Raw genomic sequence first — 131,644 nt, 5'->3', positions numbered from 1 at the left:
GTGGGTATGAACACATATATGCCAGCCAATCAGAGAGCTTCATGTAAAGGCGTGGGACTCGTGAGAACACAGCTTCTGCCTCAGATGTGATAAGCAGCGGAGATTAGAGGCTGCAGCCTTTCTGATTGGCTACTGCCTTTTGGCCTTCAGCATAAAATTGCAGTGCCAAATCGTCGTCATGATCTAAACCATGGCCATCCTCTGGATCGTTTCCAGCCTTGCATTCATCAGCACCGCCTATGGTAAGTCTTGAATTTGAAATGAGCTTCAATCTAGTTCAAACTGCAGCTTTACTGGACCTGTGTAAACTTACACTGGTTTATGATGTAAAATAGAGCTCTTAATAATGTTGTTATAAGCAGTTATAAAAGATGATCAGCAGAGGGCAGCAGAGTGCACTGACCTGCCTCTTAGATTGATTAACTGTGCAGACTGAGCAGCACATTCATATAAAACTGACTAATGGTTGTTTTAGCTTCTGAACTTTAACTGTAAAATAATTCAGCAGCTCATATCATGGACAAACAGGAACAAGAAAAGATCTCAACCCCTGTAGAGACTCAGATGAGCTCAGACATGATTGGTGGATTAAACATTGAATGACTATAAAACAATACCTTGAAACAGCAAAATAGTCCTTTAAAATCTCCTTCCTGTCCTTTGCTTAGGCTGCGGTGTCCCTGCCACCCCTCCCCGCGTGACTGGCTATACCCGCATTGTGAATGGCGAAGAAGCGGTGCCCCACTCCTGGCCCTGGCAGGTGTCTCTGCAGGTGAGTCAGCAGAGACGTACAGCTTCCTGTTCTTTCTCATAGCCTGACCTCTGTTTCTGTCTCCGCAGCAATCTAACGGCTTCCACTTCTGTGGAGGATCCCTGATCAACGAGTACTGGGTGGTGACCGCTGCTCACTGTAACGTCACGTACGTACACAAACATGGAACCAACAACCATTTGTGATTCCTAGTGATTCCCAGACCCCAGAAATAAATCATTCTACTACTTTTATTTCTTTAAACAGAGTCCTGTTCAGATTAATTGTGCTGTTTCATGCAGCAGGGCTTATATCTCCGGTCAAATGTTCTCATTGCGGTCGGCCAAAAGGCAGTGCTGTAACTGGGAATTATAGTTTATAAGATATTTTCCAATTTAATTGGGGTTTTGTCATGTTTTCATTCTTATTGTTTAAGTCCTGTTTTCAGTCCATTTTTTTATTTGGCTGTATTCCCACCATGTTTTTATTGTGTTTTGTTTATATGATGTGTTATATTGATGTGTTTCCATTGTATTCTTACTATGTTTATATTTTGTTGTATTGCCATCATGTGTTCAATGTGTTTTCATGTTTCCCGTCAGGACCTACCACCGGGTTATCGCTGGAGAGCACGACAAGAGCTACTATTCCAATGAAGATGTCCAGGTGCTGAAGCCTGCCCAGGTAAGCAGAAACCTTCAGCCAATCAGTTTTCAGAAACAAAGGCCCGCGCCCCAATTGACCACTTCTGCTCCTTCAGGTGTTCAACCACCCCAACTGGAACCCCTCCACCAAAAACAACGATATTGCCCTCATCAAGCTGGCCACCCCCGCCCGCCTGGGCACCAACGTGTCCCCCGTCTGCCTCGCCGAGTCATCTGACTACTTCGCCCCCGGCTCCACCTGTGTGACCTCCGGCTGGGGTCTGACCCGCTATAATGGTGGGTTTTTTTTTATTAAACCCTCACAGGCAGCTGACCCAAGATCAGTTTTAGGTGTTCATCTGTGCCTCTGTCTCCCACAGCTCCCAATACTCCCAATAACCTGCAGCAGGCCGCTTTGCCTCTGCTCTCCAACAGTGACTGTAAGTTGTACTGGGGTAGCAAAATCTCTGATATCATGATCTGCGCTGGAGGAGCTGGAGCTAGCTCCTGCATGGTGAAACCTCGCCCACCTACCTGTCTCACCTGATTGGATCCCTTTGTGCCTTCATGGCTAACATGTTTGCTGTGTTTCAGGGTGACTCTGGTGGCCCTCTGGTCTGTGAGAAGGACAACGTCTGGACTCTAGTGGGTATTGTGTCCTGGGGAAGCTGGCGCTGCTCCACCAGCATCCCAGGCGTCTACGCTCGCGTCACCGAGCTGAGAGGATGGGTGGACCAGATCCTCGCTGCCAACTAAATGCTGAGATGCTAGGATGGAGCCAGTAGGGCAACTTCAGTAAAAATAAGTGACTCTGTTTGTTTCATTAGTTATTTCCAAACATGACCTGGAATAATATGACTTCAATACTATAGTGTTCAAATGCAAAAATGTATTTCAATAAAATGTTAACATTTTATATCTGAAACATGTTTCTGTGTCTTTTTTGCGTTGTCAAGAAACTAACACCCTTGTCTTGGCAGGATTTAAAATGGTTTAATGAAAGTAATGAAGATTGAGAAGGTATCTAAAAAATACTTGATGTTAAAGCAAAAAAGATTAACAATTGTAAATGAAAAGCCATTTCTTTTTTTATACTTTCCTTGCTTATCTTTTAGATTTTGAAAATGCTTTCCATCAATGTTATTTTCAGAAATAAAACCTGCTTTCATTTTCTTGATATTTTTAACCTATTTTTCTGTGACTTTTGCCAGTTTCTTTCAGTTCTATAAATCTACCCCAAATAAAATACACTGCTGTTTAAAACTATTTACCCCCTACACACTTCTTCTTGTTTTGCTGCTGGTCCCACTTAAATGTTTTGAAATGGGGATTTCATTGATTATGGGAAAAGCTTTCCAAGCACGTGGAAATAATTTACCCCTAAACTAACTGGTTGTGCCGCCCTTGGAAGCAACAGCTGTCGTTAGGAGTTTGTAATAAGTGAACTGCTGCTTCACACGAGACCTTTCTCACACCCTGCAGAAAAATAAAGCATATAATAATGAATTGGGTGGTTTATTTTAGATGTAAAACCTCGATTTTACATGTCCTGCTCTGGTCCTGCTGCTGATCCTGCTGCCAACTTCTGCCTGGTTCCATCTTCTTGATATGTGGAAGAGATGTTCAGCGGGTAGAGATCAGTCCTCCCTCCATGACATGTTGAGCAGCCTGCATGTGGAGTGATTATATTATATTATACTACACTGGCTAATGAAGGTGTATTTAAACATTAAAACATGAGTCATCTGACTGAATTGGATATGAGTCTTTCACATCACTGTGGAGGAAGTCTGGCCCACTCTTCTTTGCAGAATTGATTCAACATGTTAAGCCACTTAAGAGATTTTAGAAGCAATTTCCACCTATTCTGAAACTTTAAAAATAGCGTGCATTAACCATTCTTCCGGCACAGCCAGGAAACGGGATAACTGCGGACTTCCTGTGACGCCACTACCCAAATAAAAGCACAGCTGTTGCTACATCCGCCCTCTTCCACCGGTGATCATCGGGATAGGGGAGACACGCGCGCTGATGTCTTTTTGCTGGCAAACAGACATAAACTCTTCAACTGGATCCAAGGAAGCCATACGATCATCGATCATATGTAAAGATAAGTACGAATGAAATACTGTTTGTGTATCTGGTATTTTCATTCATGAACGGGGAAATTAAGGTGTAAGAATTGCTTACTTTCTTTCTGAGGCCTGCAGAAGCAAATTGTCCCAGAGAAGTTCCCTACAGAGAAGCGGTCTCTATGAAGCCGAGTGGAGCGGTCTCCCAGTCTGGAAGGAAGACAACAGAGACCGCATCATCATGTAGTGAAGTTGGTGGACAATGAGCCGTTCTTCATCCACAGCTGGAGTTTAGCGGGAAGCTAACCCTTTGTTCACTGTGGATACATTCTTCAAACTTCATCGTCTTTTGGACAACATTACTTACCACAGTTCATGAGGTTAGGTTTGGGCAGAATAACAGTTAGGATGAAATGACCTGAACGTTTTTCATTCTATGAAGTTTTGTTTGTGTGAAACTCGGCTACCTTAGTGTTAGCAGGCTATCTGCAGCACACGTGCCCTGGTTGTGTTCTGTGTTTGTGTGTTTTTAAAGTTAAGACAAGCTTTATTTAAAGGGTGATTTTTAAACAGAACATTGATCATAACGCGCCGTCCGCGCTCATGCATTTTAACCCTTTTATTAACCCTGGTATTTTAAAGGTATGTGTTGATTCTGGTGCTAAGCTATTAGCTTCTTTGTTAGCTTAACTGCTAACCGGTGAGAACACGTGCTGCTACTAAAGAGTATTTAACAGAAAGGTTGTTCGTTTTCAAGCTAGGGAATAATAGTCCCTGAACATCATTTACTAGATTTGATAACTAAGTAAACACCATTAAGCCCCATTTCTCCAGAAAGATTTGGCTCTTTTCCAAAATATTCCCTTAATAATATTTCTTTAAATATTATTTTAATAAATAAAGGCAGCTAATGAGACACCGATGAGAATTAGTCATCCAGAAGGTTTGTTTTATTCAACAGATCATTATGTAAAACATTATTTTATTAAAATAATATTTTATCTGATCTTACATTGTGATTGGTTGTGTAAACGTTTGCTGATTATTTCCTAAATTAGTTCCAAGACTAATTTAACTTCATTTCCAGATTCTTCAAGATAATCCTTGGTTCTCAAACATAATCATTGCATGGTAATGTTGCATCACTCTTTTGGTCATAATTTCCAATCATCTTTAATCAACTTGTTTATATTGTACATAACCCATTAGTCTTTATTCTTTAATTCTGCTTGGTAGTTTAGTTGGATTGTTTTAGCAAAGTAAAGAGTTTGTTGATTGAAATATGTTTGACTTTGAGTTGACTTATTTTTGTTAATAAATTCTTGTATTTTAAGAAATTATGTGAATTCATTCCATGTGTGCAGAGTTTATGCTGTTCAATAACGTCAGAGCTCGTCTCACACATTTCTATTTTGTCCTAATACCATCACCTTACTGGGCTGGTATTCACAGGACAACCCTAAACAGACCGAAATATTTGGTGAAATATTAATATTAAATATTAACTAAAATTGTCAGATTCATAATTCCAACACTGTAAAACTGAATGTTTTGTGAAACTCATTTGATGAGTTGTTTTATACACATTAAGCCTCCTCTTGTTCGGGATTTATGAAAAAAAAACAAAAAACAGCTGTGTCTGACGTGATTTTAGAGGTGGAGAAAAAAACGGTGTCGCAGCTGGACCCACCGGTGGGTCCGTTGGGCTTAAGAGCTTCTGAGAACTGCAGCCTCCATTCTAATTTATCCCAAATGTGTTTAATAAGGTTAAAGGCAGGACTCTGTGGAGGCCAGTCACAGAGTCAGGTTTAATGGGTGCTTCTGGATTGGAGGGATGGTTGGGGTGTGCCCTTGGGTATCTGAACTGCATCCTCAGTCGATTGATTTACTTTTACATCTTGTGGCACTAGTGGCCTATATTTTGTTAGTTGACCAACAGAAAATGAGGTGGAGAGAGAAAGGAAGGCATGCAGCAAAGGTCAACGGGCTGGGACCCGAGCCTGCGACGGCTGCATCAAGGACTGTAGCCTTTACCAAAGACCTTTATGCTGTGTTACTAACTGCATCACCCCTTGCAGTTGGAAACACAGCATAAAGGTCTCATCTAGCCCTAATCTTGTGTGATGCATTGAAAAACACATGGCAAAGAGGGATGTGAATCCCACTTAAACCATGCTTAAAATATCCTTTATGTATATCAGTTTTTTTGCGCCTTTTTTCCCTAATGTGATGCATAAAAACACAATGTGATTAGTTCAATCAACAATTATTTATATAGCACTTTTCAACAGTGCTATATAAATAGACAGTGCTTAAAGTGCTTTAGATGCCAGAATAAAAACAAGACGATATCGAGACAAAAAGAGGTAAAAGTGAGAAAATAAAAAAATAAAATACATAGTAGCACAATTAAAGAATTTTTCTGATTTAATAAATAGTAATGTAAATAAACAGAACTGAATTTAATTGACATTAATCTGAAGCACACCAGCAAGTTCATTTGGGCATGCCTCAAATGAAAAGACATGAAGGTGTGGCCTAGTTGAAGTCGGGACTTAAGTCTTACACATGCAGTTGATGCTAGAAAATCCTCCGAGTCGTCTAAATTAAACCTCGTTGAAGATGTTTAGAGAATAGTTAAGCTTGCTGTTGCTGGCAACGATGGATCCATCAACTTATTTGACCTTAGAGATAGGATGCTATCAAAGTTCATGTTTATCACGATACCTGCAGTGGAGTTGTGCTACTGTGATATGATCTTCTATCAATGTGGTCCGATGTGGTCCAAAAGAGTCAGAATATTCCACATTTGCTCTGCAGAGACCCAGATTCGGACTTTAAAAGAACGTGAGCATCACAGATATTGTCAGAATGTAATTGTTTTTTGGGATCTAGATGGTGAACACCATGAGACCCGTTATCATATGACTGTAATGTTGCTTAAACCCAGTGGGAACAGACTGTGGGGAGGACCAGAGTCAGCGTGCAGGGTTGTTTTGTTTCTGATGACAACTCAGAGGAGAGAAAAATGTGGTGTTTCTTTTAGAGACCCGAGACACGGAGGAACCTGCAGCAGAGACGGAGCAGACACAACCTGGATTCAGTCTATCTCCTGAAATCACACTCACTTCAATAGGTTTCACTATGAAACATCCAGGATCCAGGCAGAGAATTAATGAAAGTTATCAGATTATCATGAGAAGATATTTAATGTTTCTGTTGTCAACAGATGAAATTCAGTTAATTATTGAGAAAAATTATTTATTAAAAAATGTCGGGTTCTGGGAGCCTGTCTGTTTTTTGCTTTCTGCTAACCTTATTCGTCCAGCAGTGGGTGTCGAAGCTACAGGAGGAACGTGGACAGGTGTTTTCCATCTTCTGATTGCTGTGTACGCTACTTAAGCCGTGGCTGCCTGCTACTCGTCGCCTGAGTGTTGAGCCTATGTGGTATCTGTAACCTGTTTGTGCGACGACCCTCGAATCGTTCCTCTAGCGCTTGGAGCTTTTGTATTACCTGTCTGGATTCTGCGTACCCTCCAGGACCGAGCAATCTTCAATCTTTCACTGGACCTATGCTACTCTACGACAAGCGTACTCCTCCTGCAGACCTGTCCACCCTCCAACGTAACTCCAGCTTCACCCTCCAACGTAACTCCAGCTTCACCCTCCGCTCACTTCCCACGGAGTGTACGAGTGCTGTGAACTCTACTTCAGTTTCCTTAACTCCGTCTCCCCTGGCGGATCCCGTTCACCCTCTAGTAAGAGCAATAATCATTATTTATGATATATATATATTGCCGTCTTTGTTTCTTACCTGCTCTTTTCCCCGCACAGTTGGAGAGACCAGACTCCTGTCACTTCCTTGTAGGATTTTAGGAAATAATAAACTTCTTTTCACCGTGAGATTATCTCTACTTGAGTTCTTTCTGTATGTGGGTCAGATCAGTGTCAAAACTGATGTCAAAAATAAGTGTTTTAAATATACTTCTCGTCTATTTTTGATCTAGGAAGTACACTGAGGCGTACACTGTCATTGCCATATTCCTCTAAACATCAGGCGATGAAACAGATAAACTCCAAGTGATCAATAATAATTATGTTCTTCCTCCTTATCCTCTATGATGATTCGCTGTAGGGTTTGTTTTTGTGTCAGAATGAAAAAAATGATCCGGTTCATCGTGCAGATCATCAGGCGTTGGCTCAGTCTCTATGTCAACCAGTCCACCTACATGTGCTGATGGTTGGAAGAGCAGAGTCAGAAAAGATCTGTCAGAGAAGAAACCAGGTGTTGATACGTCAAATGTCTTCCTGTATGAATAATCTTTTATTTATTCAGAAATTTAGAAAACTTTCATAAGATCTATTTCTAAACCTTCAAAGCTGATGGAGTCAGAAAACGATGTGGGCTACATTGATAATTGTCGAACATTTTGGGGAAAACCTGGTCAGATCAGGAGAGACGCCATCCATCCCACTTTGGATGGAGCAGCTCTTCTTTCTAGGAATCTGGCCAAATTTATTAGTTCTCCAGAACTCTGACAACCCAGGGTTCAGACCAGGAAGCAGGGTCGTAGTTTAACACTCCTCTCTGCAGCTTCTGTACTGCTACCCATCCATCACCCTATTAAGACAGTGTCTCGCCTACGGCCAAAATTGAATAGATTAAAAAATAATCTAAAAGGAGGAAATCAGGAAAATCTTATAAAAGTAAACACAACTCAGACTAAAAAGAAAAAATAAAACAATTAAATGTGGCTTACTGAACATAAGATCTCTCTCTTCAAAGACATTGCTAGTTAGTGACCTGATTTGTAACAATCAGATTGATTTATTTTGCCTCACAGAAACCTGGGTGCAGCAAGAGGATTATGTTATTATAAATGAGTCAACTCCCACTAATTATTAAAATTTTCACATTCCTCGAAATACTGGGCGAGGAGGAGGAGTAGCAACCATCTTTCACTCTGATTTATTGATTAGTCCCAGACCAATCAATAGCTACAACTCTTTTGAATTTTAAACCTTAGTTTTCCTCATCCAAATTCCAAAGCACTAAAACCTCTTCTGTTTGTTGATTGGTACCGTCCACCAGGCCCTTACTCTCAATTTTTAGATCAGTTTTCAGACCTTTTATCTGATTTAGTGTTAAATACAGATAAAGTTATTATAGTGGGGGATTTTAACATTCATGTTGACACTGGAAGTGATAGCCTAAATATAGCGTTTAATGCTATCTTAGACTCATTGGCTTTGCTCAAAACATTAACAAACATACCCATCTTTGTCTTCATTCTCTGGACCTTGTCCTGACATATGGCATTGAGTGTAAAGACATAACAATATTTTCTCATAACCCTGTCCTGTCTGGCCACTTTTTGATAACTTTTGAGTTTAATTTAACAGAGTACCCCACAACTGAAAGAAAATTTCATTATAGTAGATCATTATCAGGCGATGCTGTAACATTTAAAGAATCGGTTCCACTTTTGATTTCCTCATTATCACAGAAAAGCACAATGGAGGGCAATAATTTTGTTTCTTCCCCTTCATAAATTGATTCTCTTGTTGATAGTTTTACTCCATCATTGCGTGGTGCATTAGACAATGCAGCCCCCTTGAAAAAGAAGGTAATTATTCATAGGAGGCTAGCTCCCTGGTTTAATTCAGAGCTGCGTACTTTAAAGCACAGTGTTAGAAAATTGTAGAGAAAATAGCGCTCTACACACCTTGAGGATTCCTATTTAATCTGGAAAAATAGCCTACTGTTGACACTTCGCCAAGCCAGAACAGCTTATTTCTCATCATTAATAGAAAGAACAAGAATAATCCTAGGTTTCTCTTTAGTACAGTTGCTAAACTTACACAGAGTCATAGCTCTGTTGAGCCATCCATTCCCTTAGCTCTTAGCAGTCATGACTTTATGGGATTCTTCTTAAATACAATTGATTCTATTAAAAAGATAGAATCAATTGTATTTATTTAATATTTATTTAATTGTATTTATATTTTATTTATTAAAAAGAGGGCTGCACAGTGGTGCAGTTGGTAGCACTGTTGCCTTGCAGCAAGAAAGTCCTGGGTTCAATTCCCAGCCAGGGGTCTTTCTGCATGGAGTTTGCATGTTCTCCCTGTGCATGCGTGGGTTCTCACCGGGTACTCCGGCTTCCTCCCACAGTCCAAAGACATGCCTGTTAGGTTAATTGGTAACTCTAAATTGCCCTTAGGTGTATGAATGAGTGTGTGCATGGTTGTTTGTGTGTTGCCCTGCGATGGACTGGTGACCTGTCCAGAATGTACCCTGCCTCTCGCCCATAGACTGCTGGAGATAGGCACCAGCTCCCCCACGACCCACTATGGAATAAGCGGTAGAAAATGACTGACTGACTCTATTAAAAAGAAAATACTCCCGAAGATGATTACTTTATCCTCAGCAAGTGAGACAACATTGGAAGTAACGGCAGAACCTGATTTGTGTTTGGACTGTTTTGATCCTGTGGAGCTTCCTGAGTTATCAGAAATATTAGCTTCATCTAAACCTTCAACTTGTATGTTAGACCCAATCCCAACCAAATTATTTAAGGAAGTGTTCCCTCTGATTACCAGCTCCGTTCTAGATATGATTAATCTATCTTTAGTAAAAGGTAGCTGTAATTAAATCTTTGCTTAAGAAACCTTCGCTTGATTGAGATGACTTGAAAAATTTCAGACCTATATCCAATCTTCCATTCTTATCTAAAATTCTTGAGAAAATAGTTGCTAATCAAATGTGTGAGCATTTACACAGCAAGGACCGGTTTGAAGAGTTTCAGTCAGGCTTCAGAGCTCATAATAGCACTGAAACAGCTCTGCTGAAAGTCACTAATGATATTCTTATGGCCTCAGATAATGGACTTGTGTCTGTTCTGGTTCTGTTAGATCTCAGTGCTGCATTTGATCCAGTCGATCACAAAATTCTCTTAGAAAGGCTGGAATATGCTGTAGGGATCAGGGGAACAGCGCTAGGCTGGTTTAAATCTTATTTGTCTGACAGATTCCAGTTTGTTCATGTAAATGATAAATCATCTTAAAACTCCAGGGTTAATTGTGGAGTACCACAGGGTTCAGTACTTGGGCCAATTCTCTTTACTATACATATGCTTCCAATAGGTCAAATTATTAGGCAGCATGTGATAAATTTTCACTGTTACGCTGATGATACTCAGCTTTACTTATCCATAAATCCTGATGAGCCCAACCAGTTAGATAGACTACAAGCATGTCTTGAAGACATAAAAACTTGGATGACTTTAAATTTTCTGCTTCTAAATTTAGACAAGATAGAAGTTGTCGTCTTTGGACCGGAGTCTTTAAAAAAGAAACTGCTTAGTCAATCACTTAACCTGGATGGCATTAAATTGACCTCCGTTAATAAAGTAAAACCCTTGGTGTTATTTTTGACCAGGACATGTAATTTAAATCCCATATTAAACAGGTTTCTAGGATTTCTTTCTTTCATCTCCGGAATATTGCCAAAATTAGAAATATCCTATCCAGGAATGACGCTGAAAAACTAATCCATGCATTTGTCACTTCAAGGCTGGACTATGGTAATTCTTTACTATCAGGATGTCCACAAAATGCAGTTAAAAGCCTTCAGCTGATCCAAAATCTCGCAGCAAGAGTTCTGATGAAAATTAAAAAGAGAGATCATATTTCTCCTATTTTAGCTTCCCTTCATTGGCTCCCTGTTAAATCCAGAATAGAATTTAAAATTCTCCTCCTCATATATAAAGCCCTTAATGATCTAGCTCTATAATACATCAGAGATCTGATTGTTCCATATGTTCCTAACAGAGCACTTTGTTCTCAGACTGCAGGTTTACTGGTGGTTCTTAGAGTCTCTAGAAGTAGAATGGGAGGCAGATCCTTTAGTTATCAGGCTCCTCTCCTGTGGAACCAGCTCCCAGTTTTAGTCCGTGAGGCAGACACCCTGTCTACTTTTAAGGCTAGGCTTAAAACTTTCCTTTTTGATAAAGCTTATAGTTAGAGTGGCTTAGTTTATCCTGAGCTATCTCTGTAGTTATGCTGCTATAGGCTTAGGCTGCTGGAGGACATAATGACCACTTTCACCCTCTTCGCTACATTCTCACACCACTACTTCTCAATTTTGGATTATTTGCTGTTATTTCAGCTTTTAACTTTATGTTCTCTCTTTTCTCTTCCTAGAAGCTACAACTGGACTGACTCTCTGTCTACCTGTGACACCTTTCTGGAGAGGGGAATCGTCCGAGCTTCTGCTGGCAACAACTTAATGCTCACCATCTACCGATGATCCACATAGCCCTGTCTTTTAGTGTTTAACCCTTTCTCTCTCCTAGACATGGCTGCTGACTGAGCGTCTACTGTGACTAACTCTACAGGTCCTTCTCAAAATATTAGCATATTGTGATAAAGTTCATTATTTTCCATAATGTCATGATGAAAATTTAACATTCATATATTTTAGATTCATTGCACACTAACTGAAATATTTCAGGTCTTTTATTGTCTTAATACGGATGATTTTGGCATACAGCTCATGAAAACCAAAAATTCCTATCTCACAAAATTAGCATATCATTAAAAGGGTCTCTAAACGAGCTATGAACCTAATCACCTGAATCAACGAGTTAACTCTAAACACCTGCAAAAGATTCCTGAGGCCTTTAAAACTCCCAGCCTGGTTCATCACTCAAAACCCCAATCATGGGTAAGACTGCCGACCTGACTGCTGTCCAGAAGGCCACTATTGACACCCTCAAGCAAGAGGGTAAGACATAGAAAGAAATTTCTGAACGAATAGGCTGTTCCCAGAGTGCTGTATCAAGGCACCTCAGTGGGAAGTCTGTGGGAAGGAAAAAGTGTGGCAGAAAACGCTGCACAACGAGAAGAGGTGACCGGACCCTGAGGAAGATTGTGGAGAAGGGCCGATTCCAGACCTTGGGGGACCTGCGGAAGCAGTGGACTGAGTCTGGAGTAGAAACATCCAGAGCCACCGTGCACAGGCGTGTGCAGGAAATGGGCTACAGGTGCCGCATTCCCCAGGTCAAGCCACTTTTGAACCAGAAACAGCGGCAGAAGCGCCTGACCTGGGCTACAGAGAAGCAGCACTGGATTGTTGCTCAGTGGTCCAAAGTACTTTTTTCGGATGAAAGCAAATTCTGCATGTCATTCGGAAATCAAGGTGCCAGAGTCTGGAGGAAGACTGGGGAGAAGGAAATGCCAAAATGCCAGAGGTCCAGTGTCAAGTACCCACAGTCAGTGATGGTGTGGGTTGCCGTGTCAGCTGCTGGTGTTGGTCCACTGTGTTTTATCAAGGGCAGGGTCAATGCAGCTAGCTATCAGGAGATTTTGGAGCACTTCATGCTTCCATCTGCTGAAAAGCTTTATGGAGATGAAGATTTCATTTTTCAGCACGACCTGGCACCTGCTCACAGTGCCAAAACCACTGGTAAATGGTTTACTGACCATGGTATCACTGTGCTCAATTGGCCTGCCAACTCTCCTGACCTGAACCCCATAGAGAATCTGTGGGATATTGTGAAGAGAACGTTGAGAGACTCAAGACCCAACACTCTGGATGAGCTAAAGGCCGCTATCGAAGCATCCTGGGCCTCCATAAGACCTCAGCAGTGCCACAGGCTGATTGCCTCCATGTCACGCCGCATGGAAGCAGTAATTTCTGCAAAAGGATTCCCGACCAAGTATTGAGTGCATAACTGTACATGATTATTTGAAGGTTGACGTTTTTTGTATTAAAAACACTTCTTTTATTGGTCGGATGAAATATGCTAATTTTGTGAGATAGGGTTTTCATGAGCTGTATGCCAAAATCATCCGTATTAAGACAATAAAAGACCTGAAATATTTCAGTTAGTGTGCAATGAATCTAAAATATATGAATGTTAAATTTTCATCATGACATTATGGAAAATAATGAACTTTATCACAAAATGCTAATATTTTGAGAAGGACCTGTATGTGCTCTCTTTCAGACTCTAACCTTGAAAACTGGCTCAGTGTTTATCTGTTCTTTCTTTCTAGGTGAAACGACTAAAGGAGCTACATCCATTAACATTTACTTTTCCTTCCCATAGAAAGGACTCCTGGATCAGTGCTTCTTTGTTCTCTTTGTGTCTCTGCTCTGTTCTCTCAAACCCCCAGTCGGTCGTGGCAGATGGCCACTCACACTGAGCCTGGTTCTGGTTCTGCTGGAGGTTTCTTCCTGTTAAAAGGGAGTTTTTCCTCTCCACTGTCGCTACATGCATGCTCAGTATGAGGGTTTACTGCAATGTCAACGCCAGTGACTGTCCACTGTCTCTACATGCTCATCTGGGAGGAGCGAATGCTACAAATTTCTGACTGGATGCAATCTGCTGGGTTTCCTTAGATAGAAAAACTTTTTATCCAATTTGAATAAATAACTAACTCTGCCTGCACTGTTCAATGATTAGGATTAATTGGAATGTATGAACCTGACTTTTCTGAAGTGCCTAGAGACGACCTGTGTTGTGAATTGGCGGCTATATAAATAAAACTGAATTGAATTGAATGGGTTTCATACCTCTGAAATAGTTTCTTATCATTAAATAATTCTCTCCATAGTGAGCCGGTTAAGAAGGTCTCGCTGAGTCTGAGACATGGTTTAGGAAAATCTGTTTCTCAGCTCTGAGGTCAACCCAAGAATGACATACACTGTATGGCTCTGTTCAGTTCTATGTTGCCGGTTCTGGTGCTGAAGCTGCCATATCAGGACTGGTTTTAAAAGTTGGTATTATTTCTCTTTAAAGTCGGTGTTAGAATCAAAACCTTTTCTTTAGGCCACAGAAAGACAGATAAACTCCTAATAAATATTATATTTCATTCAGTTTAGAAAAGGTTTTTTTCTCTATTTTAAACGTTTTTTTATTATTAATTAAATTAGTTGTTTGTTGTTGTTTCTAAGGTGTTTCTTCTCATTTTCTTTTGTTTCTTGTTGCTTCATAATTCTTTAGAGAATAAATTAATATTAAATCTAATCTTGATTCTGTTTTTAGTTTTTATTCTAATAATCTTTAGCTGAAGAGTAGTTATCTTTTTACACTGAACAAACAGAGGTCACTCAGTGACAACAGAAAAAATGTGAAAACTATAGTAAGTGATTCTTGTCTTTTACAATTTTCTATGTAAATCTGTATACTCAGTATACAGCAGTAATGCGGACGCTGCTCTGGTCTGCTGCTCCTCCACATCGAGAGGAGTCAGCTGAGGTGGCTCGGGCATCTGTTTCAGATGCCTCCTGGACACCTCTCCTGGGAATTGTTCCAGACACACGTCCCACCAGAAGGAGGCCCAGGGCAGAGGATGGCCCAGGACACGCCGGAGGGACTATGTCTCTCGGCTGGCCTGGGAATGCCTCGGACTTCCCCCAGAGGTGCTGGAGGAGGTGTCTGGGGAGAGGGATGTCTGGGCATCTCTGCTGAGACTGCTGACCCCACGACCCGGATGAGTGTATGACGACGAGTATGAGTATTAATCATTTTGTGTCCTTGCTTGCTGATTTTCAGTCTCATCGACTCTGAATTTGACAACATTGTAATAAAGCTATTCTGGTTTTGGTATGCCAGGGTTGGCTCATGTATTGTAGAAGGTGCACCTGGGCAGACTGCAAAGTGAAATCAGTTGCTGTTGGATTGATCTTTAGGCTCCAGCTTTGTCCACTCTGTAACTGCACAAGGAAGAGTAAAACTGTATTAACATCAAGAAAAATCTCACAATCCCAGTTTGTGATTGTGAACATGGTAACAAGAAGTAGAAACAACAGCTAACAAAATAAAAGCTTCGCCAGAGAGAGCAGCGTTTGAGCAGCAGAATAAAGCGGAACCAGAGAAACCTGCATTCATTTCAGCAGCTGAAAGATGTTGTGAACTTCTCACTGCGCTTCATTATTATGGAGTCCTGCTGATTCTGTTCAAACATGTTGCAGGTTGAGTCAGGAAAAAGGAGCTGCAGGTTCGGATCCGATCAAGTTCGGACCAGTTTAAGCAGTTTAAGAGATTTCTCTTTAGGGCTGAAAGTTTTATGATTATGTTCTACAGTCAGTCAGTCATTTTCTACCGCTTATTCCATAGTGGGTCGCAGGAGAGCTGGTGCCTATGTCCAGCAGTCTACAGGTGGGGTACACCCTGGACAGGTCACCAGTCCATCACAGGGCAACACACAAACTACCAAGCACACACTCATTCATACACCTAAGGGCAATTTAGAGTGACCAATTAACCTAACAGGCATGTCTTTGGACTGTGGGAGGAAGCCAGAGTACCCAGTGAGAACCCATGCATGCACAGGGAGAACATGCAAACTCCATGAAGAAAGACCACCGGCCGGGAATTGAACCCAGGACCTTCTTGCTGCAAGGCAACAGTGCTACCAACTGTGCCACCGTGCAAGAACAATGATGAATTAAGAGAAAATGGGACTGTAGACTTTGCAAGAGATCGATTGAAGGTGCTGGTGAAGACAGCACAGAGTTCATGGTGACAGTCTCTGGGTCCCTTCCTTACCTGAGCACCTGTCTCACTTGATGTTGTTGCAGTTTGTTCACTGGTGTATCAGTACTCAGGAAGAGCGTGAACAAAAGAGCTCCGCAGCCTCTCAGCCAGAGATACTGTCTATTGTGGTTGTGAAGGTAAATTTTGTCTATAGCTGGTGAGATGCTGCCATCCCTGCCACACCTGCCTTGGGTTATAGTCTGCAAGGTGGTTCTCAATTTTGTCTTCATTAGATGATTTTGCTGCATTAATCCCCCTTCTACTTAATGCCACAACATGGCAAGGTTTGGAAAACTGGGCTATAATGGTAAGACTGACAGTTTGTATTACCAAGTAATGTTAATACAAATGTTCTATATTTGGAGGATTGGCAGCAGATTGTGCCTGGTTTGTTTACTATGGAAAGAATCACATTCTCCAGTAGACTCCAGTCTGATAAATTTGATAAGATATGGAATAAATGGAAAGATACATTAGGTTAAAGCATCCAGAATTGGTGTGACCCTCTGTACTATTTGTATCATATAGCAATTTCTATAGATGATTCTAAAACCCCTTGTTCTTTGTCTCGTTGTTCCTGTTTATGTTTATTGTGTTTTTCATTGAAAATGTAAACATGTAGACATATAAAAAAAAAAATGAGCACTTGCTTGTTTCTCTATGCTTTTTTGAATAGTTTCTGATTGCATCATTGTCATAATTCCTGAGTCTGCAGCTGTTCTCAGCTCAGCCTGCTGACTGTTCACTTTGTTATCACTGTGTCAACAGATCAATCGGCTAGAAATAAAACTTTCTAATTTAGGCGGAATGAAATAAAAAAAAACCTGTCCCAGTCTTCTTTTAGAAAAATGACACATTGATGTTCAACAGAAGTATAAGAAATAAACCACAGTTCTATGGAAATACCTTCATGTCAGTACTGTAAAATCCATCCATAAAAGAAATCAGGTTTTATGTGTCTGCTGCTGACATCTTGTCAGGAAGAGATTCAGTGTTAACAGATTGAGTTTATGTGTCACATGTTTCCACTGGCAGTAGTTATTATCTTAGTATCAGTTTTTTGTTACATTTTAATGTTTCCCGTTCAGTTTCTGTATGATCAGTTTAAGGCACAGTGGGTATGAACACATATATGCCAGCCAATCAGAGAGCTTCATGTAAAGGCGTGGGACTCGTGAGAACACAGCTTCTGCCTCAGATGTGATAAGCAGCGGAGATTAGAGGCTGCAGCCTTTCTGATTGGCTACTGCCTTTTGGCCTTCAGCATAAAATTGCAGTGCCAAATCGTCGTCATGATCTAAACCATGGCCATCCTCTGGATCGTTTCCAGCCTTGCATTCATCAGCACCGCCTATGGTAAGTCTTGAATTTGAAATGAGCTTCAATCTAGTTCAAACTGCAGCTTTACTGGACCTGTGTAAACTTACACTGGTTTATGATGTAAAATAGAGCTCTTAATAATGTTGTTATAAGCAGTTATAAAAGATGATCAGCAGAGGGCAGCAGAGTGCACTGACCTGCCTCTTAGATTGATTAACTGTGCAGACTGAGCAGCACATTCATATAAAACTGACTAATGGTTGTTTTAGCTTCTGAACTTTAACTGTAAAATAATTCAGCAGCTCATATCATGGACAAACAGGAACAAGAAAAGATCTCAACCCCTGTAGAGACTCAGATGAGCTCAGACATGATTGGTGGATTAAACATTGAATGACTATAAAACAATACCTTGAAACAGCAAAATAGTCCTTTAAAATCTCCTTCCTGTCCTTTGCTTAGGCTGCGGTGTCCCTGCCACCCCCCCCCGCGTGACTGGCTATACCCGCATTGTGAATGGCGAAGAAGCGGTGCCCCACTCCTGGCCCTGGCAGGTGTCTCTGCAGGTGAGTCAGCAGAGACGTACAGCTTCCTGTTCTTTCTCATAGCCTGACCTCTGTTTCTGTCTCCGCAGCAATCTAACGGCTTCCACTTCTGTGGAGGATCCCTGATCAACGAGTACTGGGTGGTGACCGCTGCTCACTGTAACGTCACGTACGTACACAAACATGGAACCAACAACCATTTGTGATTCGTAGTGATTCCCAGACCCCAGAAATAAATCATTCTACTACTTTTATTTCTTTAAACAGAGTCCTGTTCAGATTAATTGTGCTGTTTCCTGCAGCAGGGCTTATATCTCCGGTCAAATGTTCTCATTGCGGTCGGCCAAAAGGCAGTGCTGTAACTGGGAATTATAGTTTATGAGATATTTTCCAATTTAATTGGGGTTTTGTCATGTTTTCATTCTTATTGTTTAAGTCCTGTTTTCAGTCCATATTTTTATTTGGCTGTATTCCCACCATGTTTTTATTGTGTTTTGTTTATATGATGTGTTATATTGATGTGTTTCCATTGTATTCTTACTGTGTTTATATTTTGTTGTATTGCCATCATGTGTTCAATGTGTTTTCATGTTTCCCGTCAGGACCTACCACCGGGTTATCGCTGGAGAGCACGACAAGAGCTACTATTCCAATGAAGATGTCCAGGTGCTGAAGCCTGCCCAGGTAAGCAGAAACCTTCAGCCAATCAGTTTTCAGAAACAAAGGCCCGCGCCCCAATTGACCACTTCTGCTCCTTCAGGTGTTCAACCACCCCAACTGGAACCCCTCCACCAAAAACAACGATATTGCCCTCATCAAGCTGGCCACCCCCGCCCGCCTGGGCACCAACGTGTCCCCCGTCTGCCTCGCCGAGTCATCTGACTACTTCGCCCCCGGCTCCACCTGTGTGACCTCCGGCTGGGGTCTGACCCGCTATAATGGTGGGTTTTTTTTTATTAAACCCTCACAGGCAGCTGACCCAAGATCAGTTTTAGGTGTTCATCTGTGCCTCTGTCTCCCACAGCTCCCAATACTCCCAATAACCTGCAGCAGGCCGCTTTGCCTCTGCTCTCCAACAGTGACTGTAAGTTGCACTGGGGTAGCAAAATCTCTGATATCATGATCTGCGCTGGAGGAGCTGGAGCTAGCTCCTGCATGGTGAAACCTCGCCCACCTACCTGTCTCACCTGATTGGATCCCTTTGTGCCTTCATGGCTAACATGTTTGCTGTGTTTCAGGGTGACTCTGGTGGCCCTCTGGTCTGTGAGAAGGACAACGTCTGGACTCTAGTGGGTATTGTGTCCTGGGGAAGCTGGCGCTGCTCCACCAGCATCCCAGGCGTCTACGCTCGCGTCACCGAGCTGAGAGGATGGGTGGACCAGATCCTCGCTGCCAACTAAATGCTGAGATGCTAGGATGGAGCCAGTAGGGCAACTTCAGTAAAAATAAGTGACTCTGTTTGTTTCATTAGTTATTTCCAAACATGACCTGGAATAATATGACTTCAATACTATAGTGTTCAAATGCAAAAATGTATTTCAATAAAATGTTAACATTTTATATCTGAAACATGTTTCTGTGTCTTTTTTGCGTTGTCAAGAAACTAACACCCTTGTCTTGGCAGGATTTAAAATGGTTTAATGAAAGTAATGAAGATTGAGAAGGTATCTAAAAAATACTTGATGTTAAAGCAAAAAAGATTAACAATTTTAAATGAAAAAGCCATTTCTTTTTTTATACTTTCCTTGCTTATCTTTTAGATTTTGAAAATGCTTTCCATCAATGTTATATTCAGAAATAAAACCTGCTTTCATTTTCTTGATATTTTTAACCTATTTTTCTGTGACTTTTGCCAGTTTCTTTCAGTTCTATAAATCTACCCCAAATAAAATACACTGCTGTTTAAAACTATTTACCCCCTACACACTTCTTCTTGTTTTGCTGCTGGTCCCACTTAAATGTTTTGAAATGGGGATTTCATTGATTATGGGAAAAGCTTTCCAAGCACGTGGAAATAATTTACCCCTAAACTAACTGGTTGTGCCGCCCTTGGAAGCAACAGCTGTCGTTAGGAGTTTGTAATAAGTGAACTGCTGCTTCACACGAGACCTTTCTCACACCCTGCAGAAAAATAAAGCATATAATAATGAATTGGGTGGTTTATTTTAGATGTAAAACCTCGATTTTACATGTCCTGCTCTGGTCCTGCTGCTGGTCCTGCTGCCAACTTCTGCCTGGTTCCATCTTCTTGATATGTGGAAGAGATGTTCAGCGGGTAGAGATCAGTTCTCCCTCCATGACATGTTGAGCAGCCTGCATGTGGAGTGATTATATTATATTATACTACACTGGCTAATGAAGGTGTATTTAAACATTAAAACATGAGTCATCTGACTGAATTGGATATGAGTCTTTCACATCACTGTGGAGGAAGTCTGGCCCACTCTTCTTTGCAGAATTGATTCAACATGTTAAGCCACTTAAGAGATTTTAGAAGCAATTTCCACCTATTCTGAAACTTTAAAAATAGCGTGCATTAACCATTCTTCCGGCACAGCCAGGAAACGGGATAACTGCGGACTTCCTGTGACGCCACTACCCAAATAAAAGCACAGCTGTTGCTACATCCGCCCTCTTCCACTGGTGATCATCGGGATAGGGGAGACAAGCGCGCTGATGTCTCTTTGCTGGCAAACAGACATAAACTCTTCAACTGTATCCAAGGAAGCCATACGATCATCGATCATATGTAAAGATAAGTACGAATGAAATACTGTTTGTGTATCTGGTATTTTCATTCATGAACGGGGAAATTAAGGTGTAAGAATTGCTTACTTTCTTTCTGAGGCCTGCAGAAGCAAATTGTCCCAGAGAAGTTCCCTACAGAGAAGCGGTCTCTATGAAGCCGAGTGGAGCGGTCTCCCAGTCTGGAAGGAAGACAACAGAGACCGCATCATCATGTAGTGAAGTTGGTGGACAATGAGCCGTTCTTCATCCACAGCTGGAGTTTAGCGGGAAGCTAACCCTTTGTTCACTGTGGATACATTCTTCAAACTTCATCGTCTTTTGGACAACATTACTTACCACAGTTCATGAGGTTAGGTTTGGGCAGAATAACAGTTAGGATGAAATGACCTGAACGTTTTTCATTCTATGAAGTTTTGTTTGTGTGAAACTCGGCTACCTTAGTGTTAGCAGGCTATCTGCAGCACACGTGCCCTGGTTGTGTTCTGTGTTTGTGTGTTTTTAAAGTTAAGACAAGCTTTATTTAAAGGGTGATTTTTAAACAGAACATTGATCATAACGCGCCGTCCGCGCTCATGCATTTTAACCCTTTTATTAACCCTGGTATTTTAAAGGTATGTGTTGATTCTGGTGCTAAGCTATTAGCTTCTTTGTTAGCTTAACTGCTAACCGGTGAGAACACGTGCTGCTACTAAAGAGTATTTAACAGAAAGGTTGTTAGTTTTCAAGCTAGGGAATAATAGTCCCTGAACATCATTTACTAGATTTGATAACTAAGTAAACACCATTAAGCCCCATTTCTCCAGAAAGATTTGGCTCTTTTCCAAAATATTCCCTTAATAATATTTCTTTAAATATTATTTTAATAAATAAAGGCAGCTAATGAGACACCGATGAGAATTAGTCATCCAGAAGGTTTGTTTTATTCAACAGATCATTATGTAAAACATTATTTTATTAAAATAATATTTTATCTGATCTTGCATTGTGATTGGTTGTGTAAACGTTTGCTGATTATTTCCTAAATTAGTTCCAAGACTAATTTAACTTCATTTCCAGATTCTTCAAGATAATCCTTGGTTCTCAAACATAATCATTGCATGGTAATGTTGCATCACTCTTTTGGTCATAATTTCCAATCATCTTTAATCAACTTGTTTATATTGTACATAGCCCATTAGTCCTTATTCTTTAATTCTGCTTGGTAGTTTAGTTGGATTGTTTTAGCAAAGTAAAGAGTTTGTTGATTGAAATATGTTTGACTTTGAGTTGACTTATTTTTGTTAATAAATTCTTGTATTTTAAGAAATTATGTGAATTCATTCCATGTGTGCAGAGTTTATGCTGTTCAATAACGTCAGAGCTCGTCTCACACATTTCTATTTTGTCCTAATACCATCACCTTACTGGGCTGGTATTCACAGGACAACCCTAAACAGACCGAAATATTTGATGAAATATTAATATTAAATATTAAATAAAATTGTCAGATTCATAATTCCAACACTGTAAAACTGAATGTTTTGTGAAACTCATTTGATGAGTTGTTTTATACACATTAAGCCTCCTCTTGTTCGGGATTTATGAAAAAAAAAACAAAAAACAGCTGTGTCTGACGTGATTTTAGAGGTGGAGAAAAAAACGGTGTCGCAGCTGGACCCACCGGTGGGTCCGTTGGGCTTAAGAGCTTCTGAGAGTGTTCATAGTTAAATGAGGCCACTAGAACTGCAGCCTCCATTCTAATTTATCCCAAATGTGTTTAATAAGGTTAAAGGCAGGACTCTGTGGAGGCCAGTCACAGAGTCAGGTTTAATGGGTGCTTCTGGATTGGAGGGATGGTTGGGGTGTGCCCTTGGGTATCTGAACTGCATCCTCAGTCGATTGATTTACTTTTACATCTTGTGGCACTAGTGGCCTATATTTTGTTAGTTGACCAACAGAAAATGAGGTGGAGAGAGAAAGGAAGGCATGCAGCAAAGGTCAACGGGCTGGGACCCGAGCCTGCGACGGCTGCATCAAGGACTGTAGCCTTTACCAAAGACCTTTATGCTGTGTTACTAACTGCATCACCCCTTGCAGTTGGAAACACAGCATAAAGGTCTCATCTAGCCCTAATCTTGTGTGATGCATTTAAAAACACATGGCAAAGAGGGATGTGAATCCCACTTAAACCATGCTTAAAATATCCTTTATGTATATCAGTTTTTTTGCGCCTTTTTTCCCTAATGTGATGCATAAAAACACAATGTGATTAGTTCAATCAACAATTATTTATATAGCACTTTTCAACAGTGCTATGTAAATAGACAGTGCTTAAAGTGCTTTAGATGCCAGAATAAAAACAAGACGATATCGAGACAAAAAGAGGTAAAAGTGAGAAAATAAAAAAATAAAATACATAGTAGCACAATTAAAGAATTTTTCTGATTTAATAAATAGTAATGTAAATAAACAGAACTGAATTTAATTGACATTAATCTGAAGCACACCAGCAAGTCCATTTGGGCATGCCTCAAATGAAAAGACATGAAGGTGTGGCCTAGTTGAAGTCGGGACTTAAGTCTTACACATGCAGTTGATGCTAGAAAATCCTCCGAGTCGTCTAAATTAAACCTCGTTGAAGATGTTTAGAGAATAGTTAAGCTTGCTGTTGCTGGCAACGATGGATCCATCAACTTATTTGACCTTAGAGATAGGATGCTATCAAAGTTCATGTTTATCACGATATCTGCAGTGGAGTTGTGCTACTGTGATATGATCTTCTATCAATGTGGTCCGATGTGGTCCAAAAGAGTCAGAATATTCCACATTTGCTCTGCAGAGACCCAGATTCGGACTTTAAAAGAACGTGAGCATCACAGATATTGTCAGAATGTAATTGTTTTTTGGGATCTAGATGGTGAACACCATGAGACCCGTTATCATATGACTGTAATGTTGCTTAAACCCAGTGGGAACAGACTGTGGGGAGGACCAGAGTCAGCGTGCAGGGTTGTTTTGTTTCTGATGACAACTCAGAGGAGAGAAAAATGTGGTGTTTCTTTTAGAGACCCGAGACACGGAGGAACCTGCAGCAGAGACGGAGCAGACACAACCTGGATTCAGTCCATCTCCTGATGTTACACCCACTTCAACAGGTTTCACTATGAAACATCCAGGATCCAGGCAGAGAATTAATGAAAGTTATCAGATTATCATGAGAAGATATTTAATGTTTCTGTTGTCAACAGATGAAATTCAGTTAATTATTGAGAAAAACATTAATTAAAAATAAGTGTTTTAAATATACTTCTTGTCTATTTTTGATCTAGGAAGTACACTGAGGCGTACACTGTCTGCCATATTTCTCTAAACATCAGGCGATGAAACAGATCAACTCCAAGTGATCAATAATAATTATGTTCTTCCTCCTCATCCTCTCTGATGATTTGCTGTAGGGTTTGTTTTTGTGTCAGAATGAAATAAATGATCCGGTTCATCGTGCAGATCATCAGGCGTTGGCTCAGTCTCTATGGCAACCAGTCCACCTACATGTGCTGATGGTTGGAAGAGCAGAGTCAGAAAAGATCTGTCAGAGAAGAAACCAGGTGTTGAATCTGAATGATGAGTGAAGAATAAATTCAGCAAACAGTCGAGGATGTTTCCGTTTATATCCCAAATAAAATAATTATTGCTGTAATCTTAGCATTAAACGGATGAAGCACATCCCACACACATGCAGTCATATCATTGTCTGATATCATAAAGCATTAGACAGGAAATGAACTCCACCATCTGTAAACACAGCGACCGATCACCTTCTGTCATCATAAACACATCTAAGTTAATTATATCATCTTCTTGTTAGCTGTGGAAGGAAGACCAACCGCAGAGTTCCTTCTAACATCCTTCTCTGATGGACGGGGTTCAGGCCTTTCCTGCTGGGAGCCGACAGGGTGCCACTAAGATCTGTCTGTTGGAAACATCAAGTTTTCTTCCTATTTATACATTTCAGCTCAGAAACCTAGTCTCTGAAATAAAGATTGTTGAAGAGATCCTGTTAGGGTTTGAAAACTTTTGTATTGTTTATCACTCATGTCTGCTCTAAGTGCTTTTCCCTCCTACATGCCACAGGAAGGGATAGGGGGGAGACGAGTGAGTTATGCTTTTATCAGCAACATCTAAGGGCTGCTCGTACCAGTCCCCACTCCCTCTCTGTTTAAAATCAAGACACATGAACCCTAACCTTTCTGACCCCACATACGCACACACACACACCCTGAATGTTTGTTGAACTGTGTGTGAACCAGCATGTATAAATAAAGAGAGAGGGGTGCCAATACTTTGTAGATTTGCACTACAGAGTGTGTATCTACCTCTTGCGCAAGAAGAACAGAGACCCTGTGTTATACTTCTTTCCTCTGAGTTCACTAATTAATACCTAACATTAAGTTGGTCCTTCGACGCTGGATAATGTTTTTAACTAACCTAATCTTGTTGTTTTTGCAGTGACTGAAGGACCCTGGGGACCGCCGACGCCGAGGAAGCGCTACCGCACAGCCGCACCTCGGCGTGGTGGCTGAAAGCCCCGGTGTGTAAATTCACATCAGGCCAGTGGATTAATTGCTTCGCTCGACGCCGGGGGACTCTGGGTCACCTAGACGTCAGCTCAGAGGTGAGACGTTTTGTTTAATATTAAAGAAAGTCGGAAGTCGCTGGTAGTATCTCGCCGAATGGAGACAGCAGTTGGAAAGGTATTATTCTGCCGAAAAGGTATAGAGATAAATTGGGTAGGATCCCGCCGGAAGGGGATCGCAAGCGACAAGTCATTGGTAGTGTCTCGCCGTAAGGAGACCAATTGGATAGGTATTATTTCGCCGAAAGGAAATAGCGATAAATTTAGGTAGGATCTCGCCGCAAGGAGATCAGAAACTAGGTAGTTCTGCCGTAAGGGAACTGGATAATTTGGTTGGTAGCATTCTGCCGGAAGGGAATGAAATTAAATGTCGATCGGGGCTCTGTTTCACTGACTTAGCTCAGTGACAGGGTCTTCAAACACTGAATGCCTTTGAATAAAACTTATAAAGACAAAGCCCGGTGCTCTTTTAATGAGTTATTTCTACCCCACTTTGATAAGAAGATTCCACTACAATTTTAGCGTCACGAACAGGATCTAACGTACCAGAGGAAACCGCAGGAGGGGACACGGACGCCTGGTCAGCCTGAGACGTTGTCCTCAGTCCACCTCCATTTTACGGAGGGGAGTCCTAGTGCCCGCCTGCGGCTTCTGGCCGATTGGATCCGAATTATTTATCTATAAATATATCTGGGTGAGAAGTTGCTCTGTATGGTATAATGTATATTATTTTTTTATGACACATTAACCATCATCTCCTAAAAAATGAAAGGAAAAGGTGGGGATGATTGTGTTAAATGAGCTTTAATTTGGGAAGATAAGTTTGGTTTTTCACAGAGTGGAAGTTTGAGTGTAAATAAGTTAAAATAGTTTAAAGTAAAACAGTTGATGGATTGAGATGAGAAAAATAAAAAACATAAGAAAAAGATTAAAAAGCACAGAGTGCATCAATTAAGGTGTTAAAGAGTTAAAACTTTCCTGCAGGAAGTTTCGTTTGTCTTAAATATTGCGATCAGTCGGAAAAGAAAGGAGTATAGTGCATGTTATGGTGGACAACTGACTGACTGACTGATAATATTTCTGTGTGCATCTGAACCTATACTACACTAACAGGTCTGGGAATATTTAGCCAATCCTTCAATCTCTACAGAAAGCTAGCATCATTGTTCAATGCAGTAGTACTCAACTTGTGGTTCCTGGACTCCTGAAGCCTGTAAGCCATAGATTTTGGGTCCATAAAATTATAATACTTAATTAAAGGTAGACTGATTACCTATTAAAATAGATCTAAGCCAATGATGAGTTCCAGTCATTTGGTGGCTTTGAAATGCAATAATACTCACAATTTCTACTCTGGGGAACACAGATTGGGGTTGAAGAGTTTTGTTTTGGAACCAAGGTTAGGATTTTTATAACAGAATCAAGACAAGTAAAATCCCTTATTTTAGGAAAAGAAAATAAATAAAGGCTCCTTGTTTGATTTCTTAGGGTTTAAAGATTAAAAGAATACATAGGAGTACAAAGGTACACAGACTAATTTCAGATTACTAAATCATAAAATATTGGAACATTTATCAGCATTTGGATTATTAAAGAGGGGTTCTACTAATAATTTTCTCCCCAACTCTCAAAATTTAAATAGCCAAATTAAGGAAAATTATGTCTTCCCTTTGAAACACTATGTGGAAAAAATCTTAAAAAGGATCCTGAAGATTGTCATAACAAAATTGATCAATTATAGCATTAAAAGATATGGTTGAGAAAACATATTTTGAAAAGAGATTGTTAAAAATTTCTTTGAATTCTTGAAGCTTCAAATTTGGCCATTTGTCTGTCTTTGATGTTTTGTCTTTGTTTTGTTGGACTGAATGTTTGTTTATTTGTTGCATGAAACAATAATCCATGTTTAGAATAATGTTTCTAAATCCCAGATTGATTAAACTTTGAGTTTTCAGGAGAGTTAAGAAGCAGCTTGTTTCTGAGGTAGGTTCATGTTAACAGTTTTGTAGTTTAAGGTTCACTAAGATGGGTTGGAATGAAGAAACTGTGGGTTCCGCCCATAGGCTGCCAATCAAAGGTTAGTTCTGCCTGACTCCGCCCACCTATTCATGCCTTTGTTGTCATGGTAACGCTCAGCACCTCCCTTCCTGAGATTTAACACTTTAAGAGACAATAGAATCAAAATGCTTGTAGTGATTGTTGCCTTAAAAACATGTTTTTTGTATAATAATTAAGGATGTAGCATGACTTTTAGATTTATGTGTTTTACTATTAAAAGGTTAATGAAATAGTTTAAACTAGTTTGAAGAATTAGTTTTGCATGCAGAATCATTGGTGATTTATTAGATTGAAAGTTTTCCCTGGTACCATTAAGCTAGCTGACAGTTCAAGATATGCAAGAGTAAGGAATATATTTTTGATAAAGAATCTGAGTCATGACTTTATACTTGGTGGGAATTATTTATTAGATAAAATTTGTAGAGTGTATGCGTCAAAATTACATTAGATTTCCATTAATCTAATACTCATCTTAATACAAGACAAATCAGGATGATATGTGACTAATTTCTAAGTGAGACATTGATGAACTGAATAATTAAAGTTTGTGTTTAGTTGTTAATGGAACTGAGTTGCAGTTAAAAACATCTGGATTTTATTTATGTTGTTTTCGTTAAATTCATAGTGGCACGTAGTTATGTCAGAATTCATTTCTTTGGTTCTATGTAATGTGATCTTGGTTACTAGAACATTCTTGTTTAAACCTTTTGCTGGATTGTCACATGGGTTGGACCCTGCGCCAAAAGGGGGGAATGTCAGAATAAAGTAACGTGGAGTTATTGCCACGATCATTTTCTTCCACATCTTTGTGTAAAGGTAGGATGGTGTTTTACTGTCAAAACCTGTCCACTGTGTTTTCTCAAGTTTCACAGACGGTGAAGGCTGCATTACCAGAAACAGCCATTTCCACCCTCCAGTCCTTTATTCCTGGCGACTGGATTCTGGTCAGAGAATCTAGGAGAAAACACAGGAAGTCCTGGCGCTGGAATGGCCCATATCAGATCCTACTAGACACCCAGGAAAGCTGCAGGAAAGCTCCAGCTCCTCCAGCTTCATCTGGCTTCCAGGACACAAGTCATCTTCCAACTGGATCATCCACGGCCTGAAAGGTGTGAGGACAGCGGACCACCACAAAACAAAGAACTGTAAGCTGATCACTGGCGAGTGATTGAAGAGGCGGTTGAAGAACACTGTTCTTACAAGGGCACAATAATCTCTTGGGCAGTGCAACGTTATTTCAGAATCTACTTAAGGCCATCGTATTGCCTGAAAGTTAGAAATCATAAGATAATTTGCCTCACTGCGCACACACCACAGTGAGAGACACAAAGGAAACATACAGGGAAGACCTCTACACATTTGCACATAACCTTTCTCTGGATGATGGACTGGCGACGTCTGCAACAGAGAGACAGTCAAACAAGCGCCATGATGCTTATTCTCCTTAATTTCTTAACATTTAGTGGCTACTAGGGGCTCCTTTTGCCTGGACAGCGAGGGTCAGCCAAATTCTTTTCTCCCACTTTGACAGCGAAACTGACTCTGAGGAGGAAATCTCGGATGCTTTTATCTAACTTTCATGTTTATTGCTTGATATCTATCATTATGGTATTATTACAAATTTGAATGTGTTCATTTCCATTGTTGTTTAGTTGGACTATGGAAGCCTAACTTCCAGCAGGTTAGAGTTCCTGTTTCTAAATATATTTCTAGCGGAGCTTCCTACGACCGCCCACCTGTACCAGACTGGTAACAGGGCAGCTTGGAGCGCAGAAGCCACTCAGGAGAGGCAGCAGGATTTTTGAGTTTTGTTTATGATTTGTTTTCTTTGAAAAAAAAAACTGTTTGCTTTCAGTACCAGAAGAAAGGACATTCCACTTCAAGGTCACGATGCAGCTATGTGGAAGATGGTCTGTTCTGATGTTAATGATTGGTATTGCAAGTATTTTTATTACTCTCGTGTTCATTTGGGGAAAGGTACTGCAAAGATAATTTGTGGCTAATCTGAGTAATTACGCCAATAATACTCATCAGTTGATTCGAAGAGAGATTCATCACTTTTCTGACTACTATGATCATACTGATAATGTTTGGTGGCAACTGATGCATCAAACTGTGAGGAAGATAAGAAATGACAGTTGCTATGTTTGTTGTTTGATTCCACATGCTATTAATGATCAACCATTTTTAGTACCTGTTCCTATTGATACTACTTTTTTTTCAGATAGGCAACATAACCAGCTGGTGGAGGTTGTTTTTCCTTGGGTGAGGAATTATATTGTAAGGCAAAGCATAAATGTTTGTAGATTTTCTAATGAGCCTAATTTAATATGTGCTACTACAGGAATTCTTTATAGACTCGGGCTGGGACTTTTAGATTACCCCGGGACTGTTGAGGGGTTGGGTTACAGCATGTGCTGAGCAGCAATGATTGGTGGACCCTGCCTTGCAGCGCTCTGATTTCCACTCACCATATTTAGGACATGTGTGTTGTTTTCTGCTTTATACCAAATTCATGTCAAAGCACACTTTTGTGATTGAGGTGGTGATTGCCTGCCTTCTTAAATATATATATATTTTTTTACCATAGTTTCACAAAATTAACAATTTTAAAGCTAAAAAGGTTTGTCTGAATGCTTGTTGATATGTCAAATGTCTCCCTGTATGAATAATCTTTTATTTATTCAGAAATTTAGAAAACTTTCATAAGATCTATTTCTAAACCTTCAAAGCTGATGGAGTCAGAAAACGATGTAGGTTACATTGATAATTGTCGAACATTTTGGGGAAAACCTTGTCTGATCCGGAGAGACGGCATCCATCCCACTTTGGATGGAGCTGCTCTTCTTTCTAGGAATCTGGCTGAATTTATTAGTTCTCCAGAACTCTGACAACCCAGGGTTCAGACCAGGAAGCAGGGTAGTAGTTTAACACTCCTCTCTGCAGCTTCTGTACTGCTACCCATCCATCACCCTATTAAGTCAGTGTCTCGCCCACGGCCAAAATTGAATAGATTAAAAAATAATCTAAAAGGAGGAAATCAGGAAAATCTCATAAAAGTAAACACAACTCAGACTAAAAAGAAAAAATAAAACTATTAAATGTGGCTTACTGAACATAAGATCTCTCTCTTCAAAGACATTGCTAGTTAGTGACCTGATTTGTAACAATCAGATTGATTTATTTTGCCTCACAGAAACTTGGCTGCAGCAAGAGGATTATGTTATTATAAATGAGTCAACTCCTACTAATTATTTAAATTTTCACATTCCTCGAAATACTGGGCGAGGAGGAGGAGTAGCAACCATCTTTCACTCTGATTTATTGATTAGTTCCAGACCAATCAATAGCTACAACTCTTTTGAATATTTAAACCTTAGTTTTCCTCATCCAAATTGCAAAGCACTAAAACCTCTTCTGTTTGTTGTTTTGTACCGTCCACCAGGCCCTTACTCTTAATTTTTAGATCAGTTTTCAGACCTTTTATCTGATTTAGTGTTAAATACAGATAAAGTTATTATAGTGGGGGATTTTAACATTCATGTTGAAGCTGAAAGTGATAGCCTAAATATAGCGTTTAATGCTATCTTAGACTCATTGGCTTTGCTCAAAACATTAACAAACATACCCACCTTTGTGTTCATTCTCTGGACCTTGTCCTAACATATGGCATTGAGTGTAAAGACATAACAATATTCTCTCATAACCCTGTCCTGTCTGACCATTTCTTAATAACTTTTGAGTTTAATTTAACAGAGTACTCCACAACTGAAAGAAAATGTCATTATAGTAGATCATTATCAGACAATGCTGGAACAACCTTTAACGAATCGGTTCCACTTTTAATTTCCTCATTATCACAGAAAAACACAGTGGAGGGCAATAATTTAGTTTCTTCCCCTTCACAAATTGATTCTCTTGTTGATAGTTTTACTTCATAATTCTGTGATGCATTAGACAATGCAGCCCCCTTGAAAAAGAAGGTAATTATTCATAGGAGGCTGGCTCCCTGGTTTAATTCAGAGCTGCGTACTTTAAAGCACAATGTTAGAAAATTGTAGAGAAAATAGTGCACTACACACCTTGATGATTCCTATTTAATCTGGAAAAATAGCCTACTGTTCACACTTGGCCAAGCTAGAACAGCTTATTTCTCATCATTAATAGAAAGAACAGGAATAATCCTAGGTTTCTCTTTAGTACAGTTGCTAAACTTACACAGAGTCATAGCTCTGTAGAGCCATCCATTCCCTTAGCTCTTAGCAGTCATGACTTTATGGGATTCTTCTTAAATACAATTGATTCTATTAAAAATAAAATCTTTGACATACTCCCGAAGATGATTACTTTATCCTCAGCAAGTGAGACAACATTGGAAGTAACTGCAGAACCTGATTTGTGTTTGGACTGTTCTGATCCTGTGGAGCTTCCTGAGTTATCAGAAATATTAGCTTCATCTAAACCTTCAACTTATATGTTAGACCCAATCCCAACCAAATTATTTAAGGAAGTGTTCCCTCTGATTACCAGCTCCATTCTAGATATGATTAATCTATCTTTAGTAAATGGATATGTACCACAGGCTTTTAAGGTAGCTGTAATTAAACCTTTACTCAAGAAACCTTCGCTTGATCGAGATGACTTAATAAATTACAGACCTATATCCAATCTTCCATTCTTATCTAACATTCTTGAGAAAATAGTTGCTAATCAAATGTGTGAGCATTTACACAGCAATGACCTGTTTGAAGAGTTTCAGTCAGGCTTCAGAGCTCATCATAGCACTGAAACAGCTCTGCTGAAAGTCACTAATGATATTCTTATGGCCTCAGATAATGGACTTGTGTCTGTTCTGGTTCTGTTAGATCTCAGTGCTGAATTTGATCCAGTCGACCATAATATTCTCTTATATAGGCTGGAATATGCTGTAGGGATCAGGGGAACAGCGCTAGGCTGGTTTAAATCTTATTTGTCCAACAGATTCCAGTTTGTTCATGTAAATGATAAATCATCTTTAAACTCCAGGGTTAATTGTGGAGTACCACAGGGTTCAGTACTTGGTCCAATTCTCTTTACTATATATATGCTTCCAATAGGTCAAATTATCAGGCAGCATAGGATAAATTTTCACTGTTACGCTGATGATACTCAGCTTTACTTATCCATAAATCCTGATGAGCCCAACCAGTTAGATAGACTACAAGCATGTATTGAAGACATAAAATCTTGGATGACTTTAAATTTTCTGCTTCTAAATTCAGACAAGACAGAAGTTGTCGTCTTTGGACCGGAGTCTTTAAAAAAGAAACTGCTTAGTCAATCACTTAACCTGGATGGCATTAAATTGGCCTCTGATAATAAAGTAAAACACCTTGGTGTTATTTTTGACCAGGACATGTCATTTAAATCCCATATTAAACAGGTTTCTAGGATTTCCTTCTTTCATCTCCGGAACATTGCCAAAATTAGAAATATCCTATCCAGGAGTGACGCTGAAAAACTAGTCCATGCATTTGTTACTTCAAGGCTGGACTATTGTAATTCTTTACTATCAGGATGTCCACAAAATGCAGTTAAAAGCCTTCAGCTGATTCAAAATGCTGCAGCAAGAGTTCTGATGAAAATTAAAAAGAGAGATCATATTTCTCCTATTTTAGCTTCCCTTCTTTGGCCTCCTGTTAAATTCAGAATAGAATTTAAAATTCTCCTCCTCACATATAAAGCCCTTAATGATCTAGCTCCATCATACATCAGAGATCTGATTGGTCCATATGTTCCTAACAGAGCACTTTGTTCTCAGACTGCAGGTTTACTGGTGGTTCCTAGAGTCTCTAGAAGTAGAATGGGAGGCAGATCCTTTAGTTATCAGGCTCCTCTCCTGTGGAACCAGCTCCCAGTTTTAGTCCGTGAGGCAGACACCCTGTCTACTTTTAAGGCTAGGCTTAAAACTTACCTTTTTGATAAATCTTATAGTTAGAGTGGCTTAGTTTATCCTGAGCTATCTCTGTAGTTATGCTGCTATAGGCTAAGACTGCTGGAGGACATAATGACCACTTTCACCCTCTTTGCTACATTCTCACACTACTCTCCAATTTTGCATTATTTGCTGTTATTTCAGCTTTTAACTTTGTTCTCTCTTTTCTCTTCCTAGAAGCTACACCTGGCCTGACTCTGTGTCTACCTGTGACACCTTTCTGGAGAGGGGAATCGTCCAAGCTTCTGCTGGCAACAACTTAATGCTCACCTTCTACAGATGATCCACTTGGCCCTGTCTTTTAGTGTTTAACCCTTTCTCTCCTAGACATGGCTGCTGACTGAGCTTAACTTAATTGGAATGTATGAACCTGACTTTAGTGAAGTGCCTAGAGACGACCTGTGTTGTGAATTGGCGGCTATATAAATAAAACTGAATTGAATTGAATGGGTTTCATACCTCTGAAATAGTTTCTTATCATTAAATAATTCTCTCCATAGCGAGCCGGTTAAGAAGGTCTCGCTGAGTCTGAGACATGGTTTAGGAAAATCTGTTTCTCAGCTCTGAGGTCAACCCAAGAATGACATACACTGTATGGCTCTGTTCAGTTCTATGTTGCCGGTTCTGGTGCTGAAGCTGCCAGATCAGGACTGGTTTTAAAAGTTGGTATTATTTTTCTTTAAAGTAGGTGTTAGAATCAAAACCCTTTCTTTAGGCCACAGAAAGACAGATAAACTCCTAATAAATATTATATTTCATTCAGTTTAGAAAAGGTTTTTTTCTCTATTTTAAACGTTTTTTTATTATTAATTAAATTAGTTGTTTGTTGTTGTTTCTAAGGTGTTTCTTCTCATTTTCTTTTGTTTCTTGTTGCTTCATAATTCTTTAGAGAATAAATTAATATTAAATCTAATCTTGATTCTCTTTTTAGTTTTTATTCTAATAATCTTTAGCTGAAGAGTAGTTATCTTTTTACACTGAACAAACAGAGGTCACTCAGTGACAACAGAAAAAATGTGAAAACTATAGTAAGTGATTCTTGTCTTTTACAATTTTCTATGTAAATCTGTATACTCAGTATACAGCAGTAATGCGGACGCTGCTCTGGTCTGCTGCTCCTCCACATCGAGAGGAGTCAGCTGAGGTGGCTCGGGCATCTGTTTCAGATGCCTCCTGGACACCTCTCCTGGGAATTGTTCCAGACACGTCCCACCAGAAGGAGGCCCAGGGCAGAAGATGGCCCAGGACACGCCGGAGGGACTATGTCTCTCGGCTGGCCTGGGAATGCCTCGGACTTCCCCCAGAGGTGCTGGAGGAGGTGTCTGGGGAGAGGGATGTCTGGGCATCTCTGCTGAGACTGCTGACCCCAGGACCCGGATGAGTGTATGACGACGAGTATGAGTATTAGTCATTTTGTGTCCTTGCTTGCTGATTTTCAGTCTCATCGACTCTGAATTTGACAACATTGTAATAAAGCTATTCTGGTTTTGGTATGCCAGGGTTGGCTCATGTATTGTAGAAGGTGCACCTGGGCAGACTGCAAAGTGAAATCAGTTGCTGTTGGATTGGTCTTTAGGCTCCAGCTTTGTCCACTCTGTAACTGCACAAGGAAGAGTAAAACTGTATTAACATCAGGAAAAGTCTAAATAATCTGTACTGTTATTATTATTATTATTAAGGTGGATATTCAGAAGCCACAACAGAATCTCTAAAAGAGCTAAAAATGTGTAAAACGTTCAAACATGCCTTATTTATCCTAGGTGTTGTGTCCCCATACAGCCTTAAACCGGCTATGTCTATTATTATTATTATTATTAACAGCAGCAGCGGCTCACAATCCCAGTTTGTGATTGTGAACATGGTAACAGGAAGTAGAAACAACAGCTAACAAAATAAAAGCTTCGCCAGAGAGAGCAGCGTTTGAGCAGCAGAATAAAGCGGAACCAGAGAAACCTGCATTCATTTCAGCAGCTGAAAGATGTTGTGAACTTCTCACTGCGCTTCATTATTATGGAGTCCTGCTGTTTCTGTTCAAACATGTTGCAGGTTGAGTCAGGAAAAAGGAGCTGCAGGTTCGGATCCGATCAAGTTCGGACCAGTTTAAGAGATTTCTCTTTAGGGCTGAAAGTTTTATGATTATGTTCTACAGTGTTTCACATTTTGCATTGGTTGGAATTAAACCGCATTTGTTCTGAAAGTCCACAGCACCAAAGACTCGGAATGGGTCTGACTCAGACCTGTGGGTCTGGAGCCACCGGTTTTACTCTGAAACCCTCAGGCGGGAAGCAGATCTTCTTGGTTCAGATAACTAGACGCGCTTCCAGCAGTTCTCTGAGTTTGGACTTTGCTGCCTGACGTGTTGGGTCCGGACCATGGATCTGGTCTCTCCTCTGCTCTGACGCTCCAGCTGGCCCCGTGGAGCACCAGCATGCTGAAGCCGGAAAACAACTCCTCTTGTGTGACCAACCGGACCGCGGGGGAGTCCGGAGCGGAGGCGGTGATCGTGCCGGTGGTGTTTGGGCTGATCTTCGTGGTGGGGGTGCTCGGGAACTCCCTGGTGATGCTGGTGATCGGCCGGGTGAAACCCAGCGGCGGTGCGCGGCCACTCAGCCCCACCAACATCTTTGTTGTGAACCTGAGCGTGGCGGACCTCATCTTCCTCCTCATCTGCACCCCACTCCACGCCACAATATACTCCCTGCCTGAGTGGGTGTTTGGAGCCTTCCTCTGCAAGTTCGGACACTTCTTGGCCATGGTCAGCATGCTAGTCAGCATCCTCACGCTGGTGGCCATGTCCGTGGACCGCTACATCGCCGTGGTGCGCTCTAAGAACTCTGCGTGCGTCCGGAGCCGCAGGAATGCGCTGGTCGGGCTGTGCGTCATTTGGACCATGTCCCTGCTGTTCTCTGTGCCGATGGCTCAAAACTATGTGCTCACCACCCATCCCAGCGCCCCAAACAGTACCTTCTGCTGGGAAAACGGGTCAGGAGCGTCGCGGCGCTCCTACAAGGTGTCCATCCTGCTTCTGGGCTTCGTGCTGCCGCTGCTGCTCATCTGCTGCTGCTACATCAGGGTCAGTCCAAGCTAATGTTTCACTCCTGCTGCGGCCGTAAAACACGCGTTAATAACAGGAGAAGGGGCCAAAGGCCGCGCGCAAACCTGCTGAACCATGCGCAAAAACCTGCTGCCGGGCGCGCACTCACCTGCCCAACGTCTCTAAATAACACCAGGTGAACAAAAACAGAAAAATACCAACATCTGAAGGGTGCTGGGTCAGAGGTTCCATACAAACCTTAGGGAAACTGGAGTTTTATCAGGAGAAAAATTATAGAAACATGTTAATGTTTTAGTGCTTTTTCAGTGCTATTAGAACATTTTAGTTCTACTATTAAAGTTAAAATTATTCAAGAAATCTATTCATACAGAAAAGAAGAAGAAAGTGTTAAATAGTAATAAAAACAAGTAGAAGTGTAAAACTGCAGCTTTACATAGAAAGATAAAAACAGTAAAATGCAAATTAAATGCAAATTATTACTTAAGCTATGACAAAAATGAATTGATAAATTATTCTCTGCCCATTCTTTTAAAAATGCACCAAACAATTTGCTTTCCCATTTCATAGCTATGTTCTGAAACCACCGGCACTATATCTGGGTTTTTTTTGTATTTTCAGGATTTATAGTTAGCACCTTCTCTTGCAGCAAGAAGGTCCAGGGTTCGAATCCTGGCCTGGGCTCTTTCTACATGGAGTTTGTTCTCCCCATGCATGCGTGGATTACCTCCAGGTACTCCAACTTCCTCCCACAGTCCAAAAACATGACTGCTTGGTTAATTGGTCTCTGTAAATTGTCCTTAGGGAAGTGTGTGTGCGTGACTGTTTGTCCAGTGTGTCTCTTTGTTGCCCTTTGATGGACTGAAGCAGATGAACTCTGAGACAGTTTTCAAGTCTAGAGGATGAAAGAGAGACCAGCATAAGGTGAGCATTAAGTTGTTGGCAACAGCAGTTCATTTGATGCCCCCCTCCAGGAAGGTTTCACAGCTAAAAGCAGAGTCAGGTCAGGTGTAGCTTCTATGAAGAGAAAAAACAGCACAAGAACATAGAGCTAAATCTGAAATAACAGCAAATAAAACAAAATTGGAGAGTAGTATGAGAATGTAGCAGAGAGAGTGAAAGTGGTCATTATGCCCTCCAGCAGCCTAAGCCTATAGCAGCATAACTACAGAGATAGCTCAGGATAACCTAAGCCACTCTAACTATAAGCTTTATCAAAAAGGAAAGTTTTAAGCCTAGCCTTAAAAGTAGACAGGGTGTCTGCCTCACGGACTAAAACTGGGAGCTGGTTCCACAGGAGAGGAGCCTGATAACTAAAGGATCTGCCTCCCATTCTACTTCTAGAGACTCTAGGAACCACCAGTAAACCTGCAGTCTGAGAACGAATTGCTCTGTTAGGAACATATGGACCAATCAGATCTCTGATGTATGATGGAGCTAGATCATTAAGGGCTTTATATGTGAGGAGGAGAATTTAAAATTCTATTCTGGATTTAACAGGGAACCAATGAAGGGAAGCTAAAATAGGAGAAATATGATCTCTCTTTTTAATTTTCATCAGAACTCTTGCTGCAGCATTTTGAATCAGCTGAAGGCTTTTAACTGCATTTTGTGAACATCCTGATAGTAAAGAATTACAATAGTCCAGCCTTGAAGTAACAAATGCATGGACTAGTTTTTCAGCGTCACTCCTAGATAGGATATTTCTAATTTTGACAATGTTCCGGAGATGAAAGAAGGAAATCCTAGAAACCTGTTTAATATGGGATTTAAATGACATGTCCTGGTCAAAAATAACACCAAGGTTTTTAACTTTATTACCGGAGGCCAATTTAATGCTTCCACATTAATTGGTTGACCATCACTGGTCTGCATGTGGACCAAATTACATCCTGATCAGAAGGAACCAACCGCTGGAGATTTTCTGCTCGCTTTGCTGGCCAATTCATTGTTATTAATTAGTTAATTAAACTCTTACGTCAGCAACAACATAGCCTCTTTCTCAGCCTGATGTGGTTTAAAGTTGACATTTTCTTTGGTTTAAAGTACAGACTGTCGACATGTCCACAGTTTACCTGCCTCTCGCCCAATGATCCCTGGAGATAGAGTTTTTAACAGAGAACAAATTGTGGCGATACAGTTCAGCTTCAGCCCTTCCTGCCCGACCCATTTATGACTCAGAGTTCAGTGATTAATTAAGTTATTTCTATAAAAAAAGTTGGGCGAGGAGAAAAATCGTTCCTAACGTGTTGTCGTCTTTGCTGCTCATATTGATCTCCATGGCGACAGACCGTTGTCCGTTTTATTCTGAAATAAAATAAAAAAACAGTTTATGAGATGTCTGAAACATTATAACAGGTAAAAATTTGGATGTAGTTTGATGAACCAGAGAATAATTTCTCTTTAGATTGTCTGTCAGTTTTCAGGGTTCGGTTTGAATTCAGCAACATGATGAAAAGATGCTCTGGAGAGATTTCTGTAGAAAAGGACAAACCCTCAGCAGGAGCAGGAAATCTGAACTGAACTGAAGCTTCTGCTTCCACATCAGTGAATATATTAGAAGTATTGTGACAGCTGATCAGATATCTGTTCGTTATTCTTGCAGATTTTATACCACCTCCATAAGAAGATGAAGAACATGTCCAAGAAGTCTGAGCTCTCCAAAAGAAAGGTGACCTCTTTCTCCTCCTCTTCTTTATTTTTTTTTAGGATCAATGACTTTGCTATCAACAACAAAATGAATAAAAGGTCATTTTGGTTGAAGGAATCAGTGATCTTCATCAGATCATCCCGGTTCTTCTGTGGCTCCATGTCATCATTTGGATGAAATCTCCACTTGTCGTCTGTTCTGAATGGTTTCCACCAGCTGCTGCTGGGAGCATCCCACTGAGTGAGGGTGTTAGTGATGAAGATGATGGTGATGATGAATGCAAATAATGTTTTGAATCACAGATGTGTGGAGCTGCAGTAAAGCCAGGAGTCTGATGATGAACTGTAATCCAACAGAAACGAGGTGCTTTCATTAATATGTTTAAATCATTCTTAATTATAATCTGCTATAAAAACATTTAAAATAGTTTAAACTAATTTAATTTGGTTTCAAGCAGTTTAATTATTATTATTTTATTATTTAAAGTGCCTGACATGACAGAGCCTCAGTGGATGACAGCAGTGTTCTAGGACAAAGCTGGACCAGCAGTTTGTTACATCAGAACCTTCAGTTTAGCTGTTCAGGAATCTGATTCATCTGGATGTTTCTGTTGATGAGGAACGAGCTGAGATTAAACACAGAGGCAGGAACATTCAGGGCAGCTTGTAAACGCTTTCTACTGAATCTCTGCACAGATGTTTGAACGTTCGAATGTTTGTCTTTGGTGATCTCCACCTGAAACAGGTTGACTTTGGTTTAGAACATCACAGAGGGAAATCAGTTTTCCATATCATCACTAGATGGTTTCCAGTGTGAGGCGGACAGAGCCTTATGCTGATGGACTCAGTCCCGGTTCAGATCCTGGATTAGGTAAAGCTATCCTAGGTGTGGCTGAAGCTTTACAGAAACGGACTGGGCCCTGGCTGGCAGGCGACAGTGTGCAGATGTCCTACAGCAGCAGATCACAGATGAGCTGGAGGGAGACAGTTTACAGCAGAGGATCTGCTGCTCCTTGCTGCAGAGGAACAAAGGCTGGTGGGTAAATATTTAGACAGTGGTACTAAGAATAGAGGAGATTCCCTCTGACAACCTTCAAGACTTCATTCACAGACTAAGTCTTGGCACAGCTTCACCCGGAGCAGTGACAGCAGCCACTCAGACCTTCCTTTGACCATGCTGACACGTTTTCATCCACGCTGTAAGGACAGCAGAGTTCTTCTCTGTTCCTGAAATCATCTAAGAGCTGCTGAACAGTTTTATGGATCTGCTGAGACTGATAAGAGATATTATTAAATCTGCTGAATCACACCACAATAAAACAAACGCATGAAGTGGACGCATAAAATATGACCCGGGTTTATTAAGAAATCCTGTCAGAAATAATAATGAGATGCTGGAAACAGGCCATACATCATGGCGTTGGACCAGAAATGAGTTCTGTTTACACTTTATGACACCTTAAATAAACTTTCCATCAGACCTGAGCTGTCCAGTAAACTGAGGTTACTTTCAGATGCCCATCAGCTCAGGAAGAGCCTGATGGGAAACCTATAAAAGCTGTTGTCAGTCAGATCGGATCACAGAACCTTTCCTTAAACGTCACCCAGACCATCCTGTCTGCAGGTTGCAGCTGCTGAACTTTCTGACTCCAAGAACCTCTTTACTCTGAGAAAGCTGAACTGTGAAGCCATAAGTTCCCAGTTTCAGCTGCTGTCCCTGCTGGATTTATGGGAACAATTCCTGCAAATTGGAGTCATAAAGTAAGGTAGATCTAATCTAAACCACCAGGAGCTTCATTCTGCTCACCAAGAGAGCCTGATGTGGTTTAGCTGAAGAGAGCATACACAGAAAACAAACAAAAAAAATGGGTTAATCAAATAAACACATTTTGGACATGTTTTCTTTTTCCTTTCTAGCACATTTATTGCCTTTTGTGAGTTTTTACAGAGGTGTCATTACTTTTACAGTGAGTCCAGCTGGTAATTTGCAGTTGTGGGTCTCTGGAGGCTGTTCTACAACAATGGGAATTTGTGTTTTTCCTCCCTCTTGTTTGTTCATCATTTGGTTTGTGAGTTTATAAATTTCCTCCTGGAAAACACAGAACTGGTCAAATATGGTTTTCAGATCATGGATGGATGGATGGATGGATGGATGGATTATGGTTGGATGGATGGATTATGGTTGGATGGATGGATGGATGGATGGACGGACGGACGGATGGATGGATGGATGGATTATGGTTGGATGGATGGATGGGTCGGTGGATGGATGGATAATGGTTGGATGGATGGATTATGGTTGGTTTGATTGGATGGATGTATGGATGGATGGATTATGGTTGTATGGATGGATGGATGGATTATGGTTGGATGGATGGATGGGTCGGTGGATGGATGGATAATGGTTGGATGGATGGATGGCTTATGGTTGGATGGATGGATGTATGGGTGGATGGATGGATTATGGTTGGATGGATGGATTATGGTTGGTTTGATTGGATGGATGTATGGATGGATGGATTATGGTTGTATGGATGGATGGATGGATTATGGTTGGATGGATGGATGGGTCGGTGGATGGATGGATAATGGTTGGATATATGGATGGTTTATGGTTGGGTGGATGGATGGATTATGGTTGGATGGATGGATTATGGTTGGTTTGATTGGATGGATGTATGGATGGATGGATTATGGTTGTATGGATGGATTATGGTTGGATGGATGGATGGATTATGGTTGGATGGATGGATGGATTATGGTTGGATGGATGGATGGATGGATTATGGTTGGATGGATGGATTGATTATGGTTGGTTTGATTGGATGTATGGATTATGGTTGGTTGGATGGATGGATGGATTATGGTTGGTTGGATGGATGGATTATGGTTGGGTGGATGGATGGATTATGGTTGGTTGGATGGATGGATGGATTATGGTTGGTTGGATGGATGGATGGATTATGGTTGGTTGGATGGATGGATGGATTATGGTTGGGTGGATGGATGGATTATGGTTGGATGGATGGATGGCTTATGGTTGGATGGATGGATGTATGGGTGGATGGATGGATTATGGTTGGATGGATGGATTATGGTTGGTTTGATTGGATGGATGTATGGATGGATGGATTATGGTTGTATGGATGGATGGATGGATTATGGTTGGATGGATGGATGGGTCGGTGGATGGATGGATAATGGTTGGATATATGGATGGCTTATGGTTGGGTGGATGGATGGATTATGGTTGGATGGATGGATTATGGTTGGTTTGATTGGATGGATGTATGGATGGATGGATTATGGTTGTATGGATGGATTATGGTTGGATGGATGGATGGATTATGGTTGGATGGATGGATGGATTATGGTTGGATGGATGGATGGATGGATTATGGTTGGATGGATGGATTGATTATGGTTGGTTTGATTGGATGTATGGATTATGGTTGGTTGGATGGATGGATGGATGGATTATGGTTGGTTGGATGGATGGATTATGGTTGGATGGATGGATGGATGGATTATGGTTGGATGGATGGATTGATTATGGTTGGTTTGATTGGATGTATGGATTATGGTTGGTTGGATGGATGGATGGATTATGGTTGGTTGGATGGATGGATTATGGTTGGGTGGATGGATGGATTATGGTTGGTTGGATGGATGGATGGATTATGGTTGGTTGGATGGATGGATGGATTATGGTTGGTTGGATGGATGGATGGATTATGGTTGGGTGGATGGATGGACAGATGGATGGATTATGGTTGGATGGATGGATGGATGGATTATGGTTGGTTGGATGGATGGATGGATTATGGTTGATTGGATGGATGGACAGATGGATGGATTATGGTTGGATGGATGGATGGATGGATTATGGTTGGTTGGATGGATGGATGGATTATGGTTGGTTGGATGGATGGATGGATGGATGGACGGACGGACGGATGGATGGATGGATGGATTATGGTTGGATGGATGGGTCGGTGGATGGATGGATAATGGTTGGATGGATGGATGGCTTATGGTTGGATGGATGGATGTATGGGTGGATGGATGGATTATGGTTGGATGGATGGATTATGGTTGGTTTGATTGGATGGATGTATGGATGGGTGGATTATGGTTGTATGGATGGATGGATGGATTATGGTTGGATGGATGGATGGGTCGGTGGATGGATGGATAATGGTTGGATGGATGGATGGCTTATGGTTGGGTGGATGGATGGATTATGGTTGGATGGATGGATTATGGTTGGTTTGATTGGATGGATGTATGGATGGATGGATTATGGTTGTATGGATGGATTATGGTTGGATGGATGGATGGATTATGGTTGGATGGATGGATGGATTATGGTTGGATGGATGGATTGATTATGGTTGGTTTGATTGGATGTATGGATTATGGTTGGTTGGATGGATGGATGGATTATGGTTGGTTGGATGGATGGATGGATGGATTATGGTTGGGTGGATGGATGGATTATGGTTGGTTGGATGGATGGATGGATTATGGTTGGTTGGATGGATGGATTATGGTTGGTTGGATGGATGGATGGATTATGGTTGGTTGGATGGATGGATTATGGTTGGATGGATGGATGGATGGATTATGGTTGGTTGGATGGATGGATGGATTATGGTTGGGTGGATGGATGGATTATGGTTGGTTGGATGGATGGATGGATTATGGTTGGGTGGATGGATGGATTATGGTTGGTTGGATGGATGGATGGATTATGGTTGGTTGGATGGATGGACAGATGGATGGATTATGGTTGGATGGATGGATGGATGGATTATGGTTGGTTGGATGGATGGATGGATTATGGTTGGTTGGATGGATGGACAGATGGATGGATTATGGTTGGATGGATGGATGGATAGATTATGGTTGGTTGGATGGATGGATGGATTATGGTTGGTTGGATGGATGGACAGATGGATGGATTATGGTTGTATGGATGGATGGATGGATTATTGTTGGTTGGATGGATGGATGGATTATGGTTGGGTGGATGGATGGATTATGGTTGGTTGGATGATGGATGGATTATGGTTGGGTGGATGGATGGATTATGGTTGGTTGGATGGATGGATGGATGGATTATGGTTGGTTGGATGGATGGACAGATGGATGGATTATGGTTGGATGGATGGATGGATTATGGTTGGTTGGATGGATGGATGGATGGATTATGGTTGGATGGATGGATGGATGATTGGATGGATTATGGATGGATGGATGGATAGATGGATGGTTGGATGGATTATGGATGGATGGATGGATGGATTAAGGTTGGATGGATTATGGATGGATGGATAGATGGATGGTTGGATGGATTATGGATGGATGGATGGATGGATTATGGTTGGATGGATGGATGGATGTATGCAGTTTAACTGATAATGTTTTCCTTAGAAGTAGTAAGTTGAACTCTCTCCATCATATTTTACCGATCAATAAACTCCAGAGAAAGTCAAGAAACATCTCCTGGTTTCCCCAGGAAAGTGATTAGTTGTTCTTCACGGCTTCTTTCTCTGTATATCTGCCGGGGTTAGAAGACCTGCTGTAAGACAGCCTTTCCTTGTTCTGGGAGAAGGAATCATTCTCCAGAAATTCAGCTGGTTTGAGAACTGTTTGGTGTATTACTGTTTTTCACCTGCAGAAGGTAAGATGATTGTTCTGAGTCATGGATTGTTAAATAGTTCCATCAGAGGGAGAACACTTGTTCAGCTCAGCTGGCCTTTTAGAGATCTTTAATTAAGTGACACAAAGCTCAAGGGATCATGAAATATCTCAGGAACATTTCCATGTGACGTGTTTAATGCTCTCTTGAATCCATCTGAAGAGAGGACGTCCATGCCAAACATCTGACAGAAGACAGCCCGTTCCTACAGAGAGCGAGGAGATTTTATAGAAAATGGGTCGAGCTCGTAAAAAGATGAGTAGAAACATTTATGGTTCGGATCAGGAGGTAGAGGATATATTTAGAAACAGGATGAAGAGTATATTTTATGGACAATGTATAGCTGGAGGGACATTTGTTGGGAGGAAGGAGAATGTGTGAACATGTTGGATGGATGGTCAGACGTCACAGAAAGCTGAGAAGCTGTTGAGTGGAGATATTTGGGTACCATTTGTGCAGCTGGTTAGCAGTGGGAAGTCTCAGCTGTGAGGTAAACTGGGATTATCTTCGCCTGGTTCCAGTTAGTGAGAGACTGAAGATGAATCTTGGTGATAAACAATAGAAACTTGTTTATTCCACATAATTAACAAAGAAATATCATGGATTCACAAAAGCTTTAGCTTCATTATAGCATATTTAAGATTAACCACGGTATTTCTCTTCATTCTGCACATTAAGGTTGAGGAGCAAATTCACAACCCAGGCGTTAGAAGCTGAAATGAGAATCCGTTTTATTCTTGGACTGCATGCAGAGAAGATCTGCCTCTACCTAATGTTGCAGAACAAATTGTGTTTCTCTGCTCTGATGTGTTTAATTGGTGTAGATGAAGATGGACACCTCTGCAATTATAACCAGAGCAAATGGAGTTAATCTCCAACTCATTTGCAGTCTGCAGTGAACAAAGCTTGTTGTTAATGAGTGACAGTTAAACTCAAAAATAGGCATACACCTAGCTGAGCATTGTTATTTTACTAAGAAGTCTGTTTCTGACAGTAAATTAGTTTTATTAAAATAATTTCAGATTTTATTTACATTTTTAGTAAAAAGTGGCATGTTGACAATGATTTTCACCCTTCAGTAATCAGTGTAAATTCTTTATTGACATTTGAATGAAAAACTGAATATGATATAATTGACTTTAATCTATCTTTATGATTGGGTTGAATTGTTTATGCTGCATATTTCTGAACATCAGTTGGATTTTTTTGTAAAGTGCCTTGAGACAAGCAGCTTTCAAGAAAGAAAGTCTAAAATAAACTCAATAGTTGACGTTTAACATCATTAATTATTTGATACTGTGGTGGTAGTGGTTGTCTTCCAGTCGAGGGACTGTGGATGTGAGTTTATATGGGACCCTGAACACAGCACGGCCCCAATAGTAACAAGTATGGTAGAGAAATAAAGGTTTTGATGCAATGATGGGAAACACTGTATAGAAGCGACTGTATATACAAACAGAGCAATGAAAGTATAGAACATAGTAACAGGACAGCAGAGAGATACGCACACATTACCCAGGAAAAAGAGTCGGTCTGTGTTGTAGCTCTTTGCTGTAGAGATAGTTATTTATAGAGCTGTTTTAAACTAACCAGCAGATAAGCCGCAGTTTGTTTCTAACTGAATACCATCCTGGAAAACTGATCCATAACAAGAGCTACACTGACGTCAACATCTGGAAAAAGGAAAATTAGGAACGTTTGAAAAGCTCCCGAGAAAATCAGATGAAGACTGACTGTGGAAAAGTTTAAAAGGAGTAAAAGGAAGATCTGTGACTGACTGGTGTCCAGGATGTACCCTACTCCCAACTCAGTGGCTGCTGGAGATGAGAACCGGAAGGACGAATGGATGGACGGATGAATGGGCGGACAGATGGTTGGTTTAGCAATATTAATTGAAATGCTGGGACCTTGCCAACATGGATACTCTCAAAATCATGGTGTTTTGGGGTAAGCTGCTGCAAAACATCCAGATTCACACTCAAGTCCAGTGAGGGACAATATTATGTTGATTGATCTCCAAGAGCTACATGTGATGAAAAACTAACTAAAAGGTATGAAATGAAATAAAATGAAACCAATGCCCAGCATACAATACATAAACAGACACCCTCATCTGTATATGAAATATATCCAAAGTAACCTTTGGATATATTTATTACTCTTCCAATAAAGTTAAATTTGTCATTTACAATATAGTCTTTAGGTTCTTCTGTTATTTGAATCATAATTTTCTTGTCCCTAAGGAAATCACTGACATGTTTGGATGGAGATTTCTATCTTCATCAGAAGTGTCACTTGTTGGTATGTGGCGTGTCAAAATTGTGTTAGTCTCTTTTCTCTAATAACACGATCAGGAAAAGAACAGGCATTACATGAAAACTTTAAATCAGCGATAGCAGAACACTGCAAAGGTGAAAACCACATTATGGATTAGGAAAGGTCCAAAATCATCCGCATGGAAAACAACAAACATCAGGGCTAGATCATGGAGGCAGTGGGGATTAGAAAGCGAGCCCACACAGCTATGAACCGAGACAAGGGGGCCTTCCAGCTTTCCTACACCTGGAATGACATGGCGAGCAGCTGGGGGCGCTGTCAGCCTGTCATGATATTGACACCACCTCAGGAAACAACAGCTGATTTTGACACGTTACATACCAACTAGCGACACCTCTGATGAAGACGAAGGTCTCCATCCAAACATGTCAGGTATGTCCATAGGGACCGAAAATCATGTGTCTAATTACAAAAGAACGTAAAGACTACCTTTATTACTCTGGAGCTTAACAATGGAGGGATTTTGAAGGGTTTTTAGTGACAGGTCGGCAGTCCACTGCGCTGGAGAGATGATCTGTCCAGGTTATACTCTGCTTTACCCCCTAGTGGCCACTGAAGATAGGCAACCTCAGGTCTTTCTGACTGGAGTTTGCATGTTCTCCGTGTACATGCATAGGTTCTCTCCGGGTAATCCAGCTTCCTCCCACAGTCCGAAAACATTACTGTTAATTGGTCTCTTGAAAATGTCTGTAGGTCTGAGTGTGCATATCCATGGTTGTTTGTCCTGTGTGTCTGTCTTGTCCCGTGATGCACTGGAGACCTATCCAGGGCCTCCCCTTCGAACATGCAAGGATAACTGGGTATACTGTAGATAATGGATGAATGGACAGATTGTAGTGGACTGAGGTTATGATTTATTTCTGGACATGAATTGGATCCATTTGCCTAGTAAGGTTCCTCGAGATGGCTTTTGTTGTAAACAGGTGCTGTAAAAATGAACTGGATTAAATAGAAGTAAATTAACCTGATTTCTAACCAAAGGTAATAATTACATTTAAAGTTTTTAGTGACTGAAGTGGAAGGAGTCTGGTCTTGTTGGGTGATCAGAGTGAATTATGTTGTGAGAAAAAAGAGCTGACAGTAACATCCATATGAGTTCAAAGAGTTGGGTTATCCAACAAAACAAGGTTCTGTAACAGGACCTTCTCTCCACCTCTCACTGGTTTTGATGTTGTTGTATTTTCTGTATGATAATTTTAAACTGGTTTGTGTTCACATCCATGTGGTTCAGCGTGATGTTTCCTCTTCCAGACAGCTCAGACCATCCTCCTGGTCGTCACTGGCTTCACTATCTGCTGGATGCCGCACCACATCATCGCCATGTGGGTGGAGTTTGGCACCTTCCCGCTGAACAATGCTACCTTTGCTTTCCGTATCATCTCCCACTGCCTATCCTACGGCAACTCCTGCATTAACCCCATCCTCTACGCCTTTCTGTCAGAGAATTTCCGCAAAGCCTGCCGCCAGGTCTTCGCCCGCCACCTGCTGTACAATCCACCAACCAATGGGAAAGTGGTTCGATTCCGCATGGACAACTTCTCCAACACGCACTCCAGCACCAATATCTGATGGATTTGATGAAGACATGACAGTATCTTTGTGAAAAAAACACGAAACTGAACATTCTGGAAGTCACATGACTGTAGGGGCTGCAGGTGAGTGGCTGATGTGGTCAGCCTGTACTCCAGCTGAAGAAGAACCTATTTCAACACGACAGCTTTTGGAGCACTGAGTTCAGGAACCATCAGCTGAGAAAACTGCTTTATTTTATGTTTTATTGACTTTTTGTAATTTTTCTGAATAATTCTTTTTTATATTAATGTTTAAAATTCCTCAACTTTCTACTGGTCTCCGACTGAGACCTCTACACTCCAAGTCTGTGATTTTTGTTCTAATTTATAGCACATTAAAATAAACACATCATCATAATGCAACCATTTTTACGCACAGATTTCTAACGGTTTCAACTGTTCTAAGTTTCTGAAAAGATTCAGATTTCCAGGATTTTTTACCCCGTTTTGAAAGATATTTGACGGCGCCGATCCAAATATGACAGATCTTTTTATATTCCAGCACACAGCAGTTCTAAGAATATGGTCATGGTGACATGTCAGAGTTCATGGCATAAAGAAGAAGTAGCACCACTGAATTCACCTCACTGCTGAAACTCAACATGTGCTTGAATGACCTGTTTATTGAACCAGTTCATTTCAATTCTTTGTGTGAACAGACAGTGACTGAAGTCCAGAACCAGAACTCTGCTCATCAGGGTCGGTCAGGTGTCTACAGCAGTGCATGGTTCTTCTAACACATCAAACAACTTTGTTAACTTGAAGATACAAGTTTTCAAGTCAACAATAGTTGAAGACATAATAATAAAAAACAGGAAACAATCCTCCACGGTGGCACAGTGGGCTGCATGGTGGTGCAGTTGGTAGCACTGTTGCCTTGCAGCAAGAAGGTCCTGGGTTCAATTCCTGGCCTGGGGTCTTTCTTCATGGAGTTTGCATGTTCTCACCAGGTACTCTGGCTTCCTCCCACAGTCCAAAGACTTGCCTGTTAGGTTAATTGGTCAATCTAAATTGACCTTAGGTGTGTGCATGGTTGTTTGTGTGTTGCCCTGCGATGGACTGGTGATCTGTCCAGGGTGTACCCTGCCTCTCGCCCATAGACTGCTGGAGATAGGCACCAGCTCCCCCGCGACCCACTATGGAATAAGTGCTAGAAAATGACTGACTGAGGAAACAAACCCTAATCAAGAATGTTCACTTCTATTTCCTTGAACATAGTTTTAAAGATTATTTAATAATAAATCCAAGATGTTATCCCAAAATATTCCTCACGTCTGTCTTCAGAAACACTTTTTTGTTTTACGTCTATCTTCTGTGACCCTGAGTCCTCTCAGCAGACAGTTTATCTTCAGATTTCATCCAGCTGTTTAAGTCTTCATTCACACCATCAATGAACACAGAAATACGTTAAACAGCCTTCAGGTCACTATGGGGAATCCAGAGTTTTTTACAGCTGCAGAACTTTATGAACTTCCTTGATTTTCTGTGCCTGAGAGTTACAACTCACCTGCAGCTTGTTCTGTTTGTTTCCCTAAACCTCTCCGAGGCTCCCACCAAAGCATTTTTACTCAGGTTATATGCTGTGAATAGTGGTCAACTCCACGTTGGTCTCATCTGTCCAAATGACATTGTCCCAGATGGCTTGTTTCCTCTGAGCTTCATGCTTGGACCTTGGGCTGAAACTGCCAGGACATCCTCCCCTGGGAAGATTGGCAGCTGTATGAAATGTTTTCCTCTTGGGAATAACCTTCCTCTCTGTGGGTTGATGGACTTTAGATAGTTTGGAGATTACCTTATAACCCTTGCCAGATTGATCGGCAGCAACAATTGCTTCTCTAAGATCATTGCTGACGTCTCCTGGCATTGTTTTACCACACACCCGCATGCTGCAGAGAAGCAAACTGATGAAGCACATGCATTCATGTAGGATGATGATCACTTGTTCAGTGCATCTGACCAGCAGCTTCTGGCTGATACGTTCCCTCATAAATCCTGAGGAAGCAACTTGCATCACAGCTTTCCCCTGTTGGTTTCATCTTCATTTAGTAAATAAAGACATTGTGAAGTTAGTTTTGTTCACTTCAGGTTGGATTCAAAGAATTTTAGACCCTGCAGATGTTATGTTTATTATATGATGTTAAGTAAGACCCTGGAACTGAAACAAGGTGAACTTTCGTTTTTACTTTTCATCTTATATGCTACTAAATTCACAACAAAGACAACATATTTAATGTTCAAAGTGATACATTTCATTGTTTTTTTGAAAATATTCACTCATGTTGAAATTGATGCTTGCAGCATGTTCCAACAAAGCTGGGACAGGGTCATGTTTACCTCTGTGTTTCATCACCTTTCCTTTTAACAACATTCACTAAGCGTTTGGGAACTGAAGACTAATTGTTGAAGCTTTGTAGGAGGAATTCTTTCTCATTCTTGCTTGATGAACAGCTTCAGTCCGGTGTCTCTGTTGTCATATTTAGCGCTTCATAATGCTCCACACATTTTTAACGGGAGGCAGGTCTGGACTGCAGGCGGGCCAGTCTAGAACCAGAACTCTTTTACTACGAAGCCACGCTGTTGGAACACGTCCAGAATGTGGCTTGGCATCATCTAGCTAAAATAAGCAGTAACCTCCCTGAAGAAGACGTTGCATGGATGGCAGCAGATGTTGCTTCAGAACCTGTATGGACCTTTCAGCATTAAAGGTGCCTTCACAGATGTGCCATTTACCCATGATGCCATGGCTACTAACACCCACATACCATCACAGTTGCTGGCTTTTGAACTATGCTGACAATGGTTTTCTGAAGTGTTCCTGAGCCCGCGTGGTAATATCCGTTACAGAATGATGTCGGTTTTTAATGCAGTGCCTCCTTAAGGGGTGGAAGGTCACTGGCATTCAAAGTTGGTTTTCAGCCGTGCTGCTTACGTGCAGAGATTTCTCCAGATTTTCTGTCTCTTTTGATGGTATTATGGACTGTAGATGATAAAACCCCTAAATTCCTTGTAATTGTACGTTGAGAAATGACTATTTGCTCACGCAGTTGTTCATAAAGTGGTGAACCTCCCCCCATCCTTGCTTGTGAATGACTGAGTCTTTTAGGGATGCTCCTTTTATATCCAATCATGACACTGACCTGTTTCCAATTAACCTGTGGATTGATCCAGCAGGTGTTTTTGGAGGATTCCTCAACTTTCCCAGTCCTTTGCTGCTCCAGTCCCAGCTTTGTTGGAACAAAGTTGGGACTGGAGCATAAAATTCAGAATGAGTGAATATTTGCAAAAAACAATAAAGTTGATCAATTTGAACATTAAATGTTGTCTTTGTAGTGGATTCAGGTGCATTTAGGTTGAAGAGTATTTGCAAATCATTGTAATCTGCTTTTGTTTGCGTTTTACACAACGTCCCACTTCATTGGAACTGGGGTTGTAGATGATGGATTTTGTTTGCTTGTGTTTCAGCTCTTGTTTTTGAGGAAACCCTTAAAGATGTCCAGAGGGGTTTGACTGGTCTGTTCTCACTGGCTGGGACTTAAAAACCTGTCGTATTACATTCCTCCTATCTGTTGTCTGATTACTGTCTCAGCAGAACTCAGAGTGAAACTGGACTGGACCTGTAAGCAAAGAGAACAGGATCATTATACATTAGCAGGTTGTATAACCTTTATCAGAGCAGAGTCCAGAACCAATCATTCCATCCAAACATGCTGTCGCCTCTCCTCTCTGTGGTGTCTCAGTAACTCACTGACATATAAACCATGTCTTCCTCCTGCGACCTCCCAGGAACAGACTGGTTCCACACAGCAGCCGAAGTCAGAAGTTAGATCATCTGCAGATCCACATCTTGTTGTCAGACGCTTTGTCATGTTTGGGTCCAGGTCATAGGCATTTGATAATGATAAGATGATCAAACTGCAGCTCGTCATAAAGGTTCACCTTCATGGCTGGACTTGACTGATTTCTGACATATGTCCTCATGAAATCTCAGAGGAGCAGCTTTCTTTTCTGAACAATCATCAGAACAGCAGCTTTCATCTGGACCGCTGGTCATTTTCTGCTGCTGTACTCAGATCAAACCAAGGCCACCAACCTTGACTCTACAAAACTGAGAGCAAAAACATCCTTTTTTTGTCTGTGTAATTTCTGTAAAATCAGAAGCACATTTTATCGAACCTCAGACAAGCATGACATTTACCTCTGCACCAATGGGATGTCCCCCTCCTGTGCTGCCACCTCTCCTCAACTGTGTATTCCAGCTCCCCTCATTCTCAGAACCTTACCTCCATTATTCCTGCTTCCTGGCTAACATCTCTCCGTCTCCTTCCCTCAGACGAAGTGACCTTGTGGGAAACGTATCTCCATCTTTGTTTAATAAATATCGGAACCTTATTACAGTCAGATTGGTTTCTCCATGTGGGTCAAAAAACTAACCTCGAACATGACAGCAGCAACCTGCAGAGCAGATCAGCTTGGCTGTACCTAGAATCATTCAAATCCATCATTACTGACAGGTGCATTTTAATAAATTAGAATATACCTGAAAAGTGACTGTAATTCAACACCTCTGGTGAGAAGTTAAACTTCTATATAAACTTATATTACTGATTTAGATCAATTTACAGCTAATGAAGACTCAAAAACGTTGCTCCTCAGTTGAGGGTGTCACAGACAGTTCTCTCTGACACTATCAACAAGGGGGATAAGCAACAAAAGGTCATTGCTAAAGAAGCTGAATGTTTCCAAATATATCAATGGAAAATTTATCGTCCTTGTATCAACTAAGGCCAGTATTGAAAAAATTTTTCATAATATTTCTGTTTTAATAAACATAAAACGGTTTGGTATGAAAGCACTGTTTGGCACTGGTACCGTCACAGCCTATCATTTGCTTTCTCTAGCTCTACAAAAACACAATGCAGCTCTCTCTGACATTCTCTGTGCTTCTCTATCAACATCCTTAAAGCAAATATTAGATCTGTAGAACTTTTTCTTGGCGTGAAACCATACAGCTGCTCAAAGATGCTCACTTCTGACCTCAGTCTAGCTGCCACTACTATTTCCCATAACTTCATGGTAGGAGTTAACTTTATTCCTCTGTAGTTGACTCAAATCAGCATATCTCCCTTGTTCTTGAAAATTGGCACCACCACATTTCTTCTCCGTTCCTTAGGTATCTTCTCGCTCTCTAAGATATCATTGAACAGCCTAGTCAAAATCCTACTGCTGTCTCTCCTAGACACTTCCATACCTCCATCATCAGGACCAACTGCCTTTCCACTCTTCATCCTTTTCAATGCCTTCCTTACTTCTTCCATACTGATCTTTGCTACTTCCTGATCCACAATGGTCGTTTCTTCTGCTCTTTGTTCTTGCTTATTTTCCTCTTTCATTAACTATTCAAAGTCCTCCTTCTTTCTTCCCATCACACTTGTTGCACCTAGTACATCTCCATCTCGATCCTTAATCATCCTAACCTGCAGAACGTCCTTCCCATCTCTGCCTCTATGCCTCTCCAACCTGTAGAAATCCTTCTCTCCCTCCTTACTGTCCAACCTATCATACACGTCACTTTATGCTCTTAGTTTGGTCTTAGCTACCTCTACCTTCACTTTACACTGAGTCTCCCTGTACTCCTGGCAACTCTTCGGTCCTCACAGTGTCCCACTTCTCCTCAGCTGATCTCGTTCTCCTGACCCACTCCTGTACTTCCTTATTGTACCACCAAGTCTTCTTACCAATGTTCCTTCCAGAGAACATACCAAGTATTCTCCTGCCTGTCCAACCTTTAATTTAAATGTTTTCTAATCTTATTTTATTTGAAGTGTGTGCAAAAATTGTCTAAGTTGGTGAGTGAAAAGTGAGGAAAATATATATATAAAAAAAGCAAAAACTAAAAATGCCATATGCATATGTTTCCACCCCCATTGCACTCAAGCCCACCAAAGCACCCAGCCCCGGACACCGAGAACTACAAGTACACCAACGGGCAGAGACTCCAACCACCGGCAGGTAGTGTGGTGGGGAGGAAATAGGCCCCCCATAATATGGGGAGGCCTAAGCTGATCCAGGAGAGAGAGCAGTCCAAGACCCAACCTGTCACAAAAAAAAAAAACAGGCACACACAGTCACAATCACCAACTCCCACCCTCATGCATACACACAAAATCACTCGCACCCAACGCTAAGACAAACAACAATGGACATCATACACTCACTCACACTCCCCATGCATACTCCACACTCCCAGGTCCAGGCGCCGGCACCCCCCAGGAGGCGGTCCCCTTCCCTCCTGGGGCAGAGACAGGCAGACAGTGCTGGCACCGTCCAGACCCGGGTGACCCCGTCCTGGCACCCGCCCCCCCGCCCCGAACCCAGTCTCCAACAACACCCATCCACCTCCAGAGAGGGGGCTATGTACAAAAGAGGGGTCCACATGGCTCAAACCTGCCCGCCAAGCAGTCCCAACCCCCCAATGAGCTCCGATCCCAACCCCATGAGTCTCCCACCCCCAGTGAACCCCAACATGACCCTCCCCACAGGGCCACCTCCAACAGGGACACTGATATCGAACACATGCCCCGAACCCAAACGCCGCGAATCCCCTCCTCCACAGGGGCACACCCCCACAGGCAAACTCCATAGAAGAGAAGCCGATGAAGCCACACCCACACAGCGCAAGCTCCACACACAGCCCCACTCTAAGCAACCACACCCCGCTCCCCCACCACACAGCGTGCCGCAACGGCAAGGCAAGGGCCCCGCGCAACGCCACCCCTGCCCACTGGTGCCACAGGGCAGACCCCACTGAGCACCGCACCCACAACAGGACCCCCGACCCCACACCATGATGGGACAAACTCACGCACCAAGAGGTCCCCGACCAGCGGCAGGCACCCAAGACCAGTGTCCCCCACCACGCCCCCCTCAGCCCCAAAAAACACTACATCACTGCCACTGCAAAGACCGCCCAGGGAGAAACACTATCCAGCTCAGCTCCACCATCGCTGCCCAGCCAATCCAAAGGCTGGTGACCCCACATCCTAGAAATGGACACAACCCCTCCACCCCACAGGCTGCAGCCCCTCCACGCCATCCCCCAGCCCACCGCCCCGATCCCCCACTGGATAAGACAGCCAGCAGAGCAGCACACTTCCAAACCGCCCAACCCCCCCCAGACAGTGCCAGCAGCCTCAGTCCACCAGTCCACGAGAGGGACTGCTGTGATATTTTTAGCCTTGAGGAATGGACAGAAATCCCAGTGGGAAGATGTGGCGAGCTGATGGCGACTGAAGCCATTTGCACCTGGAATAGCTCTACAAAGTACTGACTTTAAGGGGGTGAACAGTTATGCACGCTGAAGTTTTCTGTTATTTTGTCCAAGATGTTGTTTGCTTCACAATTAAAAATGTTGGAGACATGTTCTGATAATGAAATGGTGACAACTCTCAATTCCTTTTAACCCCAGGTTTTGAGGCAACAAAACAAGAAAATACAAAGGGGTTGAATACCTTTTCAAGATACTCTATGTAAACTAAATGTGTTTGGCTTTTGTTCCTGATAATCACGTGGTGCCCCAAATAGTTAATTTAATCACAAATTCCCAACACTGCTCAGTTTTCAGGTTTGTCTAATCAGGTTTATGTGAACTCTGAGCTCAGCTCCTTGGTTTATTCTTCCTGTCAACGTTCTTTATATGCGGTGGTTCCATTAAAAACCAGGAAACCTAAAACTAAATCAGAACCTTGGCTGAATGAATCTACTCATGTTGAGCCTTTCACTGAGGTTTGTCCAGTTTTAGGCCTATTTTTCCTCTAAAATTCAGGAGAAATTTGTTTACAGCCACCTGAAAGCATTTTGAAATTATGTCCTTGACATTTTTCATTTGTGTTTTAAATCTCTTCATTGTGAAGAATTTGCTTTGCCAAGGAGTGATAATGATATCCTTCTGGCTTTAGCTTCAGGGGACCATGTGATCCTGGTTCTCCTAGACTGTGTCATGTTTTGAGTTTAAAGCTGGACCAAAATGCAGACAGGAGTTTGGAAGGATCATGATGGAGGTTTAATAAAGAAAACAGAAATTGCACAAGGAGAACGAGACATGGAGCACGGGCAGAATAACAGGAGGAACAAGCAATAAACCATAACAATCAGGGAGCCTATAAACTGAGGGAAGGGTGGAGAATGGCATTGAATGCTGGCGAGTTAATCAAGGGGACGTGGAACAGTTTGGATGAGAGCAAAACAGAAAAATGTTTTAATGTCTTGTATGGAACATTTTCAGGCCCTTCTGCTACTGCACTGAAATGGTTTAGATCTTTCCTGGCGGAGAACTTTTTGTTGTATCCGCCTCGCCCACCACTGTGAGATGTAGCTAAAGTTGACATGCCTTCCTTACATGTAAGGCTTCACACACACTGGATAACTGTGGTTTATAAGGCTCTTATTGGTTTGGTCCCTAATTATTTATATACTTTTTAGTGGAGAACTGAAGGCCGTTACGCTTTACGATGAAATGACACTCATTATTTCTTTGCTCTTTGTGGTCGAACTGAAACAGGAAAGAAAGCTAAAGGCCAGAAATGACTGCTTCAATGCGGCGTGGCATGGAGGCAATCAGCCTGTGGCATTGCTGAGGTCTTATGGAGGCCCAGGATGCTTCAATAGCGGCATTTAGCTCATCCAGAGTGTTGGGTCTTGAGTCTCTCAACGTTCTCTTCACAATATCCCACAGATTCTCTATGGGGTTCAGGTCAGGAGAGTTGGCAGGCCAATTGAGCACAGTGATACCATGGTCAGTAAACCATTTACCAGTGGTTTTGGCACTGTGAGCAGGTGCCAGGTCGTGCTGAAAAATGAAATCTTCATCTCCATAAAGCTTTTCAGCAGATGGAAGCATGAAGTGCTCCAAAATCTCCTGATAGCTAGCTGCATTGACCCTGCCCTTGATAAAACACCGTGGACCAACACCAGCAGCTGACACGGCACCCCAGACCATCACTGACTGTGGGTACTTGACACTGTACTTCTGGCATTTTGGCATTTCCTTCTCCCCAGTCTTCCTCCAGACTCTGGCACCTTGATTTCCGAATGACATGCAGAATTTGCTTTCATCCGAAAAAAGTACTTTGGACCATTGAGCAACAGTCCAGTGCTGATTCTCTGTAGCCCAGGTCAGGCGCTTCTGCCACTGTTTCTGGTTCAAAAGTGGCTTGACCTGGGGAATGCGGCACCTGTAGCCCATTTCCTGCACACGCCTGTGCACGGTGGCTCTGGATGTTTCTACTCCAGACTCAGTCCACTGCTTCCACAGGTCCCCCAAGGTCTGGAATCGGCCCTTCTCCACAATCTTCCTCAGGGTCCGGTCACCTCTTCTCGTGCAGCGTTTTCTGCCACACTTTTTCCTTCCCACAGACTTCCCACTGAGGTGCCTTGATACAGCACTCTGGGAACAGCCTATTTGTTCAGAAATGTCTTTCTGTGTCTTACCCTCTTGCTTGAGGGTGTCAATAGTGGCCTTCTGGACAGCAGTCAGGTCGGCAGTCTTACCCATGATTGGGGTTTTGAGTGATGAACCAGGCTGGGAGTTTTAAAGGCCTCAGGAATCTTTTGCAGGTGTTTAGAGTTAACTCGTTGATTCAGATGATTAGGTTCATAGCTCGTTTAGAGACCCTTTTAATGATATGCTAATTTTGTGAGATAGGAATTTTGGGTTTTCATGAGCTGTATGACAAAATCATCCGTATTAAGACAATAAAAGACCTGAAATATTTCACTTAGTGTGCAATGAATCTAAAATATATGAATGTTAAATTTTCATCATGACATTATGGAAAATAATGAACTTTATCTGTATATATATATATATATATATATATATATATATATATATATATATTCAGTCATTATTCATACTGATTAAAAGTACAGCTTGGCTTCTTGTTGTGGGCCATAAGACCCCTCTAGAGACCCCACAGGTGTTCTGGAAAGGTTCTAGCTGTGGACCTGCCTTCCTGAAGACCTGAGGGCAGCTATTCAGTCTGGCCTTTAGTTAAAGTTAAGAGTTGTTCATCATGTTTTGTAGTTATTAATAAACATTTTAGTAACTGTTACAGTGGGTACTTATAATGTATCGTTGTATTGCTGTTTAAATTAGTAATTTCACAGTTAGTTATGTTTTAATTACATTTTTCTTTATTATTTAAAATGTATTTTTATTCATGTTTAATATGTAAAGTCTTAAGTGAAATATTTTAATTCATTTTATTTAATCATTTTACCTTTCTCCATATAATATATAAACATATCTTCAGTGTTTCCTCTCTAATCTACATGGGTGTTTTCACACTTTCTCATCCTCTGTATTTGATTGATTTTTATTTTATTAACAATTGTTTTTATTATTTTTATCATTTTATTATTTGGTTAAATGTCTTTCCCTATGTTTTCACTTTCTTTGAAGCACTTTGTGTTAAACTTGACTGTATGAAAACTGCTCTTTAGTTTGATACTGTGCCCTCATGTGGCCAGAGAATGTATTACACTAACATTACGTTGAAGAATGAGGCTCTAAAAAACCTTTTTTCTTGTTTGTCTTTCATGACTTTTGTATTTTGATGAGAGTTTTTGAGAAATAATCATACTAAACATCGCCACAAGTCAGTGTTTTATTAATAAAATGCTAACAGATTAGCAGGCTGAACAAAAAACAAATGCAGAACCTCTCTAAAAGTAACTTGTATTAATTGGTCATATCCCAGTGGAACCGGTCACATTTTATTACCTACTTTATGCTGTATTAGTTTTACTTGCTTTAATAAAATTCAGTCTGCATCATATGCTGGATTCTTCCATCATTCTTTGATTTCTCTGATTGCTTACATTTCATGTCAGATATTAACTACTCTCATGTAGTCCGTACTTTCACAATAAACTGTCCCTCTGATATCCACTGAAAAAAATGATCTAAGAGGAGAGCTTTGGTAGCGATCATCTACAGGACTAACCTGCTCCCAGTACCTCCAATGTCCTGAAGTTGTCATTTCCAAGTTTAACGTTTTTAGCATGACAACACACTGTTGGTGAGACTGGGTCGGTTCAGGTCATTTAATCATTTAAAGACAGGTTTTTCAGTCAGTATTGACCTCCAGAACATGGAACATCTGCTGAGTCCAGACCTCACCTCAGTCAACAAAATTTCAGAGTCTCTGAACCCGGTTCTGGTTCAAAGCTTCCTGAGCCCCCCTGAACACTGACACCAAGTCTTTAACACTGCTAGATGATCGAAGCTTCACATCTTCCTCCTGTCTCTTAGTCCTAGTTTTCCTTGGGTTGGTGTTGAGACTGTTTGAGCGAGGGTAGATCCTGTCCTCATCCACCAGCAGCTCCTCATCCTGCTCACCAACTCCAGTCTTACCCTTCAGTTCCTGACCTGGCAGCTTGGGTCCCTCCTCTCCACCTTCAACCTTTCCTTTCATCATCTGGGGGGATGTCAGACTGTCAAGCCCCTCCAGCTGGATGGGGTCACAGGCAATGGTGCTGATGGATTTCTTGCTGTCTAGAGTTGGAGATGTTAAATACTGCATTACTTTGGACTTCTCCAGGGGAAAGGATGAAACTGTCCCCAGTCTGCTCTTCTGTGATGATTTGTCTAAGTCTGCATCCTTAGTCTGCATCAGGCCAGCATGTGATAGAGTAGAGGAAGGGTCACAGGGGGATATCAAGATATCAACGTTGGACAGAGACTGGGTCCTGTCCCTCAGACCTACGACTTCAAGAGTTGAAACAAGCTCCTTAATGGCCCCTGCAAACAAGAAGGACAGTAAGTCAGACAGAGTATCATATTTTATATTTATCATATAATTTGGCCGGATTCTTCTTGTGTAGACTCCATAAATGGATCATCTCTTGGCACTTTAAAAGACAGACAGGTTCAATTCATATCCAGAAATTTAATGAGGTAGAACCCAGACAATTTGATCATACAGGCAGATTTTAATTCAGGTTTAATCCTAGTTTTAATGTGATAGAGTAAAAGTTATGTAAGGAATCCCAGTTTATTGCTACAAGTCTCTGAGTTTGCAGCAATTCATCCTCCTGAGCATCTGTCTGGCAACAGGGAAAATAAATACTCCCCTTTAACAGGAGGAAACCTCCAGCACAGCATTTTGGATCACCTGGAGGCTTTTAACTGCATTCTGTGGATATCTTGATAGCAAAGAATCACAATAGCCTTGGGTTAACAAATGCATTGACTAGTTTTTCAGTATCTCTATTGACCACATTGTTTGATTCAGGTTTGTTGAAAACAGAAACTTCTGTTCCAGAACCATCTCGACTCGCTACCCAGTTGCTGTTGTTAATAATGTAAGTGGATCCAAGTGATAGCTTGAAGAGGAGGTGGTCTAAATTCCAATCAGGAGGTGATAACTAAGAAAATATGGAACCTGTTAATGATCTGTTCTTCTAGCAGTGGCACATATAACCCATGTAGCCGCTCTCAAGGGCTGGGATTGCCCACTTCTGATCTAGAATGGTAAAAGCAGGAAGAACGGTGCTGAGGATTTCCTGGCCCCAAACCACAGATGTTAACATTTTCTGCCTGTTTGTTATGAGCAAATCAATGTAGAGAGGAAATTTAAGCTTACAGATGTTGTCAAAGCGAATGAAATCAGAGTCTCAACTTAGCTTAAATGTCTTGGGAGGAATCATTTCTTTGCTCTACCTGTTGCATGTCCTCCCTCTGGTTTTGGTGCTTTTCTCTCTGGACTGAGATGGACTCTCTTGTCCTCGGTGTCTCCAGCTGTCCTGTCACCATGGTCCAGCTGGTACCGGTAAAGGCTGTATCCGTCAGCGCTGTTGATGCTGCCGTGCCGCAGCAGAGAGGATGGCTCACATACAGACGATCTGGAGCGCGTACGAACCAGGTCGGCCCGATCCACGCCAGCCAGCTTCTCCAGAGCGTTCATCATCCGTCCTGAAAACTCCTCCAACTGAGCCAGGCGGAGGTCCACTGTCTGCAGCGATGCCTTCATTGAGTGTTCCCTCTCATTCACCTCCTCGAGACGCATGGACATATTCTCCACCCTGAACAGACACAAGAGAACTTCACAATCAAGAAAGCAACAATGAGTCTGCTAAAGTTTCAAATAAGAAACTACAGAGAAAACCAGAATCCTGAATCAAAAACTAATCACTATTAACTTCAGTTACTTGATGCTTTTGAGTTATATTTCTAAAGTGCAAAGATAGATGTTTTTATTTCAAACCAGGTGAAATAAAACCATCAGGTCAGAGTTATAGCTACTCATTAGTAAGTTTAAGGAGGGGGTTTCGTCTTGACCTCTCAGATGTGACTCTGATTCGCTCATTGTTGGAGGACTGCTTCTCGTCTTCTTTCTCTCTGAAGTATTCTTCCACACACTGCTCCTCAAACTCATACAGACTCTTTATCTCCTCTGCATTAAGCACCAGCTCTGAGAAAACAACGTTTAAAGTCACAAATATCACTCTAATGTGTCTGATTCATTTTTTATAAATTGATGCTGTATCCAAACGGAAATTAGGAGTAAATCTGTTTTCAGGCCAACCAGTTGGACAAGCTGTGGTCCTACTGCTGAAGAATAATTTATCCATCTTTCTTCAAACTCACTTGCATAAAACTTGTGGCTTGTGCAGGTAACATGTTAGCCACTAATACGTGCCTTGATGGACCTCACTTCAAAACATAAACAAAAAAATTTTCTTTATAAGATTTCTATACCCAGTCCTCCAAAACCGGTATCCATAAATTCTTTGAGATTCTAAAACATGACTTGAACTGCTGTTACACATTAGTGGTTCTCTGTTACTCCAGGTCAGTTACTCCCTGACAGAAGATTCATGGGTCTTTGCTCCAACCATTCTTTGTGCCACAGCCATGGTTCATTGAGTTCTTCCTAGATATCTACATGCAGCTGATTAAATAATAATAATAAAACCAGTTTTCTCTGATTTGATGTCTAAACTGATGTCAGCCCTCATGTGGTGTGTGCTTTTACGGAGTCGCCTCTCGCGGTCGTCTCGCTCCCCCTCCGGCTTTCGTCTGCAGTAGCAGCACAGCCTCTTCAGCACAATGTAGATGTGGGGGATGATGATGAGGGGAGGAGGTAAGATGGGGCGGTCGTGAAAGGTCATGATCAGCTGGTACCGCTGAAACTTCCACACCTGGTTGGAGATGGACTTCACCTCAAAGAAGGTGTTGCTGTGGGAGAAAAAGATGAAGAGTTCCTGCAGTGGAGCCAAAGTTGGAGGTAAAGTTACCAACAGTTGGGTTTTCAGGGAAACATTTTCCATTTCTGGAAATGTGGATATGAATCATACATTTCATAAAACTGCATTTGTCCTTATAGAAATGCCGCACAAGTGTAGAAAAATTGTTATAATCAGTCTGACAGAGAGAGGTATCCCAATCCTTGTGGTTTTTAGTATAACAATGACCATCAGTGGGACCCATTGTGGGGTTCCTTGAGACAACATTGTTGTAAATAAGCGCCGTTTAACTAAATAATCTGAACTGAAACTATCTCTGTAGTTATGATGCTATAGGCTTAGGCTGCTGGAGGACATAATGACCACTTTACCCTCTTCGCTACATTCTCACACTACTCTCCAATTTTGCATTATTTGCTGTTATTTCAGCTTTTAACTTTATGTTCTCTCTTTTATCTTCCTAGAAGCTACACCTGGCCTGACTCTGTGTCTACCTGTGACACCTTTCTGGAGAGGGGAATTGTCCAAGCTTCTGCTGGCAACAACTTAATGCTCACCTTCTACAGATGATCCACATAGTCCTGTCTTTTGGTGTTTAACCCTTTCTCTCTCCTAGACATGGCTACTGACTGAGCTTGTACTGTGACTAACTCTATGTGCTCTCTTTCAGACTCTAACCTTGAAAATTGGCTCAGAGTTTATCTGTTCTTTCTTTCTAGATGAAATGACTAAAGGAGCTACATCCATTAACATTTACTTTTCCTTCCCATAGAAAGTACTCCTGGATCAGTGCTTCTTTGTTTTCTTTGTGTCTCTGCTCTGTTCTCTCAAACCCCCAGTTGGTCATGGCAGATGGCCGCTCACACTGAGCCTGGTTCTGCTGGAGGTTTCTTCCTGTTAAAAGGGAGTTTTTCCTCTCCACTGTCGCTACATGCATGCTCAGTATAAGGGATTGCTGCAATGTCAACGCCAGTGACTGTCCACTGTCTCTACATGCTCATCCAGGAGGAGTAAATGCTGCAAGTCACTGACTGGATGCAATCTGCTGGGTTTCCTTAGATAGAAAAACTTTTTATCCAGTTTGAATAAATAACTGAATCTGCCTGCACTGTTCAATGATTAGGATTAATTGGAATGTATGAACTTGACTTTTGTGAAGAACCTTGAGACGACATGTGTTGTGAATTGGCGCTTTATAAATAAACTGAATTGAATTGAATTGAAAAGTGTAGCACTGATTGATGGCTACACAGGAACTGATCTCTAGGCTTTTATTGCTCACAGCTAAAATTCTTCGTCATTCTTTTGATCATTTCATTTTACGTTCTTTTTCCTTTGCTTTATTATCATTTTAACTTTGAAAAACCACCAAACCAGTTGTCTGATTTGTTTAACTGTGTACTAACTTGAAAACAGCAATGAGCAGGTTGACGAGGAGGATGTTGGCCACCAGCAGATAACAAGCCATGATAGCCGGAGTTAGCCAGGCTCCAGGAATACATGGAGGAAGCTTCTTCCCATCTTCATCATACATGTTGTCTCCACACGGAGCTAAAACCACACAAACAGAAGTAGTCATGTATTATGGTCCATCCCTCTCTACAGATGAGCCCTTGGGCTGACTGAACCTTTTCAAAAGACAGATCTATAGTCGCACCGTTGCCTGGTTCTGCTGTCCTTACATACAAGGCAGTCTCAGTTCAGATGTTCTCATCAGGGTTTTAAGTTACCTAAAGCAATCAGACCTGGGATTCCCTCACTACTTTAAAGAATCTCTGGAACTCAACTTCTCTCCTAGCATCTTTCTATGCATTGATCCATTCAGTTTCTATAAGCCATCAAACCCCCTTCAAGGTGGCAGGGACTGGTGGAGTCCGTCATGAACAGGACTTCAGTCCTTCCCAGACTCCAGTATCTCACTCACACCTGAGGACTCTTTTCTTACATAAATCTTAAATTGGTTTATTGTAATAATTGATGCTTATACAAGGACCCCATGTATAACTCACTGTGACAAAATGAAAACACCTGGTTGAGCAGAACATACCTGTTCTGTAACATTTGGCCCTGCAGAACCTGAATGTGAAAATTACCTTCAGACTCCTACTCCTAGCTACAAGACCTCTGAGCTGAAAGCATCAGATACAGACTCTTATTTTGAAAAGCTTGTGTTTAATCAGTATAACAGACTGAAGCATACATTGTCTTTACATGAAAAAACAGAGCGAATAATATCAAGTAAGAAACAAAAACAGCAAAAATTAAATGTACTAAACAGTGTTGATAACTAATCCGGGCTGTGATACAAACCTGACAGAAAGCATTGACTTACGGTTAATCTCCATGGCATAAACTGTTCATCAGCAGCAGATGGTGAACAGAAGTGCAGCAGAGCAAACACATCATCAATCTGGGATAATGACTTCTGGTTTCAACAGAAGATAAAACATCTTAAACCAAGGAGGATCAAAACGTCTTCATGAACAAGGTGAATATGGGGCAATCAATGGACATTGGAACAAATGGTAGAATGCTGCCACCTATTGTCCATATTTGCATTAACATTAATATACATTAGTGGTTGAAACTCGTGTAGAGCTTCCAAATACCTCTTGAGAACTTTCTAAATACACGCAATATTAGGAAGGCAATGTTAAGGAATGTTTGGGAATATTCGGTTTTGGTTGGAAAATGTTTAGAGTCCTGCTTGGTTTTACCTTTGTGGAAACTGTTTCATTCATAAAATCCACGCTTTCATGTTGATTCCAGCAAATTCTGACCCACCCATCTGGATATTGCAGCTGAAGTCTGGACTCATCGAACAAGAAACCATTTGTCCAACCTGTTATGGTCCAGCTCTAGTTTAATTCATCCTCTAGACTTGAAAACTGGCTCAGAGTTTCTCTGTTTAGCTTTGTTTCTCTCCTGGATGAAGCCACTAAATAAACTACCAGCATTAATGTATCACTTTTCTTCCTCATAGAAAGTACTCCTGGATCAGTGCTTCTGTGTTCTTTATCTGTCTCTGCTCTGTTCTCTCAAACCCCCAGTTGGTCGTGGCAGATGGCCGCTCACACTGAGCTTGGTTCTGGTTCTGTTGGAGGTTTCATCCTGTTAAACGGGAGTTTTCCTCTCTACTGTCGCTACATGCTCATCCAGGAGGAGTGAATGCTACAAGTCACCCGATGCCATCTGCTGGGTTTTCTTAAATAGAAACTTTTTAACCCGCTTGAATAATAAACTGAATTTCACTGCACTGTTTGATAACAAGGAATAAATTGGAATGTATGTACCTGATTGTTTTTGTTAAGTACCTTCAGACGATGTGTTTTGAATGCTAGTTATATAAATTAACTGAATTGAATCGAATTCTGTTGAACCCATGTGGGAAATGTTTAATAGGTTTCCTGTTCTTAGCTGACAGGAGTGGTACCTGGTGTGGTCCTCAGCTGCTGTAGACCAATTGCTTCCAGGTTCTACATGTTGTACCTTCAGACCTTGGTTGGAACCAATGGTTGTTTGAGCTGATGTTTCCTTCCTAACCAGTCTGGAACCAATCAGCCCTTTCTCCTCTGATCTCTGACCTCAATAAAATACTTCCTCCACAGCTGCTGCTCACTGGAGATCCTTTCTTTTTAAGGCCATTCTCTCTGGACCTGAGAGATGGTTGTTGTGAAAATCCAAGTAAATCACCAGGTTCTGAAATACTGAAACCAGCTCACGTTCAGAGTCGTCTCCTCTCTGTCCCATCCTGATGCTCAGTTGAAACTTCAGCAAGTCATCTTCCCCACATCTAGATGCCTGAATGCACTCAGTTGCTTATATTAAACAGGTGTACCTAATAAAATGATGAGTGTGACCCTAACTTGGCTCAAGCCAGCCACGGGCGTAGTTTTAATAGCGGTTCAGTCTTCAGATGTGTAGCCAACGGGAGATTATTTTATTTCTAATCTGGGATTATTGAGTGTATTCAAAAAGTTTCCCAGAAGCATTCAGCTTAAATATATAGAGCCAAATCACAATAAATGCAATTACAAGTCACCTTACAAACAGGTCAAATTCATGCAGGTTCATATTTCATTCCAATAAACTAAAAATCAAGTGGCTCTATTGTTTCCTGATGCTGCTGCAGGTTGCTGCAGACCTGCAGTCCAACCTGGAAGCAAAAGCTTGGTGTCACTTTCTAAGGCCCATAGGGGCTAACTTTAAGATTAACAGTAACACATTGTATCTGTGAATTCTCATTCATTCATTAATAAAACAATGTTGATCAGGGACAAAATACTGGTCGACAGGACTCTGAAGACATTAAAACAATTGGTCTGAGGAGACAGAGGAGCAGGATCAGACGATGGAGAGGATGAGTGAGAAGATTAAGAGAAGAGGTTAAGACAAGGTTAAGAGAAACAGGAAGGAGGAAAAATGGGAAAACTTTGTATGGACAGAAGCAACATGAGGAAAGCATGAGGAAGATGGTGGAGATCAGGATACAATCAAGGAGAGAACAATCCAGAAAGAAGGAGAGAGAGACTGGGGGAGGTCAAGATGTGGAAGAAGACAAATCAGAGATCATGGAAAATAATGGTAGCCCCAATTAATTTTAGGGCAAGGAAAACATGATCAGGATGGGGAAGACTGAGGGAAGATTAACAGATGCCTTACTATAGACGCTAGTCTTACGGTCTATGGAGTCTGCAAACACTTCTCCGTAGATCATCCAGTAAGGCATGTAGAAGATGTTCCGAGCCAGACGCCATGTAGGTTCCTCATCTGGATGGAGGATGGCCTGCCGAGCTACACCAAAACTCATCAACACCACCAGCATGATGACAACGAAGTACAGCATGTCAATCATCTAGAGACATGTTGGAGACAAGGGACAACCAACTTAGGCAGAGATTCAAAGGTACAAACACAAAATAAACATTTTACTTTTTTTAGTAGATGATTTATTTATAACTGCGTGATGCTTTGGTTCAGTGTATCAAACTGTTTCCCTTAAAGAATCCATATTTTCCTGTAAACTTTTAGAGTGGTCCTGATCTCCAGATCTCCAGGCTTTCTGAAGGTCTTCTAGAGGTTGCCTTTGGAGTTTGTTTGGTGTTTCAGACCAGAACATTCCCAGTTCCCTCTGTGGCATCAAAGCCTTGGTTAAAGTTACATATGATTGCACTGTATTGGTACTCCTCCGTGACTTCCTACCATCTTCCCGATCATCATGACGTAGGGGCCCAGGTACTTGTTGACTCCAAAGATGTCGAGGACTCGGATGTACCAGAAAATAATGTCAACGCAGTAGATGACTCGTCCATAGCCCATGGAGGGCTCACTCTGGAGTCGCAGCAGTAAGCCCAGCAGGAAGACAGTGATGGCCGCCAGGTCGGTGATGTTCCAGTAATCCTCCAACCACACACTGATCTTCTGTTTCAGCTTTCCTGGCTCTGACATGAGGATCTAACAGCAGAAAGGGTGTCAGGGTTCTCAACAGAAGAAAGCACAAATTTAACGTCCATCCATAAACTCGCTGTAACAACCCATGTCTGTTTGGGACATACCTGTCTGATTTTCTCCAGGCCCAGAGTGATGATGTAAGAGATGACAATCCATTCCTGCAGAGAAGGCCAGCGCTCCATCTTCACCAGGATGATGTAGTTATAAAGCATGAGGTACACCAGGTAGGAGATCTGAAACACAGAGAGAGTTTATTTCGTGATCGTTAAATGACCATGACAGAACATCGCACTGAGGATGTCATACAGTCAAGCTCGGAAATATTCATACCCCTGGCAGATTTAGCCTGAAAAGTATTTTCACTGAACCGATATGAAATGAGACAAGCATCCGTCAAAAGAGAAAATCTGAATTAAAAAATCATTGCTTTTTAATTTTACAAAATAACATTTTTAATGCTATTTATCCTCTTATCAATATTAAATGGAAAACATCTGCACTGGCATCACAGCAATCAAGGTCCTCTTCTAATTGCTGATCAGATTGTTTCATCTCTCCTCTGGTATTTTGATGATTTACTTCTAGTGATGAGCTTCAAGTCCTTGAGGCTTCCTTGCCATCACCCTAATCTGTAGCTCCCTCCTCAGATTCTCTATTTGCTCCAAAACAATAGTACATCCAGTCAGAAGAAACATTTTGATTAAATCCATCGATCCACCCATCCATAGGCTGGTGCAAGGTGCACGGTCATCTTAAATAAATCTTTGAAGAACCTCAGCAGACTCCTTTCAGTGAGGAGAAGATCTACCCTGAATCTTCTCACCATATCTGTAAGTTAGAGACCTGCCACCGAACAGATGAGGCTCATTTCATGAGGTTTGGACTGAAATGGACCAGCAAATCCAGAACTTTAACTTTCAGCTTTCGTATGAGTCCACAGAAGTGTTCTTAAGTGCCAGAATCAGAAAAAACCGAGTTTCAGGTATAAACTAGCAGCACATTTCTGGTTCTGGTACCATTTTGGAAGGGAGGTGGAGTGAAGCCAACATATATGAGATGAAACTGTTTCTACATTTCTTTATGAGAGCAGAGCTCGTGATCAAAGACACACCACACCTTTTAACTTTTATCACCAAACATTCATACCAGCCTACTTTAGAGAAAAGGTTCTGTTAAAGGTAGGAAAAGTAAACTCGCCGTGTTGAACCAGAACTTGGTGAAAGGGGCATTATAAAACTCGTAGATCTTCCTCCCAATGGGAATCCTCAGGTGGTTCTTCTGGCTCTCTTCTTCATCGTCTTTCTTGGTCATCATGTCGGTGTTCGAGGAAGCTTCCTGAAAACGAAGCGCAGGTACTCAAACTGTTTTGATCTGCATTAACAACATCTGTTTTGTTTGTTTTATACCTTGTTGGATTTGTCCTCATCTTTACTTTTCCCGATCATGTTGTCCTTCAATGATTGGTGAGAAGCTTCATCTCCAAGTCTAAAATCCAGGAGCAGGATGGCAGGGGGGAAAATAATTCCTAAAATCACCTGAGGACAAGTCAAAACAACAGAAGGTTTACCAAAAACAAGTCCTAACACAGCCTCTATATGAAGCACTGCTGACGTCCCTCTGGGTGTTGTTCCTGAACTCTTTCTGTTGAAGGTTAAAATGTCAAAACCAAAGTGTTTCAAAGATTTTTGATTGTTTAAGGCAAGCAAACTGACTGCCAAGTGTTTGTGTAATTTTAAGTTATGCTCGTTCCATTTAATATTGTTTGTTCTGTAAACTGAAAGCCCATCAGTGCCCTGCTGTGACCTTCAGGCTGTTGCTCTTGCCCATCCTCAGGCACCCCATCCACATGTCAGTCAGCAGCATCTGGCTACAGGTGTGTGCGATGAAGTCTCTGTGTTTGGCAGCTACAGCCAGCTTCAGGCAGGTGGAGTTGCTCCAGTTCTTCAGCTCATAGGTCAACATCTTCATAGCCAGCTGCTCATCATGTTTGTATGACTGATCCAGCAGTTCATAGGCAAGCTGACCAAACTCCCTAAACAGAAACACAGCAGCAGGTTTTTCAGGTAACTGTCCACAACATCACACAGTCTTCACAGCATATTCATGTGTTGGACCATTTGTTTGCTGAATATTGGACCATTTGCATGTTGCTTGGACGCCACTATGCCCTTTTCAACGTCATCGGCCATTTTGTACCGCAGGATAGCCTGTTCCTACAAATCCGCGTCTGATATGACGGGGCGTCCCAAGTCTGACGTCACAAGACATTATATAGGAAGGCGACCATTTTGAAAACTCGCCTTCAGCTGGAGACCGTGACGCGGTGACCACGCAACTGAAGCATCATCTGGAGAAGAGTCCCGAGTGGATTTAATTTATTCTCCTTCGTTGACCAACGAAAAATTCATGAACAAGGTTTCTGGAATGAGAAGGCCAGAAATTTCACTTTGCCGATCGAAGACGTGAGTTTAACACGTAAACCACAACTACGGAGTTTCAAGGAGACGCAACTTTCCCTCCGTGCTCGGTTCTAGTTGACTGCTGACCGTCAGATCATATTTTTCCTTTTTGCCAAGGAGGACAAAGGACGAAAATTGACCGCTCTTCTCGAAGTTAACTGTGGATGCACATTAACTTCCAACATTTTTTTTTTTCTCTCTTCAACTCTGCTCAGAAGGAAGACAACGACAGGTAAAACCCATCCTTTATTTTTATTTCTTTCTTAGAAAGTCTGGGCAGGGTAGAGGAGGTTTTAATGCGATTAGACTCGCCATTTAATCTAATGTGTTCTGAATTATATGTGCATGCAACCTTTTTATTGAAACTTTGACGTGCTGTGTTGGATGTCTGGGAGCCGCTGTGCTGCCCAGCTTTGTGTGTGCTTTGCGGGGTTATTTACAAACAGGGAGCAAGTGCAGGTGCGCTGTGAGACTGGACTGTTACAATAACCTCATGGTGAAATTCAGCATTTTCTTTGTCTTCAACTTTACTGCTTACTAGCTTGCCGCCAAAAGTTTTATAACGCTTTGTGTGCTCACCTTGCGCAGAGTTGGGGGATGTTTTATGACTGAATTGCAGTTTGAGCTACGCTCCCAACCTCCACTCACCACCACATCCCTTTGCCATATTATCATTTTGCCATAACTGCTGGTTTGATCCCATACACACCCACTGCTGTTTTGCTTTATTTTGTTTAGTTAGATATTTTACCCCTTTTGTGTAGAACTTTGCATGTTTGAGTAGGTGAAGATTATTAAATCGGAAGAGCGAGTGTATCAGGGCTGTGATTTAATAAATGTTCACATAGATAAACAGAAGGTGTTTTGTGTTTATTTTGTGCAAGATTGATTCGTCAGTCAAGATAAGGTTGAAGTTCCACACGTTTCGGCAGAAACGGTCAATTAAACATTGACATCTCTGGTAATAGTTATTAATTATTACTGAGTATTTAGCGGTTGTAATTATCAAAGGCGTTGAGCCACAATTACAACACCAGAAAACATCCCTGGTCTCAATTCATAAATGAGGATTTTGGTTAAGAAATTAATTTTGTTAAATTATGATTTTTAATTATAATTATTGATAAAGATTAATTAATCAATGATCATAATTCTAACACATGAAAGATCAGCAGACACGAGTCAGCTGGGAACAGGATATGGATCTGACTCTCCTCAAACTTTATTCAGAAAATCAGCCCATCTGACCAGAACCTGAGAATAATTACCAGGACTGACCTTGAACATAACAGGAGCAGGACTCATGGTCTAAACATGGTGAACAGAACCAGAAATGGACTTTGGTTGTGGGGACTCACTTGGAGTTATTTTCCAGATCCTGATAAATGTCGTCCACCAACTCGCTCTGGGATGATTCATGAGCCATGGTCTTATAGAGTTTACAGGCCACTAGGGCTTTAGCCATGGCCTCCTCACCCCGTTGCCACAGGAACAACGCCATCTTCTGGCGCTTCATCAGCACCGCCCACACCATCAGCTCATTGAAGGGATACTGGAACCTGCTGACCTCAGGGTCATCCACATCAATGTCCACTTCCTCCTCTTTTTTCTTGTTCTTCTTCCCTTTCCCCTTTGGTCGAGGTTCATCGTCCTTCAGAAACCAAAATCAGAACAGATGAGCAACTTTTCTTCTTTCAGCAGTCCAGTTTCTCTTCAACAACAACATTTCCTCACCTCCATACCAAGCAGCTTCAGAGCTTTGGGCTGCAAGACAGAAAAAAGGCAGACGAGAAAATTAGAAGCTGATTAAGCTGGTTTGTTCTGTTGAAGTTGCACGGAGGTTCTTATTAATTTGAACAGGTTAAGAAAGCCCAGTTCAAATTAAACGGAGGGTGTCCTGCACAGATGTAACCTCCTACTGCCGCCACCCTTACTCACTCTTTTCAGACCATACAGGTTGTTATACAGTGTCCTGAAGTTCTTCCTGGTGTAATTGCAGCGATATGCTCCACCCATCAGAAACTCCAGAACCAGCCCGATATCAATCAGGGTTATTTGGTAATCTGGAGGAAGATTCCCCTGAAACACACATCAGTGAAAGCTGGAAAGAATTCAGTCTGAATATTTTCTCCATTTTACGGAAGATCTTGCATCTAAAGAAGCAAATCCATCTGTCTGCTGCTCTGAACATGGTTCTTTAGGCTAAAAGGGTATCATGGGATAACATTTCAAATATTTGGTAGCAAAACCGCTTTTAAGAAAGGGAGACTTCGTTCATTGGCACACTCCAGTTCATTGGCATGGACTTGGGTCCATTCTTCTTTCCCACATTATTTCAGTTCATTGAGGTTTCTGCTCAGCTCTCTGAAGGTCCCACCACAGCAGTTTTTTGAGGTCTGAACTTTGACTGGACCATTTCAACATGTTAATTAATTTATTTTTCAGCCATCTTGCTGTAGAGCTGCTGCTGTGTTTGGATCATGGTTATGTTCATGACCCAGTTTGGCCAAGCTTCAGGTGTTGGACAGATGGACTCACATTGGACTATAGAATCCTTTGGTGTACAGAGGAGATCATGGTCCACTCTGGGACAACTACAGGTCCTTCTCAAAATATTAGCATATTGTGATAAAGTTCATTATTTTCCGTAATGTTATGATGAAAATTTAACATTCATATATTTTAGATTCATTGCACACTAACTGAAATATTTCAGGTCTTTTATTGTCTTAATACGGATGATTGTGGCATACAGCTCATGAAAACCCAAAATTCCTATCTCACAAAATTAGCATATTTCATCCGACCAATAAAAGAAAAGTGTTTTTAATACAAAAAACGTCAACCTTCAAATAATCATGTACAGTTATGCACTCAATACTTGGTTGGGAATCCTTTGGCAGAAATGACTGCTTCAATGCGGCGTGGCATGGAGGCAATCAGCCTGTGGCACTGCTGAGGTCTTAGGGAGGCCCAGGATGCTTCGATAGCGGCCTTTAGCTCATCCAGAGTGTTGGGTCTTGAGTCTCTCAACGTTCTCTTCACAATATCCCACAGATTCTCTATGGGGTTCAGGTCAGGAGAGTTGGCAGGCCAATTGAGCACAGTGATACCATGGTTAGTAAACCATTTACCAGTGGTTTTGGCACTGTGAGCAGGTGCCAGGTTGTGCTGAAAAATTCAATCTTCATCTCCATAAAGCTTTTCAGCAGATGGAAGCATGAAGTGCTCCAAAATCTCCTGATAGCTAGCTGCATTGACCCTGCCCTTGATAAAACACAGTGGACCAACACCTGCTGACACGGCACCCCAGACCATCACTGACTGTGGGTACTTGACACTGGACTTCTGTCATTTTGGTATTTCCTTCTCCCCAGTCTTCCTCCAGACTCTGGCACCTTGATTTCCGAATGACATGCAGAATTTGCTTTCATCCGAAAAAAGTACTTCGGACCACTGAGCAACAGTCCAGTGCTGCTTATCTGTAGCCCAGGTCAGGCGCTTCTGCCGCTGTTTCTGGTTCAAAAGTGGCTTGACCTGGGGAATGCGGCACCTGTAGCCCATTTCCTGCACACGCCTGTGCACGGTGGCTCTGGATGTTTCTACTCCAGACTCAGTCCACTGCTTCCGCAGGTCCCCCAAGGTCTGGAATCGGCCCTTCTCCACAATCTTCCTCAGGGTCCGGTCACCTCTTCTTGTTGTGCAGCGTTTTCTGCCACACTTTTTCCTTCCCACAGACTTCCCACTGAGGTGCCTTGATACAGCACTCTGGGAACAGCCAATTCGTTCAGAAATTTCTTTCTGTGTCTTACCCTCTTGCTTGAGGGTGTCAATAGTGGCCTTCTGGACAGCAGTCGGGTCGGCAGTCTTACCCATGATTGGGGTTTTGAGTGATGAACCAGGCTGGGAGTTTTAAAGGCCTCAGGAATCTTTTGCAGGTGTTTAGAGTTAACTCGTTGATTCAGATGATTAGGTTCATAGCTCGTTTAGAGACCCTTTTAATGATATGCTAATTTTGTGAGATAGGAATTTTGGGTTTTCATGAGCTGTATGCCAAAATCATCCGTATTAAGACAATAAAAGACCTGAAATATTTCAGTTAGTGTGCAATGAATCTAAAATATATGAATGTAAAATTTTCATCATGACATTATGGAAAATAATGAACTTTATCACAATATGCTAATATTTTGAGAAGGACCTGTAGTTGCCTAGGTCATGTGGCTCCAAAACAAGCCCATATCATCACTCCTCCCCCACCATGCTTGACACTAAGTATGAGGTGTTTGTGATGTAATTGGTTTCCTCCAAAACATGGTTCAGTGGATTATGGTCAAACATCTCTGCTTTGGTCTCATCTGTCCAAAGGACATTGTCCCAGAAGTCTTTCACCCATTGCTAACCTAAGTCCTTCTGTCATCTTGCTTTTAGAGAGTAGATGCTTTCTCCTTCAACACACCCAAACAGCCATACTGGTTCAGTGGCATGACCTTTAACATTTAACCTGCTAAATGAGGCCTGGAGCTCTTAGGTTTTTGGTCATTTCTCTGAGCTTCATGCTCTGACCTGGGGCTGAATCTGCTGGGACGTCCTTTCCTGGGAATATTGGCAGCTGTCTGATGGTTTCTTCTTGGGAATAATCTTCCCCTCTGTAGAATGATGGACTTCAGGTGGTTTGGAGATGACCTTATAGCCCCTCCCAGGTTGATGAGCAGCAACAGTTCCTTCTCTAAGATCATTGCTGATGCCTTTCTTTCCTGGCATTGTATTAGACTTTGGACTCTAGGTTTTATTGCGTGTTGACATGTGAGGTTAAACATGTGTGTTCAGACGTAGCAATGTATGAACTCTGGAATGGGTTGAGTGTTAAAACAGTAGAAGAATACAGTGTTTAAGGTGTTCACTAAGTGTGCCTAAAGATCACAGGTGACAGCGCTCACCTTCTTGACATCTCGTACAACAAAATGCAGCGTGTTTGCAGGTCCCAGCTTCTACAGAAACACAGCACAAAGATAGACTGAGGTTGACTTTCTCCCATGATTGAACCCTGAACATTTTCAGATCTGTCAACAACTAATCCCTGACCATCTGACAAGCTAACGCTGAGCAGGACATGCTGAGAGAAGCACGGAGCTTCTCTGTAATCTGAAAATGATGTGACTCCTTTTGTTTTAAAAGCTTTGTATGTCAAAGGAGCAGATTAAGGTTACAACAGCAGGGATGTAAGAGAAGATGGAGGACAAACAGCTGCAGGTCAACATATTCAGCACAGAATAAAGAGCATTAATTTATCCTTATATTCAGTTTTTTCTGAATAAAGTCTCTCCGTGATTAAGATTAAACAGATGCTCTTACAAAATATTTACATTTAAAAGCTTGGTAAGTCTATTTATATAAATACCTTGAAGTATTAAGTGGAATACATCTGCAAACTAATTTTATTTTCTCATCTCCTAATGAACCGACTTCAATCAGCCTTCTTTCTTCCTTAGTGGAAGTTTTAAGAGTTTTTATTGGACTTTTTGAGATCCTACATTTCAGTTATGATGGCCAGTTGGAACCCAGCTGGTGTGTTTCGTGTCTCACCGTATTGTACAGCTCTTCTAAACGTGGGATTGTCAGGAAATTATGGATGTTCACGCCATTTTCAATCAGAAGCTTCACAAAATCCACCCTGTCCAACACCAGAGCATCCATCATGGCTTGTTCCAAGGAGTTAACCTGTCCAACACCAAGACCACCATCACCATCATCATGGAATTACAAATCAGCTCCAGCAAGCATGTTTCTGCTGGGTGCTACCAGTCGCTTACCCAGCTGAGCAGCTCCAGTTTCCGTGGGTCAGTTTCCTCAGGTGGTTCCGGTTTGGTTTTTCCTCCTTTTCCTTTCTTTCCTCTGGCTTTCCCCTTACCTGCTGCTGCTGTTTGTCGCTGGGCTGCCGGGCTTTTAGGCCGATCAGCGGTTAAGGCGCTCACAGGCTGGAAAACAGAAAAATTAAGGTCAAATGAACCACAAAAAACAGCCTGAAAGGTGTATTATTGTGAGAACTCACAGGCCAGTGAAGGCCGTAAACAAAGATCTGACTGCGAGCGATGTCCACTCTGTTCCAGGCCAGAGCCAAACTCAGCTGATCAGAAGCAGAAGCATTTGTACCTGAAGTCATGGAGTAAGTCAGATTCACTGTCTGAATAAGTATTGATACCTGTCATCATCATCACCACCATCGTTACCTTTCAGCAGGGCTGTGAGGATGGACATCTCAATGTCCTGCTGCCCCTCTGAGCCCATCCTGAACACTGTGATCTGCACAAAGAAGCACAACCAAACAGGAAAGATATTGCAGCGTCTGAAGGGCCTTTACAGCAGCTCAGTCAACTTCTAAAGAAACTGGGAGAAGATTCAAGGTGGGCTGAGCAAAAACCAGTGCAGCTCCTGTTCAGAATGACCCAGTCAGACTGTATACCGTGATGTAATACCATTTCCAGGTCCACTGAGTCTGGATTTCAGCGGCAACATTCAAATGGTTCGGTCAAAACTTGGTGAACAAAACAAAAGCTTGGATCCATCCTGCCTGGTGTCAGTGGTTCAAGATGGTGGTGGTATCATGGTGTAGGGGATAGTTTCTTGGCCCTCTCTGGACCCCTCAAAACCAGCTGGGAATAATTAAACCCCACAGCCTCCCTGGATGTTATTGCAGACCATCTTCATCCCTTTATGACCAGCACGGACCCATTTTCTAATAGCTTCTTCCAGTAGAAAAATGCTCCATGTCACAAAGATTAGATCATCTCACACTGGTTCCTGGAGCATGATCATGCGTTCACTGTTCTCCAACAGCCTCAACAATCCAACAGAGAACCTTTAGGATGTGGTGAAACAGGAGGTTCTCATCATGGATGTTCAGTGTATAAATCTGCAGAAACTGTGTGAAGCTATCAGGTCAATATAGACCAAAACCTTTGAGTAATAGTTCCGAAAGCTTGTTTCAGTTCAAGGAGATGGTGTCATTATGATGGAAAAGAAAAAGAAGAGTGAGAATAATGTTGTTTAATTAAAACTGTTTTTATCTCAATAATCAACAATATTGTGGTTTCCTACGACTGGGCAGCCTTGTGATGGTTAATGATCAATTATATGAACACAAGGCTCCTGGAATCAAGAGGCATCATAAAGACCCAGCTGCTGAACCACAGGACAGTAGAGAAGAACCTGGCAGTGAACAATGAAAGCAGGCAGATCATTGACAGGAGGAACAAAGTCCAAGGACAGCTGAGTGGATGTGAGGAATTAACCAAAAGCTGTAGACCTTTGTTCATTCTAAACATGGAAACTGGATAAAATTAAATTAAAACTGGAGGAAACAATAAAAGCAAAACCACCCAGATTAAAGCATAAATACCAAAATAATAAAATAAAAACCAAAACCAGCAAATTGGGGCTTTATGTGTTTCATCATTTCTAGAGTCTGAAGATCACTGCATGATGGACCTTTTGATGGAGAAGACCATCAGAGATGAAAAGTTGTTCTGAATGCAAACATGCCCGTTTCACCTGTGTGAGCTTTGTGGGTGACCATGTGATCCTGTTAATCTGACAGCAGATCAGTTTAAGTGAATTGATGCTCACATTGTTTTACATGTCAGTCTGCTGCTGCTGCTGCAGATGTTCTGTGGAAGGAGCCCAGGATTTTGGGATTAAGTAAATGGACGGAACAATCTCAGTTAAGTGCTGCATCAAATGTAAAACCTTCATCATTATGTTAACGTTGCAGTAAGCAGGTCAGAACCTAGTTCAGATCCAGGACAATATGGACTCATATCATCCATGTGTCACATGGGAGCTGCTGTTTAATCCTGACGAAGATGGTATTCCAAGCTCCCATATTTACGGAAATGTTGGGAAGATTCTTGAATTGAGTCAAATAATTTCTCCAAATATAGAAATATCAGAAACTAACAGTAGTATTTGAAACAAAATTGCAGAGTTAGAAAAGGACTATATTAAATTGAGATTTTAAAAAATGAAACCTTTGTAAATTATATCTGTGGTAATATATATATTCATCCATGATTTAAACTGCTGAATAAAATAATATCTGTTTGAATTGTTGGAGCATTATTTACACTGAATCCATCTGCTTTCAGGAAGCAGCCCTGTGACCTCTCCACTCAAGCCTCAATGTCTTGTGAAGCTGGGAACTTTGCTGTAAAACATTACATCAGTGTTGTGGGTCAGAATCTTTCTCATAAATATAGACAATCCACATCAGATGGTGCTTGTGCCTCATTGAGTGGAGACAGAGAAGGTTGTAGATAGATTGACAAGAGCAATCAATGTTCCTGAAAATGACAGTTACAAAAAGAATCACTGGCTCCAAATTTGGAGCATCGACCATGGTCTGCTGGTGTCCTGCTAGCTTGGGATTATTAGCAGAAATAAAAGGTTGTATTTTTATAGAGCAGAAGTCCCCAACCCTGGTCCTCAGGGCCCACTGCATGTTGTAGGTGTTTCTCCTACTGCACACCTGCCTTCAATGAAAGAGTCATTAATAGGCTTCTGAAGTCCTCAGGTTAGTGGCCCCTGAGGACACGGGTTGGGTGTCCAAAGCTCTACAGAGCACAGACGAAGTGCACCATCAATTGAAAACCTTCACTGATGGCAGTGGGCTATTTGAGCCAGATGATGCACCTTCTCACACTGCAGAAATGCTTCCAGAGTAATCTGTTGAACACCTAGTCAATGTGTGTTTGAGGTTCTGGCTTTCAAATTCTCAGTTCAATGGTGCATCGCTTCTGGACAAACAGGTCTTATCCTTCGAGGCTCCGTGACTCCACTCCCAGGGTCTTCTGCTGAAGGCTTGTAGCCAGAAAACAGAGCAGGTCCTCAGAGGCCAATATGAGTTCACAATGAAAGAGCTTTAGATGCTTTGTGTATAGACAGTGAATGAAGAACCAATACTAATACTTGTTCATCAAAATCAACATGTTTATGTCTGTGATGGTAGGACAGAGGTGGCTCTTAAACTACTAGTTGGCCTCTAGATAGAGTCTAATGGTTGTTCTGGAGACTTGCTGACCCAGAGATGCCACTTATTACTGCAGATCTCCACCAGAGATCTTTGGAGGTGTTTTACCTCCTCTACCATCATCCTTAGTGTGTGGTTCAAGATAAACTTCGGTTCTGGTTCTGAGTGGAGAGTTTATGTAGTATGGAGGATGAATGATGACACAGACAAGATGATGAGAAGCAGGTTTATTGTTTCTCTGATGGGAGTAAAAGGGAATGAACAGAAAGACTACGTTTTTCTGTCCTACCAGAGTCTTCTTCTTCATGCACTCCATCACCATGAGGAAGATCTGCAGCGCCTGGCTGCGGCTGTAGTTGAAGGTTTTCTGGATGGTGACCAGCAGTTGGTCTTTGACGCTCTCATTCACCAGCCTGCAGAGGCAGAACAGGACACTGAGGAGAAACTAAAAGACTAAGATGACATCCGGAGTTAACAAAGAGATCTTCTAACCCATCTTCCTCACAGTATCTGTGAGCGAAGGAGATAATGTCAGAGGCCCGACCGCTGCCGTCACAAACCACAACCGGGACAGGTGGCTCCTCCTTCAGACTCTCCAGCACAATGGAGATGACGTTAGGACCCCCCTCAAGGATCAGACAGACTAGCGGGACCCCCTGACCCAAACCTGACAACAGAACAAAGTGCTTGTCAGAATAACTCACATAATCATCTACCTCCTAAACCCGCCTCAGACAAGAGAAGACAACAAACCTTAATGAAACCAAAGATGCGGTGATGGCTAAACATCTATGAAAACAGAATCTTGTTCAAGAAGCTCTGATCAGGCATCACAGCTGATTAAAAGATTACATCAGTTTTTCATTTGTAATCATGGCTTCCAGAAATTAAGGGTTTTATAATTCTAAGGCAACTTAAAGCAGAACTTTTGACCCGAAAGAAGCTGGACATCTTCCTCATTCTGTGGACATCTATTCTAGAAAATTACATAGAGGAGCTTTCAATAGTTTCACTGATATCAGTATTTCCTGTCTCGCGGTAGGCTTGTGCTACTCTATAGCTTTCTTTTAAATGGTTGGGTTTTATGTTGATGGGTCAGGTCAGTAGCATTCTGTCTGTTTCTGGTGGGTTTCACTCAGTGTTTTGGTCAGTGTATCTGGCTCTCCTGGTTCCTTGGGAACTGAAGTAAGAGGTGACAGCTGAGCCTCCCTTTGCTGTCCCTGCCTTAAAGACACCTCCAGGCATAGGATGACAAAGGGAAACCCACAGGTCACATGATTGGTCACATGAGCAGATGAGCTTCAGAGGGGCAGGGAAGGGGCTGTTTAGTCACATGACTCACGTGTGTTGATCTTCTGCAGGGAGATGTGTTTTTCCAGCTGCCGACGAAGGCGGACCTCAGCTCCGTATTTGCCAGTGGTCCCGTTGTCAGACAAGATGAAGTGTGAGTGGCTGCTGTTCAGGACCGACAGCTTGCTGAGCGGGTTGGACATGGTCTGATAGGGCCGCGTCACCTAAAACCCAACAGGTCAGAAGGGAATCATCATGGTAACATCACTGCTCATTGCAATTGTTTCCGGGTTTAGCCTGTTCCACTTAAACATCATCTATCAAAGACTTATTCACTACATCTGGATACCTACACATCATTGTCTGATTCTGAATAAATACTTTCACTGTTAGATACGATTCTAGCTTTGACAGCTTGTTTCAGAACTGGTAGGAAATGTATAGATAGCCAGTTTTACCATCCAAGTATGGTTAAGATTAGCCAGAATATTTTTTCTATGCAGATGATACTGTCTTGTTCCTATGAAACATTTTAATTGTAAACCCGGAAACGATGGATCATAAATATTCATGAAAACAGCAACAAGAAAAGGTTTTTTCCATTTGAGCTGAATGTTCTGCTTTTTAGAGATGGATTTGTGTTTTCTTTCTAATGAGCTTTCTCATGACCAAGATACTTGAACTCCTACTCATGACTCTTATCCTGGCAACACTCAGCTGCTAACACCTGGTGTCCCTGCTGAAGGTCATAACTTTAAGATGTATCATCCACAAGAAAGCAAAGACAAGGCCCTGAAGTTCCCAAATCAAATTCTGCTTCTCTAGTACAACGCCTTGAAATCCTGTCCATTTACACCTGGCAGACTGTTGTTGTTCAGTCTGATTATCTGATTAAGCAACAACATGTCAACAAGGTAGGTTAGACAGAAGTTCAGAGGTACTTCAAAAATTCACCAGAGCTTGATGTTTGACTTGCCTTCAGAGACTCTTGTTTTTTCTTTAATTTTGATTATGAGCCACCTGGTTTAATGAAACTTTTCTTACATCTTTTCCAATCAGGTCCTCTTTGTTTTCAACAATTCCCCAGGGTGCGATACCGATGGCGCAGACCTTTCCTCTGGACTTGGATGAGTGGTCTTTGAGAGCATCTCCGACATGTCGGATCACCCCTGAAACACCAAACAGAGAAAACTCATCAGGAGCAAGTTGATGTTCTCATGCCTTAATGGTTTACACTGGTTATCTGTGGCAGGGACAGACTCAATGACCTGTGGATATTACCCTGATGATTATAAAGTTGGAGGAATTTCAAGTGTTATCTTATTTATTACCTACAGTTAAAGTTGTTGTTTTCCACTTGGTGTCATTATTTTCTTTCGTGTGTGTTTCTTTGCTTTGTATGTTTCTTAGGTCTTGTCTTCTTCAGTTCGTTTCCCGTTCCTTATCATTGTTAGGTATTTACCTTATTAGTACTTTCTTTGTGTTGTCTTCTAGTGTTCTCTGTCCATTCAGTGTTGTCTCCTGTTAGATTTCTCAAAGATGTCTTCTTGGGTTTCTTATAAGTGTTTCTTTTCAAGCTCTATCCTGACTAATTAGTCCCCTTCCACATCTGCTCCTCATTTCATCTGGTCAGCTCATCTGGTGTGCCATTTCTCATCATGGTGTGTCATTTCTCCACCCTGCCTCAGTGGTTCTCATTATTCTTTGCTGGATTCTCTGGTTCGCCTGCCTGTTGCCATGCATTCCAGGCATTTCGTTTGCCTTGTTCTCCCTGTGCAAGTTGATGTTTGAAAGTTCCCTTTATTTTATTGTATTAGTAAAATACTTATAAAACTAAAACATGACGTGAAACATGATGGCTCTGAGCAGTTCAGGAGGATTTAGGAGAATAAAACTCACCAATGATTTTCATGACAAATGTAGCTCATAAATAATTTTGTGATTAATGTTATTAATTAGCGATGACCATTTCAGATGTTGTACACTGGATGTTTACATCAGTATCTGTCACAGTTTAGAGGTTTGAATACAGATGTTTTACAGATGTTTGTTTGATGGAAATCATTTTGAAGATCAAAAATCTGTTGTATAAAGACTGGCTGGCAAACCAGGAGCTGAATGTTGTACCTGTGCTGACTCCTCCAGTGAAAATCCAGGCTCCAGTGGTGACAGCGGCTTTAATCAGCCCCTTTCCAAAGACCTGCTTCAGCTTGGGGGACAGGTCAAAGTTCTGGAGCCCCCCGTGGACGGAGATGAGCAGTGTAGGGAGCTCCAACTGCCACTCCTTCACCATCAGGTGGAGCAGAGAGTCTGGCTTGGAATCATTGGAGACCCTGATGTACTGCAGGAGAGGGAATATGAAGGGTAGACAGCCAGTCAGATCTCCTACATGATGTCCCAGTAAACCCAGTCTGTGCTCTACTACCATGGCCTTGTTGACATGTCCTCCTCCCTGAAACTCCAGGACCCCATAGGCGTCGGTGGGGAACGTCTGGGTGTGTTTTATGGCGCTCCATCTTTCTGTAGGCTGGACTTCCAGTTGAACCAGCTGGGCCATGTCCTCTACTGCCCCTGCAGGGATTGGGGTGTGCTGCGCCACCAGCTGGCCACAGCTGCACCTAAACAGCAGGGTGAAGAAGCCCAGTTTACCTCAAATTAAATGCAAGGCCAGTTTATTTAAAAAGGACCCTCATACACAAAGCAATGCAAAGTGCTTTAAATTACGTAAAAGCAAATACATTGAAACAACAGAAAAACACTCAGCATGTCAAACACTTAAGAGCATGAAAGAAACAAACGGTACAATTTGATTTTAATAGTGATAATAGCTAAAAACCACAGTCCAGGGATTATTATCCCAGTAGGAGCAGTACTGGCTGTCTTCAGTGTTACTCTTTAATCATTCATTAGTGATCAGGCAGACAGTGAATTAAAGGTAAACATCTCAGGTTTTCAGCCAGTTTGTTCCAGATCTGTTGCAGTGATCTAAGCTACTGGAAAAAAAGACATGAACCAGTTTTTCTGTCTCTTGTTTTGACAGGAAGCCCTTTTTTCTGGTGATGTTTTTTAAGATGATAAAATAAGATAAGATAAGATAAGATAAGATGTGATTTATGTGGTTCTTAGGCCCAAAAATTATGGTTTCTGTCTAACCTGCATTAAGGTGGAGGATATTCTGACCCGTCCACTCATTGATGTTAAGGACAAACTGACTCAGTGAGTGTAGAGGACTAGGGTCCTGCGAGGATCAGCATACATATGGTAGGAGAAGCTGTACCCTCTAATCTGAGCTAGGGGGATCATATAGGAGTTACAGGTCTCAAAAATCAGAATATTCCGTAAAAGTGCAATATTTTTTGCCAGTCATCTCAGAACGTGAAATTTATATATTATGTAGAATCATTACACATAGAGTGATGTATGTGATGTATTCCAAGCCTTTGTTTCTTGTCATGTTGATTATTATGACAGGTAAAGAAAAGCCAAAATTCAGTGACTCAGAAAATACTATGAAAAAGCTCTTTTTTGTAAATTCATGGTGTCACATGCTAATCAGCTAAATAACTCAAAAAACCTGCAAAGGTTTCCTGAGCCTTTAAATGGTCTCTCAGTCTGGGTCATAGGCCACACCATTATGGGGAACTCTGGACAGATGTCCAGAAGACCAGTCTCTTTATAAATGTCACAATAAAACTGAGGCTTTACTTTTATAAACAGAAGTTCAGATTTTCTACACTGAGTTTTGACCCCTGACTGTAGGTGGAAGTTAGTGGAAACTTCATTATGTTAAATATTTTCTCCTGGCAGAAAGGATGATGACGATAATTCTTTACTCATAAAAACTGATGGAAGAAACAAATTCCTTTAATTCCTTTTAAATATTTTAGTTTACTTCAGTAACTCTGCTTCTTTCACTCTCTGTCAAAAATTATATTAATCCAATTCTTCTCATTGCAGATGAGCAATTACAAGACATCTTCCACTGTGACTGATATCTGCAGAGTCACATCACTGAAACTCTAAGTGATGATCAGCAACATGTGACCCAGTGCGTTGCCACCTGACAGCATCACTCAGAGTACATAAGGGATAGAACCAGGTCACTGAGGTCAGGACGAGCCCTCCATGTCACTCAGCAATGCATTTAAAAAAGTTGAAGGAGCTCCGATTTACCTGCTGGCATCTTTGCTGGAAATGATTTGGATACATTCTCTCTTCTGGAAGGTTCTCTCGATCCACGCTCTGTGAACCTGAAACAGGAACAGAAACATACAGACATGAAGCAGATTCTAACATGTTGCTGGTGTGGGGTGGTCTGCTCAGTGTGGTAGATAGAAACTGATCTGCCAAGCATTTTGTGCTATAAAATGTCACTAACTGTAAGGTTTAACATTATATCTGTGCAGAAAAAACAGTATTCATCTGCAGCTGAAGTACACAAACACCAGAGTTCCTTTCAAAGTGGATCAGGCTAATTTTCCATTCCTTTATTCATAAAATCCTTTCTCTCCATCCTAATGCTGCTGCTACACAGAGAAACACGCAGAACTGCCCTTTATATCTCTGTTTCCTGTGTGTTTAAACCCACGTGGTCCTTAATGACTGTGTGTGGTTCTGCACTTGCTGTGTGTCTGCACTCTGTCACATCTCTGCACTCTCGATGATGGAGGATTACTATCCCGGTGGCACATGAGCTGCCGTGTTATTGTCTTTTTCACGTGAACGATGGAGCATCCCAGAGACCATCATCATCATCATCTCTGCCTGTCCCCACATCCCCCATCAGCGAGTGGAAGCATTGACACAACATCTCTGCATCTGGGAACAAATTATTAATACAAGGCTCAGAAAAAGCTAAACTGAACAAACCCTGAGAAAGAAAATTTATTTTTACTTTTGCTCGTTTTTTGGATTTTTGAATGTTGCAAAAAACTAACAATTTTGTCTGAAGTTTGCAGTTTAGTGCATAATTTAGATTGCTGTGAAATGATCGCCGAAAACCAAACATAAATTCATTTTAAAATATATTTTATTTATTTACTTCTTGAGCAACCAACGAACCTCTTAGATGCGTTCACCTTCAGATCAGATGAAACGAAACAGTTTCTTCACAACAGCATCCAAACGGTTCCCTCCAAACCAAACTCCATCCTCCTGAAGACCTGGTTGTTCTGTGCAGACGAACCTGGCAGCTGTGTCAGGGCTCTGGGGTTGTGTCCAGAGCAGCTTGAGGTCTGAGAAACCTGGTTCCTGACTCCTGGAGGAGCTTGCAGCTCTGTGAAGGACCTGTGTCTCAGTATGGAGTCTGGGTGAAGTTCAGAAACTAGTTGACTTAATGCAGCTGAGCGGATCCATGTGACGAGCATGTGAGGCAGCAGGCCTCTTTGTTGGAGCTGGTCTTATGACTCTGAGAGTCTTATGACCCATTTACTTTTAACAAGAGCGTTTCTGAGCTCAGAATCAACTAATGCGCTTAAGAAAAAGAATCCTCCAGAAGTCCAGAATTTCAGCACCCAAAGCCCAAACCACTGACATGATGATGCTTACTTCTTGTCTACATCCTGAGCACCAACAGAACCCATGATGTTGATGAAGAGGAGGGTTTGAGTTTGCTCCGACTAGACTGAACGACCCAAGAGGACTTAGAGAAGAACATCAGGAGGGCTCCAGTGCAGGTTCAGTAATCGGACCAGAACAGAAAGAGAACTGAATCATATGAAGCTGTGAGACGATGAAGCTGTGATGACTTCTCTCTTCATCTGAGTCTGCAACAAATTAGCCCCGGTATACAGAGCTGTGAAAAAGTATTTACCCCCTCACAGATTTCTTAAATGTTTCAGATCATCAAACAAATGTTATTAAGAGAACCTAAAAACGTTCAATGCAGTTTTTACAAAATGAAATCCTTAATTAAGGAAAAAATCTCCACCTAAATCTGGCTCTGTGTGAAAAAGTTATTACCCCCCTGGTTAAATCATAAATATGATTAACCAGAGCTAGGTTCAGTTTTAGTCACACCAAGGTCTGATTATTGGCTGATCAGTGTAATCAGGAGATCATTTAAACAGAAGCTGTGTGACAACATGAAGTAGGCTGAAAGATCAGAAAAAAACTTGAAGAACAGATGAGGAACACGGAGACATTTCTAAGAGAACCACAGAGGGAGCCATCATCCACACATGGAGAAAATATGGAACAGTGGAGAACCTTCCCAAGAATGGCTGACCTACCAAAATTGTGTTTTTGTAACTGCTTGTTATAAATGATCCTGGATGTATGTGAATCTTGTCTTTGTCATGTTTGTACCCCGACCTGCTTATGGGACTGCAGGTGAAAATGACCCTTTATGGCTAAATCTGGCATATTTACATGTGAGCCTCTGCTCATGTTAATTCAAATGCTTTGTTCTTTTTTAAATAAATACATTTCTAAATTACTCCAAGAGCTCACCAACAATTCATCCAGGAGGTCCCAGAAGAACCCACAACATGATCTGAAGCCCTGCAGGTCTCGTTGCCTCAGTTAAGATCAGAGGTTTTTATTCATCAGTAAGAAAGAGAGACAACGGCCTCCATGGCCAAACTCCATGGTTCCAAGTCCAGAAGCACTGCTGACCCAAGAGAACACAAAGGCCCGTCTCACATTTGCCAGAAAACATTTTTGATGATTCTCGAAACTTTAGGAAAATATTGTGTGGACTGATGAGACAAGTGCAACCTTAAGGATGATGTCCTGTTGCGTAAAACTAACACAGCATTTCAGAAACAGAACAGTCGAGCATGGTGGTGGTAGGGTGATGACCTGGGGGTGCTGGAGGACTTGCTGTAAATGATGGAACCATGAATTCTGCTCTCCAGAAGGAGAATGTCTGGTCTTGTGTGGTGACATCAGCTGACAACCTCGGAAACTCCCACAGTCACACCTATTACCTATCACAGTTACCATTTACATCCATCCAAAGCAGCTGTGTCAAACCCCACTTGTTAGCTTGAATGCTGTAGATAATAAATCGCTTTGAGTCTGAGTTGTAATTTGGTTTGTCTTCTTTGTTGCTTTTTGATCATTTGCTGCTGTGGCTTTGTTTATTTCACTACATAATCTAATATGACCTTTCCAATTAAAAATGTCATCCCAACTCTGACAGGCACACCTGTTAAAGAGTCCCAACCCAGTATACAGTTTATGACCCTAAGCTTAAGTACATCTGGGTTCTACAGCCAGACAATGATTCAAGGTAGCAAATAAAATCTGCCAGTTTTGGCTTTGTTTTGGGTTTAGTTGTAAAGTATTTTTTTCCTTATGTTGTGATTCTTAGTTTGGTTATAGTTTCTGTCATTTATTATTTCTTCTTATTTATTAGTGCACCCACTCACTAGTTTACTTATGTTCTTCTGTGTTCTAACTTTCCTTCACTCATGCCCCTTAGTAGTTCCTCCCCTTGTCCTTGGATCCCCTTCAATTATTGTTACTCTTATGTTTATTTCCCTTAGTTAGTGGGTCATTCTCCCCTTGTTGTCGGGTCCCTTTGGTTATTATTTTACTCAGTTATTTATTCCTTAGAATTGTTTCCTCTGGTTATTATTATTATTATTTTTACAGTTCTCTTTGTTATTTCCTTCTTGGGTTAGTGTTTCTGTGCTTGTTTACTGTTAGGTTTATTTATTCTTGTTACATTAGTTCTTTTCCCCTTTTGGCCTTAGGCCCCTTTGTCGTTGTTACCGGTTGGTTATTTCCCAGAGTCTAGCTTTCCCCCATGTTCTCTTGTTTAGTTCTTCCAAGAGTTTATTTCTATTTTTCCTTTTCAGCTTCTGATTTATTATCCTCAGGTTTGTTTTCATTTGTTGGTTATGTCTAGTTTAGTTTCCCCATGCCTCTGTCTAACATTTAGTACCAAAGCAACCTATTTCCTCAGTTCCCTTCACCTGTTACCACTTCCATCTGATTACCTGCCTTCCTCTCTCATTGGTCCACACTCCACCTCCATCTGTTTATTTACTGGGTTGTTTGCTATACTCCTCGTTGGATCCTTGTGTAATGTCATCATGTTCTCCTGCTTTTGTACCTATGGAGTTTTTCTCCCAGCGGAATTGTAAGTGCTGACTACGAGCCTTATTAAAACTGATCTTCTCTGAACATGCTGCTGCCCAGTTCTTGTCTGCAATTTGGTCCGAAACAACCTCAGACCATGACAAACCAAGGTTTTGGAGTGGCCTAGTCAAAGTCTGGTCTTAAATCTGACTGAAAATTCTGTGGCCTGACCTGTGGCCATTCATGCTTTAAAGCTCTACAATGTATCTGAATTAATTCAATTGTGCAAAGTAGAGTGGGTTCAAATTCCTCCACAGTGATATTAAAGACTCATTAACAGGTTAAAAAATCAATCAATCAATCAATCAACAGTGTTTTGCAGAGGTTAGAAACAGAAAGACATGAAACAAGAGAGATAACTCCATCCATTATAGAGCGGAAAGAACTGTGGAAATGCAACTGTGTAAATTAGCAAGGAAAATATTATTAACAGCTGTAAACTTAAACTAAAGTCAGACTGAATAGATGAGAAACCATATAAACTCTTAGCTGCCATCAGGTCTTCAGGAAAGCAGCCGAGGGACACCTCACGGTGAGTTCTTGTTCTCCGTCTAGGTACCAACAGATGAACCCTTCCAGACGACCTGAGGGGTCTGGAGGGGTTGTAGAACCAAAGCAGGTCTGATAAATAGGCTGGGCTTCTCCAAAACCCTAAAACAGCAGGTTAGAAACTGGTCTAAAATGTTTAGCATGAATGGATCAAAGTTTCTTCTCTTCAGATGAAGCTTCAAGAGCAATCTTAAAACTGTGGGGAAATGCCCATCTGAAGAGAACAGTCCACGACATTAAAGACGTCATTTTGAAAAGAGTTGCATGGTTGATAAAGAATGCATGTTTTGGGTCTAAAAGAATGGGTTTCTGTTTTAATGGACAAATAGTTCTGCTTAACATTTCAGCATCAATCAGGACAAAAACCCTCAAGTGTTTCCTCAACAACCAACAAGGACTCTGAAGTCCTAAGATTTCTATGTTGGCATGGAGATAAATTATGTCTGACGTCAGCTGCACATTCTTCCCAGTTTGTGTTCATGAACGTACTGGGAAAACTGGGTTGGTTAGTCTAAACAAATCACTCTTGGATTATTTTAATTATCAGATAATAAATTTTAGAAGTATGAGGAGGATGTCAGACTAATGAAAGGTTTGGCAATTTATTGATAATCAACAGTTTCTTTCTAATTGATTCTTTTTTAGTTATTTATAATATGGTTGCAGGGCGGCGCTGGTGGTGTAGGGGCAAAAGCGCGCGACCCTATACAGAGGGTACAGTCCTCAAATGGCAGCTGTCCCGGGTTCGAGTCCCGGACCCGGCAACATTTACCAAATGTCTACCCCTCTTTCCTGTCTATCTACTGTCAAAAAATGGAAAAATAAAGGCCACTAGTGCTGAAAAAATATCTTTAAAAAAATAATAATAATATAGTTGCAGTAATAAAAAGCAGTAAAAGCTCTAGCAACCTCAGAGGTCAGATTGCGTTTCCAAACTAAAAGAGAAGTTGTTGGAAGGAACCCATTCCCAGCAACAATGAACAGAGCGAGTGGCTGAAATCAGAGGATTTGGATTATTAGAGCTTTAATTGAGATTAATGCTGCTCGCAGGAAGTACTTGTTTGCATAATGAGCTGCTTCATCACTGTGTTTTCATTTGCACAAATACAGGAAGTGGGCATCCTGCTTAAATCCAATCAGACAACAGCGCTGAAGCCGACAGGAAGTCACTACATCCCTCTGATTAAATTCATTTCAGATTATTACACAACATAGATATGCCATTGTAGGTTTCTACCAGGTTGGCAGGTGTCTGATGATCAGATGCATTGATTAACTGATCATCATTAGTGTGAACTATAAAAACAGGAGTTTGGTTGTATGCTTCACTGGAGCATCCAGGTGTGTGTTAACACATGTCAAGACAGAAAGATAACAGCAATTATTCTTAGAGCAGCAGCTGTTGCTGTCCATCAATCTGGGAAGGGTTAGAAGGTCGTCTCCAAACTATCTGAAGTCCATCATTCCACAGAGAGAAAGATTACTATGAAGCTCAGACAAATTACCAAAAATCCAAGAGCTCCATCTCAGACTCTACAGGCCTCAATTAGCAGGTTAAAGGTTAAAGGCCATGACACTGAACAAACATGGCTGTTTGATAGGGTTTAAGGAGAAAGCCTCTTCTCCCTAAAAACAAGATGAAAAAAAGGAATTATATCAAAAAGCTGCAACCAGATGAAGAACAGGGCTGTTGGAACAATATTCTCTGGATAGATGAGACCAGAGATGTTTCGCCATAATGCACAGAACCATGATGGAGGGAACCAATCACTGCAGATCAGCACAAACACCTTAGACCGACTGTCAAGCAAAGCAGTGGAGGGATGATGATGTGGGCTTGTTTTGCAGCAACATAGCCTGGGCAACCTGCAGTCACTGAGCACACTAAAGCTTGGTCCAAGCTGGGCCATTAACAGAACCATGATCCCAAACACAGGATCAGATCTACAACAAAACAGCTGCAAATAAAAAAGTAAAGTTGTTACAATGGTCTAGTCAAAGTCCATACCTCAAACTGGAATAATTGCTGTAGTGGGACCTTCAGTAAACTGTGCAGAAATAAATGTCTGTGAACCTCGCTGAACTGAAGTAACGTGGAAATGAAAGTGGATCAGAATTCCTCCACAATGATGGCTGAGACTGATAAAGTCAGACAGAAACCACTGCTGCCGAAGGAGGTTCTTCTACAGCTGCTGGATCATGGGCTGGACTCAGTATTTCACATGACTGTATGTTTAATAAAGGATGTACCACATGAAGCAGATAAATCCTGAACTGATTGGGCGCATAATGCCAGGAGGAGCAGAAGCTGCAGTTTCAGGTTGAACAGAAACTCACTGCATGAATTTTAAGACATGTTCTGGTTTTATAAGAACTGGAAACGTATTGACTTTTGACCTGAAAATTCATGCCAATCTGAAATGAAGTGCCTGTTAACGGTCTTGGTCTTTAAATATCTCCAGTATGGCTGAAACGCTGGACTGGACCTCTTGAGGAACCCTCTGAGAAGTTTAAGGAGTTTGAGCAAACTGGGGTGATGTTTGTAGTAAACACAGACCTGGAGTTTCAGAATCTAACTAAAAGACCTGAACATTTTCCTCACATACTGAGCACCATAGAGCTTGGGTTACAGGTTAGAAGCAGCTTTCCCTCTCATCTGATCTACATCTGTGTTTAAATTTAAAAATATTATATTTTTTGTGACAAATCTAAAACTGCATTCCCACCGACATTAGCACATGCTGAAACACGTTTTTACTTCAGCTGGACCTCAGGGTTTGGTCTGCAATGATGCTCCCTGGGATCCAGGCTTTCCTGTCTTAAAGTCGTCTGGATCACTTCTCCACAACTCAGGATTTCAGTCCAATATGTAACCATTTTCAGATCCATGCTGTGTGTTTTATACAGACTGTGAAAAAAACTCAGGCCAAGCAGCTGCAGGTGCAGACTGGGACAATAATCCAGGCCGGGACTTTGATACCATCCCAGTAGGACCCCACCAGCGAATTAAAGCAGACCACCAAGACTGAGTTAAATTGAGCACACTTTGAATGCACAACGTCTGCACATGTCATCAACTGAATACCTACAAAATAAATGTCTCTGCTGTGGTGCATTATTATGTACTCAAACCACATGAACTGTAATTATGTTCACCCACATTATGTCATGTATAAACTCTTTTAAACTCACTAATATGACAGTCAGTCATGGTATCTTATAAGAAATGATTTCGAAATATTCTTTGACTTGTCTGATTCAGGTGGTCCTGAGAAATAAATTCAAATCCTTAGAGTGAGGGCGGGAAAAATAATCAAATAGCTTCTCTTGATTTCCATGACTATTGCTGTACATGTCCATCCTTCTCAGTACTGCTGGCTGCTCTGCAAAATGAAATGTACACTTTAAATAATCTATACTTGTAAAGTTAGTTGTCTTCAGATCATCATGAGTGCGGCACAAAGTATTCTAAAAGCAGAGCCTTCAGGTGTGTTTTGTGCTCTTAAATTGTACCTGAAGGTTCCTGCTCTGACTCCCACCACCTCCATGCCAGCAGGAGCCCTTGCAGCTCTAGTGCTGCTCACTGTACTCACACTGCTTTCTTCAGCACCTTTGTAAAATCTGAAAGTCACCCATAATTTCTCATCTATTCAAATTCATTAATTGACTTTTTTGGGGCTGTACAGTGACACAGTTGGTAGCACTGTTGCCTTGCCGCAAGAAGGTCCTGGGTTCAATTCCCTGCTGGGGGTCTTTCTGCATGGAGTTTGCATGTTCTCCCTGTGCATGCGTGGGTTCTCACCAGGTACTCCAGCTTCCTCCCACAGTCCAAAGACATGCCTGTTAGGTTAATTGGTCTCTCTAAATTGCCCTTAGGTGTATGAATGAGTGTGTGCATGGTTGTTTGTGTGTTGCCCTGCGATGGACTGGCGACCTGTCCAGGGTGTACCCTGCCTCTCGCCCTTAGACTGCTGGAGATAGGCACCAGCTCCCCCATGACCCACTATGGAATAAGTTGTAGAAAATGACTGACTGACTATTTTTATGCATTGGGAATATTCATTTAACAACAAATATTTTTCTTAATTTCAACGGGGGTGTTACCTGGTTAAATAAAGGTTAAATAAAATAAAAGATTTCAATATTAATATAATTTATTAGTGGAGTTTATGAAGGGAACATTAAATCTAAATTCCTGGACATTTTAGCATTAAACAAATATATTTCCAGATCCTTTTCGTTAATCATATTTTAAAATTTGCAGTACCTTAAAATGTTTCAAAAATTAAGTTTTGACCCCCATGGTTCCTCAAAGTGTAGCTACCCACTAACTCTCCCTCTGGCTCCATTTTACATAGTCTAGTTATCCGGTGGCAGCCTGCAGTGTGTCTCTGACCTGCAGTCAGACAGCCTGAGATAGAAAGGAGTGGTGTGTCCGTCTTTACCTGTCCCTACTGCAGTCTGAGGGAGTTTCAGCCAGGCACACGAGTGGCATGGTTTGTTTTTTTAAGAGCGACCCGAACCAAACCATTGGTCCCCCCCCCCCCCCCCTCAACGATCACAGAGCGGGCTAGGCCACCGGGGAATGTCCCTGTTCCCCATCCCTGTCAGATTCGGTGTCAACTGTAAATATATTTGGCCCAAAAGATAATTAAAAATGTGCTAGTAGAGAGAAAATCCACCACTAGTACTACAAATCCCAGAATGCTGGAGAGGAACAAACTGAATGTTTTCTTTCTGCACATTTCCTTGTTGCTCCAAAGCAGAGACTGCATTGTTGGATTTTTATTAAAGGGAATTATTATTTATTATCATTGTTATAACTACTATTAGAGAGTAAATGTTACCAGTGAAAATTAACTCAGAATTCATCAAATAGAGAACAATGCATAAGACTAATTTACTTTTATTTCATGTGAATTCACAGTTTTAAGCTTTGCTTGTTTTCATATGAGAAGAGTTTGGTGACATCAGAAGAGAAGGATAAACTTCCTCAGCTGTAGACATTTTTCAGTAAATATCAAGGCTGGTCCAAGTTATTAATTTTGGCCCGCTGGGTATTTGCTGTTAACACCTCTGGTCTACAGAGAAGATCTCAAAGATGGGCAGATTGAGACACAGACAATAAAACTGAAAAAAAAAAGGGGGGGGGGGGGGTCTCAAAGAATATACACTAGGTGATCAGCTGAAAGATGGTGGACCACAAATATTCCAACTAAGGACCTTCTGACCACTACAGATCCACTCTGATGTTCAGAAACAAAGCTGAGTTAGTTTAGGACATCTCTGATCTGCAGGGTTCATGTGCAGGATGAAGGGAGCAGATCAGAGGGAAAAACATCTTTGCAGCATCTGGACCAAGCGGTCTCCACGTACATCAACCCAGAGCAGCGGACTGATGAAGATGCTGAGACTGGTTTAGCTGTTTAGTCTTTGAATTTTCTGGTCTTTCTGCTGCAGTTTACAATGAAGTTTGCAGAAATTGATGGTGCTCTGATGTCTCAGATGGGGCTGAGTCTTACCCTTTGTGATCCAGAGGACGTGCTGCGTTTGATGGACGAGCGTTTGACTGATCCATTAGTTCCTCTCCTTCCTTTGCTGTCCATGTTGAAATTCAGAGTTCCTTCCTAAAACAATCCTCCTATCTCTGGTGTCCTGGCTTATGTCCTCCTGGTCCTGTCCTCGGCAGAGTGTGATGTGTTCAGGCGTCCCACTCTCTGCCCGCTGTAATCAGGATTAGTGGACGCTACAAAGGGTCGAGCTCTTTAATGGATGGAGATTTGAGAAACAATGACTGAAGGCAAATCTACTTTAAAGTTGGTCCAGCAGACAGAAGGTGGGTCTGCCTCTGTTTGGATCTGCTGCTTTTTTTATTTTAATTATTTAATTTTACTTTTAATGATGAATATTTACTTCAGCAGGTAACTTTAGATGACAACATTTCAAATGTAAAAATGATGTTTGTGTTTATCCCATAGATGGTAACAGCACCACCTGCTGGCTGTGGGAAAAGGAAGAACAACAATGTAACTGATAGCAAATATGTATGCAGAAAACTTATTCTTGACTTGATTTATTTGGCGTTATAAAAAACTTTAAGCTGCAGAGGTTTCATATCCTAAACAGAAACATGGGGCCCAGTCGGCGAGGAAGATGCTTGTTGCTGTCAGCTCAGAGAACCTCAGTGGTGGGCATGAGAAACAGGAACAAACTGCAGTTTAAACCTTCATATACCAGCTGGTGAGTTGAAGGAACACCCAGATGTTTGCGTGTCCTTGCTTACTGTGAATTTTGTTTGGAAAGTGTCGAGGTGACTCATCTGCAATCCATCCATCCATTATTTACACCCTCTTATCTTCGCAGAGTTGCAGGGGGGCGATTGGTCCATCAGAGGACAAACAACCATGCACTCACACTCACACTCACACCTAAAGGCAGTTTAGAGAGAATACATAACCAGACTTGTTGGACTGTGGAGGGAGCCGAAGCACCCTGAGAGAACCAATTTTGATATGATTTGGGTTGAATACAGGATTGTTTTCTCCTCCCCAAAGCAACAGGGTCCAATGCAGGGGTCAACAGCCTTTTCAATTCAAAGAGCCCCTCTTGCCCTCGCTATACTAAATTATGTTTTATTTTGAAAGCTAATGAAATTTAACAAAAATTTTTGTGTTTTTAGATTTCAGAAGAAACTTATTTTTCTTTTACAAAGGAAAATACTTTATTCAGTAGAATGAGGCCAGTTGAGTTGAGCCCATTCTATAAACACGGGGAATGAAGAAAGGCACAAAGCACAGTTTTAAGCTAAAAAAAAAACACTGAACTGCCTTTAAAATCTGTGTACCGTTGGTGCCCTTCTGCTGTAGATATTCTATGCAGACATTGCACTAAAACATAGACAAGAACTGTTAAAATCTACAAGAATGTGGCCCTGGAACCACAGGTTGCAGACCCCTGGCCAATGCATCATTCTAGATGTCAGTTACCAAATGATCAGAGCTGTGTTTTTATTACAGACATCATAAAAACATAAACTGTGACTGTTTTAGCTCATTTTATCAGAACAGAACATTATATCTATTTTAGTTGTGCACATGGTGCAGGAACAACAGAATACATGCACAGGGACGGGCTTTTTATTCCTGGTCAAGGGCACAGGACAGTGTAGTGAAAACATAAAAGAACGTGGTGTCATGGCTTCTACATGTTCAAATTATAGTATTACATCATTAATAATGCCAACATGCAAATGGAATAGGAGTTAGTCAACACTATGTTATTAAAAACTATTAAAAACTATTTTCACATACAGAAAAAACCACAGCAAGGCTTAAAAAGAGTTTTTCTGAAGGCCAAGCATCACTGCTGCGTCTCACAGATCCTTTATTTTCAGGAATGCCAGAATGTGGATTGGACCTGTTTATGATCCTACTGATCCTCTTCAGAACGCAGAGTTCTTTGGAAAGATGCATTTTTCTTAGCAATAATCAACATAAAAATAGTGTAAAACAGTGTTAGCAACCTGAACCATGCTTTCAAAGCATGCAGTTCATTAAAAAGTTCATTTGTTAGAATTACTACTAATACTACCATATTGATGAAAAGAAAAAGCCTAAATTTTTTGGCTGATTTACATATTTAACAATTCCAACACTAAGAAATGTTGCATAGTAAAGAGAAAGGTTTTACAATCGAATTGCTTATTATTTGTGCGGAAGTTGTTTATATGTCCTGAATAAAGGAGCAAAGTGCCAAAATCTGTAAGGATACACCTCCTGGTCACCCAACCAAATGAGCCTTTACCAGTGAAAGAAACATCTGGGCTGGGCTGGGCTGGGCTGGGACCAAATTACACAGGAGTCTGTTATCACAAAAGACTGTCTCCAACCTACAGACAACATAAAGTCACTGACCCAGACTGGACTCTAAAACCAGGATAAACAGCTTCAGTGAATCTGGTCTTGAAGGTGTACAGGTGGCTCAGAGTGTGAGAAGACACGTTGTAGAAGGACAGAGTGCCAGCATCATAGTCAACATACACTGCTACTCTGTCAGCAGTGAAACTTGAGGAAATCGCTAACTTTTTGTTGCTGTGCCACACAGCATAGCCACTATCAGAACACTGTAGGCTCCAGGAGTGGTTGCTGGTTCCAAACACACCGTCCAAAATAGTTTCTCCATGAGCTACAGATATCTCAACCTTTCCTGTCCACTGAACCTCCCAATAACAACGGCGTCGTAAATCATTTCTGCACAACACTTGTGGGCAGACACAAAATCTGTCTTCATGATCAGGATAAGGAAGTTCCCGTGTCACATATGTCGCAGTCTTCCTCTTGTTAGACAGTTTCAGTTGTCTGTGTGCTGTGTTTGGGTTCAGTTCCACTTCACAGGCATCTAAATGAAAGAAGAATTGTAGTTTGGTTAGAGATGTTCATATAGAATCAGACAATAAAAGTAATCTCTGTGCAGTGTTCACAAAAAGTTATGAAGTTATAGCTAGTATAGAAGTATAGTATAGAAGCTGAACTTTAAGAGAAACGCTTGGTGTTCTAAAGTCAATGTGGACACCAATGCTGAGAAGGAGCGAGAGAGATTAAAAAGCAGCTTCCCTGAGACCAGTACTTATTTTCTCTGATGATCACAAAGAGTGGACATGTTAAGGTTTGCAAGATAGAACCCCAGAATGCAGACAAGCAGGCAAGTGAAAAAACTATTTAATAAAAAACAAAAACTCACTCTAAAAAGAGGCAGGAACAAAACAACGAACGGGCAATATCTGAATAATGTTTTAAGAACAACTCAACAGGAGTGTATATATGGAGAGTAAACCAGGTGGAGCTAGGAGACAGATTAGTTTGGAGCAGGTGAACCTCCTCGGAGGCTGAACCGAATAAAGATAATTAACAGACAGAACAGAACGTGGCTGGAGCAAGAACAGAGACTCTTGAATACAAACAAAAACTAAAGCATGACCAGAACCAAAAACCAAACTTGACAGAACATGAACAAGACTAAAACATGACCAGAAAAATAATAAACAGAAGCATGATTCAAAAACTGTGAGAGAAACATAAGAAAAACCCAGAAAGAAAAAACCAAACAACCCCAAATCATAACAGGACAAGAATGATAAAAAACATGGATATGACTGAAGATTAATTTTCCATTGGATTACTCTTTATTTCTTTTAACATGCCTTGTCCTGCAGAGCAGCACTCAGTATTGTTGTCTGAGTGCCAAAAAGAAGCCCAACAGATTTACCTTTACAAGTGGAGCATTACGGCTTTATACATTTTCCATTAACTGGTCCAGAATAATAAATTTGAACATAGTCAGGTGGTTTCAGGAAAATGTGGAGGTTGTCCTCAAACCAATTTCTGTACCTTCGTCTTTGAAGCAGGGATGAAGGAGATTGCTGAGGATTTGCTTATCACTGGTGCTGATGTCACCGAGGTAGTTATGACAGTGTGTTTTTCCAACTTGTTTTTATGTGTTTTGTATAACTTAAGAAGATTTGCAACTGTTTTAGGCAGGATATTCATGCTGGATGTGAGGTTGGTTTGGATTCCCATTCATAAAACAGACTTGTTCCCAGTGAAAAGTCAGTGTTGGTCACCTACTTGATCAGAATAACTATGGACAGAATTTTAAGGTGTAGCCAGAGAACAGAAATGTCCAGTTTAAGGAACATAACTTAATTTGTGTGTCACTGGATGGTTGTTCACTTTTTTAATGTTCCACTACTATTTCTTGCTGTTAATCACAGTTGCAGTGCATTGACAATTGCACCAGTTTTTAGTCATCTTTGATGTTCTTTTAAATCTCTTTGATTTCTGTCTCAATAATGTGGCTCTTCTGATCAATAAGAATATCTATATGAATAAAATGAAACTAGATACATCTAATTGTTATGTGGTCCTGGTTGGATGTTCAGCAGGAGTTAGAGCTGTATAAATCAGATGAAGCCTTTAATTTACCCATTGATCTATATGCACATGAACTGTTGGTAATGACTGAATGAGAATGAATACAAGAAGCTGAAATGAGAATCCCATTAAGGGTGACTGGGTTGAGCCTCTGGGAGAGCGCGAGTAGTTAGTCAGAAGAAGCTTGTCATGGTTTGTAAATTAGAAGCTGGACCAAAGTGCAGACAGGAATGTGAAAGCAGCATGGTGAGTAGAATGATTTAATTATAAAATACAAAACTTACAGTCAGGCTGAAGGAGAGCAGAGCATGGAGTACTGATAGAGAACTGGGTGGTACTCTGTGAAAAAAAAACAGGCATGGGAACAGAACGGAGAATAAGGCAGGATCCAGTGGAGAACTATAAGACTCAGAGAGCTTAGGTGTGGAGAATGACAAAGATTGCAGGTGTAAGTAATCAGAGGAACATGTAGAACAGCTGAGGCAAAGTGAAAGCAGGGAGCAGAGGGAGGGAGACTAATAAGCCTGAAAGGAGCTTACAGAGGTATAACAGAAATAAATCTAGATGTACTAAAAACACAAGAATAAACTAAGAAACTAAACACAAAGACATGAACTAATAAGGCAAGAACTAACCAACACTAATGAACACAGAGAAATGAACAGGAATAAGGAACATAATGAACAACAGGCAAAACCTAACACTCAAGGCTCATGACAGTGTTCACGGTAAAATCTAAGAACACTTTGCCTGCCTCTTTTTATGTAGTCCAAATGATTTTTGCTGTAAATTTGCTTTATCTAAAAATAGTTTATGAAGTAATGGATATCACCTTAATCTCCATGTTTGCTATGTACAAAGAGTACAAAAACACTCACACTTTCTTAAGCCAGGTTTCAGTCTCTGTGGTCCTTCATGGTCTACCCTGCCGGAAGTCAAACACTTAGGTTTAGCTTCCAAACCTTCCCTTATAATAAACGATGAACATGAAGAGATTCTCTAAATACTCAAACACAACAGAAAGTTTTGCTTTTTACCGAAGAGTTTATAGCTTCCGGTGTGGATTTTTCTGTCTTGCAGAGAGAGTCTTTTTTCCTAATTCTCCTGGATGATTGTAAGTAAGGTTGAGCTCTCTGAGGTGGAAGGGGTTGAAGCTCAGAGCAGAACCCAGAGAAACGCAGCCTTTACTTGTGATCAGATACCCTGACAAACTAAATACAAACATTTTGTTCAACAATTATGATACCGTGAAAAATAATGTACTACTCAATCAATCAATAAATCAATCAATCAATCAATCCATCAATCAATCAATCACTCAATCAATCCTAAACTTAAGGATATCCATCCATCCATCCATTAAATCCATCCTGACCTGAGAGTTTCGAGTAAACAGTTTGGACTTTTCAATCCATCACAGAACAACTTCACTCCTGAATCCCACAAATTGTTGTTACTCAGGTCCAAGTGTCTCAGACAAGAAGACTCGCAGCAGAGAACTGAATAAAGAGCTTCACAGCTTCCCTCTGAGAGATTACAGTCACTTAGTCTGAAAATATAAAAATGGTCATTAAAAACTACCATTATACACTGTCTTTACTAAATGTTATTATCTGGATTATCTGGGTGGATGCATAGCTATTTTTGAGGCTCTTGAGACTAGAGACAGCAGTCCTAAAATAATCTCTTGAGAAGAAAGGTATGGAATACAGTCTTTTTACTCGTGTAATCCAGACAAATTCAATCCAGACCTGATTGTTTCCACCATACAGTTTGGACTTTTTAGTCCAGTACAGATCAGGTTCATTCTCGAATCCCACAGGTTGTTGGTAGTCAGGTCCAGATCTCTCAGAGTAGAATGCTTGGAGCTAAGAACTGAGGACAGAGCTTCACAGCTTCTCACTGAGAGATTACAGCCACTCAGTCTGCACAGGATTAGGTCAAATCAGAAAATTTGGTGCTGGCTTTAAGAAATGAAGAGTTAAAGGTAAACTAAATATTTACTTATATACATACATGGCCTTGTTGGAGACCTTGACCACTGGCAGCAGCTTTAAAAGAACTTCTTCAGAAACAGAGTATTTCTTCAGGTCAAAAATATCTAGAACTTCAGGTGATGACAACAGGATTAAAGCTAGCGCTGATGATTGAGCAAGGGAAAGTTTATCTGTGGAGAGACTTCCTGAACTCAGAGACTGTTGGATGTCCTTCAGTAGAGAACAATCATTCAGTTCATTCAGACAGTGGAACAGGTTGATGCTTTTCTCTGCAGACAGATTCCCATTTATCTTCTTTTTTATGTAATTGACTGCTTCCTGATTTGTCTGTGAGATACTCTCTGTCTTTGTCATCAGATCTTGTAAGAAAGCCTGATTGGTCTGCAATGAAAGTCGCAGTAAAAGGCGGAGGAATAAGTCCAGGTGTCCATTTGGATTCTCTAAGGCCTTGTCCACAGCACTTCGGTAGAAGAGTACTGAATTAGGTTTTTCTCTTGAAAATTTAGCCCTCAGAGATTTTCTTCACATTTTTGACATCACAATAATGCCAGAGTTGATGAAGGTTAGATGAAAATGAAGACCAGCCAAAAACTCCGGAACACTCAGATGGACGAAGCAGAACACCTTGTCCTGGTACAGTCCTCTCTCCTCTCTAAAGATCTGTGTGAACACTCCTGAATACACTGAAGCTGCTCTGATATCGATGCCACACTCTGTCAGGTCTGATTCATAGAAGATCAGGTTTCCTTTCTGCAGCTGATCAAAAGCCAGTTTTCCCAGATACTCAATCATCTTCCTGCTCTCTGGAACCTAGTGTGGATCTGTCTCAGATCCTCCATCATACTTGACCTTCTTCACTTTGGTCTGAACCACCACAAAGTGGATGAACATCTCAGTCAGGGTCTTGGGCAGCTCTCCTCCCTGTCTGGTCTCCAACACATCCAGAACTGTAGCAGTGATCCAACAGAAGACTGGGATGTGGCACATGATATGGAGGCTTCGTGATGTCTTCATGTGGGAGATGATCCTGCTGGCCTGTTTCTTATCTTTGAATCTCTTCCTGAAATACTGCTCCTTCTGTGGGTCAGTGAACCCTCTGATCTCTGTCACCATGCCGACACACTCAGGAGGGATCTGATTGGCTGCTGCAGGTCGTGTGGTTATCCAGAGGAGAGCAGAGGGAAGCAGTTTCCCCCTGATGAGGTTTGTCTGCAGAACATCCACTGAGGTGGACTCTGGAATATCAGTCAGGATCTCCTTGTTGTGGAAGTCCAGAGGAAGTCGACTCTCATCCAGACTATCAAAGATGAACAGAACCTGGAAGTGTTCAAAGCTGTAGATTTATTTGGTTTCTGTAAAGAAGTGATGAACAAGGTCCATCAAGCTGAACTTTTTATAATATGAATTGGATGTTCTGGTGGGCTTTGTCTTCAGGCCAGTCCAGAGTGAACGTCTGGGTTAAGACTGTTTTCCCAATGCCAGCCACTCCCTTTGTCAACACTGTTCTGATTGGTTGATCTCCTCCAGGTGGGACTTTAAAGATGTCTTCTTGTCTGATGGTTGTTTCTGGTCTCTGTGGTTTCCTGGATGCTGTTTCAATCTGTCTGACCTCATGTTCATCATTGACCTCTCCAGTCCCTCCCTTTGTGATGTAGAGCTCTGTGTAGATCTGGTTCAGAAGGGTTGGACTTCCTGCTTTAGCAATCCCCTCAAACGCACAATGACACCTTTTCTTTAGAGATAATTTAAGCTTAGTTTTACACATGGGAGCCAGGTATCCTAAAGAAAAACAAAATGACATGAAAACTCACATTACTTTTAATTTTAAGTTTGCTATGTTGTGCCATGTTACGGCAAAAGTATTACTGAAAGAAATTGAGATAGAGAGATACATAAATAAATAAATAGGTTATGAAAATTTGACTGGCTTCACCTTGGGTGTTTTCACCAGAAAAGGAAAACAACAATATCTGAGCAATGCAAATTTGTGCAAAATATTCACTATAGAATTGGACATTTTTACCCTTTTTCTATTATTTTCTCTTTTCATAACGTTTCTTTACTTAAAATAATCTTACTGTTTTGTAGACAGTCAGCCAGCTTCTCCTGGTTCATTTTCTTCAGGAAGAACATTGCGATCTTCAGTAATGCCTCCCTGCTGCAAACTGTTCATCATCTTCAACCTTCATAAATTCCTCATCATCTTTCAGATTCTTTAAGCAATCAGACGAATTTCATTTCACAAGCTTCTGGGCTTTCTTCAGTTCATTATTCACAAAAGAGACGATATTCATCTCTAGAAGCTGAAAGAAAAGTACAAAGTATGTTCAACTATCATACTGGAGGCAGGGGTAAGTGTAAAGTGCTTTGAGTGGTCATATGACTGGAAACGTTCTAGCTTTGAGTGCCTTGTTGCTGAAAAGCGCTATATTTAAATAAACTTGACTTGGCTATATAAGTTCAGTCAAATCAATCCATCTTATTTATAATGCCTCAACTCACCACACGTGGTTTCAAGACATTTTACCAAGTCAGTTCAATCAAATAATACAGATCCCAAGTCCAGTTCATTCATTCCAATTGATCCTAGTTATCAAACAATGCAGTCAAGTTCAGTGTAAACTGGTTAAAGGTTTTCTATCTAAGGTCCATTTACTATTTATCATAACGGAATTGACAGAACAACAAATTCCACACTTTGTGTTTTGGCTCCTCCACTAAACAGGACAGGTCCAAATTGCAACGAACAATCAGATATGCAGAGAGGATCACTAGGGCTGAGCTTCCCTTCATCCAGGACTTGTACAGGTCTAGGGTCAGAAACAGGGTGGCTAACATGGAAAAATATCAAATGCAGTTTAAACTTTTAACCATTGTGATTTAACCATTGTGATTTTTTTCCTCATCAACAACCTGGGCGAGAAAACTGTTCTCATTCTGCAGAGCTACATTTACGAGTCTTTTTAGAGAGTGTTGGAAAACCACAGAAACTGGTAGCCACTCCAACATCAAAGTGGACTAAGCCTGAATGCTCCACCAGTACCACCACCTCACCAGACAAGAGCTACAGAAACATTTTAGTCACTCTTAACTAGAAGCTAACCAGTGTAATGCCAGATTGGCCATGGTGGAGATTTTGCACAAGCAATTCCAGGCCCTGAGGGAAGTGCCTGAGTACAGCCAGGAGCAGATAGTAACACTGGTGGCTGAGAACAGGACGCTGAGAGAAAGTGTACAAAAACTCACTAAAGGGATAAAGAATCTGTCCAAGGACAAAAGAAAAACAAAGGAAACAATACTGGATACCAAAGCGAGGAGCATGCGGGACAACCATGTTTTCACTGGCATTCCTGAGTGCGCAGAAGAAGATCCAAAGGCCACCATGTGAGATATCCTCCACCTGCAGCTTAAGATCCTGAGCATTGTCCTGACGACCATCACCTTTCACAGAATACATCGTCTGGAAGCAAAACAGACCTATTGTAGCTTGAACATTTCAAACAGTCAAAATCTGCACAATGAACTATAGTGTGAATTGTAGTTTCCAAAGGAGATCCTGGACTGCAGACATGCTCTTTTTCCTGTGAGGAAGGAGCTCATTGCTGAGGGAGCTTGGCTGTAGTTGCAATTGACAGGGTTTATGTAAATTGACAGCTGTCTGCATGGCTGTCAACAACAGATGGGTGACTGTGCCTTCTAAACTAAAACTATCTGCCATGAGAGAGTTCCTCCAGATCACGGTTACCCTCGTTTATGTACTACGATATCAACCTTGCTGCTGAGCACATTACTGACAGTTACAGCAGAGCTGATGTCAAACTGGAGAGCAGCCAGTGTTTTTATTGGGAGATTTAACCGGTGTGACATCACCACTCAACCACCTTCCTTGGAACAATATGTCTAAGCTCCCACCAGATTGAACAATATACTGGACTTGGGCTTTGGTAACACCCCAAACGCATATATTTCTAAGACACGCCCACTATTCAGTTCATAATGTGATTATGTAATGACCCAAAGACAGATCACAGCTAAAAACTGGTGAACCTGTTGAAGAAACAATTAAGGTCTGAAATGAAGAATTTTCAATTTTACTGACTGGGACTTGTTTTTTAATGAACACAGGGATGATCCAGACCTTCTGACAGATGTTTTAACCACCTCCTATATTTTATTTGGGACACCGTCAACATCCATCCATTTTCTGCATGTTACTGCCATGAAAATCATATTACAACAATTAAAAATGGATTACAAAGGACATTGAACTCTGCCTCATCCAGAAAAAAAATGTTTGCCTTCAAGGGGAAAAATCCCGGGTAAGGGAGCTCGGAAAAGAGCTCAGGAGGAAGGTCACATTGGCTAGCCATGAGAACCGGGTGGAGAACAAACTAATATCTGGAAATGCAAGAAAGGTGTGGCTGGCTCTGAACCCCATGATGGGCCTAGTCACAAAGCCTGCATTGGTCAGCTGTTCAGATCCTGCCTCTCTTGCAGATTAACTGAATAAGTTATTTACATATTGATCTGGATCTATCCACCACTGAGCACCCTCCACACACATCTCATCATCAACAGACACATGGTGACATCCATCCTTCAAAAACTCAACCCACACAAAGCCCCTGGCCATGACAGTCTGCTGAAGAACTGCTGAAGTCAGCTAAGTGGACCTCTCCTAAGACTGTTTCAGCAGCTTTTGGATTCTGGTTCTGTCCCCAACCAATAGAAGGAATCAGTGATCATCCCATCAGCCCCCTTTCATATGTTTAAAAGTGTTTTTTATGTTGGTCTTAACGTATTTATTGTAATTTAAGTGCAAGCATGCTTCTGTTGGGGCACTGTCGAATAAAATAAATTCTGTCACCAACTAGGACAGAGAAGAACATTTTTCAATTATTTTCAAAATAAATATTTTAAGGGGATTGATGGCTAAACAGAGCTAGAACTCTGTAGACGTTTGGCAACTGTACTAGCAAGAAACCTAGGATTATTCTTATTCTCTTAAATTTATGAGAAATTAGCCGTTCTAGCCTGACAAAGCATCTTTTTATACAGCAGTAGACTATTTCTCCAGATTAAGCAGTACACCTCTAGCTTTAAAGAGCTAAATTTTCTCTCCAACATCCTAGCGTTGTTTTTAAAAACATGCATTACCTTCTTTTTCAAGGGGGCTACATTGTCTAATACACTACACAATGAGGAAGAAGCACAATGAACAAGACCATCAACTTGTGAAAAGGAAGAACTAAATTATTGCCTACCACCATGTTTCACAATGAGGAATGAAAAATGAAACAGATTCTTTAAATGTTGATAAAGCAGTGTCTGGCAAAAATCTACTATAATGAAATTTTCTTTCAAGGGCAGGGTACTTCTTCTTCTTCGTCGTCTTCCGCTTTATCCGGGACCGGGTCGCGGGGGCAGCAGACTCAACAGAGACGCCCAGACGTCCTTCTCCCCAGACACCTCCTCCAGTTCCTCCAGGGGGAGCCCAAGGCGTTCCCAGGCCAGATGAGAGACATAGTCCCTCCAGCGTGTCCTGGGCCGTCCCCTGGGCCTCCTCCCGGTGGGACGTGCCTGGAACACCTCCCGAGGAAGGCGTCCAGGAGGCATCCGGTATAGATGCCCGAGCCACCTCAACTGGCTCCTCTCGATGTGGAGGAGCAGCGGCTCTACTCCGAGCCCCTCCCGGATGGCCGAGCTCCTCACCCTATCTCTAAGGGAGTGCCCGGCCACCCTACGGTGGAAGCTCATTTCAGCCGCTTGTATCAGGGATCTCGTTCTTTCTGTCATGACCCAAAGTTTATGGCCATAAGTGAGCGTAGGAACGTAGACCGACCAGTAAATTGAGAGCTTTGCTTTTCGGCTCAGCTCTCTCTTCACCACAACGGACCGGCACAGCGCCCCCATTACTGTGGCAGCCGCACCGATCCGTCTGTCGATCTCCCGCTCCATTCTTCCCTTACTCGTGAACAAGACCCCGAGATACTTAAACTCCTCCACTTGAGGCAGGAACTCCCCTCCAACCTGAAGAGGACAAGCCACCCTTTTCCGGTCGAGTACCATGGCCTCGGACTTGGAGGAGCTGATCCTCATCCCAGCCGCTTCACACTCGGCTGCGAACCGCCACAGCGCATGCTGTAGGTCTTGGCTAGAGGGGCAGGGTACTCATATATTAAATTCAAATGCTACCTAAAAATGGTGAGACAGGACAGGGTTATGAGGAAATAATGTTATTTCTTAACGCTCAATGCCATGTCAGCACAAGGTCCAGAGTATGAAGACAAAAGTGGATAACTTTGTGGATGTTTTAAGCAAGGGTAGATATTGAAAGGAGTTGTAGCTATTTTGTGGTCTCGAGTTAATCAATAAATCGGACTGAAATACGGTTGCTACTCCTCCTCCTCGACCCAATATTTCAAGGTATTTGAAAATTAAAATAATTAGGAGTTTTATTTCTAAAATTTATTTATCCGTTTGATTGCAAGGTATGTAAAACAAGAGCTTTTCATTTTGCATACACTTTTTACCTTCGGTATTGATTTGGTCTCATTGACTCCCATTATGACCACATGTTTTGGATGCACTGCAATCCTGGCATTTTATAATACTGTTCCCATAAACACCAAAATAATCTAAGCCTCTATCTCTAAAATACAGGGAAAACTGGTTTTAGGTGTGATGACCCCCATTAAATTATTACCATCGGTTCTTCACATATAGCTTCAATAGGGAACATGGTTCTCTTACCTTTCAAAATGCTTGGCAAATAAAAAAATTTAACATGACAAAAATAGTGTAGGTGTGTTGGGATTGATAAAGCCAAATTGGCTTTGTTTATATTTTCTTTATCGAGAAAGAGACTCCTCTTTCCTATTGGATGTGTGACACAGCATGTTTATGCAGGTGCGTCTTCTGTGAGAATACTTTGCAGCCTATAGTTTGCAGACATTTCACCAAGGGACCAATGCAGCTAATTCTGCAGGAAGGAACCACAGCCAGGACCTTCCAGAAAGCAGAGACACACTGCCAAGTCCATGATACCATGGGCCACCAATGACGGTGGATAAACAGCTATGGCACATTCACTGGTAGGGACGAAACACACCAGCAATCTTGAGCTAGAATGACGATATGTGCTGTGCGGGGGAGGGTGTGAGCAACGCGTACACAAGCGTGATTAACACTTCTAAGACATTCCAACTGGCTCTGATTGTTTGATTCTGACCTAGAGCTGTGTATTTCTGAAAATGGCAGTTGCACCACTGGGAAGAGCTAGAGGAGCTTGATTTTTTTCCCAGATTATCTGTCCATATTCTACTGTCAGGACAAGTGACAAATGTAAAAAATACATTTTAACAAAAGTTACCTACTTCAGCTTTAATTTCTATGGCATGACCCTGACCCTAACCTAAACCTTACCATTATATAACTATCCCAAACCTAAAGTTAATTCATACTTTAGTCCTAAACAGTCCTAACAGCAGACAGCAGTCTGGTTCAGACGTCTGATCACAATCAGATGTTTTCTAGCAATGATCCATTGAGACCTCAGGCCAGGCCTAAGATTTTATTAAGTGGATTAAATATTCCCTGTGGTCTGGGAATGCCTTGGTGTGATGGATTAGTGTTTGGAGCAAGGTCAAAACAATTATGGCTCTTTCTTAAAAAACAAACTGTGACAAAGTGTTTGAATAACATGTACATGGAAAGCATCTGGATGAATACTTTTTTGAGAAAAGCTGTGGCTCAATATTCATAGTACACAATCTAAGTTGATCTTGTTCTTGACGAGCCCTTTATGAGGACAGGACTATCACTTGGTAAAAGTTGTTCAAACAACTTCTTGGACTTGTTCGGCAGTGCTAACCTAAGGATGACGAAGAAATAGTGCACAGTGTCAGTGACTGAGGTAAAACAAGATGCTGGGTGATATAGCTAAAGGTGGGCAGTGACTGCTGAACGTATACAAACCAGAAATATGGAGTCAACGTCAGACTGTTCATCCAGCCCCTCTGAGCTCTCCTGATGATCTCTGTGCAGAACACCAAAGTACAAGAACAATAGCTTAGAACCTTAACTTGTGATGCTATAACTGACCAAAAGACAAAAACAAGGATGGATTAACTAAAGCATATTTCATCCATTCTTTTCAAGCATCACTGTTGCCAAGGGGGTTTTATGGATCTAGCCTTTGCTCCTGGGGCTAAGCTCTCCTCAGCTGAAATAAAAGCTATAAAACACCACTTCCATGTGGACTTCTGTCCTTTGAGGAGAATAACTAAGGTTGGACGTAATGTGAACAATGTTAACATTTGCAAACATCATAAACAGAGATGAGGCAAAATTTAAGGCTGTGTTTTCTGACTGGTTACAATTGTGCTGAACTCAGTTGTAACATGACCTCCCTTTCACAGCTCACTTTTGTTATTCACACCCCAAATTGTGTTAAGTCGTTGAGGGACTATACATCCCTTCTGGCCTGGGACCACATAAGAATCCCCAAAGAGGGGCTCAGAAGTGTCTTCCTGAATCCATTACCTCTGCAACAAGACCTCAGTTAAAGAAAAGACAATAAATAAATGAATGGATACCATTCATCAAATTGCTGTGCATCTTTAAAGTCAATACGGCGTTCGATGGAGCTCTCACTCTGCATGGACATACAGGTGAGGTCAGAGCAGGTTGGTCTCTGCTGCTGCATCCTGACATATTTAAATAGAATTAGACGTTAAAAAAGTGATTTTTACAGGAAGAAAAGTGCAGATTTTCTAACCAGTTAAGAGAAAAACCATGACTATATGGGAAGGTTTAGGACATTCATTTTAAGATAAGACAACACACATTGAACATCTCAGTGTATGTGCATACAAAGTTTTTATTTATTGCATCTTACAGAGAAACGTTAGTGATGGGTCACCTCAGGACTGTATTCATGGCTTGTAGGCTGGATTCTGTCATTTCTGTCAATTAAAATGTGAGTTTTATCTCTAATTAAATGTTCTGACCTTAACCAATTAAATTAAAATGGCTTATTTTTGTCATACATTTTTATTTTATATTTTGAAGAGTAATTTATGATTTGGTGTATTTATTCTGCAGCAGTAACTACAAAAAGATGATGGGAAAATAAAACTCTAAAACACAAAGAACATGAAAGTGAGACCCAAGACACAGCCTTTCAGTCTTTATCTGCAGAAAGAAGAAACCTTGTTTCTTCATTGCAGCATCTAACACAAGAACATATGGACTTCTATCACATAAAACAAATGGGAGTCATTTTCCCCAAAAAAAAGGGATTTTAGTGGATAAAAACCTGGAACCTTGCCTGATTTGCTCTCACATTCCCACAGCAATAGAAAGTAAACAAGAGGAAGTTGGTGTTATTTACCGAAGTTTGGAAGCAAACTGATTTCTGTTAGTGCAAAGTGTCTCCTTCTTCTTAAATAAATGCACACCAGAATTTCCTTGAATACAACTATGAGAAGCTTTCAATATGGAATCATTTAATAGGCTAGATCAGTGCAAAGAATCTGTTGCACTCGTGAGAAACTATACTGACCTGAATGAGTTCTGTAACATCCTATATTAATAATAATAATTACAATAATATGCTGAAGGATTCTGTCAAATAAAGCAACCCCTCGATAAAAATTTGATTTTATTGGAACAATGTTGAAGATAAAACGTACCTGAGGTTTTTAGGGTCCATATTATTTTACATCAATCCTGAAGGAAATCGGAAGGTGGATTTTTGTACAGATACTGGTGGTGAGGCGGAGTCTTCTTGGACTTTAAACAGCAGGCTCAAGACTTACTGACCAACCCCGATCACATGACTGATCCAAACAGTTTTGGTTTAAAAAACAAGAACCAACAGTCTTAACCCAACTAAATAAGCCAGCAAACCTTGCCATTTTACTAAGAAATGGATATGAATATTAATCTTTGACATTCCATCACAAAAATGTGATGTTGTTAAGGCTGGGTTCAAAATAACAGCTGGCCATGAATCTCTGTTTTTAGTAGAAACGATCTCTATAATTTACCAGGAGGTGTAGTAGAGTAATAGAAAACCATCAGGGTCTTGACATGCAAATAGGTGGTCCAAACACACTCAACTTATGTTTTACACTTTAGTACTTCTAGATGAAAAAATAATTTTAATCTCTTGATTAAAAAATAGATTTCTACCAGTTTTATTGAATGAAAATAGCCTAGTATCCACACCCTCCTAGAGCTGGACTGAAAAATATTAAACTTGGTATATATAGTTCATATTCTTCCCTCACTGACCAAAGACAGTTGGTTTTCAACCACAGGGCAAACCACAAAGCCAGATTGTTGGCCACATGGTTGATGATGGATCGATTAGCTAACAGCTGGCAGCAGCAAGGATAGCAGTGGTTGTCAGCTGGTACGCCACAGCTGATAAAACAAGCAGTCCAAATGCTCTCTCTTTCCTCAGATAGATTTGAGTTGGACGTACAAGAAGCAAAACCACAGGAGTGGCGAGAACCCAGTAGAAATTCAGATAATGTAACAAAACATTTCAAACGCAGAGGAAAAAGCTGGAGAGCAACAGCAGCGTGGCCTTTTTAAATCCAGAGCTGAAGACTGGATGGTCAGACTGTTTAACAGCTGATAAACCTTTTTGAGGGCTTCCTGATCAAAGTGCCTGATTCCTCCCATACATTTACTAGTCTTGTCAAATCTAAAGATCATGACATCATTCAATGTCCTGAACGCTTAGCACAAAGAAAGAAGATGCTAGCCTCTGCTAGGAGATCCAGACCACTAAAGACCAGGTTCAGCGGAATGAAAAGATGCTTCATTTCCCAAACTGTTCTTCAGTTAAACTCTGACAGTCACTCATTTGGATTTTTTATTGATGTTGAATAGTGATGATTTTCTGTAGCTGTATTAAACATCTGGATGCATTCATTATATCCCTGTTAGAGTTCTGTTATAATCAACTACAGTTATACATAATTTAAGGACCTGCCTTCAAAGGCTCTCATTGTGACTCATTATAACTTTAAAATAATCGAAATTTCTTTGGTGACTTACTTCTATTTGTGCTTTCACAGGTTTTATGGCAATCAAATATGATAAAATCCTTAATAATCAGATGCAACAAAATCACCTGCCTCCAGGCTGCAGCCACAAATAACTTCTATTCTAAGGTTCACAACTGCTTTGACTTTAATTTGACAAACTTAGAGTGATTAGGCAGCTTTTTTACAGGAAGAAGCTAAAGACACCCACAACATCTGGGATCATTTTTAAACAATAACCTTGAAGCACTAAATATATTTTTGATTGTACTTTGTCCAAAATACTTGTTTCCATCAGCAGGTGGTGCCATACAAAATGCTTTACATGGAAGAAAATGGTTGAAGAAAACACAAAAAACAACGACTTTGGGCAGATTTAAGAAACTTTCTAGCTTTTTCTGACAAGATACTTTCAAATGAAAAAGTCCACTTATGTGATAACTGCTCCAGCCATAGGGGGGCGCTGCTCTTTATTCATGTGTTTACAGAGAATCTGATCTGAGTGCAGCTCATAAACTGAAACACACACATGATCACAGTTCAGGCTTTGGTCCAATCGAAGTGCCAATGCAGGAGAACTGCACTTCCTCTGAGCTTCCAGCAGGGGGTGACCCCTTCTCAGTCTTCACTTTGGCGTCATATGTCCCGGAGTTCTTGTAGGCGTTCACGTAGCCCGTTGTCTCCACGATCTCTTCTCGGCCTTCGCGACCTTTTCCCCGGCCGCTTTCATCAAAGCGTTCCTTGTGGGATCCGGTGTAACGGGACGTGTCAGTCAGACGGTCCACCGTCGGGGCCTTCGCCACTTTCTGAAGGACACAAAGAGGACAGAAAGTAAGGGATCAAAGACACATACAGGGAAGAAGACAAATTCTAAACGATATGATCAAACAGTTAATAACTGGTGAATATTTTAGTATCCCTGACAGTGTAAAAGTGCAGCCATTGACACCACAGTAAATATTACAATCAATCAGTTTATGGAGATTAAAATTTAAGGTGGACCACATTACAGAGAATGAGGCCCCAATCTGTCCATCCATCACCAACTCCATCCAGCTATCACTCCTAAAACCATCTGAGGGATTAGATATCACATCTCTCCAGCTAAAGCTTGTTTCATGATGCTCTGCTCTGCAGAGAGAAATGTCTTTCTGTGATAAACTTTGTTTTTAACCATGTCAATAATTTCCTCATACATTCAGGTTCAAACTGGAGATCCTCAAAACATCTTATAGACCTAGACTGCCACGAATGAAATCTCACCGTCACTCCAACATTGGTGGGTTCTCGACCCTCCACCAGCTTGTGGATGGACTGCAGTGCCTCCTCTTTACTTTGACCTTTAAACCTCTTTGGAGCTAGTTCTTCAAGCGCTCGCTGAAACTCCTCATAGGTGATAACCCGGGCTGTCCTCTGTCTGAAAAAAATCAAGTTCAAAAACAAAACAGAGTCTTTCTTCCAAGAACCTTCCTTTGAGAACTGTCTGAATATTGAACCGTTTGAACTCCACCTGGGAGAGTACCTCCATATTAGAAATTAAATCCATCCATCCATCCATCCATCCATCCATCCATCCATCCATCCATCCATCCATCCATCCATCCATCCATCCATCCATCCACGCACAGACGGGAGAACATGCAAACTCCATACAGAAAGACGCCGGGCCGAGAATCGGACCCAGGACCTTCTTGCTGCAAGGCAACAGTGCTACCAACTGTGCCAACGTGCCTCATCAAACTATTAAAATGTCCATCTGAATTCTGTTGATATGAATTTTGGAATGAAATCCAGACATTGAAACAAAATTTGACCAGACTTGAGCCAAATTTGCTTTTGGACCTAAATGTTCTCATTACAGTTACAAGGAACTTAGCTACTATAGAAGGGCTGATGCAAGACACACTCACTTCACTTTAGAGAAGACAATGTCCACACCAGTACTGGTGACGTTCTTGCCATCGATAATCTTGCAGTCTTTGCACAGTTTTGCCCAGGTCTTCCCGTTCAGCTCCTTTCCGGTTGACTTCGGGTCTCCGTAAACACAAAACTTTCTGAACGCCGTGAGGAGCTGCTCCATGTCTGAACTTTCTGCCATGATGAGACAATATCTGCTAAATGTCAACAGAGGAGAAGCAGATCATTGTTCAGTGAAATCACCCTCAGTATAAACCAGGAAGAAGCTTCCAGAGACAAAGTGAAAACAAAACCTGTTGTATTCTTTGTCTTGAATCATGAACTAACTGAGATTAACCACTTTTTGCAATTTCACCAGCTACCGTTTAATTCTAGACCTCAGTTATCATGAAATTACTGAACTGGAACCTGTCTGACAACATGAAGTAGGCTGAAGAACTCAAAACCAAAACAGCAGAAATTGAAGAAATCCATCAATCTGGAAAGGGCTACCAAGCTATTTCAAACGTGTTGGGACTCTAGAGAACCATAGTGAGAACCATTACCCACACATGGAGAAAACACGGAACACTGGAGAACCTTCTCAGGAGTGGATGACCTACCAAAATTACTCCAAGAGCTCATCAACAACTTAGAAGAACACTTGGGTTCTGCAGCAGGATCTAAAGCACTCCAGTGAGTTCATCTCTGATTGGTTAAAAATAACAAACTTCTGGTACCATGAAAAATGTACACATGGATTCCAACTGTTAAATATAAAATTGAGAATGCTGCATTGGTGTGTTTGATATCAGTGCTGCAACAGGCTGGTAAAATGCAATCAAATGAACTCCTACCATGGTTGATCTCAGAAAGCACAGCTTTTAGGAATGTGCTACATTCCACTGGTATTATGCAGCTGTAGTGGGAACACATATTGGGACCTTCGTGGATTTAATTGGTGCATGTTGGACAGAGTTAATCCAAATGAGCACCTGATTGGATTACAGATTGGATCAAAACAGGTGACTCACCTGCTTATGACTTTACTGATTTTAGATCTCTTGCAGAAGCTTCACAGTTCTTCACAGTATCCATCAACAAACCAGTTCCTAAGTGCAGTGGTACCAGCTTATGGCTCGTTTGGATCATTTTTACAATTCAACTTCAACCTGTTATTTAGCTTAATGTTCACTTCATAACATTTTAATGTTTTTAACAAAGGAAGGACAAGTTGTCCTTTAGTGACACTTTAAAGCTCCACCATCATTACCTCTGCAACTTCTGTGTTGTTTTGCTGCTGCAGAGAAGTATGTGTGTGTGTGTATGTGTGTGTGTGTGTGTGTGTGTGTGTGTGTGTGTGTGTGTGTGTGTGTGTGTGTGCCTGCACACTATTAGTAGTAGTGATATTATGTGGTTGTGTTTGCTATCAGTGAAAACGTTTTCTCCACTGGATGTCTCCTGAGTTGCATTTAAAAAAGTTGTTACATCAGTTTTCCACAATTCTTCCTGAATTATCTCATACATACTTTTTATTTATGATTTTTTTTGTAGGATTTTACTGTTCTATCTTTACTTTGTTACTGAAAAACATTTAGTGTGTCTGCAAAAAATACCCAGCTCTTTTTGGCATTTCATCTTCATTCTGCATTTTATTTAAGGCTGGAAGTTGAAAAAAGTCTTTAAAAAAATTAAAAATACAAAGAAACAGACAAAAAAGTAAATGCGTGCAGGTAGTGAAAATCTAAATTTCCTTGGCTCATGCACAAGATGTAGCAATAGATGTGCCACGGAGCAAAGGTTTGCTTCAGTTAATATTATTTTTTGTTTTCAAATTACATTAAATATTTGCTTTGGTGTGTGCTACACACTATCAGACCCAAGTTAGTCTCAAAGAATTATTATATTTTTTCTTTACAAGTTAAAACCACAATAAGATTAGCCCGAGTTTCCATTACTTTAAGATGTTTAAAAATTACCTCAGTCTTCTCTTCCCAGCTGGAATTTAACTGACATTAAACGTTTAAATGTTGTTGAAATAATGTCAGTTTAAGAAAAAACATTAATTCAACCACAAACAGTTGAATTGGTGTTGTTAACTCACCATGGATACAGCATTGAAACATCAACAGTTTTTGTGTTGCATGTCTAATCAACAGTACTTTTACAAACATGACTTTTAAAAATGTTGCTGAAATATGTCAGTTGAAAAATGACATTGTTCCAACATCCAAACAATGTTGATGAATTAACCGTTGAAAACGTGTTGATACATGAATAATGATGCAATGTTAAAAGCTCAACTCTGAATCTGATGTTTGAATTGAGTCATGATAAAGCCCCAGTGTTACCAGGTGAGAAGTGTAGGATTATCGTACTAGAGACATAAAATTATCGTACAAATACGATAATTATCGTACACCTGGCAACACTGTAAAGCCCTATCTTCATCTACCGGTTAGGTTTCATTTTCTTCTGGCGTACTTTGGGGACACGCGCATATCTATGAGACCAACGTCTGGTTGCCATATTTGATCAAATGCGATTGGTGGATGGTGTGTGCATCACTAGTGTGGAGATGACAACCGCTTGCGCATGCGTAAAGTGGTTGCGTCGCTTTAGTGCGGCAGCACAGGAGACATTGGGTTGTTGTGGTCTGTGGCTACTGCTCGGAGGAAACTTGACAACTCGATCCAGCTTTCTTTTGACTTACTGGATAAACTTGCTTTCATATTGGAAATGACGGAATAAGGCATAAACTGGACATGGCCAGCACCACTTTTCAGGGAATCCAGAGGTATTCTTTGGGCCTTTGTTGATGTAGTTTCTCTGTGTACTCTGACATTTTGTAGGGTTTGTGTCTTATTTGTGGGTTTCGTAATGTGGTTGCCGTCTCTGTTTTTCTTGTCAGTTCTCTAATTTACACATTTTCTGCCTGTGTTTTCTGTCTGCTGTGGTCTGGATTTCTGTTCTTTCTGTTCCTCGCTGTTTGGTGTGTGAGTATTTTACATGAATTATTTTGAAGCTGAGCTCTTTCATTGACTGCTGTTGCTGTGAATCAGCTTCTGTTTGACTTGATTCAGAAACCTTTAATGATGGAGCTGAGCTTTACCAAGCTGCAGGTGTTTGCAGACATTTGCATGTTGAATGATGCTGCAGACTGACGGTAAGTCACAGCATTGCGTTGTCATCAAATTTCACCCATGGGGTCGGATTCATACTGTGTTATGATGTCAGAGTGGCCGAGGCGACCGAGGAAGTTACCAAACTCCGGCCAGTCCGTCTGATCAAGGAGGATGGGATCATCCGACCTTATGACGTGACGGAGTCGCAGGGTTTTGACCTCTACCAGGTTAGTGTCTCTCCATTTCCATAGCAACAGGACATGTCTTCCTGCATTCAGTATGAGATCAGAGGGAACCTCGAGGAGCAGTTGTTTGAGGCAGAAACATCAGAATCAGCACCTGTATAAACCACCGCCTACTCACTGTCTAAGCAAACCAGTCTGGTCTTCCACACCAACATACAATGTATTGCCAAGTATTTTTCTGTCTGCTTCTACTTGTACATAAACTTTGATGACATCCTCTTTTTAATCGATGAGGTCCATTTTGTTAATGGACCCAGTGTTCCCAGTAATAGGAACTTTAACTATTCTGTAAACAGCTTCCTCAAGGTTTAGGAGTGTGACCCAATACAGCAAATAAGTTGAGGAATGGATGCATTTATTAACAAAGAAAGCTGTTTGCAACTTTAACCTCAAATATCTAACATCTGCTCTGTATACTGATAGCTAAACTAGGATCAAATCAATCAACTTTATTTGGACCCATGGGTAGATTTAATGCAGTGCAACACAAACTACCAAAAGGTTAAAGGTTATTTAGTTTAAATGGCATATGAAAGAAATATGATGATAAAAACTATGTTAATGTCATTTGCATCACCAAAAAAAAAACTACTTTAAAATTAAAAAACAAAACGTCCAGGTACCCAGGAGGGTTAAAATATTCCTATGCTGCAATGTTCCTGAGCAACCTACCTCATGGGTTTGATGACGTTCCTCCTTCATCTCTTTATGCTCTTCTGCTTCCTCACCTTGTCCTCCTTTACTGTCATTAACTGTTCTGAAGCTCATTTTCTTCCTTTCCCATCTCATTATGCCCTGAATCTTTATCTTATTTATTTTAATAAAACCCTCCATTCACTCATAATAATGTTCAGATTTGCCGTGTGCTTAAATGTGAGTTCCTCATTACAGTTCGTCTTACTTGGCAACAAACAGTAGCATGTGCTTGATACTTCTGCAACTACTAATAATAAATTAGTTTTAATCAGAAAGAAAACAATAGTAAATGTTATTTCATTGGTTTTATTGCCTCATCTTAGCCTTCTGAATTATAATCATATAAATTCGACTTAAAGGTTCCTTCCCCAGTGTCGTTGACTTTGCAGCAATCCCTCATACTGAGCATGCATGTAGTGACAGTGGAAAGGAAAACTCTCCTTTAACAAGAAGAAACCTCCAGCAGAACCAGAACCAGGCTCAGCATGAGCAGCCATCTGCCATGACCAACTGGGGATTTGAGAGAACAGAGCAGAGTCACAAAAAGGACACAGAAGCACTGATCCTTTTTTTGACAAGATACTTTCAAATGAAAAAGTCCACTTATGTGATAACTGCTCCAGCCATAGGGGGGCGCTTCTCTTTATTCATGTGTTTACAGAGAATGTGATCTGAGTGCAGCTCATAAACTGAAACACACACATGATCACAGTTCAGGCTTTGGTCCAATCGAAGTGCCGCTGCAGGAGAACTGCACTTCCTCTGAGCTTCCAGCAGGGGGTGACCCCTTCTCAGTCTTCACTTTGGCGTCATATGTCCCGGAGTTCTTGTAGGCGTTCACGTAGCCCGTTGTCTCCACGATCTCTTCTCGGCCTTCGAGACCTTTTCCCCGGCCGCTTTCATCAAAGCGCTCCTTGTGGGATCCGGTGTAACGGGACGTGTCAGTCAGACGGTCCACCGTCGGGGCCTTCGCCACTTTCTGAAGGACACAAAGAGGACAGAAAGTAAGGGATCAAAGACACATACAGGGAAGAAGACAAATTCTAAACGATATGATCAAACAGTTAATAACTGGTGAATATTTTAGTATCCCTGACAGTGTAAAAGTGCAGCCATTGACACCACAGTAAATATTACAATCAATCAGTTCATGGAGATTAAAATTTAAGGTGGACCACATTACAGAGAATGAGGCCCCAATCTGTCCATCCATCACCAACTCCATCCAACTATCACTCCTAAAACCATCTGAGGGATTAGATATCACATCTCTCCAGCTAAAGCTTGTTTCATGATGCTCTGCTCTGCAGAGAGAAATGTCTTTCTGTGATAAACTTTGTTTTTAACCATGTCAATAATTTCCTCATACATTCAGGTTCAAACTGGAGATCCTCAAAACATCTTATAGACCTAGACTGCCACGAATGAAATCTCACCGTCACTCCAACATTGGTGGGTTCTCGACCCTCCACCAGCTTGTGGATGGACTGCAGTGCCTCCTCTTTACTTTGACCTTTAAACCTCTTTGGAGCTAGTTCTTCAAGCGCTCGCTGAAACTCCTCATAGGTGATAACCCGGGCTGTCCTCTGTCTGAAAAAAATCAAGTTCAAAAACAAAACAGAGTCTTTCTTCCAAGAACCTTCCTTTGAGAGCTGTCTGAATATTGAACCGTTTGAACTCCACCTGGGAGAGTACCTCCATATTAGAAATTAAATCCATCCATCCATCCATCCATCCATCCATCCATCCATCCATCCATCCATCCATCCATCCATCCATTCATCCATCCATCCATTCATCCATCCATCCCACACTCATTCCCACCTAAGGGCAATTTAGAGAGACTAGTTCACCTAACAGTCATGTTTTTAGACTGTGGGAGGTAGCTGGAGTACCCAGAGAGAACCCATGCATGCCACGGGAGAACATGCAAACTCCATACAGAAAGACGCCGGGCCGAGAATCGGACCCAGGACCTTCTTGCTGCAAGGCAACAGTGCTGCCAACTGTGCCAACGTGCCTCATCAAACTATTAAAATGTCCATCTGAATTCTGTTGATATAAATTTTGGAATGAAATCCAGACATTGAAACAAAATTTGACCAGACTTGAGCCAAATTTGCTTTTGGACCTAAATGTTCTCATTACAGTTACAAGGAACTTAGCTACTATAGAAGGGCTGATGCAAGACACACTCACTTCACTTTAGAGAAGACAATGTCCACATCAGTACTGGTGACGTTCTTGCCATCGATAATCTTGCAGTCTTTGCAGAGTTTTGCCCAGGTCTTCCCGTTCAGCTCCTTTCCGGTTGACTTCGAGTCTCCGTAAACAGAAAACTTTCTGAACGCCGTGAGGAGCTGCTCCATGTCTGAACTTTCTGCCATGATGAGACAATATCTGCTAAATTTCAACAGAGGAGAAGCAGATCATTGTTCAGTGAAATCACCCTCAGGATAAACCAGGAAGAAGCTTCCAGAGACAAAGTGAAAACAAAACCTATTATTTAGCTTAATGTTCACTTTATAACATTTTAATGTTTTTAACAAAGGAAGGACAAGTTGTCCTTTAGTGACACTTTAAAGCTCCACCATCATTACCTCTGCAACTTCTGTGTTGTTTTGCTGCTACAGAGAAGTATGTGTGTGTGTGTGTGTGTGTGTGTGTGCCTGCACACTATTAGTAGTAGTGATATTATGTGGTTGTGTTTGCTATCAGTGAAAACGTTTTCTCCACTGGATGTCTCCTGAGTTGCATTTAAAAAAGTTGTTACATCAGTTCTCCACAATTCTTCCTGAATTATCTCATACATATTTTTTATTTATGATTTTCTTGTAGGATTTTACTGTTCTATCTTTGCTTTGTTACTGAAAAACATTTAGTGTGTCTGCAAAGAATACCCAGCTCTTTTTGGCATTTCATCTTCATTCTGCATTTTATTTAAGGCTGGAAGTTGAAAAAAATCTTTAAAAAAATTAAAAATACAAAGAAACAGACAAAAAAGTAAATGCGTGCAGGTAGTGAAAATCTAAATTTCCTTGGCTCATGCACAAGATGTAGCAATAGATGTGCCATGGAGCAAAGGTTTGCTTCAGTTAATATTTTTTTTTTTTCAAATTACATTAAATATTTGCTTTGGTGTGTGCTACACACTATCAGACCCAAGTTAGTCTCAAAGAATTATTATATTTTTTTCTTTACAAGTTAAAACCACAATAAGATTAGCCCGAGTTTCCATTACTTTAAGATGTTTAAAAATTACCTCAGTCTTCTCTTCCCAGCTGGAATTTAACTGACATTAAACGTTTAAATGTTGTTGAAATAATGTCAGTTTAAGAAAAAACATTAATTCAACCACAAACAGTTGAATTGGTGTTGTTAACTCACCATGGATACAGCATTGAAACATCAACAGTTTTTGTGTTGCATGTCTAATCAACAGTACTTTTACAAACATGACTTTTAAAAATGTTGCTGAAATATGTCAGTTGAAAAATGACATTGTTCCAACATCCAAACAATGTTGATGAATTAACCATTGAAAACGTGTTGATACATGAATAATGATGCAATGTTAAAAGCTCAACTCTGAATCTGATGTTTGAATTGAGTCATGATAAAGCCCCAGTGTCACCAGGTGAAAAGTGTAGGATTATCGTACTAGAGACATAAAATTATCGTACAAATACGATAATTATCGTACACCTGGCAACACTGTAAAGCCCTATCTTCATCTACCGGTTAGGTTTCATTTTCTTCTGGCGTACTTTGGGGACACGCGCATATCTATGAGACCAACGTCAGGTGGCCATATTTGATCAAATGTGATTGGTGGATGGTGTGTGCGTCACTAGTGTGGAGATGACAACCGCTTGCGCATGCGTAAAGTGGTTGCGTCGCTTTAGTGCGGCAGCACAGGAGACATTGGGTTGTTGTGGTCTGTGGCTACTGCTCGGAGGAAACTTGACAACTCGATCCAGCTTTCTTTTTGACTTACTGGATAAACTTGCTTTCATATTGGAAATGGCGGAATAAGGCATAAACTGGTATGTGAATGGTTCGGATGGACAGACAGGCAGGAGAAGATATGGATTTTGAGGGATGGATACCGGTAGGTAGGGGGAGAGGAAGAGGACGTGGGAAAAAGAAGGAAGGAGGGATGTTTGAAAGCTCATTCATCTACAGTGTTGCCAGGTGTACGATAATTATCGTATTTGTACGATAATTTTGCTCTCTGTACGATGTACAATCAATATTCCTAAAAAAGGCCAAATGTACGATAATTTGACCATTCCGTGAATGTGTGGTTGTAATCAGTTGTCATCAGCCTATCGCCAAAGTCTGTCGGAGTTTTTTTGTGAACCCTGAAGGCATCTGTGTCCGGATTCGGGAACAAATGCTGGAAATTCCAGCCAATCGTGCTTTTCTAAATGTGACCTACGAGTGACGTGAATACGTTGGCCTCAGAGCAACGGCCATGATTGGCTGAATAGTCCACTGCGCCCGCCCATGATTGAGGAAAAGAAAAGAAGCAGAGCTCGGCGGCACTGTGGGGCTGCAGATGTTGATAAATCCATTCCGTACTAACGCTACAAAGCTGCGAGTGTCTGTTAGACGCTATTCAACACATCAACAGACATGTTAGTTTGGTTATGACGAGTGTACGATAATTTCCATCAAAATACGACAATTTTATGTCTCTAGTACGATAATCCTACATTTCTCACCTGGTAACACTGTTGCGTCGTCTTTGTCAGAAGTTTGGGCGGCTTGGCCGGTTCGGACGGACTGGCTGTATTTGGCGGTACAACAACGGTAAGTAAAGTTTTGAAATTCACATTTTATAATAAACCATGACATTATGTAAACTTTGAACGGCATACAGTCAACAGCACCATTTACCAACGGCTTACTATCAGTGCCGACTAGAGTGATATTTTCGAGCCAGCTAGCTCGCGCTAACAATCGCTAACGGCTGTTGCAGGTAAGCCAATGTAAAATCAGGGAGCAAAACTCAACTTGACGCAATTATCTGTTGTTGTAACTCATGTTAAGAAAAATTAAGTTTTTATAATGTTAATTATCGTTACACTTTGGGTGTCAGCAGGGTGAAAGTAGTTTTAAATTCTTGCCGGTACTTAAGGGCGGAGCTAGAGGGGGGGCTGGGGAGGCACTGGGGGCATATATATATATATATATATATATATATATATATATATATATGTGTGTGTGTGTGTGTTAATTGTTACTCTCATCTTTGGCCGCCTCCAGATCTCTCTCTCTCAGCAAAGTCCACTCAAACTAATTAAAATGTATTAATATTTTACTTTACTGTAGGCTGTCTGTATAAGGCAGAAATTAGAATCACTTGACAATGTAGAATCTCAATTGTTTAAGAACTGTCATGTATGAAACAATGATAAACCATTTTCTGATGCATAACTTTTCATCTTCAGTTTCCGTCTTTTCTTTTGAACACAAAAGTTATTGTTCTCTGCATTGTGGTCAAGTTTTGATTTTATGGTAGTAAAATACTCTCATCAGAATCAGACATTTTTTAAACATCGAATTTATAATACTGAATTTTCTGTGCAATTATGTATGTGAATTTTTTTTGTACTTAAAATTTGCCAGCGAAAATTTGCCTGCAGAAACTTGCCTGCAAATGTGACTCAAGCCAAAGCAATCAGCACTCGATCGAGTCGAGCGTCTTTTAGCCAATCAGATTACGCTTATTTGATCACATGACACACCATTGCCTTGGGCAGAGGCGAGTCTCTTAACAGTTTGCTGGATAGTGGCTTAATGAAGATCAGTGATGAGATTTTTCTGCCAAAAATATATATATTACAAAACGCCAGGTAATTAACACCCATTTGAATCTCATCACTGATCATTAAGCCACTATCCAGCAAACTGTTAAGAGACTCGAGGTAAGCGCGCATGCGCTCTCGTGTAGCGTATATGAAATCTCTGGTCATAAGCGGTGTTTTCGAGCTGAACTGTGTTGTTGTAATTCAGCAACATAACATGAAACACAACTAGTTTCTCTCCTTTTGCTTTTAACTGGGGTATTTAGCAGCGAGCAGACAGACATTAAACGTAGCGGTGCTCGTTTTAGAGGCTGGCCGTTCACAAAAGCCTCAAGCTCCGAGGGGAGAGAAGCAAAGCAGGAGCTTTGAGGCTCCATCATAGCAGAACAGTTCAGAAACTATTTGGAATGAGGGGGTAAAAAATGCTATATTTATGTTTTAGACTGTCTTTAGGTAGCAGATCTGATCTTCTTTGTTTGCTCGTGAGTTTTTGCAGCCGTAACTGGTTCTGGATGACGGCTTCATAGCAGACAGCCGTTCTTCCCATGGGCGCAGAATCTTTTAGTGGTACGCAGTACCGGACCATACCGGCTCACTTTCACCCCTGGGTGTCAGACAAGCCAGAGTTCTGCCAGTGCATTTAAACGCAGCGGGCCGCTACGCTGAAAATTGTCACTGAATTCAATTCAGTTCAATTCAGTTTATTTATATAGCGCCAATTCACAACACATGTTGTCTCAAGGCACTTCACAACAGTCAGGTTCATACATTCCAATTAATCCTAACAATTGAACAGTGCAGTCGGAGTTAGCTTTTTATTCAAATTGGATAAAACGTTTTTCTATCTAAGGAAACCCAGCAGATTGCATCCAGTCAGTGACTTGCAGCATTCACTCCTCCTGGATGAGCATGTAGAGACAGTGGACAGTCACTGGCGTTGACTTTGCAGCAATCCCTCATACTGAGCATGCATGTAGCGACAGTGGAGAGGAAAAACTCCCTTTTAACAGGAAGAAACCTCCAGCATAACCAGAACCAGGCTCAGTGTGAGCGGCCATCTGCCACAACCGACTGGGGGTTTGAGAGAACAGAGCAGAGACACAAAGAGAACAAAGAAGCACTGATCCAGGAGTCCTTTCTATGGGAAGGAAAAGTAAATGTTAATGGATGTAGCTCCTTTAGTCGTTTCATCTAGAAAGAAAGAACATATAAACTCTGAGACAGTTTTAAGGTTAGAGTCTGAAAGAGAGCACATAGAGTTAGTTACAGTAAACGTTCAGTCAATTTCCATGTCTAGGAGAGAGAAAGGGTTAAACACTGAAAGACAGGGCTATGTGGATCATCGGTAGAGGGTGAGCATTAAGTTGTTGCCAGCAGAAGCTCGGACAATTCCCCTCTCCAGAAAGGTGTCACAGGTAGACACAGAGTCAGTCCAGGTGTAGCTTCTAGGAAGAGAAAAGAGAGAACAAAGTTAAAAACTGAAATAACAGCAAATAATGCAAAATTGGAGAGTAGTGTGAGAACGTAGCGAAGAGGGTGAAAGTGGTCGTTATGTCCTCCAGCAGCCTAAGCCTATAGCAGCATAACTACACAGATAGTTTCAGTTCAGATTATTTAGTTAAACGGCGCTTATTTACAACAATGTCGTCTCAAGGCACCTCACAAAGGGTCCCACTGATGGTCATTGTTATACTAAAAACCACAATGATTGGGATACCTCCCTCTGTCAGACTGATTATAACCACTGGAAAAGAGAAGGGGTCATACAGGTAGCAGAAATGGAGGGTGTGTTTGCACCTCAACCATAACTGAGCCGGTTTAGGCTAAACCTGACTCCCCCTTACTCCAACCAACAGGGAGGGAAGAAGACGGAGGTAAAAAATAAGGAAGATAGCTCAGGATAAACTAAGCTACTCTAACTGTAAGCTTTATCAAAAAGGAACGTTTTAAGCCTAGCCTTAAAAGTAGACAGGGTGTCTGCCTCACGGACTAAAACTGGGAGCTGGTTCCACAGGAGAGGAGCCTGATAACTAAAGGATCTGCCTCCCATTCTACTTCTAGAGACTCTAGGAACCACCAGTAAACATGCAGTCTGAGAACGAAGTGCTCTGTTAGGAACATATGGACCAATCAGATCTCTGATGTATGATGGAGCTAGATCATTAAGGGCTTTATATATGAGGAGGAGAGTTTTAAATTATATTCTGGATTTAACAGGGAGCCAATTAAGGGAAGCTAAAATAGGAGAAATATGATCTCTCTTTTTAATTTTCATCAGAACTCTTGCTGCAGCATTTTGAATCAGCTGAAGGCTTTTAACTGCATTTTGTGGACATCCTGATAGTAAAGAATTACAATAGTCCAGCCTTGAAGTAACAAATGCATGAATTAGTTTTTCAGCGTCACTCCTGGATAGGATATTTCTAATTTTGTCAATGTTCCAGAGATGAAAGAAGGAAATCCTAGAAACCTGTTTAATATGGGATTTAAATTATATGTCCTGGTCAAAAATAACACCAAGGTTTTTTACTTTATTATCAGAGGTCAATTTAATGCCATCCAGGTTAAGTGATTGACTAAGCAGTTTCTTTTTTAAAGACTCCGGTCCAAAGACGACAACTTCTGTCTTGTCTGAATTTAGAAGCAGAAAATTTAAAGTCATCCAAGTTTTTATGTCTTCAAGACATGCTTGTAGTCTATCTAACTGGTTGGGTTCATCAGAATTTATGAATAAGTAAAGCTGAGTATCATCAGCATAACAGTGAAAATGTATCCTATGCTGCCTAATAATTTGACCTATTGGAAGCATATATATAGTAAAGACAATTGGCCCAAGTACTGAACCCTGTGGTACTCCACAATTAACCCTGGAGTTTAAAGATGATTTATCATTTACATGAACAAACTGGAATCTGTCAGACAAATAAGATTTAAACCAGCCTAGCGCTGTTCCCCTGATCCCTACAGCATATTCCAGCCTTTCTAAGAGAATATTATGGTCGACTGTATCAAATGCAGCACTGAGATCTAACAGAACCAGAACAGACACAAGTCCATTATCTGAGGCCATAAGAATATCATTAGTGACTTTCAGCAGAGCTGTTTCAGTGCTATGATGAGCTCTGAAACCTGACTGAAACTCTTCAAACAGGTCATTGCTGTATAAATGTTCACACATTTGATTAGCAACTATTTTCTCAAGAATTTTAGATAAGAATGGAAGATTGGATATAGGTCTGTAATTTATTAAATCATCTCAATCAAGCGAAGGTTTCTTAAGTAAAGGTTTAATTACAGCTAACTTAAAAGCCTGTTGTACATATCCATTTACTAAAGATAGATTAATCATATCTAAAATGGGGCTGGTAATCAGAGGGAACACTTCCTTAAATAATTGGGTTGGGATTGGGTCTAACATACAAGTTGAAGGTTTAGATGAAGCTAGGGCTGGGCGATAAATCGATTTTATCGATTAATTCGAATATGCAATTAATGAAGATTTAATATTTGGGAAATCGGAATTTTTTTCTGTCGCGCCAGTGAACTCCTCGGGCCTCTGTAGCTGAGTGACGTCAGTAGACCTGTCTCTCACAGAAACAGCGAAAATGGCATCTATCAAGGAAGGCCTTGTTCCTAAAAATGGCACGACTTCATCAATTATATGGAACTGGTTCGGTTTCGCGACCACGGACTTGGAGCAACACACAGCACGTTGTAAAATCTGTTTAAAGCCTGTTGCTACTAAAGGTGGAAGCACTACGAATTTATTTCAACACTTGAAACAGAAGCACTCAGTGGAGTGGGAGAAATGCTGCTCTCTACGAAAAGCTCAGGACAGCAACAGACCAGAAATCCCTGACAAGAGACAACCCACCTTAGGGGAATCATTTTCATACAGTGTTCCCTACGAAAAGACTGGGGCCCGATGGAAAGCGATCACGGATGCTGTCGCGTTGTTTATTGCCAAAGACACTGTGCCTATTTATACAGTGGAAAAGTCGGGCTTCATTCACCTGCTGAAAACTTTAGACGCAAGGTATGTACTACCTAGCCGGAAATATTTTGCTGAAGTTGCCTTGCCCCACCTGTACAAATGCACATGTGAAAGTATTGCAACAGAGCTGGCGGCTGTAAGTTTTACTCTGCCATAACAGACTTGTGGTCCAGTCGGACAATGGAGCCATATATGAGTTTGACTGCGCATTTTGTCGACGATGACTGGGCTCTACGAAGTGTCTGCCTGCAAACAGCTTACCGTATTTTCCACACTATAAGGCGCACTTAAAAACCTTTAATTTTTTCAAAAAATGACAGTGTGCCTTGTAATCCGGAGCGCCTTATATATGGATCAATTGGTTAATTGGTTGATCCATGCTGGTTGTACACGGCGTTCTGTCAAAATGTTTCAGTACAACTGGTAAACTACAAAGCTGCACCGCTTGCAGCATTACGGCTACCGTAGTCAGGGAAGTAATAGCGGTAAACACCTGTACTGTGCTTACTCCTAGTCCAACACCACTTGTGTGTGTATAACGTTTGAATGTACTAATGTTTGATTTAGTGCATCAAACTGTTTCTTTTACGTGTTTACTGAATCAGGGAAAAGTTCCCTTTCACGTTTTAACTAACGTTTGATTTCAACTTCAACTTCATAGACTCCAATGCATTCCTAACGTGCGGTTGGCTCTATTCAATAGAATTCTATGTAGAGGAGACCTTACCATGAGAGTGAATGGAGTTATCAGAACGCTGGTTTGTAGTGTATTAATAAAGTTTGACTGACTGACTTATCTGACTGTTTTGTTGACATTCTCTTTAGCACAGCTCCATCTAGTGGATGCATAACGCAACCCCAGTCAAACGTTTGACTGCAGTAGCTTCTATTCTATGCGCCTTATAATCCGGTGCGCCCTATATATGAAAAAAGTTCTAAAATAGGCCATTCATTGAAGGTGCGCCTTATAATTCGGTGCGCCTTATAGTGTGGAAAATACGGTACTTTCCCGATGATCACAAAAGTCAGGTCATTGCCGAGGGGTTACAAGACGCTCTGAACTCCTGGAACCTTTGCGAAGACCGACTCATCTGTATGACAACAGACAGCGGCACCAACATTATTAAAGCTCTGAAAGACATCGGGTGGCCAAACCTCCAGTGCTTTGGACATAAACTACATAATGCCATACATAAGAATCGAATCTATATATATTTAGTAAATCTTATTTTGTATTTTATATACATGTCATACATAGCGTCTTTTTTGTCATTTGACATGCAGTCATGGCCATTTTCCCACAGAAAATACACAGTACACTTAATACATAAGCAATTCATGTATTTTCATCAAATAATACATAATATTTATACAAAATGTATGTATATACGTATGTACATGTACCATGTGAGTATGTGTGTCTGTGTCCCTACATCTGTAAAATATCAGAAAAAATTGACCAGTAAGTTAATTGTAGCTTATTATAACAGTAAACCTGATGCATTTGTGTTTTCATTATTATACAGAAAATGGTGTGAAGGACCCACGGATTGAACGTGTCATAGGGGTTTGTAAAAAGGCTACTGCTGCCTTTTCTTACAGTTGGAAAAAACGAAGAGAACTGAGTGAAGTACAGGCTGAGCTTGGTCTACCCATGCATCAACCAATAACAGAGTCCCCAACTAGATGGGGTTCGCATCAAAAAATGATACAGAGATTTCTGGAACAGGAAAAAGCGATAGTTTGTGTCTTGGGTTCAGACAAGAAAAGCCGGCATCTTGTGCCCACTTGGCAAGACATTGATGTTTTGGAATCTGTAAATAAGGCTGTTCGACCCCTCCAAGACTTTACTGATGCCCTGTCTGGTGAGGCATATGTCAGTGTTTCCTACATTAAACCGGTTCTCTATTTGTTTAAAACCAGTCTCCTACAGCCAATGGAGGAAGACGCTGAGCTCACTAAAACAATAAAAAAAAACATACAGCAGTACCTTAATGATAAATACAGCAACAATGTGTAGGATGAACTCTTAGACATGGCCTCGCTAATGGATCCCAGGTTCTGGACAACCTACATTGACCGAGGCAGGGTGGAACACATCAAAAAAAGGGCAGTCACTGAACTGATGTCTCTGCCTGCTGAAACAAGTGCATCACACCAGCTAAGTGGTGCAGCTGTGCATATGTGCAAAGAACAGGCTCTGCCCAATAAGAAAATGACTTTAGGTGCCTTCTTCAAACAAAAATGTGACAGTGCCATGTCCCCATGAATCAGAGACTGTGAAAATAGAAACTGAGCTGGCAACCTACCTGTTGACCTCGGAGGTCGACCCGGACACCGATCCACTTCAGTGGTGGAAGCGCCACGAACCAAACTTTCCAAGACTCAGGAAACTGGCCAAGAAATATCTTTCTGTCCCTGCTACAAGTGCCCCATCAGAGAGGGTTTTTAGTGTGGGAGGGGGCATTGTTACAGGGCATGCCTGAAGCCAGATGCACTAGACAGGCTTGTTTTTCTTGCCAAAAATTTGTAGAAAAAACCTCAAAAGACAGCAAGTATGTCATATTGATTTTGCTAACTATGCAATAAATATATGTTTGAAAAGTAACTCTTTCATTTGGTTTACATACAGTCATAGAAAAAAAATATTACATAACCCTTGATTTCTTGTTCATTGTTCAAGTAATACACATTTAGAAAAAGAAATCAAGGATGATGTAATCTTTTCCATGATTGTATCAGGGATTTATTGAAATACTGTTTTGTATACATAAGCTATATTTTCTTAAAACTTTTGTGAAATCTAATGCAATTTTATTTTGCACTGTATTAGTCCCAAAAGGGGAAGATGTTTTGATAATGGCATACAGTGTTGACTTTCTTTTTAAGAAAATATACTGTCAAAATATTCTAAAGGGGAAACGTTTTTTACCCTAAGACAAGGCACTTTTATATATTGTTTTATTTTTTAAGCTAGTTGTTGAAGTTAAACAAGTGAAGTTAGGCTTGTTTTGAGATGTATACTCAAAACTGAAAAACTAGCTAATGTGTAATATCACAGGCATTTTTTGTTGTATTTTCAGGGTTAACGATGGCAGGGCCTTCCATCTTGGTGAATGGCCCGCATCTTGTTCTACAAACACGTTTAACGGCTTGTATTTAGTTGAGATTTGAAGTCGGGTCAACTTCCAGGTG

General features: G+C 41.2%; 6 protein-coding genes across 11 annotated transcripts; 3 read left to right on the top strand and 3 right to left on the bottom strand.

Annotated features, from left to right (window-relative positions):
• Positions 1–96: 96 nt before the first annotated feature.
• LOC124866685 (chymotrypsin B-like) lies at positions 97–2,320 on the top strand. The gene is made up of 7 exons (XM_047362579.1): positions 97–242; positions 669–772; positions 841–920; positions 1,354–1,435; positions 1,512–1,692; positions 1,776–1,909; positions 1,990–2,320. Exons 1-7 carry the CDS (start codon positions 191–193, stop codon positions 2,149–2,151), a joined length of 795 nt encoding a protein of 264 aa, XP_047218535.1. The 5' UTR covers positions 97–190; the 3' UTR covers positions 2,152–2,320.
• Positions 2,321–17,223: 14,903 nt separating this feature from the next.
• LOC124866689 (chymotrypsin B-like) lies at positions 17,224–19,449 on the top strand. Its single transcript, XM_047362583.1, has 7 exons — positions 17,224–17,371; positions 17,798–17,901; positions 17,970–18,049; positions 18,483–18,564; positions 18,641–18,821; positions 18,905–19,038; positions 19,119–19,449. Exons 1-7 carry the CDS (start codon positions 17,320–17,322, stop codon positions 19,278–19,280), a joined length of 795 nt encoding a protein of 264 aa, XP_047218539.1. The 5' UTR covers positions 17,224–17,319; the 3' UTR covers positions 19,281–19,449.
• A 15,587-nt stretch (positions 19,450–35,036) lies between these two features.
• Positions 35,037–48,948, top strand: galr1b (galanin receptor 1b). The gene is made up of 3 exons (XM_047362678.1): positions 35,037–36,345; positions 38,930–38,995; positions 48,266–48,948. The coding sequence occupies exons 1-3, from the start codon at positions 35,701–35,703 to the stop codon at positions 48,581–48,583; spliced, it is 1,029 nt and encodes a 342-aa protein (XP_047218634.1). The 5' UTR covers positions 35,037–35,700; the 3' UTR covers positions 48,584–48,948.
• A 10,283-nt stretch (positions 48,949–59,231) lies between these two features.
• LOC124867429 (transient receptor potential cation channel subfamily M member 1-like) lies at positions 59,232–95,352 on the bottom strand. 5 transcript variants are annotated; one of them, XM_047363869.1, is made up of 29 exons: positions 86,119–86,366; positions 85,646–85,875; positions 85,231–85,307; positions 83,483–83,675; positions 83,185–83,398; positions 82,102–82,226; positions 81,110–81,281; positions 80,260–80,434; positions 80,057–80,180; positions 76,973–77,045; positions 76,795–76,895; positions 76,556–76,720; positions 76,329–76,463; positions 75,683–75,733; positions 72,681–72,821; positions 72,477–72,506; positions 72,101–72,393; positions 70,087–70,315; positions 69,690–69,818; positions 69,481–69,618; positions 68,388–68,516; positions 68,035–68,286; positions 67,495–67,687; positions 65,165–65,185; positions 64,239–64,383; positions 62,622–62,824; positions 61,925–62,057; positions 61,307–61,668; positions 59,232–60,385 (listed from the first exon to the last, which is right to left on the bottom strand). In XM_047363869.1, the coding sequence occupies exons 4-29, from the start codon at positions 83,612–83,614 to the stop codon at positions 59,781–59,783; spliced, it is 4,470 nt and encodes a 1,489-aa protein (XP_047219825.1). In that variant the 5' UTR covers positions 83,615–83,675; positions 85,231–85,307; positions 85,646–85,875; positions 86,119–86,366; the 3' UTR covers positions 59,232–59,780. The 5 variants fall into 5 exon arrangements, with proteins under 5 accessions (XP_047219825.1, XP_047219821.1, XP_047219822.1 ...); XM_047363865.1 differs by lacking the exons at positions 85,646–85,875; positions 86,119–86,366 and adding an exon at positions 95,217–95,352; XM_047363866.1 differs by lacking the exons at positions 85,646–85,875; positions 86,119–86,366 and adding an exon at positions 95,217–95,352 and having other exon boundaries at positions 67,513–67,687.
• Positions 95,353–113,110: 17,758 nt separating this feature from the next.
• Positions 113,111–116,709, bottom strand: LOC124867467 (tubulin polymerization-promoting protein family member 3-like). 2 transcript variants are annotated; one of them, XM_047363920.1, is made up of 4 exons: positions 116,681–116,709; positions 114,591–114,794; positions 113,944–114,097; positions 113,111–113,486 (listed from the first exon to the last, which is right to left on the bottom strand). In XM_047363920.1, the coding sequence occupies exons 1-4, from the start codon at positions 116,692–116,694 to the stop codon at positions 113,214–113,216; spliced, it is 645 nt and encodes a 214-aa protein (XP_047219876.1). In that variant the 5' UTR covers positions 116,695–116,709; the 3' UTR covers positions 113,111–113,213. The 2 variants fall into 2 exon arrangements, with proteins under 2 accessions (XP_047219876.1, XP_047219877.1); XM_047363921.1 differs by lacking the exon at positions 116,681–116,709 and adding an exon at positions 116,556–116,664.
• Positions 116,710–119,245: 2,536 nt separating this feature from the next.
• Positions 119,246–122,029, bottom strand: LOC124867469 (tubulin polymerization-promoting protein family member 3-like). The gene is made up of 4 exons (XM_047363922.1): positions 121,905–122,029; positions 120,842–121,045; positions 120,079–120,232; positions 119,246–119,621 (listed from the first exon to the last, which is right to left on the bottom strand). The coding sequence occupies exons 2-4, from the start codon at positions 121,027–121,029 to the stop codon at positions 119,349–119,351; spliced, it is 615 nt and encodes a 204-aa protein (XP_047219878.1). The 5' UTR covers positions 121,030–121,045; positions 121,905–122,029; the 3' UTR covers positions 119,246–119,348.
• Positions 122,030–131,644: the final 9,615 nt, after the last annotated feature.

Source organism: Girardinichthys multiradiatus, chromosome 4 (genome assembly GCF_021462225.1).
Source record: "Girardinichthys multiradiatus isolate DD_20200921_A chromosome 4, DD_fGirMul_XY1, whole genome shotgun sequence".
Classification (NCBI taxonomy): domain Eukaryota; kingdom Metazoa; phylum Chordata; class Actinopteri; order Cyprinodontiformes; family Goodeidae; genus Girardinichthys; species Girardinichthys multiradiatus.
This window is presented reverse-complemented; position numbering and strand designations above follow the sequence as displayed.

Coding starts and splice junctions, on each gene's coding strand:
- LOC124867467 (XM_047363920.1), bottom strand. Junction 114,098..114,590: donor ATTGTCTTCTCTAAAGTGAA/GTGAGTGTGTCT, acceptor GATTTTTTTCAG/ACAGAGGACAGCCCGGGTTA. Junction 113,487..113,943: donor CCACCAATGTTGGAGTGACG/GTGAGATTTCAT, acceptor TGTGTCCTTCAG/AAAGTGGCGAAGGCCCCGAC.
- LOC124866689 (XM_047362583.1), top strand. CDS start 17,320: ATGGCCATCCTCTGGATCGTTTCCAGCCTTGCATTCATCAGCACCGCC. Junction 18,822..18,904: donor GGGTCTGACCCGCTATAATG/GTGGGTTTTTTT, acceptor TGTCTCCCACAG/CTCCCAATACTCCCAATAAC. Junction 19,039..19,118: donor CTGGAGCTAGCTCCTGCATG/GTGAAACCTCGC, acceptor GCTGTGTTTCAG/GGTGACTCTGGTGGCCCTCT.
- galr1b (XM_047362678.1), top strand. CDS start 35,701: ATGCTGAAGCCGGAAAACAACTCCTCTTGTGTGACCAACCGGACCGCG. Junction 36,346..38,929: donor TCTGCTGCTGCTACATCAGG/GTCAGTCCAAGC, acceptor TTATTCTTGCAG/ATTTTATACCACCTCCATAA. Junction 38,996..48,265: donor CTGAGCTCTCCAAAAGAAAG/GTGACCTCTTTC, acceptor TTCCTCTTCCAG/ACAGCTCAGACCATCCTCCT.
- LOC124866685 (XM_047362579.1), top strand. CDS start 191: ATGGCCATCCTCTGGATCGTTTCCAGCCTTGCATTCATCAGCACCGCC. Junction 1,436..1,511: donor AGGTGCTGAAGCCTGCCCAG/GTAAGCAGAAAC, acceptor CTGCTCCTTCAG/GTGTTCAACCACCCCAACTG. Junction 1,910..1,989: donor CTGGAGCTAGCTCCTGCATG/GTGAAACCTCGC, acceptor GCTGTGTTTCAG/GGTGACTCTGGTGGCCCTCT.
- LOC124867469 (XM_047363922.1), bottom strand. CDS start 121,029: ATGGCAGAAAGTTCAGACATGGAGCAGCTCCTCACGGCGTTCAGAAAG. Junction 120,233..120,841: donor ATTGTCTTCTCTAAAGTGAA/GTGAGTGTGTCT, acceptor GATTTTTTTCAG/ACAGAGGACAGCCCGGGTTA. Junction 119,622..120,078: donor CCACCAATGTTGGAGTGACG/GTGAGATTTCAT, acceptor TGTGTCCTTCAG/AAAGTGGCGAAGGCCCCGAC.
- LOC124867429 (XM_047363865.1), bottom strand. CDS start 95,300: ATGGACAGCAAAGGAAGGAGAGGAACTAATGGATCAGTCAAACGCTCG. Junction 69,819..70,086: donor GCAAGAGCAACAGCCTGAAG/GTCACAGCAGGG, acceptor ACTTGTCCTCAG/GTGATTTTAGGAATTATTTT. Junction 69,619..69,689: donor ATGAGGACAAATCCAACAAG/GTATAAAACAAA, acceptor CTTCGTTTTCAG/GAAGCTTCCTCGAACACCGA.